The sequence below is a fragment of the Podarcis raffonei genome, chromosome 17 (genome assembly GCF_027172205.1).
Source record: "Podarcis raffonei isolate rPodRaf1 chromosome 17, rPodRaf1.pri, whole genome shotgun sequence".
NCBI lineage: Eukaryota > Metazoa > Chordata > Lepidosauria > Squamata > Lacertidae > Podarcis > Podarcis raffonei.
The window spans coordinates 41,170,456-41,271,509 of record NC_070618.1 but is presented as its reverse complement, the minus strand read 5'-3'; the positions used below and the strand labels follow the sequence as shown (position 1 = coordinate 41,271,509).

Genomic DNA, 101,054 nt, shown 5'->3' with positions numbered 1-101,054 from the left:
GTCCCACCCCAGAGGTGGCTGCATCCTTCCGTATGTGTGACAGACAGTCAAAAGGAGGTGAACTGAGGAAGGGATGTAGGCTGGGGAGGAGAGGGGTGAGTTCCCCAACTTTGGGGTGGGGCGTTCATCCCTGTATTCTCAGTTAAAATTTGGTGACCATGCTAGGAGGGTCCAGGAAAGGGATTAGAAAGCTCTAAGCTGTCACTGGCGAAGTAAAGCCAAGTGAGATGCTGACTGGAGGGAGGGGCAGAGGAGTGTGGAGCTCTGAGCCCCTCTGGAGATTAAACTGTTATTAATATTTTGAAGAAACACTGATTCCCTTCTAATGCCGCTGTCGTGGCTGGTTTTTAAGAAAAATATGCAGCATGCTATGGCTGTTGTCTTTATCCTTCTCTTACCCCCAAGGAGCTTACAAGGTCCTCCCACCACCATCTATGTGTATCCTCACAACGACCTTGCAAGGTAGGTTAGGCTGAGATAGGTTGACTGGCTCACAGTCACCCGGTGAGCTTTGTAGCTGACCAGGAATTGAACCTGAGTCTTCCTGGTGCTAGTCTGACATTTAAGAGCTGTGGGGTGTGAGGACACAATGCCAGGTCTGAGAATGCAGGAAGCAGGACTGGGGAATCTGCACCCTCCAAATATTGCCCTGTACAGCTGTGACCATTGGCCAGGCTGACCAGTTCAGCAAGTGCCGGAGGACCACAGGTCCCCTGTCCTCTGGCCAGCAGAGAGAATGGGGTCCAAACAGAGATTGTCATTGGCTGCCCAGCATCAGCAGAAGAGAAGGACTTGCACCGCAGTTGGGAACGCAGTTTGCTCCCTGTGCTGCTTCAGGAGGAAGGGCAGGATCAAAATTCAGTAAACAACAAAGCCGTGAAGCTTCCCTTGAGCTGCTGATACATTTCTCTTTGGCCTGGATTATACTAGTTTGGCTACATGAGGAGCCGCAAAAAGGATCAGATGTAGATAACGCCCCACTTAAAGCCGCAAAGGGAGAGGGACCTGGCCCTGTCTGCTCTCCAGCTGGAACAAGGCCACATTTTGCTCTCTCTTAATGTATCCCAATGCTTGGCTCCTGCTATTCCAGCCCTTGGCTTTCCGACTTGTGACCTCCCTTAACCTCAGCCTCTGCTCCTCTTTCTTGTTCCTCTTTCTTGTAAGACGAGACCTGCAGGATTTGGCCAAAGGCCCATGCAGTCCCTCATCTCACTGTCCAACCAGCTGCCCAGGGGAAGCTCCCAAGCAGGACCTGAGTGCAACAGCGCACTCCCCACAGGGTGATTCCCAGGGACGGCTACTCAATGGCAGAATGAGCTATTGGTTGCTTCTCCTCTTGCTTCCGCCTCCGTTCTTCCAGGAAGTGGGTTTGCTTAATAGCAGTTGGCGGGTTTGGGGTCAGAAGGCTGAGCTGCACTCAGTGTGTCACAGGGCTGGCTTACCACTTTTTGAAGCAATTGAAGCACATTGCCATGAGGAAAGTCCATTTTAAGTCCAGAGTTTTGACATTTCCTAATTGCCACTACCAAATAAGGCTGTGTGCCCAACCTGCATGGCCTAGGGCTTTGAGTAGAACCCAAGCGTCCTGCCACCCCCCTCCTTCCACAGCGGAAATTGTGTATCTCACACCCACAGAGGTTCCTGCTGCAGCAAATAGATTTGCAGATTACACATTCAGACAGATGTTGCTCTCGTTGCTCTCAAGTTGGTGCCACTGTGGCACTTATGATGCACTTGTGCATGGGGTGAGGCACCATCACAAAGGTCTGCACACCCCTTAGGAAATATTATGCACATGCACACATACTGCTCTTTCTGGAAGAAACTGCAAAAAAACCAAACCACAAGTGCACAGAGTTAAACGCCCCCTGCTGATTTATAAGCCCAGGCTCCATAACACACCAGAGGTTTATGCAACTGCTGCAATAGAATGAATGCAAACAGGCCATTGCATATACTGTATGCACACACCTAAAGGAAATGCATTTGGTTCTAGAATTTTCCAGCTCTACAGCTCCATGCAAATAATCAGCTACATAAAAATGCACAGTTGTTTACAGAGAAAATATGGGAAGGCACCGAATTTCTTAGGAACAGTTGCATTAGTGCAGTCCCTGGTCATTTTGTCCCTTTCTCCCAGTTCCCATCACTTGCCCCTGCTCCAAGCCCCTTCCATGCATCCCTGTATCTTGCTATCCAGTTGTACCCCTTGATTTACCCGTCACTGCATGTATACAGACACACATATTTGTTTATTTGTTTCAAAGCTGCCTTCATAAGCAGAGTTCTCTGGTATGATGTTCACAGCCCACCATCCTACCCCGGCTGTGTCCTGTTCCCTTTCCTTTGCTGCCACGGGGAGGAAGGGTTTGCGGATGCTGGCTTTCTGTTTCTTTTTACAGTGTGATGAGTCCAAGAGGGGGACCTTCAGGTGTCAGGCAGCCCCCAGCATGTCGCTTGACCTGTGTGATCAATATGCCAGATGGGAAGCAAAAACGGGGAGAAATGCCGGCAAACCAAGAAGCCTGTTACAAAAGAAGCAGAAATGGAGATGGTGGGGTGGGTGGGTGGGTGGAGAATATAAAGAGCAGCACAACAACACGATCACTCTTCTGATCTGGAGAAAAGCTGCTTGCTAATACCAAATATGAGAGGCAAACGCTGATCATAAAACAAAAGCCATCTATTGAGTCTTCAGAATTGACAATTCGCAAGAGCATACATTGATGTATCCCAAAACTTACTACACACAGAGAGAGTCTCTGTGACAGAAACGCACACAGAGGAGAAAGAGAGAGAGGTCTCTGATATACTAGTCTAAAGGAAGATCCCAACTGGGATAACAGGACTATAACCTCTCCCCCCCCCTCACACAGGCAGCCCCACCTCTCTTTTGTGGTGGAAAGGCACAAATGCATCAGCAACCGGCTCGCAAACACAAACTTGCACCCGTTGGTCCTCCTCTTCCACAGCTGCGGTGGTCGGAGAGGAGCAAAGTGGCGCTTCGCTGCACGCCCGGGCAGCTCTGCAAATACTTGCCAACATACCAAACTCCCCCTCCCCGCCCCCCGCCCGGCAGCCACAACCACCTGCTGTGCAAACGTCAGAGAGAAGCAGATGTAAAGGATGTGGCGCAGGTAAGTACAGGTCCCTTGAGGCAGGCAGAGCCACGAAGATGCGCAGCGACTGAGGGACCATTCTCACATGTGCTGATGTGCGTGCATTTGCACGCACGCGCTCACACACACATGAAATATTTCACAGAGCTGGCACACTGCCTCTGACACAAACATACACACACACGTCCACCCTCCCTCTTGCCCTCTCTTTGCCTAAATCACATGTCCCCAGCCTCGGGCTCTCCATGTGTTCCTGGGTCTCTCCTCCCTCGGCGCCCCCCGCCCCAGCAGCCGCTCCCGCCCCTGCTTTCTTCTCCTTGGGCTCTCTGCCAGGCAGGCTGTGCTCACACACTCTGCCAGGGAGCGCAGAGGCAGGCAGCTCCGTGCCATGGCTGAGCCATCCCAAGCTGCCGACCCTGTGCCCCGTGGCAAGCTGTAACGTGGGAACTCATCCCGCCAGCCCCAGCAGGGGGAGGGACGCGCAGCTCCCCCCAGGTAGGAATCGGGAGGGGGCAACAGGAGGGCTGGGGGATGGAGGAGTTTGCATTTCGCGCAAGTACGCGGGAGAAGGATGCAGGAATGGATGGACCGCAGGTGGCGCGCAGGGCGTGCATGGAGCTAAGATTGTGACTGGAGACTGGGGCGCAAGAACCAGAAGTTGGGATACAAAGGTGGGCTAGGATTCTGACCTGGAAATGGGAGGGGCAGCATGCTGGGTGCGCCACAGCTCAAGCGATTCCATTCTTTAGACACCCAGAAAGTTTAGGAGCATCTTTGGGACGGGGCAGAAGTTCCCTCTGGGTTGAGGACAGGGCTGTGAGAAGAGGGCTGCACAGTAAAGGAGAAAGAGCAGAGGCACTTTGGGTGCTGAGGGAAAGCGGTGAATAAAAGGCACTGGCAGCACCGTATAAGAGAGCACACGTGCACACAATCAGAAGAAAGGGGTTTTTAAAGCTCCTGCCAATGTATTTGATGCACTCAAACGCCTGCCAGGCAGTAGGAGCTTTGTAAAAGCTCATTCTACATCTCTCAAACACACACACACAGGCGAAAATGGACTACAATATAGCTGTATTGGTGTGTTTGTAATTATATATGATTTACACAGTAGAAGTGGGTTCAAACGTGTGTGTGTGTTTATGTATCCACATTATTTTGAATCTTTTGTGTCTGTGAAAGATAATGCATCCAGGGATCTCTGCAAATGCATTCATATGCTCTAATGCATACGTATCTCCTGTTTGTATGCTTTTCTATTGGTTGGTATATGACCACCTATGTGTCTTTGAGCAAGCACATGTGTGAATCAATAGACCATTGTTCTCACCTAGCTACATTTGTGTGCATGGACAGATAGATGTGTTTAGGTAGCATGTGCATGCAAGTCACAGGGTTCTTTCCAGTGCCTTGGCAGGAACTTTACAAGTGTGTGTGTGTGCTGCATTGCTCACAGGGTCTCTCTCTCTCTCTCTCTCTCTCTCTCTCTCTCTCTCTCTCTCTCTCTCCCCACCCCCCCACCCCCCACAAGCATAGTCTTTTACTGCAATCTATTGGATTTAAAATAACAGTCATCAGCTACTACAGTTTATTACAGAAGAAGGATCACAAAATTCAGTTCTGGTGGTGGAGTCAGCATGGTATATGGGAAGTCCACTGGACTTCTGAGAATCAGTAATCCTCATGGTTCTGGAAAGATGATTCCAGGAGACCTGGGACATGATCTCAGTGGCCGGCTTACTCCCTGACACACCTTGCCCTTTCCTTCAAGAGTTTGAGATCCTCTCCCTTCCACCTCTTAGGAGTCCCATTTCTACACTGACTTCTGTTGCACTATTTTGAAAATAGGACAGACTACCTAGTGGACCTTGTCTCCTAATAATCTGTTAGCGCTTCTGCTGATACCCTGTGGGTTCTGTGTAGCATTAACAACATCTGATTGATTCATTAGATCAAATAATATTTGCATTATCATGTGTGTGCCTACGTCTAAACTGTGTTGCACATTCTGTTCCAATAATTCTCAGTTGTCAATTATGACGCTTGGATGTGCAACAAACTGAGGTCTCCAATTCCCTAACCCCTCTGTTCTCACACAATTCTGCTTGTAGAGTTATATCAGGACTAAACATGCATGGAGAATAGGAAAAACCTGTTCTGTAACCCTTCTGGCACATAAGAGTGGTTGTAATGCCTTCTATTCCTTGTTAGGAGATCTTGAGCATGTGCCTTGTTGTGTGCGTGTGTGCTTAGACTTGTGAGTGTGCTGCACAACTGCATGTTGTAAGCGCATGGATTAAACTAACTCAGCTCTGAAAGAGGATAAGATCACAGGGGACTTTTGAATATATATTCTCCCTCTCCCATAATGCTGTGACTGCTTAGGATCACTCAATGAAATTGATTGGCAGTAGATTCAGGACAGACAAAAGAAAGCACTTGTCACATTATTAATTTACAGAATTCATTGCTGGAGGATAACGTGATGGTTCACTGTCACAGGTAGCTTTGAAGGGAGATCAGATGAATTCAGGGGGATAGATCTATCAAAGGCTAGTGGTCATGGCAGAAACGCTCCACAAAACCTCCATGTTCAGAGGCAGTGCACCACACAAGGTCAGTTGCTGGGAGGCAGAATCAGGAGGGGGCTCGTGCCTTTGCCCCTGGTTTATGCATCTGGCTGACCGCTATGGAAAATGGGATGCAGGACTCAGTGGATTTTTGGTCAGGGCTTCCATTATGCTCTCATGAAGCATCTCCTGCCTGCTCAGTCCTGTGCTCCAGGTATGGAAATGTTAAAATTAATCTCATCCAAGCAGAAACATTCTTATATCTCCCCCATCCCTTTCCCCAAAGGCAGAGTTATGCAATCTGGGGATCTTTCCTTGAAAACCCTTCTATCGAGTTGTGCGTATTTGCTGTGGAGGCACCAAATGGGACAATGATCAGCAGATCACTTACCTGGGATCACCTGGGTGGTAGAATAAGGATGGACCTTCTCACTGAACTTGGGAAATTAGGAAACAATTCTCTGGCATGGTCTCCAACTCTCTTGGACAATCCTATTTGCACCTTCTGTCCTTTGTGGGATAATGCATGTTCTCTCTTTCTTTTTCTCTCTTTCTTTCTGAGGGGTGCAAGGAAGTTAGACTCTCTGGTTTTTAGACAGTAGCCTGTGAGTGCATTCACACTCAGAGCCAGCACAACCTGTTAGGTGAAAATTAACTTTGCTTCCCCTTCCACCCTGGATCCTGGTTTCCTTCTCGACCTCATTAAAGCGTTTCCCAGTCGCATTGTGCACTGACTGGTGTGATTCTACAGGGTTTCTGTAAGGATCTCTCTTAGCCCTGTCTGGAGGTGCCAGCTGCACTGAGCCTGAGGATGCGCTGCCTCTTAGCTGCCTCTCTTCCCCTTGGAGGGGTTTCCGATGAGCCGGGATTCTCTTGTCCGCAGCAGCAGCAGCAGCCCTGATGCCCTCCAGGTTCAGCCATCCCTGTTCCTGCTAGACCTTCTTCTGGACAGAATAACCCACACAGATCATGTACCCTGACTGGCTTTGCCACTGTGGCAATCAGGTCCAGGCTCAAAGCAGAGAAAGGTCGGGCATGAATTGCCATGAGGAAGCTGCATTCACAAGTGGGGCAGCAGAGTGAGCAAGAAAGGAGCCGGACCCCGAGGCTCCTGATCTGGGACTAGGAACATGCCTCACACACATGGTGTGCGGAACATGTTTCCCATGAGGCATCTTGCTTAGGGGAAAAGGCTTCAGAGGTCAGAGATTTTTAGGTTGGAGGTGGGTGGGAAGACAACCAGCTGAGGGGTTTATAGCCATTTATAAAATTAGGAGTGAATGAGTTACTTTCTCTCAGAGCATCAGGCACTGCTTCCCATAGGCACCGCAAGCACAACATGCTCGCATGCCTTGGCCACCACAGATCTGACACCCACAGAGGAGAACTTTCCTGTCTCCTCCAAGGCTACCGTGCTTTTTGGTCTGAGTCAATTCTCACATTTACAGCTGCCAGTCAGCAAGTGTAGAGGAACCAAGTGTTGAGAAATGCAGACACATGTGTGAACCAGCCCATCTGCTGAAATTCAGGCCAAACCAAATGGAAAAACTTGTTCACATAACACAGAATAATCCCTTGAGCACACCTGGCCCCCAATTTTATGGGTGTGGGTGTGTTAGCAAGCCCCCTCCAGCACCAAGCAGTCCCCATCTGCCCCACCCTGTGCCCCCCACTGCTTTCCCTCCTAGGGCTGCCACTGCTGCAGTCGCCAACCTCAGCCTCCCCTTTGCAAGGGAAAGGCTTTGCCCAGCAGCTTTGCTGTAATGGAGCAGAGAACTGAGCATCCCCTTAGCCCATTTGAGCACTGTTAGCTGGTGAGGCCGGGAGCAAGCTGGAGCATGCCGGGAAGCTGGGGCCTGGAGCTGGACAACTCTTGGGGGCAGTGGCAGTGTCCGCTCTGCTGGACCAGGCCAAGGTGCTTGGCCCTGGCAAATGCGCACTGTGATGGGTCTTGCTGCCAGGCCTGGCTATGCTGTTGTTCTGTTATTGTTTTGTAGTATCTGTAAATTTTATTTTTAGTACTGTATCTGTAAAAGTTATCCCAGGAGTTGGGATAGCTCAGTCAGTTGGGCGTGGGACTCATACTCTCAGGGTCCTGGGTTCAAGCCCCATGTTGAACAAAAGATTTCTGCATTGCAGGGGGTTGGACTAGATGACCCTTGGGGTCCCTTCCAACACTACAATTCTATGATTCTTTTATAAGCTGTCTTGAGAATGCCTGAAGGGCAGAGTATGCATTTGAGATATCAATGTTCTCTTGTGGTGGGGAGTTGGAGAGGCTCTCCAGACCTTGTTGGACTCCAAGTCTCATTATCGCCAGCATGGCCAATGGCCAGGGATGATAGGCTCAAAATCTGGAGGGCCAGAGGTTCCCCAGCCCTGGCTTATGGAAGCAATTGCCATGTGATACTAGGTTAAACAGCAAAGCAAATTAAGAACAGGACATCCATGGTCACAGGCTGATGATGATGATACCATGAATGAAACTGCTGGGAACTGTATTCTGGAGTTTTGAGGTAAAGCGTGGATCACACCCAACTCAGTTTTTCCACTCTAATCCGGAGAGGCTGTTTAGTGTTTGGATCAACACCTGGAAGTCGGTGTCTGGATGAGGGAAAATGAACTGAAGATGAATCCTGAGGAGAGAACTGAGGAGATCTATTTGTCCAGGGCTAGGAGGACAGCATACCTGCCAGCACCCAAAGAAGCAAGTGTCTGGTTTGAGGTATCCCTCAATTCCAAATTTTCATTGGAAGCCCAAGTAGCAAGGAGTGCCTTAGCCCACTTCTGGTTGGTGCACCAACTAGGGCTGTTCCTGGACTGAGCTAGCCTGGCCTCAGTGACCTATCTGGGATAGATTACTGCAAAGCAGTCTATGCAGGGCTTTCCTTGAAGATGGTCTGGACACTTCAACTGTGCAAAATTCTGCTACCAGGCTGCCAGTGGAGCAACCTGTAGGGATTATGTAACACCAATTCCAAAATCTAGTGATGTCTCTGATTTTTAAGATGCTGTCTAGGTTTATCATTGCTTTTCTTCCAAGAAGCAGGCGTCTTTTAATTTCGTGGCTGCTGTCACCATCTGCAGTGATCATGGAACCCAAGAAAGTAAAATCTCTCACTGCCTCCATTTCTTCCCCTTCTATTTGCCAGGAGGTGATGGGACCAGTGGCCATGATCTTCATTTTTTTGATGTTGAGCTTCAAACCATATTTTGCGCTCTCCTCCTTCACCCTCATCAAAAGATTCTTTAATTCCTCCTCACTTTCTGCCATCAAGGTTGTGTCATCTGCATATCTGAGGTTGTTGATATTTCTTCCGGCAATCTTAATTCATCCAGTCCAGCCTTTCGCATGATGAATTCTGCATATAAGTTAAATAAGCAGGGAGACAATATACAGCCTTGTTGTACTCCTTTCCCAATTTTGAACCAATCAGTTGTTCCATATCCAGGTCTAACTGTAGCTTCTTGTCCCTCATAGAGATTTCTCAGGAGACAGATGAGGTGATCAGGCACTTCCATTTCTTTAAGAACTTGCCATAGTTTGCTGTGGTCGACACAGTCAAAGGCTTTTGCATAGTCAATGAAGCAGAAGTAGATGTCTTTCTGGAATTCTCTAGCTTTCTCCATAATCCAGCGCATATTTGCAATTTGGTCTCTGGTTCCTCTGCCTCTTCTAAATCCAGCTTCTGGGAGTTCTTGGTCCACATACTGCTTGAGCCTTCCTTGTAGAATTTTAAGCATAACCTTGCTAGCGTGTAAAATGAGTGCAATTGTGCAGTAGTTGGAGCATACTTTCGCACTACCCTTCTTTGGGATTGGGATGTAGACTGATCTTCTCCAATCCTCTGGTCACTGCTGAGGTTTCCAAACTTGCTGGCATATTGAGTGTAGCACCTTCACAGCATCATCTTTTAAAATTTTAAATAGTTCAGCTGGTATATAATCACTTCCACTGGCCTTGTTATTAGCAGTCCTTTCTAAGGCCCATTTGACTTCACTCTCCAGGATGTCTGGCTCAAGGTCAGCAAGCACACTACCTGGGGTGTACGAGACATCCATATCTTTCTGGTATAATTCCTCTGTGTATTCTTGCCACCTCTTCTTGATGTCTTCTGCTTCTGTTAGGTCCTTACCACTTTTGTCTTTTATTATGGTAATCTTTGTACGAAATGTTCCTTTCATATTTCCGATTTTCTTGAACAGATCTCTGGTTCTTCCCATTCTGTTGTTTTCCTCTATTTCTTTGCATTGCTCGTTTAAGAAGGCCTTCTTGTCTCTCCTTGCTATTTTTTGGAAATCTGCATTCAATTTCCTGTATCTTTCACTATCTCCCTCGCATTTTGCTTGCCTTCTCTCTCCCGCTATTTGTAAGGCCTCGTTGGACAGCCACTTTGCTTTCTTGCATTTCCTTTTCATTGGGATGGTTTTCGTTGCTGCCTCCTGTATAATTTTACGAGCCTCCATCCATAGTTCTTCAGGCACTCTGTCCACCAAATCTAAATCCTTAAACCTGTTCCTCACTTCTACTGTGTATTCATAAGGGATTTGATTTAGATTGTATCTTGCCGGCCCAGTGATTTTTCCTACTTTCTTCAGTTTAAGCTTGAATTTTGCTATAAGAAGCTGATGATCTGAGCCACAGTCAGCTCCAGGTCTTGTTTTTGCTGACTGTATAGAGCTTCTCCATCTTTAGCTGCAGAGAATATAATCAATCTGATTTTGATGCTGGCCATCTGGTGATGTCCATGTGTTGTATTGTTGGAAAAGAGTGTCTGTGATGACCAGCTTGTTCTCTTGACAGAACTCTATTAGCCTTTGCCCTGCTTCGTTTTGATCTCCAAGGCCAAACTTGCCAGTTGTTCCTTTTATCTCTTGATTCCCTACTTTAGCATTCCAATCCCCTATAATGAGAAGAACATCCTTCTTTGGTGTCATTTCTAGAAGGTGTTGTAAGTCTTCATAGAATTGGTCAATTTCATTGTCTTCAGCACCAGTAGTTGGTGCATAAACTTGGATTACTGTGATGTTAAAAGGTCTGCCTTGGATTCGTATCAAGATCATTCTATCATTTTTGAGATTGCATCCCAGTACAGCTTTTGCCACTCTTTTGTTGACTATGAGGGCCACTCCATTTCTTTTACGGGATTCTTGCCCACAGTAGTAGATATGATGGTCATCCGTACTGAATTCGCCTATTCCCATCCATTTTAGTTCACTGATGCCCAGGATGTCAATATTTATTCTTGCCATCTCATTTTTGACCACATCCAACTTACCCAGGTTCATGGTTCTTACATTCCGGGTTCCTATGCAATATTTTTCTTTACAGCATTGGACTTTCCTTTTGCTTCCAAGCATATCCGCAACTGAGCGTCCTTTCGGCTTTGGCCCAGCCGCTTCATCAGCTCTGAATCTACTTGTACTTGTCCTCCGCTCTTCCCCAGTAGCATGTTGGACGCCTTCCAACCTGAGGGGCTCATCTTCCAGCATCATAACTTTTATATGCCTGTTGTCTTTGTCCATGGAGTTTTCTTGGCAGGGATACTGGAGTGGCTTGCCGGTTCCTGCTCCAGGTGGATCACGTTTGGTCAAAACTCTCCACTATGACCTGTTCATCTTGGGTGCCCTGCTCGGCATAGTTCATAGCTTCTCTGAGTTCTTCAAGCCCCTTCGCCACAGCAAGGCAGTGATCCATGAAGGGGACGTGATCCATGAAGGGGCCTGTGAATTACCTTGCATTATTTAAGATATTGCTATTAGCCTCTAACTATGGAACGCAGGTGGCGCTGTGGGTAAAACCTCAGCGCCTAGGACTTGCCGATCGCATGGTTGGCGGTTCGAATCCCCGTGGTGGGGTGCGCTCCCGTTGCTCGGTCCCAGCACCTGCCAACCTAGCAGTTCGAAAGCACCCCCAGGTTCAAGTAGATAAATAGGGACCGCTTTATAGTGGGAAGGTAAACGGCGTTCCGTGTGCTGCTCTGGTGCCAGTTCGCTGGAGCAGCTTCGTCACGCTGGCCACGTGACCCGGAAGTGTCTGCGGACAGCGCTGGCTCCTGGCCTCTAGAGTGAGATGAGCGCACAACCCTAGAGTCTGTCAAGACTGGCCCGTACGGGCAGGGGTACCTTTACCTTTATTAGCCTCTAAAGCCCTGAACGACTTGGGACCCAGGTACCTAAATGGATGTCTGTCCCTATCCTGTTCACCACGTGCCATGGGGTCAGCTGGAGAGATCCTGTTTGCAGTCTCACCCCCACCCCTGAGACACTAGGAGGGTGACCTGTCCCATCAGGGCATTTTCTGTGGTGGCTCCCCAGTTCTGAAACTTATTCCTTGGGGATCGAAACTAAAGATTGTTTTATTTCACCAGGCATTTGGTTGAAGAGTATTTACTATTGTATTTAACTGATCTGCTACTCTCTTGTCTACTCTGTAGCTCATGGAATTTTATTGATTTTATAGTAGTTTTATGTATGTTTCTTTTTTTGTTTCCCATTTACACACATACATTTTCATGCCTGTTGTAAGTCATCTTGGGCTCCATATTTGAGGGAAAGTGTGGCCTTCAAGGTACACTCGCATCATATATGCCAAGCCCATGGCTTCCCTGCTCCCAATAATCCTGGGAACTGTAGTGGATTAAGGGTGCTGGGAATTATAGCTCTGTTAAAGTGGTATAAATGGGCTTTCAATGTATGGTGTGGATTTGACTTTGTCTAACAAACAAATTATTCAATTTTTCTTTTAGGCTCTAGGACTCAGATGGGAATTTGAACAGAATATAGTCATAGAAAGTAGTTCTGGTTGTAGCAATAGGCACTCATTGCACTTAGAAAATGAAAAATACTTCACAGACATTACCTGAGTAATCCTTACAACTATTCTGTAAGATAGGTCAATATTATAATCCCCACTGAACAAGGAAGGGAATGAGGTTAAGGCCAGAAATAAACAACAGCCTGTTATTGTTTTTCCAGAGAGCTGAAGGCAGTTTGAAAGAGAGACCACTATTCACTTTTTTAAAGAAGAGAATAAAAATATAAAATTGAAAGATTTGTTAAATTACTTTCTTATTGCTGCAAGTCCACCAATTGCCCAAATATGGAAAACATAGTCGGAAATAAACTGGAAAACATAGTCTGAAATAAATAATTGTGGTGGAGTAATATATGGAAAAATGCAGGACATTAAAAACTTATATGGTACACCCATTTTTTTAAAGGAAAAACATGTTGTCTCAGTTTGGTGGGATTTATGTAAATGAATACATTAAAAAAGAAAAAATACATTTGTCTCTTCTTGACGTAGGTGACCCTGTGGTCTAAACCACAGAGCCTAGGGCTTGAATATCGGAAGGTCGGCAGTTCAAATCTCTGTGATGGAGTGAGCTCCCGTTGCTTGGTCCCTGCTCCTGCCAACCTAGCAGTTCGAAAGCATGAAGTGCAAGTAGATAAATAGGTACTGCTCCGGCGGGAAGGTAAATGGCATTTTTGTGCGCTGCTCTGGTTCTCCAGAAGCGGCTTAGTCATGCTGGCCACATGGAAAAACTGTCTGCAGACAAATGTCGGCTCCCTCAGCCAGTAAAGCTACAACCCCAGAGTCGTCTGCAACTGGACTTAATGGTCAGGGGTCCCTTTAACTTTACGAGCTTCTCATGAAATTTGGGATAAGGACACCTAATTGCTTGAAAAAGTTTCTTGATGTAATATAGAGCCCTTTATTATTGGCACTCCTTATGTCTCTGATAGTTTCAGTTGTGGGTCTATGTTTCTGTATATTTTTAAAGTCATATGCGCCACACTTATTGCTCTCATTTCTTATGACTGTACTCTCCACTTACCTGTCTGCATCTTATTGCAAATATCCGAATAAGCAGCTTTATCATTTCTTCTTGTGAATATAACATCCTATGTCAGCCTTGGTTTGGTTTGGATTAGTTTTTATGTGTTTGTCTCATGAAGTTTTATTTTGTTATCAGAAAAAAAGAAAAGAAAAGAAAAGAAAGAGGGATCACTATTCATAGTGTGTGCATTTCCCCTACATCTGCTTCTGGTAAACAGGTTTGGGAGGTTTTTGGCATTATTTGGAAAGCTTGCAACACCTGTTCAAACCAAAAGGACAAAGGAAATATATGAGTGCACCACAAGGAGCAAAACCAACTAGAACCCCACTATTAAGTCTCTTCAAAACTTCTGTCTGTCCCATCTTAGAGAAGGTGGTTTCTTTAAGGCTATCTGGTGAACTTATGGCAAAAGGTGGGATTTGAAACTAAAAATTTGGCTAGCTTGGTTAAGGAGGTTAGAAAGGAAAATATGCACCACAATCTTGGAACAGTAAGAGATCTAAGGGGTCTCAGCATCCCCCTTGGGTTTGGCTCTCTTGGAACAAAGGTCACTGCAGGCATCTGGTGTTTCCTGCTGCATTAGGAGGGGTTTTCTACACATAGACATATAGGCTGAGCAGTTGGAAGAAACCATGGCATTAATATTCCTATTGATCCTGTCTAAGCAGGAGATAACTAGAGCATGCACCACTCTGGCCAGACAGTCTGCGGGCAGGGAGGGTCTCAGCCTGCGTACCAGATGGAGCTGGTAGACAGCTGCCCTGGACACAGAATAGACCTGCCCCTCCATGGACAGCTGTGAGTCCAAAATGACTCCCAGGCTGCGCACCTGGTCCTTCAGGGGCACAGTTACCCCATTCAGAACCAGGGAGTCCCCCACACCAGCCCGCCCCCTGTCCCCCAAGAACAGTACTTCTGTCTTGTCGGGATTCAACCTCAATCTGTTAGCTGCCATCCATCCTCCAACCGCCTCCAGACACTCACACAGGACCTTCACCGCCTTCACTGGTTCCGATTTAAAAGAGGTAGAGCTGGGTATCATCTGCATAGTGATGAACACCCAGCCCAAACCCCCTGATGATCTCTCCCAGAGGCTTCATATAGATGTTAAAAAGCATGGGGGAGAGAGAGAGAAAGAGAGAAAATCGGGGGATGCATTAGGAGAAAGCTGGCATACAAATAGAAAATCCTATTATCTGATTCTGCATATTAGTTGTTGTCTGCTATATTTGTGGTGAATACTGAAGCACATCCACTAAATACAGTTTTCTTGTTCTGGTACCAGATTCCACGCACCCCCTACAATATAGAGAACTTGAAATGTTTGTAATATTTAGCAATTAAATGTCCATTTTATTTAATATTTATTTAATAAAATTTATACGTTGCTTGATTGCAAGAAAAGAAAAGAAAGAAAATCAACCCACAAAGTGGTTTACAAAAAGATAAAACAATAAAGCCAAGAAAAATGTACAGCCCGACTTCAAATCATATAAAGTCAAAGGCCAAGGTCCCTGCTTGTTTACTTAGCACCATCGATGTTCATGGCACTCTATAGAGGCCGGGGGGGGGGGCGACTACCATGTGATATTTGTTTTGTTTTCCTCCAAGAGCAGTCAGCAGCGGCACCTGCAACCCCTGCTGTGTGATATGCCAAACCGCATTTGAAAGAGGGTGCAATTTCAAAAGCAGTAAGTGTTGCAGCACGTGAGAGGGTCAGGTGTTTCAAAGAAGAGAGAAAAGGCTTTAGAATTCCAGTTTGGTTAGATACAGCTTCCTTGTATGAACCTGAGAAGTTCCGGGAGATTTCCTTCCCATTGTCTCCAAGATTCATGAATGGGACATGCCACTGATCATCCTTCATAGAAGGGTTTTCACGCTGTCTCCTCTGTGGCCCCAGCAGAAGGTGGCGCTCTCCCGCCCAGTGCAAATGGGGTAGCCAAGGAGGTACCTCTGTCTGTGTGTGCATGCATAAAGATGTATAGGAGGGTAGCTAGTAAGGGAGCCCAGGTTTGGAAGGGATCTCCCGTGCCATGGGGTGCCTTGGCCACCCTTGTATCCCACGGTTTATGTTTTCCAGTGGAGTCATAACATGCCTAATGAAGAGGTCCCCCTGCATAGTCACAAAATACAGCCATCTGCTTACAATATACTTACTGGTTGTGCTGGTATGCAGATTTGCATTTCTGTCTCCAGTGGGGTGTGTGTGTGTGCAAAATATCTATATACAGATGCACCACATTATGTGTGTTCATTCTGAGATCCGGCAACTGTTCATGGCTTGGTGCCTCAGTGCACCCTCCCTTGGGTTTGTGGCATGGCATGTTTGTGCAGCTAAGCATGGTTGCTTATGCCTATCTGCATGTAAATTGCTTTTTTGTCCGTGAGACACTTGCGCTGCCTGAGCCGGGACGAAGCCTGGTATGTGCGCAGAGGCATGCCCTCAGCGGTGTGTGTGCACTTTGTGGGGCATGTGAATGTGGCACTGGCACAGATGCCAGTCTTGACACAGATGTTCAAGCTGTGTGGCCATTTGTGTGCCTGAGCACCCCCCTCCCCTGCACCTTGACACTTTGACGGAAAAACTCACAGGCATTCCTTGGTTCCCTACCTGAGTGTCAGGTGGGCCTCTACTGGTTTTGCATCTCCTGTTGCAAACAACACAAGGTAGGGTGTGAGCAAGCGCCTGCCTCTCTCGCTGACTGCGTGTGTCTCCTGCTGGATGTGCCTGGGCCTTCCTTCCATTCTTGCCTGTTAAGTTACCTGACACTAACGGTGCTTTGCTGGGTTGCCATGGCAATGCCTGCCTTCTTGGAGGTTACAGCCTGGATAATAGGGTTACGAGAACTCCCCACAGGCTCTCTCTCTGGCAGCAACAGGTTCTGAGCAGCTGAGGCTGAGAAACCCAGAGGAGGGAGGGGGTCTTCAGCAGGAAACGTTGAAGGAGGTTGTCTGATGGGACAGGGGCAGCAGAAGAAGAGAGGGGCAGGGGTGGCTGCACAATCTTTTGTCTCCATCTAAGCAGCAGTCCACCCTCAGAATCGTATGCAGACTCTGGCTGCCCTGTGGGGATCATCACATCAAAAGCTCCTCTGATCTCCTCTCTTCCTTCCTCTCTTCCTTCCCCTCCTTATTCTCTCTCCTGCGCTCCCTCTTCTGCAAATTCATCCCTGGCGGCTGTTTCTCCAGGTTCCTTCATGGTTTTTTAAGAGGGTACAAATAATTTTTTCACCTTCTCCTCTGCTTCTTCTGGTCATAAAGTGATGAAGCTATCAGTCCCCAGATGTGCGCATACACCGCAAGCAGCCATGCACACTCCCTCGTCCCAAGCCACACACTGTGATCACCCCCCCCCCCCATAAAACCCACAGCTGGGGATTAGCTAATTGTCTTCCAAGTGTGGCACTGCCCCCTCGCGGCATGTGAGCAACTCCACAGCCACCCCTAGGAACTTTGTAGAGAGGAGAGCGTTGTGTAATCGTTGTGACAGCGGAGCGATGGAAACAGAGAAATGCTTTCTGCTTCAGCGTCCCAAATATGGTGAAGTGCGCGAAAGAGATTCTGCACATGCAGCCGCAGACGATGTCTCGCTAGCAAGCATTGGAGGAGAAACTGTGCCTTAGTCTGGCGGAAAGAGAGGAAGAGCGGCATTTCTCCGAAGCCCCTCATTTGAGCTTCATTTTTAAAAACTATTCCTTTTCATTATATCTCTTTTGCTCCTGATTTCCGTCCTGGGCTTCTGTGGCTGCCCGGAACGGGTACAATGGAATCTGCACTCTATTGTACGCCCATCAAACTTAACAATGAAATGCATCCGAACAAGCTGTGTTGTCCTAGCTTTCCCCATGATTGCCTCAAAAAGCAAAACGCAGGAGGCAAGGAGAAGACACATCTTCCAGTACTAGATCTGCCAGGATTGTCCCTGGACATTTCAACATCAAAAGATGAAAATCCAAAAGGCTTCTTCTGACCCTGACACTCTGATGTTAAAAAATAAACAGCAATTTGTGGTAAGACACAGCCTAAGAGGGACATCTCTCTCTCTCTCTCTCTCTCTCTCTCTCTCTCTCTCTCTCTCTCTCTCACACACACACACACACACACATACACAGCCACTCCAGACATCCTTTTTATTGTGTATTCACAATGATATGTGCTTGTGGTGATATCCACACTTTCAGTGTTTCTTCCAACCAGGGCAAGTGCTGGAACATCCTGCTGAAATCCTGTGACTTGCCACAAAAGTTCTGGTTTATACTTTGTCTTTCTTTCCTTGTGCCCCTCCAGAGGGCAATAAGATGGTAGCATTTGGGAAAGATCATGGAACAATAAATCGGGCAGAATGATATGTAGGCGGTCCAATATGCCCACCCCTAAAGCACTCTTAGTGCATCCATGGCATGTTGCCATCTGGAGAAGCCCAATCATTGCACATGCAGAAGATGATGGACAGGCTGTTGTGAATTACTGCAATGCTGGGAGAGCAGCAGTGCAGAGAAGGACAAGCAAGGCAGGCCCCATGACAGAGTGAGCTCCACCCTTCAACACCACAACTGCCAGTCCTTGCTCCCAAGCATTTGCTGTCTGAGGTTGCTGCCTCACTCTGCCCAATGGTAGGGCCAGCCCTGACTGAAGCTTTGGAGTAACTGTGCTCCAGATTTGCTCCCTGAGGCTGGGCTTGAGAGCTGAACATATTTCCTTGCCAAATGTGGAAAGTTTGTAACCTAAAATGGGAGATGGAAAATTGCTTGCATGAGATGCAACAGTTGCATGCAACATTTCTCCGGTGAAAATAGGGACATCCAATTCCATAATGATAATTTTACTATTTATACCCCACACATCTTACTGGGTTGCCCCAGCCACTCACTCTGGGCAGCTTCCAATATATATAAACATTTAAAAACATTAAGAAATTCCCTATACAGGATTGCCTTCATACGACTCAGGAGTTGGATAACTCCAAACCCTCCAACATTTATCTGATGAAAATAGGGAAGTCCTAAGGAAAAGTGGGACATTCTGGGATCAAATCAGAAATCAGGGCAGCTTTGCCAAATCAGGGATGTCCCTGGAAAATAGGGACACTTGGAGGGTCTGCAGCTGTCATTCATCTTCAGAGTTCAATTCCCTTTCCAGGGCTTGTATGGAGGAGGGAATAATGTACCTGATCTCCAGTGAACATGCATGCCTATACATTAGGGCTGAGATTCTCAACCTTCTTGGGTCCACGGCTCCCTTAACCAACTACATTCTTTCTGCAGCTCCCCTGTGGGGCTCAGGAGCCCAGTTTTGTCACCCCTTGCTTGCAGAGATGTCAGCCCCTCACCCTTTCCCCCCTCCCTTGTGGAGTGTTCCCTCAGCCTCCTCTCCTCTCCTTGGGAGTCCTCTGGGCAGCCGCTGCTGCCGTCCCTGGTCTCTGAGCTGCTCCCCCCCACCCCAAAGAGAGGTGCCTCCTCCCACTGCCCCACAGAGGCCTGGGAAGCACCCCCTGGCCACCCCAAGAGGCACCCTTCGCCTGGGGAGCTTGTAGCCAGGGCTGCTGCAATAAACAGCTGTGCAAGCCTTTGGGAGGCAGAGACAAGAGAGGGCCTCAGAGGGGAGGAAAGAGGGACAGAGGCCAGTGTTGCCCGCAGCACCCCTGACCATCATTCAAGGCACCCCAGGGTGCCACAGCACACTGGTTGAAAACTATTGCAACAGGGTACCACGCGCAGTACAGTCTTCTGTTTCACACACTGCACCCACAACTCCCATCAGCTCTAGCAAGCATGCACTGATGAGAGTTGTGTTCCAAAACATCTGGAAGGGGCCATGTTGGTGAAGACTGGTTTATTTGCAGCCTGTGTCATGGCTCCCTTTAGCTGCACCAGGAGTGCTGGCTGCAGCCCTGGACATATTTAATATAAATTAATCCACCTGAACCCAGTGGCACTTACTGCTGAGTAACCATGCATGGGAGTGAGCTGTAAGCTACCACAGAGTTGGACTAATTTGATAAAAGTGCCCCCATGACCTCTTCCTGTCAGACTTTTAAAATGTATGATTACTGTATTTGTTTCCCTCTTGCTTTGTTTATTTTGCAACACTTCTTGTGAAAATAGTTCTATGTTGTTCTATATTATTATTTTTTGTAGATTATTGCCAGTTTGTGAATATGTCCTAGGGAAACCTAATCAGATGGGTGGGGAATAATAATAATAATAATAATAATAATAATAATAATAATAATAATGGAATAGGACATTCCTATTTTCAGCAGAGAAATGTTGGAGGGTATGATTCTACGCTAAGTGTGTCATTCTGAGCTCATTGGAAGAACGGTGGAATATAAATATAATAATAAATCAATAAATAAGGTGACAAGCTTTGACTGTAGGTTAAGCTGCCACTAAAGGTAGAGACACATCAGGGGATGAAAAAGCTGCAAATTCTACTCTGGTCCAATCCTGTCTGAGGGCTTATTTCCATTCTCTCTGCTCGCTTCTTGTTTGCCCTTCTTTCTTTCTCAGGCTTCCAGCTCCCCCACTCATTTCTCCTGCCAACCCCACAAGGTCTCTGTTTTTCAAGTACTCTGCCTCTTCTGCCCCCTCTCAGTCCTCCTGCCTATCATCCCTGGGCTGTTTCTGCTTCCTTTCAGCAATGCACACCTTCTCCCATCTCTTGGATCTCATTCCAATGCAAATAGCTGTTTCTGCAGAGAGTTTTTTGTCAGGCCTCAAGACACTGCAACCCTGCTAATTACTGGTTAGCGCGCACACACGCACACACACACACACACACACACACACACACACACATATATATACCCTGCCGCCCCAAAGCAGCTTCTGTTTGCAGCTTTTAAATGCACACCTTAAATGCAAATACACATTTAACATGCTGTCCACTTTGACCCTAAGTTGCACTGTTTCTCAACATTCTATTGCCGGGCAAGTAATTCAAATTAAGATGCGAAACTCACTTTTGCTGTTCTAAATGGCCTCTCTGCAAACTATTTCTTGTGCATGCCTTTCTTGTCAATGAGATGACTCTACTATTAGGTAAAGTGAGCTCAGGTTAACCCTTTCATGTACGCAAGTGTGAGTCAGTAATTGTATATTTCAACAGAAGAGATGTGGGTGTTGCACAGCTTACTGTCCACCCTGATCATTTCAAGCATCTTTTTCATTGGTGCCCTTATGTGAGAAAAGCACCTGTCTCCATAATTACCTCCTCCAACTAACATCAGCCCCAGTCAGCATGGCCAATGGTCAAGGATGATGACTTGGATGATGGACTCAAGGGCATCCTGATCAAATTTGCAGACGACACCAAACTGGGAGGGGTGGCTAACACCCCAGAGGACAGGATCACACTTCAAAACGACCTTGACAGATTAGAGAACTGGGCCAAAACAAACAAGATGAATTTTAACAGGGAGAAATGTAAAGTATTGCACTTGGGCAAAAAAAATGAGAGGCGCAAATACAAGATGGGTGACACCTGGCTTGAGAGCAGTACATGTGAAAAGGATCTAGGAGTCTTGGTTGACCACAAACTTGACATGAGCCAACAGTGTGACACAGCAGCTAAAAAAGCCAATGCAATTCTGGGCTGCATCAATAGGAGTATAGCATCTAGATCAAGGGAAGTAATAGTGCCACTGTATTCTGCTCTAGTCAGACCTCACCTGGAGTACTGTGTCCAGTTCTGGGCACCACAGTTCAAGAAGGACACTGACAAACTGGAACGTGTCCAGAGGAGGGCAACCAAAATGGTCAAAGGCCTGGAAACGATGCCTTATGAGGAACGGCTAAGGGAGCTGGGCATGTTTAGCCTGGAGAAGAGGAGGTTAAGGGGTGATATGATAGCCATGTTCAAATATATAAAAGGATGTCACATAGAGGAGGGAGAAAGGTTGTTTTCTGCTGCTCCAGAGAAGCAGACACGGAGCAATGGATCCAAACTACAAGAAAGAAGATTCCACCTAAACATTAGGAAGAACTTCCTGACAGTAAGAGCTGTTCGACAGTGGAATTTGCTGCCAAGGAGTGTGGTGGAGTCTCCTTCTTTGGAGGTCTTTAAGCAGAGGCTTGACAACCATATGTCAGGAGTGCTCTGATGGTGTTTCCTGCTTGGCAGGGGGTTGGACTCGATGGCCCTTGTGGTCTCTTCCAACTCTATGATTCTATCAAAAAATCTGGGAGAGAGAGGAGATCCCAGCAGACTTTAGGGATGCCAAAATTATCATGAACATGAAAAAGGTGACAGAACGGATTGCAGAATCTATCATGGCATCTCTTTACTAGCTGAGGTCGGCAAAATTCTTGCAAGGATCTTAGCAAACCGTCTCTTAACAATATCTGAGGTGACCCTTCCTGAATCCCAAAATGGTTTTTGACCTTCTAGGGGAACAATGGACATGATTTTCACCTCTTGACAGCTTCAAGAAAAATGCAGAGAGCAAAACCAACCCCTGTATACAGCATTTATTGAGCCTAGGGATTGCTGATCAGAAGGTTAGCAGTTCAAATTCCTGCAACGGGGTGAGCTCCCGTTGTTCGGTCCCTGCTCCTGCCAACCTAGCAGTTCGAAAGCACAATGTGCAAGTAGATAAATAGGTACTGCTCCACCAGGAAGGTAAACGGCGTTTCCATGCGCTGCTCTGGTTCGCCAGAAGCGGCTTAGTCATGCTGGTCACATGACCCGGAAGCTGTACGCCGGCTCCCTCGGCCAATAAAGCGAGATGAGCGCCACAATCCCAGAGTCATTTGCGACTGGACCTAATGGTCAGGGGTCCCTTTACCCTTTACCTTTAAGGCCTTCAACACTGTACATCTCAGTGCCCTGTGGACTGTCCTTCTGAAAACTGTCTGCCCAGATAAATTTGTGAACATGATAATATGACAGCAGCAATTGCAGATAGCAATGGCTCTCAAAGTGAACCATTCACAAGTGGGATCAGGTGTTAAACAGGGTTGTGTTATCGCCCTAACTCTATTTATTATTTTCATTGTCATGATCCTACAGTTTGTCAAAGGGAAACTCCCCACCGGGGTAGAAATCATATACTGACTCAAACAAATGAAAAGCTCTTTAATCTGAGTAGGTTGAAAGCAAAGAGTAAGGTTACCATAACTTAAGTCATAGAGCTTCAGTATGCTGATGACAACATAGTGTGTACAACTATCCTAAATATCTTCAAAGAAGCTTTCAAAGAAAACTTGGGCTATTGCTCAATATCTAAAAAACCAAAGTGCTGCACCAACAAGCACAAAACAACCTATTGGCAGCACCTCAAATCCAACTTAATGGTGTAACATTGGAAAATGTTGATCACTTTCCCTACCTGCACAGTTATCTTTCCACAAGGGCCAACACTGATGCCGAAATCCAGCATTGCCTGAGCTCTGTAGCTTTCTCCTGATTGAAACACAGAGTGTTTGAGGACCAGGACATTCACAGTGGAACCAAAATGCTTGTTTACAAAGCTAGTGTACTGCCAGCCTTACTGTATGCTTGGGAAACATGGACCACTTATAAACGCCATCATCAACTCCTCGAAAGATTCCATCAATGGTGTCACTGAAAACTTTTACACATGACTTGGGAAGATAGGTGAACAAATGCCAGTGTACTAGAAGAAGCAAAGATCACCAGTGTTGAAGCAATGATTCTTCAATATCAACTTGGTTGGTCTGGTCATATTGTTCAGATGCCTGATTATCGTCTTCCAAAGGAACTACTCTATTCAGAACTTAAAAATGGAAAGCGTAATGCTGGTGGTCAAAAAAGAGGTTCAAAGACTCTCTCAAGGCAAATCTAAAAAAAAATGTAGTATAAACACTGACAACTGGGAAACACTGGTCTGCAGCCTTTACCAAAGGTGTCTTGGGTTTTGAAGGCACTTAAACTCAGGATGAAAGAGAGAAACGTGCTAGGAGGAAGGCACGTTTTGCAAACCCTCACCAGGACCAACTCCCGTCCGGAAACCAATATCCCCACTGTGGAAGGATGTCTGGATCCAGAATTGGCCTCCACAGTCTCTTACAGACTCATTGTTAAAACCGTGTTCATGGAAGACAACCTTACTCAGCTACAAGGGATCACCAAAGAAAAAGATAGCCCATGGACCACAAAATAATTTCCCCCTTTTGAAATGCCCCAGAGCTATCTCTGGTCAAAAGTGTTGCTTTTGTACAATGTGCTTTAACACACAACCACATTTATGAAAAAGAACTTGAGATTTTAGGAATAACAAGCTCTGCATCCAACCAGTCCGTGGCAGCTATTAATAGCTACTAGGCAAGATGGCCATCTTCTGTTTCCACTGCTGGAGGTCGTTTGTCTTGGAATTCTGGTTGCTGGGAATCCCAGGCGGGGAGATGGTCCTGCTGGTGAGCTTCCCATCGGCATCTGGTTGGACATTGTGTGGGATGTGGGACTAGATGGGCCACTGGCTTGATCAAGCAGGTCTATTCTTATGTTACTTAAAGTCTCATTAATTTCCACAAGGCTTCTGCACAATTCATCTTCTCTGGATTGGGATCCTTGGGGAGGGGAGATGTCATATAGGGATGGGGAACTTTTGGCCCTCCAGAGGTTGCTGAACTAGAACTTCCATGAGTGCCAGCAAACATGGCCAATGGCCAGGAATGGTGGGAGTTACAGTAGAGCATCATTTGAAGGGCATCATTTGAACAGGTCCCCCACCTATCATCCCTGGAGGGGGTGCTGTTTGTGCTGTCTGATGTGTCACCATGCTTTCCATGGTGCTGAGGGAACCAGGACCCCTGGTTCTCTCTTTAGCCTTGGGAGAGGCATGGAATGGAGGCTATGTGCTTCCCATGTGCTTTGCATCCTATGCACTCCCACCTCTGGTTTGGGGAGTGGTGGACACACCATGTTAGGCACAATCCATATCTATCCTGTTGCTTCTTAGGAAATTCTGCCTTTTTATGCATTTCCCTATCAAACTGGCTTTGATCTGGATTGAGTAAAAGAACTACGTAGCTGCCTCTTGAGCCAGAAATGTGCACACAGCATGTAGACAGATGTATTTGGGCTGGTGTGTGTGAGAGAGAGAACTCAAGGGTTTTGTTCCCAGCCCTGAAAGGAGATGTGCGTGCTCTTCCGCTCTAGCTGCTCCTTGCCTCTGGAGTGTGAAGGCCGTGCTAACGAGGCATGAAGGGAACGTTGACAGGAGAAAGGGTCAAGGCAGCAGGAGGTGCCTCTGTGTGTCGCAGCCCCTATTCCTCCCTTCCAAGGGGGCAATGGTTCCAGTTAGGACCAGGTTCAGGGGTCCCAGGCAGCCCCCCATGCTGTGAAGAGGGTGGCAAGAGGGGTTCTGGTTGCATGGATCTGGCGTGGAGTGTGTGTATGCCAGTCATTGGGTGATAGGCACTTTGCAGTTCTTTGGAAGGGAACCAGGAAGTTAAAGAACGCATGTTAAAACATTTTGCTAAATTCTGCACACACAAAACTCAATTTGTTGACTTAAAACAAAACCTATTGACCTGTTTATGTTTGTACTCCAATATTTAGGGGCTGCACAGAATTCGAACAGCTGCAAGAACAAAAAGTTTCCTTAATTATTTAATGTTACGCTGATTCCCTTGGTATTTTTACTACCCTCAGAAGCTTAGGGAAGCTTGGCCTGGGAGGGGGCTAGTTCTCTGTGGCAGCCCCTAAATTGCAGAAGTGACTTCCCACAGAGGTGCAGCTAAAACAGGTGCAGTCCCGGTTTTATGAAAGCCATCACAGTTTCTGATTTGATTCCAGAATGTTCCTATTTTCCTTAGGATGTCCCTATTTTCATCAGAGAAATCTTAGTGGGTAGGGAGTGAGGTGACTCCTGAGCCAAGGAGATAAGTAACTACACAACCTTTAGAAGAGAGCCCAGGATAGGGAAGTTTTTTAAGGTTTAATATTTTCTTATGTTTTTATATATGTTGGAAGCCACCCAGAGTGGCTGTGGCAAATTATCATTATATTATTATGGAATATGGCACCCCTATTTTCATCAGAGAACGTTGGAGGGTATGTGAGACTTTTTGGTGAAGGGTGGATAAGAAATCTAAGGAAGGAAGATTTGGGGAAGATCCACAAACGCTTTGCATGATATTTTCAGATGGATCTGGGAATGCCTCATGCCTGATACCCTAGACGGCTGCAAGTCAGAGCAGGAAATACTGGCCTGGCCTGGTGGCCCCCTCCTCCCTTAGCCCCCAGATTATACTGGGAATCATTTCAGCCCACTTTGCTTTTCCTCAGGATGCCGTTTGGCTGCATCGGACTTCGGGATGACAAGAACTACAACAGCCTGTCTGACATCACGGACAAGTATGAGATTGGGCAGCTACTACGGGCGTAAGTAGGGTAGCAGAATGAAGAGCTCCCAGCTGAAGAGCCGCAGCTCCCTGTGGCCTCCGGGGAAGCACCCCAAGGGAGCAAAGGAGCCGGGCCACTGGCAGGCTGGGCTGTTGGGGGCGGGTCTTTGTGTCTTTGCCACCCATTATTTGGAATCATAGCTGTTAAGTTACAGATTTGAAAATAAGGGACCAGCAGCCTTGAAAATAAGGGACCAGCAGCCAAAATAAGGGACCTGCAGCCTCACTCGTTCCAGGCACTCCAGTCTTCCTGTCCTCCTGCAGTCTGGTCAAACTCATGCTGGGTAGCTTCGAGAACACTGTCCAACCAACTTTGTAACCAGAGGTTCAACTGAATAGAATCTGAATCACATGCACCACAAGGCCTATGCAGCCTCAACTTAAGATGGCTCCCCGGCCTGGCTTTGCACTGTTAAGTTTGCAGCAGCACGTGCAACAAAATGGCGTCCAGCTTTCAAAAAACCCCTCAACTTGCATTAACTAGCCACACACAAGGCATGCAAGCTCCACCCCTCAGTCGTTCTTAGACTTCTTATTGGGTGAGCAACACAGCCAAGCAACACAGTTGGATCCTCCCTCCTCCCTGGCCGGCAGGGAGGGAGGGAGGGAGGGAGGGAGAGGAGCTGCTTCCTTTGAAATTTAAGGGACATCATTTAAGGGACATCCATCAATAAGGGACAGCAGTGGGACATCGCGTTGGAATAAGGGACTGTCCCTTCAAATAAGGGACACTTGACAGCTATGTTTGGAATGTCCTGTCACAGCAGTTGGCCAGACGCCCTTTGGCATTTCTGGCACAGCTGCAGCATCCTTTCTTCTCTTTCGCACGGCCATCCTGCACGCAGCAGCCTCAGAACAGCCACAGCACCTTCTCACCCTTGCCTGGCGCACGTGGAAGTTGGCACTTGGCAGCAGGACAGAGCTCTTGGCCTCGTGTCTCTCACGCCACTGCTTTGCGGCTGCCCACCCCGTTAGCCCTTAACCCCTTCCTTCCCTTTGCTCTGCCTTCAGTGCCCCTGACGCACATAATAGCTATGTACTTTTAAAGCACATTTCCCCCCAAAGAATGCTGGGAACTGTAGCTTATTCTTCACAAAGCTATAATTCCCAGCACCCTTAACAAACGGCAATTCCCAAGATTCCCTGGGGTGTAGGGTGTGCTCTAAATGCATGGCACATATGCAGCCGGTGAGCAAGGGACAGTTAGCAGCTCCGGCGATTGTTGCTTTCGTTTTAGCCCATACCCTGCCTGCCATTTTGCCACAAGTGAGCAGGAAGAAGAGGAGCATGGCTTCTCCAAAATGGCCTCCTAGGCTGCGAAGGATCCATGAACTGGCTGCTGGGAGAGACAAGCTGAAGGCCAGAGGGTAGTCCCTTCAGGACAGCACAGGCAGCAAATGTCCAGCCAGCCTATTTGGCATCTTCAATGCACCACAACCATTCAAACTTGCCCGGGTGCCTCTGGACTTGGTTTGGTCATTGCATTTCCTTCATGCGAGATCACATTCACCCGGTGCTATACCAGCTGCACTGGCTCCCGGTGGGGTACAGGATCAGGTTTAAGGTGCTGGTTTTAACCTTTAAAGCCCTATACGGCCTAGCACCCTCGTACCTACGATACCGCCTCTCCTGGTATGTCCCACGGAGGACCTTCTGGTCTTCAAACAAAAACATCTTGGAGGTCCTGGGCCACAGAGAGGTTAGGCTGGCCTCAACTAGAGTTAGGGCTTTTTCAGCTGTGGCTCCAATCTGCTGGGACGCTCTGTCACAAGAGACTAGGGCCCTGCGGGACTTGACATCTTTCCGCAGGGCCTGCAAGACGGAGCTGTTCTGCCAGGCCTTTGGTCGGGGTTCAGTCTGACTCCCTCTCCCCTTTCATAAGAACTTGCATGAAAGTGGCCTCCCAATTTTTCTCACAGCTGAACTTATGTTCAGCACAAACAGCTGGGCCTGGTGAGCATTTAAGGTCCCCAACCCTAATCTGTGGGTTGCCATCCGATTGGATTTTATTCTGATCCTGATTTGAGGATGTATTTTAATTGATTGTCTGATTTTATGTTAATGTGTTATTCATTTGATGTTAGCTGCTCTGAGCCCGGCTTCGGCTGGGGAGGGCGGGATATAAATAAAATTTATTATTATTATTATTATTATTATTATTATTATTATTATTATGCCTTCCCTCTGAGGAGAGAGGGCAGCCCATGTCCTCACTTCCTCCTCACAACAACCTTGTGAGGTAGGATGGGTTGAGATAGTGCTAGCCCAAGGTCACCAAGTGAGTTTCATGGCTGATGAGGATTTGAACCCTGGTCTCCCAGGTCCCAGTCCACCACTTGAGAATAGGAATGGGGTATCCTCCAAAAGTTCCATCAACCCCACCCAGCATGGCCAAAGGTCAGGAATGATGGGACTTGTAGTCCAGCAATATCAGGTGGGTCACAGGTTCTCTATTCCTCCCCTAAAAGCTATGCTACACTCCAAAAAGTGGCCTCAAACCCAGAGCATGGAGAACTGATATATTATTGTTTATCAGCCATGGCAGCTGAAAGGGCCCTCTAAAGTCTGAGGCAACAGGGCACAGGCTATCACCTTTCTGCCCCGCTTGCTTGCTTCCCCAAGACATGATCTGGCCAGCTACTCGAGAAAGCAAGAGGCTGAACGAGGCAGCCTGGGCGGCTCATCTAGCAGCAGCAGAGCAGTTTTCACAGCGAAAGCGGGTTTCTTTTTTGCCCTCCCCTGTCCCACAGGAAGGAGTTCTGTGAGATTTGTGTGGCCCGCGAACGCCAGACAGACCGACTGTACATCTGCAAGAAGTTTCTCAAGAAAGACGGGCGCAAGGTGCGAAGGGCAGCCAAGAATGAAATCCTCATCCTGAAGATGTACGTGTCTGAGATGGGGGTTTAGGAGTGGGGGGGGGATGCTGGGAGTCATCCACACTTGCCCTCGCTCTGCCACTCTCTCCCGAGGAAACCTGATTGTGGGTTTTCCCAGGGAAAGTGGCAGGGTAAGCAGAATGGGTGGGGTAGAAATATTTTTCTTACCTCCCCAAAGTCCCTTTTCCAAAGGTCCCTCCATCCTGCAGGCAGCCCAGGTTGGTGTGTCTGTGCCAGTGGACTCCCGGGTGCTCCCTGGCCCTCATCTGTGTATAAAGCTTGTGTGTTTTCTCTGCTGTTCTGGGGAGAAAGAAGCTGTGCTTCTGTAAATCATAACACTCCCCGTAGCTTCTTTTCAGCAAACTGCCAAGTTGACAGGCTGTGGAGCGAGTTCATGGCCACCAAGCCAGAGTTAAGCTCGCAGCTAAATGTTCAGTTATAGCAATGGAAGTGAGGCGTTGGAGCTGGGGAGCTCCAGGATTGTGAGGAAATGAGACAGGGAGACTGGGGGACATGAAAGGAGAATAAAAATATTCACGAAAGCAAATGCATCAGGACAAAAAGGTTGCCATCTGTTGTGGGGGGGGGGTTTCCACGGGAAGGCTCCTCTGGTCTTTAACATTTCTCTTATGATATATGGTATGAAGGCTGGTCGGTTTAAGAAATATTTTGTAATTAGGAAATTATATACAGTATGTGGGTATATATACGCACTGCTGCATTATGAGGCAGAAATTCCACAGATAAAGCTTTCCCTTCAACGGCTCTGCATGCTGAGAAAATCACCACTTGTTGAAAACTGCACCAGGTGGGGTGATGGTGGAAATATATCTATCCTACCTAGTAAGGGCCAAGCAAGGAAACTAAAATCCAGAGCAGAGAAGGCAGGACATCTTGGTGGAATAACCACAAGGTGTGCCAAATGTGAAATGCCTGGTTCTTATACTGCACGAAAGGTGAGGACCCTCTGGCGTATGGGCCAGTTTTGGCTCACCAAATATCCTTCTCGCTCAGCTGTTCCTGGTAAACAAGGAGGAGAGGAACATATGTTGCTCCAGGATCTGGAAGGTGTTTGTATTAAAGCCCTTCTAAAATGGATTGGGGCGCTCCATTTTAAGAGCAAGTTCAGTGCAAACTCCTTTGTGATCCTGGAGCAAGTCTTCTGAAGAGCACAGCTTAGAAAAGGCCTGTGACTTTATGTCATTGTGATGCCAAGTGGTTGACAGGTGGGTGTCAAATCTGTCCCACAAGCGGCAGGGCAGGTAGGGCTACCGCCCACTGCGCAGGGGAGGAGGGGTCCGCCTCCTGTGTTACAGCCTAGAAGTGTCCCCACAGCCCCCCCCTTCCCTGTGGTAAGTGGGTGAATATGAACTTCCCCTGTGTGGTCTGGGGCATTTGTATTATTTGTGTTATTAAATTTATAACAAAGAATTTGTATACTGCCTAATCATAAAAACCTCTAAGCAGCTTATGGAAGATATAAAATGACATTAAAATCATCAGTAACAACCGGGAGTTAAAAATAAGACTTAACAAATTGTAAGTAAAGCCACCAATTACACACACACACAAACAAACAAACACACACACCCCAAAATAAAATTACATATTAAAATACATGCCAACTTTACACATCTTGGCAGCCTTGCTTAAACAAAAACGCTTTTAGCAGACACCAAGAACAATAAAGTGAAGGTGACTGTCTAATGTCAATTGGCAGGCAGTTCCAGAGGGTAGATGCTGCAGTGCTGAGAACTACAAAACAAACATTAAGTGGCATTTATAATCCCAGTGGTTTCTGGCACTGTGATTGTTTCATTAATATTTTTATACCCCCCCCAATGTATCACAAAATTCAAAGTTAATAATAATAATAATAATAATAATAATAATAATAATAGTTTTTTATTATTTATACCCCAGCCATGAGGCTGGGTTTTCCCAGACACTCTGGGCAGCCCCCAACAGATTAAAAACAGAATAAAACGGGGTTTGTGTGGGGTTACCAAGTTCTTCAGGCTGTGGATGAAATTACATGTGACACAGAGTTCTGTGAGGATGTGTGATTTCCCATACCAACACAGAGTGCAGTTGAAGTGTGAGGAGAGAGGGCCCTTGCCACTTTCTATTCATGCCACACCCAGCCTTGAAAATCATGCCTAATCTGCTTTTAACTGCACCAGGGGGCAGACTCCATGTTGGGGGGACAGAACCTCAGTTAGCTAAGTTTTTTATTGTTTTGCTTGATGGGGGGGCAGCTGCCTCCCTGCCCCCCCCGGCTACGCCCATGCTGTTAAACCTAGCTTTTACAGTTAATTTTGCTGCTAACGGCAACAGATTTCATGCCTGCTAAAGACAACCTTAACTAACTGCCAAATCATTTGGAAAATATCCCTGTTTCTGTTTTGTAGTTGCACAGCCCGACCCATGTGAGCACTCACATAACTCTCACCCTCATTTTGTGCTAGCATTTGCTAGGGGGAAAGGAGGAATATTAATATTTCTCTTTAAGCGAGTCTCCGTTTCTGCAAGGCAGGTAGATGTAAAAGAAAGAAAGAAAGAAAGAAAGAAAGAAAGAAAGAAAGAAAGAAAGAAAGAAAGAAAGAAAGCCTAAGGCAGAGAGAGCCAAAAGGGAAAGGTGGCAGCCCCTCACCTGTTTCCATCCCAAATTGCAAGCAGCCAACCCTCCCCGCATCTCTGTTTGCCACCATCAAAGCTGTGCGCTTGATTCCCTGCTCAACCTGACATCATCAGAGCTGGTTTTAGCCTCTTTAGACGTCTAAAGGCCAAGCATGCATTATTGACAAGGGCCTTGGGGGCTGGCTGGGATTTCTGCTGACTTGGTCTTTGCACAAATGGTCCCTCAGGTGCAAACAACAAAGCCAAACTGGCAGGGGACAGGCAGCAAGAATGGTGGAAGGAGTCAGATCAGGAGAGAGAGGAGATGGAGGACTGGGCTGGTACTGAAGCAGTTCAGAGGGGTGGGGAGTGGATACTCGTGGAGGGAGCAGGACAGGAGCTCATGCATCTCTGCATTTTTCTTCCAGGGTGAGTCACCCCAACATCTTGCAACTGATTGACACCTTTGAGACAAGGAAGGAATTCTACATCATCCAGGAACTGTAAGTTTCACTGGGAGGTGTAGGTGTACTATGACATGTCAGGCACAAATGTGCCCAAGAAGCAGCTGGTTGAGAGGGCAAGGAGCCCTTCCACCTGCCCTGAACGTCATCATCACCCTCATCCCACCTGAAGGGCTTGGGGCAGGTTAGAACAATTAAAGTACAATGTTAAAAGCAGTTAAAAACAACTTACTATCACAGAAATAATGCCAGTGCCATTTCAATTTGTGTAAAGCTGATTAAACCATGCTAGGTGTTTGTGTGCGCTTGACTGGGTATTGAGAATTGCTTGGTTGGGCTGTGTCTTTGAACTCTGATCATGCCTCTCACCTGCCAAGTGGAGGCTAGACAGGGGCATATTTAAAGCAATCTCACTTTGCAAAAGTAACATTTGCATTAGCTGCTCTGCCCACTTTTGCCTCTGAATGTTTGCACATCTCTGCTACTTTTATATCCCACCTTGACTCCAAGGAACTCAAGGTAGCAAACATGGTCCACCCCTTGTCCATTGTATCCTCACAACAGCCCTGTGAAGTAGGTCAGGCTGGCTGCTTTGCTTAAGGTCCCCCAGTGAGCGTTGTGGCTGAGTGGGGATTTGAACTCTGATCTCCCGGGGTCCTAGTCTTTGGAAGAGCAACGTAGGAATCACTTGGGCTGTCACTTTTCTGCAATCCATTCTGTTGTCTGGCTACTCCGAATCCAGCAGTGCCCAGCGGGGAATGGGGTGTGCTGCCCTCTTTCCGTTGATTCCACAACTCACACTGAATTCTGTGTGTCGCCTGCAGGGCCACTGGTGGGGATGTTTTTGACTGGATCCTGGACCAGGGCTACTACACGGAAAAGGATGCCAGCAATGTTGTCCGGCAGGTGCTGGAGGCATTGGCCTATTTACATAACCTGCACATTGTTCATCGCAATCTCAAGGTAAGGAAAGATTCCTGGATCCCAGGCCTGACATGCTCAGAGTGACCTCCCTCCCTCTGATGGGCCTTTCATTCTTTCAACAAGAGGAAAGAGCCCAGAGGGACCCGGAATACATTTGTACTGCACTGTACCATTTTTAGGGCTGGGGAGAGATGATGGCTAACTTTGTTCACCTGTGTCTCTGCTGCCTCCAGCTGGAGAATCTCATGTACTACAACCAGAACAATCGCTCCAAGGTGGTACTGCGGGATTTTTACCTCTCACGCTTCGAGAACGGGGCCATCACAGAACCATGCGGGACCCCTGAATATTTGGGTATGGATATGTCTTTCCCTTTCCCAGAGCTGGATTAAAAACTAAGAGGCATGATTTCTCCTCCCCTGTACAGCTCTAACTGGCCTTCATGGCACATTGACAGAAACTAGGAGCTTTGTAGGCTGTCCAACACTTCTTTCCTCACAGGCAAAAATTCAACAGATAGAGCCATCCTTCTGGCACAGAGACACAGTGACAAAGAAGACATTGCCTTTTGCATTTCTGCCTTCCATACGGCTGCTAACAGCACACCACCTTGGCGGGGGGGGGGGCCTGGGAAGGTGAAAAGCAGCACCTGGGCACCTGCCTCCTAACACCACTAGTTTTGTCTTAACCAGCTCTTAAATGTTTTCCCCCTCTGACCCATATGTGTCTCTCCCCACAGCTCCTGAAGTGGTTGCTCGGCAACGCTATGGACGTCCTGTTGACTGCTGGGCTGTTGGAGTTATCATGTTTATTCTGTGAGTTCCACCAGCATTTGTGTGTGTGTGTGGAAAAGGTGGGCAGAAAGGAACCTAGGAAAGGCCAAAGTGGCAGTCTCATAACAAGCTTGACAGACATGGTTCGCCAGACATCTGACCCACAGGTACGGCCTCTGAGATTGGCAGACACAAAGCACAGGGCCTTCAGGGCAGGTCTTCAGATGTTCCTTGAAGACTCATTTCTTCCCATCTGCCTTTCTTTGGCCACATTTTTTACTGCTGATTCCTGAGACTAGATGCTTCCATATTCTTATTTATTTTTTTAACCACTCAACTCTACCCCACTGGATCTCCTTTAGTTATATGCTGCCTTGCAAGGCTATTCCCTGAGAGGTGGAATATATGATTATTTCAATGATGTGTTTGATTCAGAATTGCTTGGGTCCAAGTCTTCTGTTGCCTTGTAATGATTTGATTCACTCCTATTACCTGCCCCCCCCAAAAAACAGGCTGTCTGGGAACCCCCCGTTCTACGATGATACAGATGATGAGAACAGCAACAGCCACAACCGCCGGATATTCCGCAAAATTCTGGCTGGGGACTACGACTTTGACTCCCCCTATTGGGATGACATCTCTCTTGCCGGTAAGAGAGGGAGGCCTGGCCAGGACTCTGGGAACTGACTCGATTCTGACCAGACTCCTCTAGCCTAGTCTAGACATGCAAATGAATGAGACAGTAGAATCCCAAGACGGAAAGTGGGCGATTTCAGGCTTCAAGTGGGAAGGACATTGGTTGTTAATATAAAACTCTGCCTGTTTGTTTAAATGAATGAATGAAGAAAGCACACATGGGGAGAGCATCTTTTAGCACAATCTTCTGTGTGGGTTGATTTGGTTAAAAGGAAAACAGATATGCTATAATAAAAGGATAATTCGCTGGATACCAAGATCCGGGTTTGGGGCAATTACAGTCATACCTCGGAAGTTGAACAGAATCCGTTCGACTTCTGAAATGTTCAACTTCCAAAGTGTGGCTTCTGATTAGCTGCAGGAAGCTCCTGCAGTCAATTGGAAGCTGCGGAAGCTCCATCGGACTTTTGGCTTCCGAAAGAACATTCAAAAACTGGAACCCTCCCAGTTTTCGATTGTTCGGAAGCCGAAACGTTCGACTCCCAAGGCGTTCGGGAGCCGAGGTACGACTGTACTCTTTGGCAAGAGAGCCTCAGCGGATTTTCAATCACAAAACGTGCAGGACTAATATAAGCCTGGCAGGACAGCTTACTCTATGGTTTTAACCCCTTCATGCATTAATTAGAGTTTAGCATGTTGGTTATATGAGGCTGGGTATCTCACACACTCCTCACTGTGGTGGTCTTCTTTCCACCCCCCAAAACTACATAAGGAATTCAAAATGTATGCTCCTCTTGTTACTTGAAATGGTAAAGTCCATTCTACCACGGAACATGTATTCCAACCTTGCTCTGGGTCACGGAGGGGACGGGGGACAAAGACGACGATTGTTCACTTTCTTTAATGTTTCCCACCAACCACTCTTTTCCTTTCTCCCATGCAGCCAAAAAGTTGGTGTCACAGCTTATGGAAGTTGACCAGGACCAACGAATCACTGCCCAGGAGGCACTGGGACATATCTGGTGAGAATTCACCATTCACGAGGCCCTCCCTGGGCCCTCAACATACATGTGCATGGGGGGAAATTGGTGGCTTATTACATATTGCAGCATTTATTAGATGACTATGAATGAAACTAAATTCTATCAATACTAGCAGGACGTGTGTGGAAAACATGCCTATAATCTGCCCCATTGCTTCCCCATCCATATTTTCCTCCTGCCTTTTATTAACAAACTGAAGTGACTGGCTTTGTACTATGTGTGAACCAGCACCCATAAGCTGTTTCTGCTGAACAAACTATGAACCACAGGGCCAGTTCTACCATTAGGAAGATTGAGGCAATGGCTTCAGGCAGCAGATTCTGAGGAGCAATGGGAACAGCCCTGCAGCTCTTCCCCCTGAGCACCCTGGACATACCCTTCTTTTGTGAACTGAGTGTGCCAGGAGGCCTACCCTGCACCCTCATAACTACCCTTCTTCCTGCAGGTATGGCGGGGCATATTATCCCAATACTAGCATTGAAGTAAGACTAGCTGACCTCTGAACATGGAATAGGAGAAGGGTGCTACTTTGTCCATTTGAGAAAGCAAAATGACTTGGGCTTGCCCTGGCAAGCAGGAAGCTAAGAAAAATCATAGAGAGCAGTGTGGTGTAGTGGTTAAGAACGGTAGACTCATAATCTGGTGAACCGGATTCGCTTCCCTGCTCCTCCACATGCAGCTGCTGGGTGACCTTGGGCCAGTCACACTTCTCTGAAGTCTCTCAGCCCCACTCACCTCACAGAGTGTTTGTTGTGGGGGAGGAAGGGAAAGGAAAATGTTAGCCGCTTTGAGACTCCTTCGGGTAGCGATAAAGCGGGATATCAAATCCAAACTCTTCTCTTCTTCTTCTTCTTCTACTCCTGGTGGTGTTTTTGAGAGAGAAACAAACTGCAAGTGCTGGTTTGCACACGGTGGTGAACTAGCCACTCTCTGTGTGTTCCTGTTCTAGGAAGAGAAGACCAAAGTGGGACTAACAAATGTTACTAATAACAAATAATAATAATAATAATAATAATAATAATAATAATAATAGGGCCATAGTCAGACAACACTGTCTTAGTACTGCAGTCCAAGACACACATACCTTGGAGTAAGCCCCACTGAAATGAACAGGACTTACTTCTGAGTAGGCATGCCTGGGATTATTCCGCACGTGAGGCATTCCTATGTTTGGGAATGCTTCTTCTATTTATTTATTTATTTATTTATAATAATTTTATTGAATGATTTATATCACAAAAAACACAACCATACCACCACAAAATACAACCGAGAAATAAAAATTACATACAACAATCTTTTGTTTGTTATTTGTTATTTATTTATTTTGGTTTTACTATTCTGTAGTTCTCTTTCAAATCTTGAAGGCTCCTTTTCAAAACCTATCTGCTTGTCTTGTCTGAACACTTCATTCACCTGGAAGTATTCTAACCAACTAGAAAAGTGATCTTTTATTTTCTCATAACTTATGAATAATAGTTGACCCTCTTCCTCCCTGAATATTGTGTTATATGTTATCCAGTTCTCTTTGATGTTATTTTTTTTAACAGTGATTGCTTCTAGTGGAGAGTTCCATCTTGGGGTTTTCTGTTCCAAATATCTTTTGTATTTTTCCCATACCATATATATAGCATTTCGTATTGTATGGTTTGAGAAACTCCTATGCGCCTTTATCTTCCTGTAATTAAGATAGCCATGCCGCCCAAAGCAGGTATCATGGCCTTCTAGATCTAAAATATCCCAATTTTTTTAATGTACACCAATCTTTCAACCAGAAAAGACATGAGGCTTCGTAATATAGCTTCAAGTCCATTAACCCGTAGCCACCTCTTTCTATAGTATCTATTAATATCTTATGCTTAATTCTTGGTCTTTTACCCTTCCACAAAAATTTAGAAATTTCTTTTTGCCACTTGTCGATACTGCTGGTCTTTCCTATAATTGGAATCATTTGGAATAGAAAGAGTAGCTTTGGTAAAACTATCATTTTAATTACCGAAATACGGCCCAAGAATGATAAATTTAACCTAGTCCATGTTTCCAACTGTCTTTTGATATCTTTCCAACAATTGGTATAATTATCTTCATATAAGTTAATATTCTTTGGTGTTATCCATAATCCTAAATACTTGATTTTGGGGTAGATTTTAATTTGTATTATTTTTTCTAATTCTGCTTTTTCATCTGGTGACAGATTTTTAACTAATAGTTTTGTCTTGTTTAGATTCAGTTTAAACCCCGCAACTTTACTGTAGCCATGTATTATTTCCAACGCCTTTGTTAAAACTCTGTTTTGGTTGCTCCGTAGTTATAATTAAATTGTCAGCAAATGCCCTCATTCTGTAACTTCTATTTCCCCGCATAATCCCTTTTATTTCTTTTTCCTCCCTAATTCGTTTACATAAAACTTCCAATGTTAATATGAAGATTAAAGGGGATAGTGGGCAGCCTTGTCTGACCCCTTTACTGATTTCACACTCCTGTGATATATTTCCATTTATTATTTTAGCTTTTTGTTTTGAATATATTGCTTCAATCCCTTTTATATACTGTATACCAAAATCCATATGATATAATAGACCTTTCATAAATTTCCAGGAGACCCTGTCAAAAGCTTTTTCAGCATCTACAGCCATTAAGACTGCCTTCTTTTCTATTCTTAAATCTAAATACTCTAATAAGTTTATGATGTTTCTAGTGTTGCTATGCGGTAGTTGGAGCATTCTTTGGCACTGCCCTTCTTTGGGATTGGGATGTAGACTGATCTTCTCCAATCCTCTGGCCACTGCTGAGTTTTCCAAACTTGCTGGCATATTGAGTGTAGCACCTTAACAGCATCATCTTTTAAAATTTTAAGTAGTTCAGCTGGAATACCATCACTTCCACTGGCCTTGTTATTTGCAGTGCTTTCTAAGGCCCATTTGACTTTACTCTCCAGGATGTCTGGCTCAAGGTCAGCAACCACACTACCTGGGGTGTACGAGACATCCATATCTTCCTGGTATAATTCCTCTGTGTATTCTTGCAACCTCTTCTTGATGTCTTCTGCTTCTGTTAGGTCCTTACCACTTTTGTCCTTTATTATGGTATTCTTTGTACGAAATGTTCCTTTCATATTTCCGATTTTCTTGAACAGATCTCTGGTTCTTCCCATTCTGTTGTTTTCCTCTATTTCTTTGCATTGCTTGTTTAAGAAGGCCTTCTTGTCTCTCCTTGCTATTCTTTGGAAATCTGCATTCAATTTCCTGTATCTTTCACTATCTCCCTCGCATTTTGCTTGTCTTCTCTCCCCCGCTATTTGTAAGGCCTCGTTGGACAGCCACTTTGCTTTCTTGCATTTATTTTTCATTGGGATGGTTTTAGTTGCTGCCTCCTGTATAATGTTGCGAGCCTCCACCCATAGTTCTTCAGGCACTCTGTCCAGCAAATCTAAATCCTTAAACCTGTTCCTCACTTCCACTGTGTATTCATAAGGGATTTGATTTAGATTGTATCTTACCGGCCCAGTAGTTTTTCCTACTTTCTTCAGTTTAAGCTTGAATTTTGCTATAAGAAGCTGATGATCTGAGCCACAGTCAGCTCCAGGTCTTGTTTTTGCTGACTGTATAGAGCTTCTCCATCTTTGGCTGCAGAGAATATAATCAATCTGATTTCGATGTTGCCCATCTGGTGATGTCCATGTGTAGAGTCGTCTCTTGTGTTGTTGGAAAAGCGTGTTTGTGATGACCAGCTTGTTCTCTTGACAGAACTCTATTAGCCTTTGCCCTGCTTCGTTTTGATCTCCAAGGCCAAACTTGCCAGTTGTTCCTTTTATCTCTTGACTCCCTACTTTAGCATTCCAATCCCCTATAATGAGAAGAACATCCTTCTTTGGTGTCATTTCTATAAGCTCTTGTAAGTCTTCATAGAATTGGTCAATTTCAGTTTCTTCAGCACCAGTAGTTGGTGCATAAACTTGGATTACTGTGATGTTAAAAGGTCTGCCTTGGATTCGTATCAAGATCATTCTATCATTTTTGAGATTGCATCCCAGTACAGCTTTTGCCACTCTTTTGTTGACTATGAGGGCCACTCCATTTCTTTTATGGGTTTCTTGCCCACAGTAGTAGATATGATAGTCATCCGAACTGAATTCGCCTATTCCCATCCATTTTAGTTCACTGATGCCCAGGATGTCAATATTTATTCTTGCCATCTCATTTTTGACCACATCCAACTTACCCAGGTTCATGGTTCTTACATTCCAGGTTCCTATGCAATATTTTTCTTTACAGCATTGGACTTTCCTTTCGCTTCCAGGCATATCCGCAACTGAGCGTCCTTTTGGCTTTGGCCCAGCCGCTTCATCAGCTCTGAATCTACTTGTACTTGTCCTCCGCTCTTCCCCAGTAGCATGTTGGACGCCTTCCAACCTGAGGGGCTCATCTTCCAGCGTCATGATTTTTATATGCCTGTTGTCTTTGTCCATGGAGTTTTCTTGGCAGGGATACTGGAGTAGCTTGCCGGTTCCTCCTCCAGGTGGATCACGTTTGGTCAAAACTCTCCACTATGACCTGTTCATCTTGGGTGCCCAGCATGGCATAGTTCATAGCTTCTCTGAGTTATTCAAGCCCCTTCACCACGGCAAGGCAGTGATCCATGAAGGATCACTCATTTCACACGCTAGCAAGGTTATGCTTAAAATTCTACAAGGAAGGCTCAAGCAGTATGTGGATCGAGAACTCCCAGAAGTGCAAGCTGGATTTAGAAGAGGCAGAGGAACCAGAGACCAAATTGCAAACATGCGCTGGATTATGGAGAAAGCTAGAGAGTTCCAGAAAGACATCTACTTCTGCTTCATTGACTATGCAAAAGCCTTTGACTGTGTCGACCACAGCAAACTATGGCAAGTTCTTAAAGAAATGGGAGTGCCTGATCACCTCATCTGTCTCCTGAGAAATCTCTATGTGGGACAAGAAGCTACAGTTAGAACTGGATATGGAACAACTGATTGGTTCAAAATTGGGAAAGGAGTACGACAAGGCTGTATATTGTCTCCCTGCTTATTTAACTTATATGCAGAATTCATCATGCGAAAGGCTGGGCTGGATGAATCTGAAGCCGGAATTAAGATTGCCGGAAGAAATATCAACAACCTCAGATATGCAGATGACACAACCTTGATGGCAGAAAGTGAGGAGGAATTAAAGAACCTTTTATTGAGGGTGAAGGAGGAGAGCGCAAAATATGGTCTGAAGCTCAACATCAAAAAAACGAAGATCATGGCCACTGGTCCCATCACCTCCTGGCAAATAGAAGGGGAAGAAATGGAGGCAGTAAGAGATTTTACCTTCTTGGGCTCCATGATCACTGCAGATGGTGACAGCAGTCACGAAATTAAAAGACGCCTACTTCTTGGGAGAAAAGCAATGTCAAACCTAGACAGCATCTTAAAAAGCAGAGACATCACCATGCCAACAAAGGTCCGTATAGTTAAAGCTATGGTTTGCCAAGTAGTGATGTATGGAAGTGAGAGCTGGACCATAAAGAAGGCTGATTGCCGAAGAATTGATGCTTTTGAATTATGGTGCTGGAGGAGACTCTTGAGAGTCCCATGGACTGCAAGAAGATCAAATGTATCCATTCTTAAGGAAATCAGCCCTGAGTGCTCACTGGAAGGACAGATCGTGAAGCTGAGGCTCCAATACTTTGGCCACCTCATGAGAAGAGAAGACTCCCTGGAAAAGACCCTGATGTTGGGAAAGATGGAGGGCACAAGGAGAAGGGGACGACAGAGGATGAGATGGTTGGATGGTGTTCTTGAAGCTACCAGCATGAGTTTGATCAAACTGCGAGAGGCAGTGGAGGACAGAAGTGCCTGGCGTGTTCTGGTCCATGGGGTCACGAAGAGTCGGACACGACTAAACGACTAAACAACAACAACAAAATGTTGCTATGAATGTGTCTCCCGGGCAAAAAGCCAGCTTGGTCATTGTGTATAATCATCTGGAAGACTTTTTTGGATCTTTCAGCTAGAATATTTGCATATAATTTATAATCGTTATTTAGAAGTGTGATAGGCCTATAGTTGTTAATAAGTAGATGGTCCGTTCCCTGTTTTGGAATTCATGCAATAAGGCTGTCTTTCCAAGAGTCCGGCATGGTTCCGTCTTTTAAGATGTTGTTCATGATATTTCTTAATGGGTCAGACAGGATGTCCTCAATTTTTTTGTAATATATTGCTTCTTCTAAGAGAGCAACCCACTGTTGTATCATTCAGGCTCAGCCTGACATGGCCATTGTACAGCCTATTTCGAGACCTATCAGGGTGTACTTATGCTCCTTGTCACTGCAGTTATATTCTTATCTCAAAGAACATACCCAAGTACAGACCACTCTCTGGAGGTGACAGACTTGTGCAGTGGGTATGAATCTGGTTTCCTGCCTAGGACTTTCAATCAGTCCATCTAGAGGGAATATTTCATCCCACATCCAGCCTCTCTCTGGGGCTCCATAAGGTATGTTCAGGTGCACAGATCCTAGGGAGAGGTTTTTTTCTGACCTGCTAACATTTGAATTTGGCAAGACCTTGGGAGGGAGGGAGAGGGCCTCCTCAATGGCTGCTCCTAGGTTCTACTAGCAAATACATTTTCATTTAGATAGGCCTTTGGCCCATAAGCTGTATGTAGTCATTGGTGTTCACTGACTGTTTTTTTACTACAGTATTCCATTTGGTAGAGAGGCAGGATACTAACTAAATATGCCTCCCACAACCGTGCCAACTTGCAGGTGTCCCCAGAGCCTTTTCCTTATTTCTGGTTCTTGTCTAAGAACACTAGGAAAACCAGGTGGTAAAAACACTGAATTGTCCCTGTATTATTGAAAGCCTACACTCTCTCACCTGCAATTCTACCTTCTTTACCTCTCAGGATATCTGGAAACATTGCCTCTGAAAAGAACCTCAAGGAAGGGGTCTGCGCCCAGATTGAAAAGAACTTTGCCAAGGCCAAATGGAGGGTAAGTGAGTCACATGTCACATGGTGGCGCTGTGGGGAAGGAAGGGGAGTAGAGAGCAGTGGTCAGCCACTTTATCTTAGCCAAAAGGCTGAGAGGCTATTGAAATCCAGCAATTTTGATCAGAGTCCCCTGGCTCCAAATGCAGCTCCCTCACCAGAGGCAGAGTTGGAGGAAGGGCATGGGATCGGTCAAAAATATGTATCTTATTAAAAAACAGCTCATGCCTTTCTCCTGAAATATTACAGCACTTGTGGAAATCAACAAGATTAGTGTCCCATGTGAAGAATGTGTCCTGACCACACTGCATGTGGTCCAGTCAGTCTTAGCTGGAATCCAACTGGGCAGCAACAATTTTGCTGTGACCCACTTGGTGCTGCCTCATGACCCACCGGTGGGTTCTGACCCACAGGCTGAAGACCTCTGATCTAGGCAGTAATAAGAATTATGATGTTGTAGGAAGCAGATACACTGCAGGGGAGTCTAGGGAACCAGGAAGTGTTCTGGGGCACAGACTAAGTTGACATGAAGTGCTGGCCAGGCCTATGGGACCAACCTTTCCATTGTGGCTCTGGCCTCAAGCTCAGGCTGAAAGGAGGAGGATGAGCTAGCTGAGTCTGAGGCTCTTCAGTCTTTCCCTTTGCATCAGCAACCCAATTCAATGTGACGTGATGTGTCTTTCAAAGCCAATGGTTCCAGGAAATCTGTGGACAGCTTCCCTGGAACCATTGCAAGCAGGTCAGAGATGGCGCTGTGCTCTGTCCTGCTTACCAGTTTTGGCAGCCTAGGCTATGAATGTCTCTGCCTGTCGTACCCCTTGTCACCAGGAGACTCAGGAAAAATTGGGGGGCTGGGGGCCATTATTTGACATTGCCCTTCTTTTTGCAGAAAGCCATTCGTGTTACTACATTCATGCAACGTCTCCGGGCTCCCGATGTCGGTGGCCGTCTGCCCGTGACTCCGCGTTCCTCCATGAGCGTTGCTCATGAGGTCACCATTGAGGCACCCAGACTGGCCGAACGTTTGGAGACTCCATGCACACCGCAGGAGCAGCAGAGCAAGATAGAGGAAGTCACGGAGGCGGAGGAATAATGGCCCCTGCTTCCCCGATCCCATATTCTGATGCCTTCTCTGCTCTTGGAAGGGGTGGGTGGGGTCTGTGGGACAGTAGTTAGGGTAGTTATGGGGCAAGGAACTAGGGAGACCCTTAGCAGTGTTATTCCCTCCCCCCACCCCTGCCATTGGTCAGGAGCAAGAGCTATTTGGTTTGGACAGACAGGCAACCAAAAGGAGAGATGGACCTGACCCCACAGAGATGTGTATGGGAAGGGAGGACTGAGCATAAGAAATATGGTAGGACAGGGTGGTGGTCAGCTACCCCACCCCCAGCTCCCTGGAAAATGCACCTGTCTGACCAGAAGGGGGGGAGAGACTTCTTCCTAGGCCTTCCCCAGTAGTGGGTGCCAGCTGTGCCCCTTGCCATATTGCATCCACCACCCCAACGCAAATGCGGAATGCCTTGCAGAGTGACTGTCTCTCCCAGGCCTCACGGATCCACATCCCACACATCTGCATCCTTGCCTTTGCGAGGTCACAATGGCTTCAGAGGAGTTCCCTTCCTCCACAAAGAAGCTGGAAGTATGAGCCAAGAAGGGGAAACCTTGTCCTCCTATTTGCGGGGGCCTTGGGATATGCCAAGCATTTGCAAACATCAGCCAATAATGGAATGGGAAGCAGTTTCAGGCTAGTGAAGCAAGTGTTGGAGAAGAATCCATTCCATGGAGAAAGGATCCGTTTCCCAGCCTTTCCCTGTTCTATTTGCCCAGTCCGGCATTTCACTTTGAGCAGGAGCAGCAACAGCAGCCAGGTGGGAAACTTGTTACAGATGACTGCCCTCCTGGTTTGGATCCCCAACCTCAACCGGACTGTGCAAGGAGGGGCAAGAGAGGTGCATGTCTAAGCCAGCTGCATGTTTTATGAAGATGCTATTTTAATACAGAAACCTCCCAGCTGCCCCTCCCCTGGTGCTGTCTTTCCCCTCTCCTGGGGCAGCTCTGGGAAATAAAAAATAAACAGAGTCTCTGGTTATTGATGATCTCTTTTTGTTGATGGTGAGTGTTATTATTGAGGTAATTGGTACTGGAATCCTTAAACAAGGTGGGGGAGAAGGGCCTATTTTGAATTCTAACCCCCCCCCATTTGTATATGCTTTCTGTTGGCTTGATTATGTAATCTGTAGTCCTGCGATAATGCTGCCATCTTATTTCTTTAAACAGCTGAAGCAAGCCAAATGTGAGAAAAGCAAGCACAGAGGGAGGCTTCCTTATACTAAAACAGCCTGTTCGTCTGTCTTAGCTCAGTATTTCTAGTGACTGGGAATGGCTTTCCCAAGGCTTCAGGCAGAGAGTCTTAAGTACCTCCCTAGACCAAACCAAAGGAATAATCTAGAATGACATTGGCCTTTCTGTTCATAGATTCTTAAAAAATTAAAAATGTGATGTTTTTGAGCTCAAGCCAGCCTAGGTACATGCTGTCCTGGAAGCAAGTGTGCAATTCCCCCATTTCAAATATATGGTAATGGGGTCTCAACTGGTGGTGACTGACAAGGAATGGAGTTGTAGTGGATGGGCTGGTGATGCTGCTGAGCAGCATGTGGCAGCTTGAAAAGCCAAATTCCATGTTAGGAGTCATTAAGAAAGGAACAGAAAATAAAACTGCTAATATCATAATGCAGTTATACATCTGTGCTGCAACCACACTTGGTATAACGTGTAAAGTTCTGGTCACCTGACCTCAAAAAGGATATTGTAGAGCTGGAAAAGGTCCAGATGAAATTCTCAAGAGCAACTCTCCCACGCAGACAGGGTTCAGAAAAAGAAGAAGCAAGGGTTGGGCCACAACAGAGGTTGAGAATATGTGTGAAGATGCTTGGTGTGGAGAAAGCAGATAGTGAGAAGTTTTTCTCATAATACTAGAGCCAACCAATGAAGCTGAATGTTGGAAGATTCAGAACAGAAGAAAGTCCTTCTTCACACAGGGCACTGGTAAACTATGACATTTGCTCTCATGAGGAGGCATAGTGAGAGTCGCCAATCTGGATGGCTTTAAAAGAGGATTAGACAAATTCATGGAGGACAACGGCTACTAGTCATGTCAACAATGTTCTGTCTCCGTTTTGGAGGCAGTATTGCCTCTAAAGATCAGCTGCTGGGAATCACCTACGGGGAGGCGGCTGAGACACTCGGGTCCTGCTTGGGGCTCCCCCCAGGCACCTGCTCAGCTCCTGTGAGAATGGGATGCCGGAGGCCTCTTCTCTTGCTCTTTCTTCTCTTCTCACTCTTGGGCACTTTCTCCTTATGTTATACAGTAAACTTCAGTCATTGAAAATGGACAACCAGAAACTCTTGACTCAAATTAAGCTGTCTCCCTGCCACTTCCTTTTCTTCCTATGTTCAGTCTCTTATCTGAAACACAAATTTCCCTAAAGAAAATGGTTGGGACCAACTGAAGCTGCCTCTTCTACCATGAGGGCTGGTTTTCCAAATCCCAGATACATTGTGGTTGGCTATGGTTGCAGGGGAAAGGAAGAGCATTCTGTGTGTCAAACTGCTGACAACACACTCCAAAACTCCGGAGGACTACACTCAGCAGCTTCATATAGATATTAAACAACATGGGGGATAGAATTGAGCTTTGAAGGACCTCATATTGAAGGTCCCATACTGCTGAAAAACAGTCCCCAAGCATCCCAACTCAGATAGCCTCTCCAGGGGAATACAGTGGTTGATGAAATGGAAAGCCACCAAGAAATCAAGGAGGATTAGTTTTCTCCTGACAGAGGTAATCATATAAAGTGACCAGGGCAGTTTGTGCCAAAACCAGGCCTAAACCCTGATTGAAATGGATCTAGAGCTCCTGGATCTGGTCAGTGACCACCAGCCCAAGAACACTGCCTAAGAAAGGGATATTGGCAACTGGCTGGTGATTACTTAAGTTCTTAGGATCTAGGGATGGTGTCTCAAGAAGCCACCTCCTTTCACTGCCACCTTCAACTTGGCAGGAACCACCCCTCTCATAAAGAGGCACTGACCACCCCCTGGGCCCACATAGATCTGCTCCCTGATGGATTTCATTAGCCAAGAGGGGCAAAGAGGCCCCAATCCAAGCTCTGGTAGATGTTGTGGAAGTGGTGAGGGAGCGGGTGGCACTGTGGTTTGAACCGGGGAGCTCCTGTTGCTTTGTCCCTGCTCCTGTCAACCTAGCAATTCAAAAGCACACCAGTACAAGTAGATAAATAGGTACCACTGCGGCAGGAAGGTAAGCGGCGTTTCCTTGAGCTCTGGTTTCCATCACGGTGTTCCGTTGCGTTCCCAGAAAAGCTGTTTGTGGACAAACACTGGCTCCCTCAGCGTGAGGCGAGATCCAGCGCTGCACCCCATCATTGAGGGGCAGTATTTCGATATAAGTAGGAAAATGAGAAAACCCCTAAACATTTTTTTAGAAAAAAAGCACTGCGTCTATCTCCATCCTAGATTGCGTCCTGTCCGGCACATTGCTCTCTGCGCGAGATCCTCCCGCCCCTCCCCCTCCGGCCACGTGCTTCTGCGCGACATCAGGAGCCACGTGCTCCCTCGCCCCTCCAGGCGACCGGCAACTACATTTCCCAGGAGGCACCGCAGCCCCGCCCCGCCGGCCGAGCCGAACCACCCGAGTGGGGCGTGCGGGGGGGGTTCCCCCTCTGAGCTTCCCCTCCGTGCCCGCCTGAGCGCCCTTTTCCCTCAAGGAACCCGAGAGGAGGCCAAGGCCCCGACCCCGCCGCGCCGCGGCCCGGGAAATGCGGCGGGACGCCCGGCAGCTCGGCTTGGGGGCGCGGAGGGACCCCGCCCCCCCTCGGCCCGCGTGGTCTCGGCCGGCGCGCTCCTCGGCGCGGGGGGCGGGGGCGCGCGGCGTCAGAGGCGGCGGCGGCGGGAGCAGCAGCCGGAGCCGGAGCGGAGCGGGGACGCAGGCGGCGCACGGAGGGGGGGTGAGAGCCGGGCGGGGAGAGGGGGGCGGGCCGGGGGGGAGGGAGGGAAGTCCGCGACCGCCCCCCCCCACAACCCCCTCCATTTGGGGCGCGTTCCCCCGCGCGGGATCGGGCTGGGCGAATGGCTGCTCCCAAGCCGGGCATCCTGCCGCCTTTCCCCTCCCGGAGCCCCCTCCCCTCGCGCCCCCTCGGCACCTGGGAAGGCACCGCGGGACTCAGCGCCGAGGCTCGGCCATCGTTGTGAGCGCGCCGCGCGCGACCTGCGGGGGGGGGGCAAGGGAGGGAGAGGCCCCGAGCCCTTTCGTGTCTCCGTGCCCGCCAGGCACTCGAAGCCAGCTTCCCCTGGCAGCCTAAGTGACACCTGTCATTGCAAGAAAAGGGTCAAGGAACATAGGATCCTGAAAGGTGGAGTTGGAAAGGGCCCTGAGGCTCATGCAAGGCAGGAATCTTTCCCCCAATGTGGGGCCCACAACCCTGAGATCAAGAGTCTCACGCTCTGCCAACTGAGCTTTTATGCACCTTTGGTCTTTTGCAGGCTCCTTCCTCTCCTCCCCTCCATTTTTTTAGTCTCCAGATTATTTCTCCTCAAGCAAGGACTGTTGTTAGTACAGCTATAAGCCTGTTCCAATTTCTAAACCTAGTTTCCTTCTTTTGGAAGGAAAACCCAAAGGTATGAGACAGAGTCTCTCTGAAGTGTGCTGAAGTTCCTCTCCAGCCATTGTCGATGCTTGGTCTGCCCCCACCCCCTAGTTTTACTGTGCTGGTGAATGGGCTGTATTGCCAGACAAAAATCAGGCTTCAAGTCTGTGTCCGCTGGTTTTCTGTTTTCCAATATGTTGCAGACTCCTGTCTGAGGGTTGGCTACCTGTGAATCACATTTCTAGGGTTAGGAATCAGGTCTCTGTGTCAAATAGCAGGACATCAAGGCAGCCTTGTGTGCTGACATTTTTTATTTCAATCATTAATGGATGTTTCATTCTCAGCTTGGGGAGGAAGGGGAGAATTGGGCCAAGTAATATGGATGATCCTGACCTGCTGGCTTATATGGTTTGACCCTTTTCTATGCTTTCTGTTTCCTTGACTTGTAAGAAGGGAGCTGGTTAAGAACCTAATCTCAAGAGACTGTAACAACTTCTCTAGGGATGGGCTAAAGTGGCATAGTATCTGTAAGCAGCCTCCTGTTTTTGAACAGCTACCTAGATGCATTCATATGCTAGTGCCTTTTGCTCCTGAAATAGTTTTTGTTTACTTTGTTTCCCTGAAAGTTTATAAATTGGACCTTGAATTTCCCCCTTCAAATATAGGGGACTGTTCATTGAATAAAGGTGTTAGTTTTTAAAAATTGTCTAGGTAATCAAAAGTCAAAGAATCAACTTAATTTTCATATTTATAAATATAATTATTTGTAAATATAGGTGCCATTTTGATAACATTAAGGGAAGGAATGCAAATGCAATGTATAATGCAATACCACTTTTAATGTTCTCTCTGTTATTATCATTTGTACAGTAGCATTAATTATAATTGAGAGTTATAGAATTTTTCAGCATCTAAAATGCTTCGTATACATTATCTTGGTCATTCTTACAACAGCCCTGGCAAGGCAATAATATTCCCATACTGCAGATAGTGGGAGGGAGGAATGCCAATGAGGTTGCATTTGAACTGAAGAATTCCCTTGTAGAGCCAAAATATAAAAAGGGTGCCCATCAGCCTCAATCCTGACAACTAATAATAATAATAATAAAATGTCCAGTAGCACCTTAGAGACCAACTTAGAGACTTAGTTGCTCTCTAAGGTGATACTGGACAATTTTTTAATTTATTTTGACTGTGTCAGACCAACATGGCTACCTACCTGAATCCTGACAACTAAAACTAGAATGAATTAAGACAGTTTACCAGATGTGGTCACAATAAGAGGGGAGTGGAATTGTTTTTTATATTGAGTCAAGAGATCCTAGAGAAGATCCTAGTTATAAAAAGTTTGTGCAGGAGTAAAACTGTGGATCAAGAAGGCAACAGACTCAGAGCAGGCTAGCTGAGATGGTTTATGGCAACTTTTGACTGAGCTGCTTCATGTACTGAAATACCCCAGGATGCCAGCTGTGCTGTGTGTACTTTGTGTTGTGTGTGTGGCCTTAAAATTTGTCAGCTTTAGGCCCCTGAGTTAAATCTGCTCCCTTGTGGTGTAGTGGTTCAGAGCGGTGGATTCGTAATCTGGGGAACCAGGTTCGTGTCTCCGCTCCTCCACATGCAGCTGCTGGGCCAGTCATACTTCTCTGAAGTCTCTCAGCCCCACTCACCTCACAGAGTGTTTGTTGTGGGGGAGGAAGGGAAAAGGAGAATGTTAGCCGCTTGGAGAGTCCTTCGGGTAGTGATAAAGCAGGATATCAAATCCAAACTCTTCTCAGCTGCCAGCCTTGAGGCAAAAAGGGGCACAAAAGAACCTGTTGAGAGGCCCAGGCCCATCTGCCTCCCTCATTCCTCAAAGTGGATCTGCAGCAACAAGTACTTTTTCCTTGACTTGCCCAACCTGCCCCCCATCCCATTCCTGGAGAATTCCATGTCAGGTTTGGGATTCAAACAACACCCTAAAATGCTCTCTTTGTCTAGCCATGTTGGGAAAATATTAACTGTTCCAGACACTAAATTCAAGGTGCAAAAGTCACCAATATTTGTTTCCTACAAATTTGTGATTCTGTGTAGCATTTGAATTTATTTATTTTTTTAAGAATTACTATGCTGCATACCTATCAGAGTATCCAGTATAGATCTTGAAAACAACTTCAGATATGTTCTTTTCTCCTCAACCCTGCAAAAACCCTTGTGGAAAATGCCCTAAAATAATTTTAGTTCACAGGGAAAGAGTCCTCATCAAATTCCATTAACTCAGACTCTGATGAGACACTAACAATGCTTGACAAAGATTTTCTCACACTGTTCCCTTTGTTAAGGAGCAAAAAGCCCAACTCGGCCTCCCTTTGGCCACTTTTCTTCCTTCCCCTGCACAAACATGCATTAACCCAGGTCATTCCCCACACAGAAATTTAGCTTTTTTCTTACTGGCAGCTGAGAATGGGTAAATACTTCTGGTCCAGCAACAGAGATTCTTTTTTTTAATAAGATATTTATTAAAGTTTTCAATATTAATACAATAAGAAGGAAAAAAAATCAAAAAGAAAAAATAACAAAAATACAAAAAATAAGAACAATTAAAAACACACAAAATTTCCATTACTTATTTTCCATTAACTTGTTTCCCAGACCTCCTCGTACCTCCCTTTTTTGTATTCCAATTCAAATTGTTAATTCAGCAAATCCTTATCGATAAATTTTAACCTGCTTCTAAACCTTTTTTTCCATATTCTCTTAAAACATTACAGCCAGAAACCACTTAATTTCTATCTGACATCATTCTAACATTCATTAATTTTACAATGTTTCTGTAGATAGTCCTTAAATTTCTTCCAATCTTCTTCCGCTGACTCTTCTCCCTAGTCTCGGATTCTGCCGGTCATTTCTGCCAGTCCCATATAGTCTATCATCTTCATCTGCCATTCTTCCAGAGTGGGTAGATCCTGTGTCTTCCAGTACTTTGCGATGAGTATTCTTGCTGCTGTTGTAGCATACATAAAGAAAGTTCTATCCTTCTTTGACACCAATTGGCCAACCATGCCCAGGAGAAAGGCCTCTGGTTTTTTCAGGAAGGTATATTTAAATACCTTTTTCATTTCATTATATATCATTTCCCAGAAAGCCTTAATCCTTGGGCACGTCCACCAAAGGTGAAAGAATGTACCTTCATTTTCTTTGCATTTCCAACATTTATTATCGGGCAAATGATAAATTTTTGCAAGCTTGACTGGGGTCATGTACCACCTGTAAATCATTTTCATAATATTCTCTCTTAAGGCATTACATGCCGTAAACTTCATACCTGTGGTCCATAACTGTTCCCAATCAGCAAACATAATGTTATGTCCAACATCTTGTGCCCATTTAATCATAGCAGATTTCACCGTTTCATCCTGAGTGTTCCATTTCAACAGCAAGTTATACATCTTTGACAAAATCTTAGTTTTAGGTTCTAACAGCTCTGTTTCTAATTTTGATTTTTCCACCTGGAAGCCAATTTTCTTGTCCAAATTATATGCCTCCATTATCTGGTAATAATGAAGCCAATCTCGCACTTTGTTTTTTAATTTCTCAAAACTCTGCAGTTTCAGTCTATCTCCCTCTTGTTCCAAAATTTCCCAATACTTCGGCCACTTGGCCTCCATATTGAGCTTTTTCTGAGCTTTTGCTTCCATTGGTGACAACCACCTTGGGGTTTTATTTTCCAGTAAATCCTTATATCTTATCCAAACATTAAACAATGCTTTCCTGACAATATGGTTTTTAAATGCTTTATGTGCTTTAACCTTGTCGTGCCACAAATATGCATGCCACCCAAAAACATTGTTAAAATCTTCTAAGTCCAAAATGTCTGTGTTCTCGAGAAGTAGCCAGTCTTTCAACCCGCAGAATGCTGCTGATTCATAGTAAAGTTTAAAGTCTGGCAGGGCAAATCCACCCCTTTCCTTTGCATCAGTTATTATCTTAAATTTTATTCTGGGCTTCTTGCCCTGCCAGACAAATTTAGAAATGTCTTTCTGCCACTTCTTGAAACAGTCCATCTTGTCCACAATTTGCAATGTTTGAAACAAAAACAACATTCTAGGCAATACATTCATCTTTATAGCTGCAATTCTACCCAACAAGGAAAGCTTCAAATTCGACCAAATTTCTAAATCTTTTTTCACTTCTATCCAACATTTTTCATAATTGTCTTTAAATAAATTCCCATTTTTAGCTGTCATGTTAATCCCCAGATATTTCACTTTCTTAACCACAGTCAGACCTGTTTCATTCTGATACCTCTCTCTTTCAATCGATGTTAATTTTTTCTCTAAAACCTTAGTTTTTAACTTATTCAATTTAAATCCTGCCACTTGACCAAAATCTTGAATTAATTCCAAAACCCTTTTAGTACTAGATTCTGGCTCCTGTAACGTCAATACTAAGTCATCTGCAAATGCTCTGAGTTTGTACTGTTTGGCTCCGACCTGTATACCTTTAACCAACCGTTCCCTTCTAATCATGTTCAGCAGGACTTCCAGGACCGATATAAAAAGCAATGGGGAAATTGGGCACCGCTGTCGTGTCCCTTTTTCTATCTTAAATTCTTCCGTAACCACATTATTTACAATTAATTTGGCCTTTTGTTCAGAGCATATTGCACCTATACCATTTTCAAAACCTTGACCTACCCCCATACCCTATAGATTCTTTTTCATAAAACTCCAAGAAATGTTGTCAAAGGCTTTCTCCGCATCCACAAATATCAGGACTGCTTTAGTGTTTATATTCACTTCTAACTTTTCCAAAATATCAATTATATTCCTCAGATTGTCAGACAAGTGTCTTCCCGGGAGAAAGCCCGCTTGGTCCTTATGAATCTCGTCCATCAATACTTTTTTCAATCTCTTGGCCAAAATGTCAGCAAAGATTTTGTAATCCACATTTAATAACAATATGGGACGGTAGTTCTTAAGTTGAGTCTTTTCAGTCTCAGTTTTTGGTATAAGTGTAATATACGCCTCTTTCCACGAATCTGGCGCCCTTTTCCCTTCCAAAATTTCATTGCAGACTTTCTTCAAGGGTTGTAATAACCACTCCTTCAAACAGCAACAGAGATTCTTGATCATCATAGACTGTCTCTAATGCTTACCCCAACTGCTGTTTGAGAGAGTTGGATAAATCCAGCTGAGAATGGAGTCTGATATTTTAGGGCAGCGGAGAGGAACCTGTGGCCCTCTAGACATTGCTGGACCTCAGTTCCCATGAGCCCCAGCCAGCCAACTAGGGCACTATCTGGTTTTCAACATTTTTAGCTGGTATATAGCCAGCTAAAATCACACTATCTCGATATATCATGATATATATCTGCGGTGGCGAAGGGCCTTGCAGGGTCTCCCTGTGGCGGAAGAGGTTCCTGCGTATCTCCCCACAGCATCAGAGGGCCTTGCTGGGCCTCCCCATGCTGGTGGAGGGCCTTAAAATGTAAGGAAGTAGTAGATTTAATTAAAATATTAAATAAACTTCCATATACAGTGGTGGGACGCGGGTGGCGCTGTGGGTAAAACCTCAGCGCCTAGGACTTGCCGATCGCATGGTTGGCGGTTCGAATCCCCGTGGCGGGGTGCGCTCCTGTCGTTCGGTCCCAGCGCCTGCCAACCTAGCAGTTCGAAAGCACTCCCAAGTGCAAGTAGATAAATAGGGACCGCTTACTAGCGGGAAGGTAAACGGCGTTTCCGTGTGCTGTGCTGGCTCGCCAGATGCAGCTTGTCACGCTGGCTACGTGACCCGGAAGTGTCTGCGGACAGCGCTGGCCCCCGGCTTCTTAAGTGAGATGGGCGCACAACCCTAGAGTCGGACACGACTGGCCCGTACGGGCAAGGGTACCTTTACCTTTATACAGTGGTACCTCAGGTTAAGTACTTAATTCGTTCGGGAGGTCCGTTCTTAACCTGAAACTGTTCTTAACCTGAAGCACCACTTTAGCTAATGGGGCCTCCCGCTGCCGCTGCTGCACGATTTCTGTTCTCATCCTGAAGCAAAGTTCTTAAGCCGCGGTACTATTTCTGGGTTTGCGGAGTCTGTAACCTGAAGCGTATGTAACCTGAGGCGTATGCAACCCGAGGTACCACTGTAATATATTTAATATATTTTCAACTAATTTAAGAGTAGTTTAAGTGATTTACTCTTCAAGTTGCATATGCTTCCCCAACTCAGAGGTCTAAGTGGAATCTGTGCATGCATAAGCCCCACCGAGTTAAACTAAACTTACTTCTACTTTCCTGGGAGTAAGCCCCATTGAATTCAGTAGGGCTTACTTGTGAGGAGGCATGCATTTGCTTTCACTGCTTACCAAAAAACACCCTCCCCATCATTTTCACACAGTACCCAACCTCCCATTTCAGCATAAGGCAGCCACCTAAATCTTCTCCCCTCCATCCCCCCCCAAGGCCCCCCAAAAGCTCTCATCCCACCAATATCTCCCTTTTTATCAAAGGGAGGGAGAGAGGGGAAGCAAGCAAAAAGAATAGTCTCTTTTAAATTTAAAAAACACCCTTTTTAATATGGAAGAAAGCTATTTAGGGGGAACCAACAACATAAACACTACCAGAAAATAAAAATAGAAGCTCTTCCCCCCTAGATTTTTCAAGGTGGGGTGAGTGTGAGGAAGAAAGAAGTGCTTTGTTTGTTTATCTGTGGGGGTCCCTCCTGGATTGTTAGCAGGCTCTGCATAATTACTTGAGCTCTAAGTGGAAAGCCACCAGTGAAGCTGAAAGAGTTTGCTGCTTTGTGTGAGGGCTTGTCCACTTTTCTTACAGGGGGAGGGAGGGAGCAAATTATCTGCAAAGCTGAGCTACCCCCTGGGAAGCTGTTAAGTCTCCACCTTTTGTTCACTGGTGTATTGCCTTGTTGAAACACTTATCAAGATGTCATTCGCTCAGCCCTCCAGCCAACAAGGCCAATGGTCAGGGGTGATGGGAGTTGTAGTCCACAACCTCTGGAGGGCCACAGGTTCCCTAGCCCTGCTTTAGAAAGTACAGTGCTGATAGCAACTGCAGAGATGAATGGGAGCAGCGCAAGAGCACCGCCGAGGCTTGACTAGCTGCTGGCAGAACAGTGTGGGATTTAACAGACCTCTGGTTTGATCCAGCAGAGCTGTTTTTCTGTTCTTAAGCCGCTTCCCATCTGGAAATATTTTCCTATGGCTGCATTTCAAGCAGCAGGTAATATGGATGAGGATAACGAGCATTGTTCACATGTACCCTACGGAGAGTGTGTCAAAGTCCATCCTTCTTGGTTTACCCTGCTCTTTCCCAACATGTCATGTCAGTTGGATTGCTTTGTCTTTGTAGCAAACAAGGCTCTAGTCCGTTGCCTTAAGCGTCTGAAGGTACCTGCCTGTGGAGAGGCAGTTGGCACAGCTTTGCTCCGGTGCGGCTCATGCTGTAGGGAAGGAAAGAGCCACATCGCTGTGGTGTTGAGCAATCTCAAGGAAACCCTCCGGCTAGCTGAAGAATCCTGGGGAAAGATGGCAGAAAGGAAGCCTGGGACTGTCTACTAAGACTGCCCCCCCAAGGCAGATAATGTACTCCCATAGGTTAAATGTGCATGAAGGCTAAAGACATAAGAGGTTTCCTCCTCTGAGCAACTCATTATTGTTATTCATTACATTGGTCTTTGGTCATTAGGACCTCACAGCAGAAAAACTGTGGCAGCAGAGTAGCCAGAAAGGTGCTGGGTTTTTATAAGGCTGGAACCAGACGGTTCAACCTCTCAGACCCAGTGGGCTGCAAGAGGACTTTGACACAGAAGCCGCAGACCATACACTGAATTAAATTTCCATATCATAAATTAAAGTGTTTGCAATATAATTAATATTATTTAATATACACAATAGATTGAGTCTCTTGTGAAGCCAGTAAATAAATGCAGCCCATGAGGAGGAGGGGGGGCACGGGATGGCGGGCAACGGGGGCAACAGCTGCCTCATCCTCCTCACTTGCCTGCTGGTTGCCCACAGCTGCCACCATTTATCCCACTTGCTCCCCCCCCCCATACACCACACACACAGCCTCTTCAGGCTGGTTATTAACTAAGGAGGGTCAGGGATCTGTAGAGTTGGAAGGGGACTCCCGAGAGTCATCTAGCCTGACCCCCTGCAATCCCTGGCAGGCAGCCAGCAGCAGAGCCTCCCTGCCCAGGCAAGCCCAACCACCCTCAGAGCCCCAGAGGCCCCTCCAAGGCCCGCTGCAAGTCGCCACACACCGTGTCTCTGCTGGGCCCAGGCTGCATCACAGCCTCCCTCTGGCCCTGCAGCTCCACTGCCATGGCCGCTTCCCTAAGCCCACCCCTTGGGAGAGGGCCCAAGAAGCAAGCAAGCAGGGAGAAGAGAAAGCTTCCTTCTCCACATTGTGGGCCACAGGGTGGACCACCAGCTCCCAAAGCAGTGGGCAGGCATCATCTGTGTGACTTCAGGGTAGCCCTCTGGGTTTCCTGTTGTTCCTGTTCCCCAGGTGAGTCATGGCCAGGTGAGGAGGTGCTTTGGGAGTCTTCTGCACCTGGGAGCTGTTTACATTCCGAATCCAGGAGCATCCTCATGGCATATGAAACGTTCATACAGTTTGAAACATGGGGGAAAACTGGTTTTTCCCCACTTGAGATGTCTGTCTTTCCTTCATCCATCCATCCATCCATCCATCCACCCACCCACCCTTTCAATTATTTTTGTAAATTAAAATTATGTAAAAAGAAATATATGCTATATTTATTTTCTTATCTGATTCAAATATTTCTACTTGTGGGATCTAAAAGGCATTATAATATAACAGTATTGGAGAGCTGCATTTCTTCACAGTCGCAATGTCACCTTTTCTCTCTCTCCTTCTTCTTCCCATTTTGCATTATCAACCCCTTCTGCCTCCCTCTTTCCCGGTGCCCAGGGGGCTGCAGATTGTTCTAGCCAGAGATCCAGACATTGAACCATAGTAGCTTGCAATGCTCCATCCATTTTGGCTCCCTTCCCTCCATCACCCCAACTCCTCTAAACTGCTTGCTTGCAGAGGGTTTTTCACCTTTCTTCCATTGTGCTGCCTTTCTCCTCTGCCCTCTTCGTCTCCCTTGAGGTTCCCCACTACTATGGAAGTAGGTTCCCTACCCCAGTTTATAACTCACCACATAAATATATATATTTGTGATATCTTCAAGTCTAGCTGCTTTGGTTTTCTTTAGACAATGATTGCAAGTAAACTTAGAGGTGAGGGGTACCTACACATAAGTTAGGTTTTGCCAGTAGGAAAATTAGATTTTTGTGGGGCGGGGCATTAAGGATAGCAGAAAACAGAGCCATTAATGTTGTTCTAAGCCAAAGGACATTTTTGTTACCTAAATTATGAAATGACCTCTCCACACAGTCAGTATTATCCAGAAACAGAAGAAACCATTTTTAAAAATCTGCCTCTCCCCTTAGCTCCAAGCAGTCTGGCCAGAGGTCAGGGATAAGGATGAGTTGTCACCCAATAACACATGGGGGGGCACCACATTTGGTACCCCAGCATAGCTTATTGGGAAAGAGTTGTGGGGAGCCCCGAGCTTGTCTGCTCCCCAACCTGCGCATTGGAACAAATGACAGTTTTCCATACGGACTCTGGGAGCTGTAGTTCTTGCCAAAGCAGGACAAGGTCTGAGTGGGAGCTTATGAGAGTTGCCCTTATGAGCGTCACTTAAAGTTTAAATCAAGGTGATAACAGTTTCTGAAAGACCAATAGCAGCTGATTATGAGCTGATTTTTATCTCCATGGTCTTCAGAGAGCTGCAGGTTTGCACAGATTGAAACTACCGCATTTTCCCCCTCCAAAAATGAAGGGGGAATCTGTGTGCGTCCTATGGGGCGAATACAGGCTTTCGCTGAAGCTTGGAGAGCGAGAGGGGTCGGAGTGCAGAGCGCCCCTCGCGCCGGGCAGACATCCGCAGCGTGGGGAACTCTGTGGGAGTTCCCGCAGGGCTCTCTAGGCTGCATATAGCAGCCTGCCGCCCGGCGTGTAAGGCGCCCTGAAGCAGAGCGCCCCTTGCGCCGGGCAGATATCCGCAGCCTGGGGAGCCCTGTGGGAGTTCCCGCAGGGCTCCCTAGGCTGCGGATAGCAGCCTGCTGCGCGGGGCGCGCTGGAGCAGAGCGCCCCGCGCTTCAGGCAGACATCGGCCAGCCCCACAAGCTCGGGGGACAGCGGGGAGGTGCAGCGCCGCCATCCCGCTGTTCCCCGACCTGGTTTTGGGGGGGGGGAATAAAGGAAAACATTTTTTCCTTTATTTCCCCCACAAAAAACTAGGTGCGTCCTATGGGACGGAGCGTCCTATGGGACAAAAAATACGGTACCTTTCAAATCAGCTTGCTTCTCAATTTGGTATTGTGCATTTCCAAACATAGATAAATTTCTTTCACGTGCTGCAATGTTTGAGGAACCTGAGAAGATATGAGAGTTGTACATGTCTTAACAGTATACCGGAATTGTAATTATCTAAAATGGTAGATAAACTTATGTAGTCATGGCAGAGTTATTAGAAAACATTTTGAAGGAGTAAAGGGCAACCAAAACTACATTTTAAAACCTTGCCTTAAAGGGCGTTTCACATATTTGTGAAGGAGAAAATATTTCATGAGAGGGTTTCCTTGCACATTTTTCTGGAATTCCCCATTTTTCCATTGGAAGAATTTTTGAGTCAGGATCTCTGACAATGCCCCAAGCCTCGCCTTAATCCCCAGTTTTCCTCTTCACCCCACAGATTGCAAAAGTGAAGGCAGCATTGGACCTGGAGGGAAGCCCAAAGGGGCTCTAGGGGCGCCCATTTGGGGCCAGAGGGCTCTGCTGCAGGTGTGAACAATCTTTGGCTTCCAGGTGTTGCTGAAGTACAATATACCCAGAAGATCTAGCCAGTGTGGCCAGTAATCAGGAAGTATGGGACTTGTAATCCAACTCCATCAGGAGGGCCAAAGGCTTCCCACACCAAGGGCTTCCATTGGAGGAGGAAGAAAATCCAGCCGCAAACACTGATCCAGCAAGTGACCAGGAAGAGGAGGAGCTGCCTCAGGGCCTAATCCAGAACTCCCTGCTTCAGCTCCCACATGCTCTGGTCATGGAGACTTTGTGGGAGGTGAAGCAGCTTCTCCCCATTTTGCATTCTGGAGGTTCCCATCTCTGCTCAACACAGCTTTTCAGGGCTGTCATGGCTTTTCATGGACATCTGACCTGGGAAGCTGGTGGGGTATATGTTGGGGGTCACCAATGTTTTCCAACCACTGGACACATTTTGAATTTAAGGAAAGTGTTGTGGGGGTGTGGCATAACACAGAATGGCTGGCGTGGGGGCAGAGTTTAACACAAAATGGTTGCCACAACCAAAATACAGTGGTACCTTGGGTTACATACGCTTCAGGTTACAGACTCCGCTAACCCAGAAATAGTACCTCGGGTTAAGAACTTTGCTTCAGGATGAGAACAGAAATCGCGTGGCGGTGGCGCGGCAGCAGCAGGAGGCCCCATTAGCTAAAGTGGTGCTTCAGGTTAAGAACAGTTTCAGGTTAAGAACAGACCTCCTGAACGAATTAAGTACTTAACCTGAGGTACCACTGTACAGTGGTACCTCTGGTTGCGAACGGGATCCGTTCCGGAGGCCCGTTCGCAACCTGAAAAGAACGCAACCTGCGTCTGCATGGGTCGTGATTCGCCGCTTCTGCGCATGCACGTCATGGCATTTTGCGCGTCTGCGCGAGCGGTGAAACCTGGAAGTAATTCGTTCCGGTACTTCTGGGTCGCTGCGGGACACAATCTGAAAACACTCAACCTGAAGCAAATGTAACGTGAGGTATGACTATGGGGGGGGGGGAGATTTTAAAAAGACATTGAAAGGGTGTGGACACCCCCAGTAGCTGTCCCATCCTTTGGTAGGCAGGGGGCACCTACATCAGATACCACTGTATTCCCTCACAGAGAGATGCTGTTTGCACCTCTCCTGTGTTCAAAAGGGCTGGGTGGGTGGGAGCCCAGTCCGGGCATCCAGTCAGTTGAGGCATCTTTAAGTGAATGTGTTCAGCAGGGCTCTTTTTCTAGAAAAAGAGGTGCCAGAACTCACCAGGAGCTCCTCCGTCATTCTCTTAGGATGGCAGTGGCGCCCCCTGAGAGCTGCAGCTGAACAAATGTGCTGTGTAGGCAAGGCCAAGCAAGGAAGAACAGAGAAAACAGCCTCTTGAGGCTTGTGGAGTTTTGAGGGGATATTTACAGAGACCTTTCATGGGCTCTGGCCTGCAGATCCCAGTGTATGTGACACATATTTAGTGGACAGTGGAGGGCTACTCAGATTGAGAACCAAATATATTTTTGTTGTTGTTTAGTTGTTTAGTCGTGTCCGACTCTTCGTGAACCTAGGGACCAGAGCACGCCAGGCACTCTTGTCTTCCACTGCCTCATATTGGTAGCTTCGAGAACACTGTCCCACCATCTCATCCTCTGCCGTCCCCTTCTCCTTGTGCCCTCCATGTTTCCAGGGAGTCTTCTCTTCTCATGAGGTGGCCAAAGTCTTGGAGCCTCAGCTTCAGGATCTGTCCTTCCAGTGAGCACTCAGGGCTGATTTCCTTAAGAATGGATAGGTTTGATCTTCTTGCAGTCCATGGGACTCTCAAGAGTCTCCTCCAGCACCATAATTCAAAAGCATCCATTCTTCGGCAATCAGCCTTCTTTATGGTCCAGCTCTCACTTCCATACATCACTACTTGGCAAACCATAGCTTTAACTATACGGACCTTTGTTGGCAAGGTGGTGTCTCTGCTTTTTAAGATGCTGTCTAGCAGCATGTTGACATTTGGAATAGGAAGGCAATGAGCTTTGTCTCCAAATAAGCATAGCCTGAATTATGTTGAAGACAATGCCCCTATATAGCACTTGAGGGTGCAGACCCACAGCAAGCGAATAGGAGCTATGCACTGTGGTAGGTTGCAATGTTGGAATGGTCACTGCGGCCTCACAGTGCTATAGTGCAAGACATTATTTTACACCCACCCACCCGCTGTATACCCGGAGGTCTCAGGGCGGTTCACATAACCCACTTCCCTGCATTAACCCAGAGGCAGCCATTTCTCATTCCTGGCAGTTCACATCTAACCCCAGCCTTGACTCTCTTGGTGATCTTAGGCAAACCTTTCCCCCTCTTTTTTAAATCTCACCCCCCTCCCAAAGGAGTCCAAGTGAGCAAACAACAAAATCACTGAAAAATACTTTTTCTTTTTTTAAACAAACCAAATATCTTCCATGTTAATATTAATCAGTCCATATTAATATTTCAAGAGTGCCAGCAACAATGTCTCTCAGCGCTGCCCAATGCCTGAGGGAACAGGAATGTTTTAAAATTCCTACTTAAATGTCAGTAATGAGGAAGAGAGTTTCACCTCAGCAGAGAGGGCATTCCATAAGTGGGGGACCACTACCAAGAAGGCTCTGTCTTGGGTTGGCATGTGACAGGCAGCCATCAGCCCCACCCACACGGCCTCCCCTGCCAGGCGGGGAATGCGAAGCAAGATGACATTGGAGGTGTTTGGGTTGCAGGCTATCGAGAGCTCTGTGCGCTAGTTTGTTTAACTGCAATCCACCGTGGTGTGTGCTTATATTTCTTGCATGTGTATTGTGCTTTCAGGCCTCTGTATCCAAACACACCACAAGTGTAAGAGGCCGCCTTTTGGGTCTCTGTTAATTTGAGGAATGGTAATCCTTGGGCAAATACCTCTGTGCTGTTCTTAAGACGTGTGCCCCAAAAGCTGAATTCTTTGACGACAAATGTGTTGTGCTAATTTGCCTACTTTGTTTTTTGTTAACTATTTTTATGTTAGGCATAAAAGGGGAATACTGCTTAAGCTCAGCTCTGAATAGGAGAGGCTGTAACTCAGTGGGAGACCTCATGCTATGCAGGCAGAAGATCTCTGGTTAAATCCTTGCTGTCTCCAGTTAAAGGATCTCAAGCAGGAGGGCAAATCAGCACCTTGGGCTGCCTGAGGCCCTGGGGAGCCACTGCCCACTGCAGTAATCCACTCTGCATCAGGTGGGCCAGTGGTAGGAGGTAGGGCTGGATATTTGACTGTTCAAGATAGATTTGGTCAAGTGAAGCTCAAGTATTTTTAAGGCATTAAAGTTGTGGGAAAACATGAGGTTTGGTACTAATGTTAATTAATAGAAAAGTACTAACTTAAATAATTCATTTTTTAAAAAAAGTTATTTTTAAAATTACATCCTTCCCTCAAAGAACCTCAAGCAACATTCATTGTTCTCCTAGCCCCTTTTATCTTCACAACAAGCCTGTGAGGCAGGTTAGGTTGAGAGATGGTGACTGGTCCAAGGTCAAAGCAGCCCTTTTCCAGTTGGCACTTTGAACAGGGCTTCTCCAACGCTTTGCAGGCACCGTCAGTCAGCTGCAAACTCCCTGGAGGGCAGCTGGCCTTGGCTTGGCTGAAGTGACCCGACAGGCCTAATGAAGTCTAGAGGCTGGAGGTCCACTGACTAAGCAATGACTCTTCAGGGTTTCAGGTGGGTTTTCCCCAGGCCTGCCTGGAGATGCCTGCAGTTGAACTACAGAGCAGATGCTCTACCGCTATGACTCTTCCCCAAAGGAAGATGCCACTCTATAAATGAAGCTAGATTGGCATGCAAGTGGATAAGGGCATTCTCAGTGGTGGCTCCACAACTGCGAAATGAAATGCCATGGCTCATCTGGCAAGCCCCCTCCGGGGTAGGTTTTAAGACCTGCCTTTAGCAGCTACTTTAACCTGACTTACAGAACTCCACCATTTTTGCCAGATTTTGTTTTTTTTTAAAATAAATGTTTATTGAGGTTTTATAAAACAAAAAGATCATCATTTCAAATAAATCAATCAATTAGATAAAGCCCAAACAGAAAACATAGAACAGAAAAACAAGAAAGAATACACACTTAACAAAAAAAGAAAAAGAAGAAAAAAGAAAAATCCACTTTTTAAATTTCAAAATTCCATGTCCCTCTGTCCTGACCTCCTCACATCTCTCTTTTTTGTGTTCCTCTTTGTTCCATCAAATTCAGCAAGTTCTGACCCTTTTTCAAACCTTACTTATAGTTATATATTTCTAGTTATTATGTCTCAAATTTCCCTTATCTTAGCCCATTACTCCACCTTATATACTATGACATAATATTATTCTGTTCATAACCCCCTTCTCCTTTTTTAAAAAATTCTTCTTTTCATTCACTTTTAACCAAATCCCACATGCCCTGTTACCTTCACTTCCCACATCATGTTAACACTCAAACATTTTACAATATTTTTGTAAATAGTCCTTAAACTTTTTCCAGTCCCGTTCCATCAATTCTTCTCCCTGGTCACGGATTCTGCATTTTTGCCAGATTTTGCTGCATTGGCATTGGTTTCGGTATTACAGTGGTACCTCGGGTTACATACACTTCAGGTTACACACGCTTCAGGTTACAGACTCCGCTATACCTCGGGTTAAGAATTTTTCTTCAGGGTGAGAACAGAAATCACGTGCGGCGGCAGCGGGAGGCCCCATTAGCTAAAGTGGTACTTCAGGTTAAGAACAGTTTCAGGTTAAGAACGGAGCTCTGGAATGAATTAAGTACGTAACCAGAGGTACCACTGTATTTTGAAATAGTGTTTTTATATTTTGTGGTGTTTTATGGTCTTAGATCGTGGCTTGTAAATAGCTTTGGGAAGAATTTTTCTTGAAAAGCCATATAGGTATATACCGTAATTAAAGAATGCATTTCTGCCCTGGATCATAGGGCTCTCATAGCACAATTCTATACATGTTTACTTAGAAGTAAGTCCAACTGAGTTCAGTTGGGCCTGTTTCCAAGAAAGGGAATACAAGCCTTCAGCTTCATTTAACTGATCTTCATGCTCCGAAGTCTGGTCTCAAATTTGTTAGATTTATATCCTGTCTTCTCAAAGGAGTGATGAAAGTTAGAGCACATATATGAGGTGATGTTGCTCACTAGAGAGTAGATCTTCCTAGTTCTGTTGATTATATGGACTTGTTTCTAGCACTGGGAGGGCACCTCTAGAACCACCTCTGCTTATGTTCTCTTGTCCTTGCCTTGAATGAGTTGGGTTTTGTGGCCTGGAATGTTTGTCTTTCTGGCACATGAGTATGACATGAGTGATGCCACTGGGTTCCTTCCTCCCCGAGGTCCTGTGATAGGCAGTAGGAGCAATCACAACTATAACGTGCATATTTGTGGCAGCCTGTTTTGACACTGATTTAAGTTGCTGGTTATGGTCATGGGCAACAATTAGTTTTCTGAAACATTCTGAATTATAAAATAGGGTGATTTGCATTGGGTAACCTGCATCAGAAACATTTCTGCTGTCTGAGAGCAGGGTTCACCAGCCTTTTTGAGCCAGCAGGCCCGTTTGGAAGTTTGAGAAAGGGCCATGGGTGCCAGTCACAAAATGGCTGTATTGGGTGTGTGACATAACACACAGTGGCTGGCATGTTTAAAATAGAGCAGGAAAGGAGACAGGAATGCAAAATGGTGTGGGTATTGCCCATCAATGGGGAGGGAAGGCGCCTTAGCTCTTTGCACCTCTCTTCTGTTCAGAACAGGTGGGATGATGGTTGTCTAGGTGCCAGGCTGGCGACTGCTCTCCTAGAGAATGATCTAATTTAGCATGTTAATTTTACTTGTATTTAGTAAACAAAACAAAAAAAATTGAAACTGAAAGCTTACCTCATATTATGCTTACAATAACGTCCACTCATTGTGTTCTCTTCTGCATTGGAGCCTTAATATAGCATGATGACTGCTAGATTATTCCAGGACAAAAAAATTAATGTGGATCTGATCCTCACTCCACAAATCTGATTGGGCCAGATTTGGAGGCTTCAGTGGATGTTCTTGGATAAAGCTTAGACAGATCGTGAGTGACAGGGCCCAGGAGGAGCACATGATGTAGGTGTGCATCAGGTCAGTCTTTTGGATGAAAGATTATGAGGAGCCCCACAAAAGAGTAAATAAAAGTATGAAAATGTGTTTAAAAGCAGCACCCCATTAATGAAGATGGACCAGAGGTTAATGGATACCATGAATAAGGGTCCTATCCTCATCAGTTATAGTCCTGTCCTCATCAGCTTTATAGTCCTGTCCTCTGGATTTTTGTCCCATGTTTTGCAACATTCTGGAGCAGTGAGTTCCAAGAAGCATTCATTTATTGTTGCTAGAAGTTTTGTTTTATTTTTGCCTGCTTGTGCTCCAAAATATTTTGGAATTGCAAGTAGTTGACCCATTGGCCCAAGAGAATAAAAGGCAGAAAATGGATGCAGTTGCTCTGCTTTTTCTGTTTTGAGCACCAGCCTTTTATTGATATTGAGCAGATATCATCATAATCATCTTATTATTTCTACCCCGCCTTTTTAAATTTGGGAGTTTATTTCTTGGGGACAGTTTGACTCTTAATTGCATTGTCGAGCTTTCAATTAGTCCTTGCAGACACTAATTCTGTGCCGTAGCATAGGCTTGAACTGATTGGTTCAAAATTGGGAAAGGAGTACGATAAGGCTGTATATTGTCTCCCTGCTTATTCAACTTATATGCAGAATTCATCATGCGAAAGGCTGGACTGGATGAATCCCAAGCCAGAATTAAAATTGCCGGAAGAAATATCAACAACCTCAGATATGCAGATGACACAACCTTGATGGCAGAAAGTGAGGAGGAATTAAAGAACCTTTAAATGAGGGTGAAAGAGGAGAGCGCAAAATATGGTCTGAAGCACAACATCAAAAAAACGAAGATCATGGCCACTGGTCCCATCTCCTCCTGGCAAATAGAAGGGGAAGAAATGGAGGCAGTGAGAGATTTTACTTCCTTGGGCTCCATGATCACTGCAGATGGTGACAGCAGTCACGAAATTAAAGGATGCCTGCTCCTTGGGAGAAAAGCAATGACAAACCTAGACAGCATCTTAAAAAGCAGAGACATCACCTTGCCAACAAAGGTCCGTATAGTTAAAAGCCATGGTTTTCCCAGTAGTGATGTATGGAAGTGAGAGCTGGACCATTAAGAAGGCTGATTGCCGAAGAATTGATGCTTTTGAATTATGGTGCTGGAGGAGACTCTTGAGGCTCCCATGGACTTCAGGAAGATCAAACCCATCCATTCTTAAGAAATCAGCCCTGAGTGCGCACTGGAAGGACAGATCCTGAAGCTGAGGCTCCAATACTTTGGCCACCTCATGAGAAGAGAAGACTCCCTGGAAAAGACCCTGATGTTGGGAAAGATGGAGGGCACAAGGAGAAGGGGATGACAGAGGACGAGATGGTTGGACAGTGTTCTCGAAGCTACCAGCATGAGTTTGACTAAACTGAGGGAGGCAGTGGAAGACAGGAGTGCCTGGCGTGCTCTGGTCCAGGGGGTCACGAAGAGTCGGACAAGACTAAATGACTAAACAACAAAGCATAGGTTGCTCCGCAAGAAAAGGAAGATTTGCACAAAGAGTTTTAAGTGCCCCATTCTTTCTGGCTGCACCTTGGTTTTATAGTAGGAGTAGCTGTCTTGTGGACGCGGGTGGCGCTGTGGGTAAAAGCCTCAGCGCCTAGGGCTTGCTGATCGAAAGGTCGGCGGTTCGAATCCCCGTGGTGGGGTGCGCTCCCGCTGCTCGGTCCCAGCGCCTGCTAACCTAGCAGTTCGAAAGCACCCCCGGGTGCAAGTAGATAAATAGGGACCGCTTACTGGCGGGAAGGTAAACGGCGTTTCCGTGTGCGGCTCTGGCTCGCCAGAGCAGCGATGTCACGCTGGCCACGTGACCCGGAAGTGTCTCCGGACAGCGCTGGCCCCTGGCCTCTTAAGTGAGGTGGGCGCACAACCCCATAGTCTGTCAAGACTGGCCCGTACGGGCAGTGGTACCTTTACCTTTACCTGTCTTGTGGCAAAAATGAAGTGAAATCCAGGGACTCACTGAAAACTAACCGATGCCTTTTTGTATGAGGACTTTGGAGTTGGTGACTGTGTCAACAATGAATCATGGCCTGGTAGAGTTAGAAGGGGCCCCCAGGCTCATCCAGTCCAACCCCTTGCAATGACAGATGGCCACCCAAGCTCTGCTTAAAAACTGCCTAGGAATGAGAGTCCACTGTTCTTCCTAAGCATTTTCCACACTGTTTAATGAATCACGATTTGCTGCGCTGCTCTTGACAGAAGGGAGAAGAGGACAGGTCTCTGCCCTGAGCGGCTTGCAGTCCGGGGCTCACCTGCTGATGAGGGGAGCAACAGGACTGAAGCCGCCAACACTCATGTGGGCTGAGACCTTGAGCTGCAGCCTGTGCATTGCCATGGGGCGGGGCCCCCGAAACGGAAAGTCCCGCCCCGCTTCCCGAGCCGGGAGGGCGGGGCTTCCCTTGCCTGGGGCTTTCATCATAAAAGGAGGCAGGTCTCCAGGTCAGGGGGCGGGGCCGGCGACCGACCGCCTCCCCGCGCCAGCCTATCCGGGCGCGCGGTACCTGTGAGGGGCAAAGGCCTAGCCCAATGGGGTTGCTCCGAGGGCCGGGCGGGGCTCTGTGCGGCTTGGAGGGGAGCGGAGCGGCGCTGAGGAGGTTTTTGTTCCGGGCCCGGCCGCCGCCATCTTGTGTCCGTGCGGGTCGGAAGAGGAGGAGGAAGCGGCAGCAGCGCGGAGCGGTGACTCGGCAGCAGCGGCGGCCGCGGCGGGGCCTGACACAGCCTCATTGGTAACGGCGGGGGGGGTCGCTCTCGGCTTCCTCGCTCCCTATTTCCATAGAAACAGAACCCGCCCAAGGATGCCTGTCGCCATAGAAACAAGGACTCTTCCCCCCGCCCCCCTCCCAGCCGCTCCGGCCTCGGCCTTCGGACTCCATAGCAGCCCCTCGGGCTCCTGGCCTCTCGCTGCTCCGTAGAAGGGGCGGCGGCCCGCCCTTGAGGAGCCAGGCTGGGAGGGGCGGGGGGCCCTTCCGCGTTTCTGTGTCACCGGCCTCTGCCTCGTGTTCGCTTCCTTCAGAAATGCCGCCCCCCGCCACTTGCCCCTTTTCTGCCAGAACTTGAAAGGAGCCCCCCCCCGAAGCGGGAGGGTGCGGCGCTTCCTTCTCGGTCCTCGCGTGACGCGCCTGGCCGGGACGCCCCTCGCGGAAGCCGGGAAGCGCCTGCGGCCTCGCTGCTTCTCTTTTCCCCCAGGATGGAGGGGGAGGGGATTACAGAGAAGAGCCAGGATAAAAAGTCCAGGGGGTCAGTCAGCTGGGAGCCATGGGAGCAGGCAAGTGCGGGGCTAGCGGGGGACGGGGAGCGTTTTAGCGCCTCTCCTGGCGGGGGCGAAAGGGATTCATTCCAAGGAGAAGGGAGCCCGGGATCTCTGGATACCCCATCCTTACCATTATTGCGGAGGTGCAAAACATGGGACGAGGCACATAATAGAGTAACAGCTCTTTCAAGCTTGCCTGGAGATGGCATGCCTTTGAAGGAAGCTCGATTTGGGGTGGGAGCTGCTATAGTCTCGGAAGAGAAATTTAAGCTGGTAAATAATTGCAAATGCTCATCGTTATTGGTTACAGGGTTGTGAGGCTGTACAATTTTCACAAAACGAACCAGCAACTTCTTTTGCTCAGGTGTCCTCCTGCATAGAAATCCACTTTCCTGTTAGGTCTCTTTAGGCTGGAGAGCATAGGAAGTCAGGATTGTTGCCTTTATCACTGATCCATATCCCTGTTATATATGTATTGCAGGGCAGTTTGAATGTAGGTCTGGCAGGCTGTTGCCCAGAAGGAATAGTGCCTGACTTACCCTGAGCAAGGGGTAGGCAACCTAAGGCCCATGGGCCGGATGCAGCCCAATCGCCTTCTAAATCCAGCCCGCGGACGGTCTGGAAATCAGCATGTTTTTACATGAGTAGAATGTGTGCTTTTATTTAAAATGCATCTCTGGGTTATTTGCGGGGAATAGGAATTCATTCATTTTTTCCCTTCAAAATATAGTCCAGCCCACCACATGGCCTGAGGGACAGTGGACCGGTCCACGGCTGAAAAAGGTTGCTGACCCCTGGGTTAAGTGGACAATTGCCACTTAATTAGGGGGTTGGACTCGATGGCCCTTGTGGTCTCTTCCAACTCTGATTCTATGAATTGCCTTCCTTACTATGACCCTTTATTGGCATCCTTTGTTAGAATGGGCTCCAGTGTGTAAGATAAATGGCAGCTGTTTGGGTGTGGCTCGAAACAACTGAGTGTCAAAGTTCTGCGAGAACTTGCAACATGTTATATGAGTGACCTGATTTTCTTGATCAGTAGTACTGTTAACTTATGGCTAACCTCAGCCAGATACTGTATAGTCTAAATCTATAGAGGGAGAGTAAGGATCTTAGCTTTATTCTCAGAAGCGTTTGTAGCAGGAAGGCTTGGAAAGGAGTAGAACTTGCTAAGGAATCATCTGTCAGTTCCATCTCATAATTCTTTCCTCTTACCAAACTACTTGGAATAGACTGTTTCTATCTCCCCTAATCTTGAGTGATCAGTGGTCTGCTTACAATAAGCAAATAAGGTTGGTGGAATTTTATTCCTCATCCTTGGTACAATTGAAAGGCTTGTGTGCTAAAGTTGTCAGACTGAAACCACATTGATTTAAATGTCTTTCTCTTCTAGTATCGCAGAACTAACATTTTGACAAGGGACAGTCATCTTAGCTAGCCTCTTTTGCTGTCTAGGTTCCAGATGGCTCAATTAGAATCTATTTTTTAAAAAAAATGTACTAGTCAAATGATGTTAGTCCCTATTTATTAATATATTAATCCTGATTAAAAGATTGTCTTTGACTAGTTGGAATTTTCAGATCAGCTGTTTTCTCCAACTCCCACCACAGTTTGCATTTTGATTACGAGGTCTGGTTATCACTTATTAGTTGACAACCGTGTTCGGTGTGAACGGTTTCTGTTTAGCAACCAGCTACATGTGCCAACTTTCAAAGATCTGATTCCCTGCATATGGTCGGCCTCTGCAAATGGGCACTTATGTAAAAGGAAATAGCCACAGTAATATCAGTCAAGTATGGAAAGGACTAAATCACATCCTTTATGCGGGCGTTTGGTTCACTCTCACTCTGTTTCCTCCCTTGTCTTTTTGTAGCATTTGCCTGGATGATCAGTTATGACCTGGAATATTTTTTGGCTTATTGTTTTTCTCAGATGCCAGGTTCTATCTGATGTGCCTTATCACATCACCCCAAATGGGTCTCGTGTCAACATGATTAGTTTGGTTTTGCCATACCTAAATTCAAGGTGTAAACATGTTTTTTCACATTGGCCTAAGTGCCTGCATGCTGGTACTACAGTCATTCAGATTAAACCGTTTGGCTGGCTTACTTGTGTTGAATACTCCATCTGGGGTTCAAATAAGAGTTAAACTTCTTCAAACATTTCTGAGGAAGAGTACCATACTATTGCAGCTCTTATGTTTCCATCAGGCTGGTTTTTATCAGATAATAATATCTCATACACTCTTGTTTCCCGTGATGAAATAGCATTCGGTGCTGGGAGTGTTCGACCAAGGAGTGCCCAGGTTGTCCTTCAGTTCTTGCAGTTAAACCAATTGGAACTTGAGTTTTCCTTTATTTTTCTTCAGTAGTTAATTGTTTCGACATTTTGCACATGAATTCATTTGCTGGACAGCATATCTGCCACAGAATTCCTGGATTTGTGAAGCATTTTGGGGTACTGCCTTAGTTCAGGGGGTGGTACTAATCAGGTTTTTTATCCTTTGTAAATTGAGGGCATCCTAGAGTGTGCCTGACACTCCCCTATTGCTTTCAGTTGCTGAGGTAGATCAGTAATGCTCAAAAAGTTGTCCTTCTGAGAAACCTGCTCTCTATGGCTGACCTTTTAATCAGGGGCTGATAAGCTTCCAAAGGATTCCAAGGTTCATAGGAAAACTACTGGGCGAGACTGTTGCTTGTTCCGAACTCAAGACTAATATACCCCTTTGCAGTTTTCCCTATACGGTGGTACCTCCGGTTGCGGACGGGATCCGTTCCGGAGCTCCGGTTGGATCCTGAGGTTTCCGCAACTAGAGGGACTGCTTCTGCGCATGCGCACACGGTGAAATCTGGAAAAATACTTCCGGGTTTGTCACATTTGCATCCTGAAGGATACGCAACCAGAGGTGTGTGTATCCAGAGGTGTCACTGTAATCTGTTTTATCTTTGGGGTCTATTGTTGCTGTGCTAGAAATATGCTGCAACATTGGATAAGGTGAATAAGAAGGTGGGAGCTCTTTTTGGGCTCTCCACCAAATGATTACATTGTTCAGTAGCCTTTTAATTCAATTGGATGTGGTGGACCATGCTAGAGTTGCTTTCCTCATTGGAGATGCACCTTCTTAAACAATAGTCACACTAAAAATTGCTGAGCTCACTGATTACCTGCTTTTATTAATCAAAGAGCTGACTGCTGTGGTTTTTGTCAGTCCTCCCTGCATAGAGGATGCACCATCTCTCTCAAAACCATAGTAAGACTGAAACTTATCAGGACCATGGACCCAAGTAAAGACAAGCTTTTGCATTAAACTAATTAAGTAAAATAAGTATTTCTCAGAAAGTCGGAAGGGAATTTTAATTCTGTTTAACTTCTAGACGACAATATAGCAAGATTCCTCATCAGTCCCTTTTTAATTGCTTGTTGTTGTATCTGGATTTGTGATGCCAGTTTCTTGGTTCCCGGTACTGCAGCAAATTACCTTCTCTGCATTAGCAGGACATGTGGTTTAGCTTATTCATATGAGATTGAACCTGTTTTCCATCTACAGATTCTCCTGAAGGCAACTGATAAAGTACAATGAACCTTTAATCTGTCTCTCTCTGTGTGTGTGCATATATTCCAGTATGTCCCAAATCTGTGAAAGCCAAAATTCCCCATCTTGTTTGATTTTATTCATTTGCAGAAAATTAACTACAGCCCAAATTTAGAAAAAAATACTGTGGTGGTGAACAAAACAAAATTACATACTTGGATAATAGTACAAAAATGCAACAAATCACTAGTTCACCTCCCAGAGAAAGCATGGGTGAACAAGTTAGTTTTCGGCAGTTGCCTCCATGCCAATACAGTGGTACCTCGGGATGCGAAGGCGATCTGTTCCGGAACCCCGTTCACATCCTGAACAGAACGTAAGACGTGTCTGCACATGTGCGGGTCACATTTCATCGTTTCCGCGCATGTTAAAAGTCCATAACTTGAACAGTTAAATGATTTCTGTAAATTTTGTCGCACTATCTGGACACCTTTTAAAATTATGTCAATAGACCAGGTCAGATTTTGGGCTGTTATGCAAGTTTTGAGTTTGCTGGCAGATGGTTTCTTCTTTGATCAGGGATTTTTTTTTCTATTCTAAAGCTTTCTCTTTCTTCCTTTTACTATATATATATATATATAGAAGAAACTCTTTGAGGTCTCAGAATCCTTAATGTGAATGCACATGGTGTGTCCATTAAAAAAATAAATAAAAGCATTGAATTTAAAATACACATCAAGGCATTAAAGTTTACATCTTTATGTACCATTTATGTCGTGGTGTGTATCCCAAATTTAACTGAACTGAATTGGGTTTCCTTTTGCATGGAATGGCTTCTATTTTGGTTATGCATTTAAGCTTACCGTTCATAGGTAAGATTCAAAAATTAATCCCATAAGCGGAAGCCTGTGCAAGAACTTCCACTTGTGCAACAGGGATTTCCCCCTTCTATCACCAACACCCTGAAGTTGGCTCAGGGTGTTAAGAAGAACCCCCACCCCAGAACAGCGTGCCAGGGAGGAGTGGGGGAAGTTCTGTCTAACAAGCCCAAATGATTGCACTGATGGAACAATCGCTTTAGCACAACATTGAATTCCACCCAGCATGTATTTTGCCTTATTGCAGAAATAGTTTAAATTATGTTCTTGTTTGTCCTGAGATGCTTATGTACTATATATCCTAGCCTAGAATTCCCTTTGCTAGCTGTTAAGGTACCTCAGTTCTCTTTTAAAAAAGAAACGAAGTTCGCTTCAGCCCCATTTCATTTTCTGTTTTAGTAAGCCCTTTCTATAGTACCCCAAGACACAACAGATAAGTCCTCATGTCCTGCCCAATCCTATTTCCTGTCTTCTCTTTCCTTGTCCTCTAACCTTTTAGATCTAGGTACTCTTTTCTTGTGTGTCACATTCTGTCAAAGATTGAGCAAATTGTAGATTGCTTTGCCTCTTGGAAGGCTGCATTTGTGCTTCTTTCTGACATGTCTTTCAGATCCTGGTTTTCTCCTGGTTGAAGAAATGTAGTCACTTGTCACCAACTTGCTGTGTCACTGTTGGCTTCCTGTATGGGGTGCAGAGAGGGTGTAGCTCTGCAGAAATGCAAGCAGTTGTTTATGCTGTGGGAGTATAAGGACAAAGCTGCAACTGGAGTGCTGGAACTGAGGCTACTGTCCCAGCTGTCTGTTTTGGGACCCAAGAATAAAAGCAGTACTTGTGGATGAATTTAAGCGGCCACTGTACAAAAGAACTGGCTCAGATTCAGGACACTGGGCACTGGGATTGGTGTTCAGGGAGGAAGTAGGGATGTAGTGGTCTTTCCCTTCATCACCACTGGTTTGTGATGCTGGATGGTATTTCTTCTTCACCTTTCTTCTGCCTGCCTATGATCTCTCTATTAACAGAAGGTAGCCGATGGTCTGTTGAAAGATCATCGGCCAGTTTCTAGTGGACTACTTGGTGCCTGCCAGGAATCATGCAAAAAAATCTGAGCTAGGTGTACCTTGGGGATGCTCTTTATGTCCTGAAGCAAGTATGAATACGCAGGATTGCTTTGTAAATTTTTGAAATGCATAAATGGGAATTTAGGTCAAAAGAAACAGTAGACAAAACAAGACCAAAGTTGACCTGCCTAGGGTTATATGAAGAAACTTGTTTGAACTCGGTCCACTTGGATAAATTCACACATTGTAAAAGCTAATGAATTATCTCAAATCAAATAAGTGTAACTGCATATAATTCTAAGAGGTTTTCAGTATAAGCTGAGATCCTGACCATAAACTCCTAGGGAATTAGTCCTGCTGAATTCAGTGGGGTGTATGGTAATTTCTCAGTAGGCACATATTAGGATCTACCTGCATACCTCCAGTGGCATAGAGATTATTACCATTATCTCTGTTATATGGTGTGACCAAGTCCCAATTTTCCACTTAGAGTTCTTTGTTGGTCAGCCACGTCTCTACAAAGTCTCCCTGTTGGGAGAGGTCTTTGGACCTGTAAAGAGAGAACCTGATTGCATTCTGCTTTTCCTTGATCTTCCAAGCCCATTGCTTGGAAATTCCGAATGATCTAACCTCTGCCAGCTAAGGCTGATTGTTTCCCAGCTGACTCATATCCAGCCCCTCCCTTGCCAGCCCTGTCTGTGTGACTTATGATTCTTCCTGTACTGAGCTGGAGAACTCTGCTGGGAGGGAGCAGCCTAGAATGAGGTCATGTGGTTCAGATGTCCACATTGAGATTTAGCAGCTTTACACAGTGGGTTAGTCTAGGCCAGATTTGATGAAGTGAACATGCGTGAGGGCTGGTCAAAGTTGTTGAGCTTTTTTAAGGATTGCTCCCCTGTAAAGTTGTTGGGTTAGGGTTATTGGGTTGAGCTTACATTTACACTTCAGTGTTTAGGAGACAGAATAGAACAGTGTCTGTGGTCAAAGTTCAAAGAAACAAGCTGTCCATTATTAGTGGCATCTCCTTTCCTGGGCTGCTTCAACTCCTGAGACTCTACAGCAGCCTTTGTCAACCTGGTACCCCAGATGATGGAGACTACAACATCCAGCAGCAGCAGCTAGCATTATCCATCCACCTATCTTCCCATTTTTGATCCACCTGTCTCCAGGGAGTTCAAGGCAATCTACGTGGTTCTTCTCCCCTGCCCTCACTTTAACTCTCACAGGGGAGCCATGAAAGGGAGGGGGGAGGTAGGAGAACGGGATGCTGCCCCGAGCGCCCCCCCCACGTGATCTTCCCGCCCGTCAGCTGTTTCCTCCACCATTCACACGGGCACACATTACCCACTCCCAGGAGCGTCCAGCGAGGGTCGATGCTGGAGAGCTGCAGTTCTCCATCAATGCTGAAGAGAAAGCGGCAAGATCCTCTGCGCTCTACTTAAATGGGGTTAGGCCATGCCCCCGGCTGACCAGATTGGTCGACCAAAGGAGTGACACAGGGGAGAGCTCCATGACAAGCCCGCAACACCATTTCCCTGGTGAAGAGAAATGGCTTTGGTGGAGCGTTGGCTGCTGGGCAGAACAAGATGAGCAGCAGGTGCTCAGGGACCGCAACAGATTCATTTCTCATAATTGCTTGGGGGTGGTGGAAGAAATTGACCAGCGGGCCGGATTTGGCCCCCGGGCTGGACTTTGGACATGCCTGGTCTAAGATTTCCTTCTCAGTAACAGCAGGCAATAGGGGGGTGTCTTTTTATGTTGATAATAAAACACATTTGGAGGGACGCGGGTGGCACTGTGGGTAAAACCTCAGTGCCTAGGACTTGCCGATTGTATGGTCGGCGGTTCGAATCCCCGCGGTGGGGTGAGCTCCCGTCGTTCAGTCCAAGCTCCTGCCCTCCTAGCAGTTCGAAAGCACCCCTAAGTGCAAGTAGATAAATAGGTACCGCTTTATAGCGGGAAGGTAAACGGCGTTTCCGTACGCTGCGCTGGTGCTGGCTCGCCAGAGCAGCTTCGTCACGCTGGCCACGTGACCCGGAAGTGTCTTCGGACAGCGCTGGCTCCCGGCCTCTTAAGCGAGATGAGCACGCAACCCCAGAGTCGGTCACGACTGGCCCGTACGGGCAGGGGTACCTTTACAGGACATTTGGTAGCACCGAACTTCCTAAGCCAACACTTTGGGAAATCTGTGAGTGCTGCAACATCGTATTAACTGTTAGGACATACTAGTGAGTACCTCCAATGGAATAGCCTCCTTTTCATAGCCTAAAAGGCCAGTGCTATCGGTCCTTCAGATGAAGGAGCTGCGTGTCCCATTTGGCAGCAAAGACCTGCTTAGGACTAACATCGAGGGGACCTTCACTTTTTATGACTCATTCATTGCAAGAGTCAAAAGGTTTTGCTTCCTCTCACCCCTGCTTCACATGAAATGACAGTCTTGTATATTTGGGCAGAGCCAGAATTCTGCTGCCAGAAGCCATCACAATCAAGGGACTTTGTGCCTTGCAGGCTATAGACCAAGCCTTGTATTCTTAACAAGTTGTATTTTCCCCTTTACTGCATTCAGATGTCCAGCTCGCCGTTGTCCAAGAAGCGTCGCTTGTCTGATTCGGAGACGAAGACGGGTTCAAACTGCTCCTCTGGCAAATCCGTACAGACTGATCTGCGCGAGGCGCCTGCCAACGTAAGACTTTGTGTTGAGCCCATTTCTTACATCCTGATTCTTAGTGGGGAAACTTTAGTATCTGTTCCAAGGAGAAACTAGGTCAGACCCCACAGTCTTGATATTAGTAAAGGGTTTGTTGCCATGATGGGTGGAACAGAAAAAGGGTCTGTTTGTCACCAGGAACTTGTGTAGTTCTGCACCATCTTTTGGGTGTAGGGTGGGCCACCCTGTCAGGGCTGAGGGTGAGAAAGATTTGACTACTGTAGTTTCTTGGTGCAGCAGTAATTTACCTTTTCCTCTGAGGTGACAATTACACAAGAGAAAACAAAAGGGCAGCCTCAGGGATATCATTTAGATGCAAACTAGACATGCCCCAGAATTTTGCTCACAGACCTCTTGCATCCTTGACAGTGCAGTCATCCCCACCTTCCTCCCTTGTAGATCTCAGTGGGAGTTGTTGGGAACCTTGTTATCTGCAAGCAAATGTTCAAGGCAGCTATCGTAAAATCAGCACAAGAACTCAACACTCCTGTAAAATGTAATAGCTGGTTGGGACTGTCTCTGAATATATTGGAAATCAGTATTAACTAGCCAAACATCCTGCTTCTACCAACTGTTTGGAGCCTTCAGTTATGCTCAATAGCCCAGCATTACAGCCTTAAACCTCAGGCTTTTGTGTAGATTAGGCTCTCCTGCCCTACCATAATGTGTGCAAGTAGCAGGCAACCAGCAAGAGAACCCTTCTCCTTATTCAGCAGGTCATTTGGAGAATAGAGGCACCAGCTGCATGACTTACAGCTGCCTTCGTTCCTAATTCTGGCTCAGGTCTTGATTTGAGCTGGAAAGGCCTCAAACTATACAGCTGGAAATTCCATTATTGGGATAAGATTATGTGAATTGAATGTATAGGCATATATATAGCTTGGTCCCATTTGCTGAATGTCAAATATTAGACGGCCAATATTGTCAAATGCTACAAAATAGTTGAAAGGGTGGATGGGTTTGCAACTCTGCTTCCTGACCATGAGCAGCCTTGGCTGTTCCCTTTAGAAACAGACTGTGCATGTTAAGTTTTTGTCAGCAACCAGGAGGCCTGGAAATGCATGTATTTTTAAAGAAAGAATGCTTTGATTTCCAAAAAGCTTCAATAGTCATTGCATTTTGTACTATTCAGTATTCCACTTATTCTGTGGTACAGTCAAATAGCTTAAGAGGAAAACACTGTGTTGGTGCAAGTTCTGCTAGCGATCACCCTCTTTCCTTTCTTTTTTCCAGGGTATGGCCAAGAATGGAAATGAAACGGACATTGATGAGGGTCTGTACTCAAGGCAGCTGTAAGTACCAGAAAGGCGGGGGGGGGGGTCACCATTACAAAAGGAGTTGTGGTGCTATTCTTCTGTGGCTCTTGATCTTCAGCTGTTTTTCTGCTGCTGAGAGGCAGCAGTTTCGGGGCGGTTTTGGTTGGGAAGCCAAGGCTCTGAAATTAACCCTTTGGGATTCTTCCCTCCACCCTTTGTTCTGAGCAGATATGTACTGGGCCATGAGGCCATGAAACGAATGCAGAATGCCAACATTCTGGTGTCTGGCCTGCGAGGACTGGGTGTGGAGATTGCCAAGAACATCATCTTGGGAGGAGTGAAATCTGTCACAATCCATGATCAGGGTGTGGCTGAGTGGTCTGACCTCTCTTCCCAGGTAGAGTCCTCCTGCATTTACCTAAATGGCCTAAAGTGTGTTCCTTCTGGTAGGCATACTGCTCCATACATTTCATACTCTTTCCCCTCACTCTCCAGTTCTACCTGCGTGAGGAGGACCTTGGAAAGAATCGAGCTGAAGTATCCCAGCCTCGACTAGCTGAGCTGAACTCCTATGTACCTGTTACTTCTTACACTGGGCCCCTCAGTGAGGACTTCCTTAGCAACTTCCAGGTACTGTAAAGCAGGATGGCAGCTTATCGATAGCTGGTTTTCTCTTCATAGGGGAAATGTCGGCTTGGTTTTCAGAAGAGAGGAGGGTTAGATTAGCAGGATATAATAATTACCTTTGAACAGATCAAGGGTCCATCTAGTCTAGAATTTTGTCTTCAGCAGTGGACAGCAAGGTGCTTCTGGAATTTCAGAGAACAATTCAGTATAACAATAGTGGTTGTGATACTTTGTCCCCACCATCTAACATTCCAAATGGTATTGCCCCATACATTAAGGTTCCATTTAATTATCAGGGCTAACAATGTGACATGCATCTCATTTGTACATATACTGAATATCATCTTCCTCTCCATTTGCTCACGTAGCTTGCGGAGAGCCGTTTTGAATCTCTTTAGTCTGCTTGGAACTTGGCCATCATGAACTGTTTGTCATTTGGAGGCCAGGTTCCTCCACTATTTCCTTGACTCCGGATCGTTTAGCAATCTTAGATAACACAAGTCCTAATACAAATCCTTGTGAAGAGGCAGGGGCTGCACTGCTTACTTTAGAGCTCTAGGCATAACTGCTGCTGCTTTTATGTGTACGTTTCCATGTTTTCTGCTGCAGTCAGTCTAATCCTGTGGGTGCATATAGCTTTAAGAGCCAGCTAGCCACAGGAATTCACTGGTGAGAGATTCTAAGAAAAGTAATATTATTGAAAGCAGAGCTTCTTAATTCTCTGTGCCATAGAACAGAGTGGAAAAAGCAGTGTTGTGGAGAAAAGCCCTCTTGTTGTTTAGCCTTCCTGTTCTGCTAAACTTCACTCTAAGAATGAGCCGGTACAGAGCTCAAGATCTGTGGTGTTACCAACAGCGGCAGAGTGTTTGTTGCCTAGAGTAGCACTTAGAAGGATCTTTTGCCCCTTCTGCAGGTGATTGTGCTCACTAACTGTCCCTTGGAGGAGCAGCTGCGCATAGGTGACTTCTGCCATGGCAAAGACATCAAGCTGGTCGTGGCCGATACAAAGGGCCTTTTCGGGTAAGATGTAATTCCAGCTCTGTTCTTTTATCTCTGCTATATCAACCCTTGACCGTTTCCTTTGGCTGGGCTCTCCATCCTGTCTAACATGGGCAGCTTTGAGAGTTCCAGTCTTTATAGCCAATAACATGTCCAGCCCAGCCTTACTGCTTAGGGTATTGTTGCATCAGTGACAGCATTGAGAGTTGGGTTGCAGTGGAAATGGCACTATTGGCCCCTCACCCTGTTTCCTTTTCCTTACAGCCAGTTGTTCTGTGACTTTGGTGATGACATGGTTGTGACAGACACTAATGGGGAGCAGCCACTCAGCGCCATGGTCTCCATGATTACCAAGGTAATTCCTTCCTGAGGCCGGAAGCCACAACTATTTCCTGTAATGGAGATGTGCAGTCTTCCTTATAGAGGGCACATGTATGCATTGCCTCCTGCAACGTCTTGCATTGATTTCGACACTGGACGTCCTTGGAGGTTTTTATGCAGAAGTTGGATGGCCAGCTTTAATGGATGCTTTACCTGACATTCCTGCATAGGACTAAATGCTCCCCAGGGTCCCTTCCAACTCTACAGTTCTGTGATTCCCTTATTTCTGTACAGGGGTGCCCTGGAGAGGTAACCTGTCTGGATGAAGCTCGGCACGGTTTTGAGACTGGCGACTTCGTTTCCTTCACTGAAGTTGAAGGCATGAAGGAGCTCAACAATTGTGAACCAATGGAAATCAAAGTGCTTGGTGAGACCCTGTTGGTGCCTTGACTAAGCAGAGCAAGTCTTGGATGTCACTTGAATGGGATGCTTGCTGGGGTTTTAGGCTCTCTAAGTGTCTGGCAAAACTACCTGGATAGATATTAATGCCTTTCAGTGGTGTTCTAGCATTTACTTTAATTATTTGGAATTTTAGCCTGCTCTGTCCCCATATACCCTAAGAGGGTTACAATAGATTAAACATGCCATGTACAATTAGACAAATGTTAATTCTGACCATCCTCTTTCTTGTCCGCTTTCATGATTGTCTTCCTAAGAGCCCTTTTCTAAACTAGACACAGCCTATCAATCCCTAAATCAACAAACATTCCCATTCTCTAGCATTCCATCCCTAAAACAATCATGCAATTTAAGTCTCCTCCTACTGTCTTACACCTGAGAGCACACCATTCCCTTCACTCAAAACCGTATCAACCCCTTTACACATAGGCATAGAATAAAATTCATTTCACAACCTGTTCATGTCTCCTTTTTTTCTGTTTCCTCTGGTATATGGAGACATAACACTTCTCTCCTTCCCCAAATTATAATTTAATCCTATTAAAAGGATTGAAAGATCTCTTCCATACTTTTATTATAGAGTGTCCCCAATTGCAATATTGGCAGAGCTGGCCCTCTCGGTAGTTCTTGTACACTCAGAGGCTCAAGAGGAGTGGCAGCTCAGGAGAGGGCCTTCTCTGTGGCAGCCCCTCAGCTGTGGAACTCCCTCCCCACAGAGGTGCATCTGGCACCTTCATTGTACAGCTTTTGGAGAATGCTGAAGGCGTGCCGCTTTGCTTTTGATACCAGTAGTGTATATTTTTGGGGCCCACTTTATTTTTGTGATGGTAAGCTGTTTTAAACTGTGTTTAATATTGTGTGTTAATGTTGTAATCTGCCCTGGGACCTTAGGGTGAAGGGCAGGTAATAAATAGTTGTACTAATAATAACATTTTGGCATGGTTGCTGGAGGCCCTGACCCAAATACCGTTTTATTCCTAGTTTGATTTCTCGCATGAGACTGACAAAAACATGTGTTCTCTCTCTCTCTTTCTCTTTCAGGCCCCTACACATTCAGCATTGGCGACACCTCCAACTTTTCAGACTATATACGTGGTGGTATTGTCACCCAGGTCAAGATGCCAAATAAGATTAGCTTTGTAAGTGTTGTTGCTGACAGACTCTGGCTTTTTTGCAGTGCTCTTGTGCTGGAACAGCCTGGTCCCCTTTGGGCCACATGTGCCATTCCTTGGGAGGCATCATGATCTGGAGCTATCGACTCTCCCCTTGGCCATAGAAAATTGAGCCATGAAGTGATCTTACGCGCTTCCCATTTCACTGGATTGATAGTGCTGCCCCAATTATAGTGAATGTTCCTATCTAGGGTTCTGGAATGTTTAACCTACAACTGCAGTGAATGTGGCAGTATTGAAGTTCCACTGTTTATATTGGATAAAGCAGGTGTCTCCATGTTCAAAGAGAATATTCATGTGCTTATCAGGGCACACTTTCTCACTCTTCTCTTCCAGAAATCTCTGCGCACTTCTCTGCTGGAGCCAGAGTTCATCATTACTGACTTTGGCAAGTTTGACCGACCAGGTCAGTTGCACTTGGGATTCCAGGCCTTGCACGAGTTTCGCAAGAAGCATGATCGTTTCCCCAAGCCCCGTAATCAGGTAGGTTGTTCCTTCTTGGTGGTAATGTGGTACCTTTATCTCCATGATTTGAAGTTCTCTATAGCTGCAGCTGCTCATACTAGCCACAGAAACCCCAAGTTTTGTAATAAGCAGAACTTCCCTCCTGAGAACATTAGTGCAGATAGCATTTTATGTAAAAAATCTGACATTATATCAGGCAACTCAGTTTTGCTTCATTTTGAAGCTGAGGGCCAAACTTGTTGTGTCATGTTAAATTCACCTTTTCACCATTAAAAATGAAAATAGCATCTGTTTGAGGCTGATAATTATCCTGACTGCAGCAGATGGAGAGGATTTTGTTGCTTTCCTCCTTCATTTGGGCTCCTGATTGTACACCCAAAGCTGTTACTTGCATTGGGAGAAAAGCTCCTGTGGGCACTACTTGCACTTCAGATGCAAGACTCAGTGTGTCTAGTTTGGCCCCAACCCTTTCAGTTTTTGCACAGTTGCTGTTTATTTTCCAAAGGTACTGTTCAGGCAGGGAGTGGAAATGGAAATGACTGGTATATGGGAAAGAAGATGTGATCATTGTTGTATGTAATGTTGTTGGGGTTTAAGTGTGTGCATGTTTAGTTGTGAACCCTGTCAATGTGAATTGTGCATCCAGAAAAAAACAGTTCTACACATGTGATTTTATCATTTTTAGTTGTTTGCATCATTCTGGCATTATTACTCAAGTGGAGGGGCAAGAAGTTATGGGGGGGTACTTTGTGCTCTATAACTTATTCACAACTGCCTGTGCCTCTGTGCCAGGACTGGTCGTTGTCCTCTTCAGATCACCACACAAACGCTTCTTGTCTTTTATAACTTTTTATTGCGTATTAACAAAACAATCTTATAAACGGTTCTTAACTATTATTCCTCAGAGTCAGTTCTTTCAGATACCTTCTGAGCTCTGCTTCTCGGTGACCAGCCACTCTCAAAATGGCGAAGGTGCCCTTCCCTTCGCTTTCCCGCTCTTTTTCCTACCCTCCTGGCTAGTGCTGGCTTGTATCTACCCGTCTCCCAATCTGAGCTAGAACTGAACCCTTGCCTTTCCTGTGAACAGCCGGTCCCTCCCTGTTGTTCCTGTTGCTCTCTTCTGTTAGATTCACTGCTCCCCTTCCCCCTTGGGGAATGCTTTCTCCCTCTGAGAAACTGGAAACTTCTAACTCTTCCCTGAAACTCTGTGGGGTTAAATACCTACAATCCTTGTTTAATAGGTATGTGTGAGAGCTGGGCAACAGCACAGGGCAAAGGCTGTACTTCAGTTCTTGAGTCTCCTGCAGATACTATTCTATCAGTTTCAAAAGTATTGCCAGAAACTTTGCAAGGGGATTAGATGTATTTATTGTAGTTCCATTCCATTATCTTTGTCAAATCTCTGCATGCCTGAATGATCCTGCAATCTAACTGAACATTAGGGGCTTTTCCTAGCCTATGTCTGACTTCTCTCCCTTCCTTTTCAGGCAGATGCCAGTGAGGTTCTAGCTTTGGTCAAGGATTTGAATGAGCAAGCGGCACCCTCACTAAGACAAGAGCAGCTGAATGAGGATGTCATCAAAGAACTGGCCTTCCAAGCTACTGGAAACTTGGCTCCTGTCAATGCCTTTGTTGGAGGACTGGCTGCACAGGAAGTCATGAAGGTAATGCCAGGCTCCAGGAATTCACCCCAGATATTGGGGAAGTTGGCTAGGAGCTCAGGTCCTGGGTTCTCTTCAGAAATAATTTGTAGTTTTGCGTTTCCTATCATCATCAATTTCTTCTTCAACCAGGAGCTTTGTATTTGACTATTTAGAACAGCAAAATCTTTGCCTCAGTAATAGAGAGACCAAGGTGGATGACTTTGGCATGCAGTGTCAACCCAGCCCATGTCCTTAAATGGGACACCGGCCTCTTTGTAAAAAAGCCAAATGACCATGGCATAAGATATGACTGTCTTCCTCTTTCCTCACTCTCTTTCAGGCTTGTTCAGGCAAATTCATGCCTGTTACACAGTGGTTGTACTTTGATGCACTGGAGTGCCTCCCTGAGGAAAACAAGGATGCCCTGACTGAGGAGAACTGTACCCCTGTAAGCACTGTGGGGTTTGAGATGCATGCCAGGATTAGGAGGGAAGTTCATTTGAGGTTGTAAGGTTTAAGCCCCGGATAAGGAACATGTTTAAATTTCTGCACTGTTCTGATGAAAAGTGAGAGCTCTAAGGGTAGCAGGACCTTATGGGTGGTATTTTACATACAAACAAACTGGCATCTGATATGTACAGGAGTAAATATGCTGTAACATTGGCTGGAGTTTGTTTTTGGGGACCACAACAAGGTTGAGGAAATAGAGAAATCAAGCATTGGCTAGAAGAAGAGATGAAAGCTGTCTTTGTTTCCTCTCTCTTTATAGAAACACTGTCGATATGATGGGCAGATTGCTGTCTTTGGCAGTGACCTGCAGGATAAGCTGAGTCAGCAGAAGTATTTTCTGGTGAGTGCTAGTACCGTTTTCCTATGCCTTGGTCAGTGTCCCAAGCACCTTGTTGACATTTCTGCTCTTTCCCACTCTTAGGTTGGTGCTGGTGCCATTGGCTGTGAGCTGTTGAAGAACTTTGCTATGATAGGTCTGGGGTGTGGGCCAGGTGGAGAGGTGGCTGTAACTGACATGGACACAATTGAGAAATCCAACCTCAACCGGCAGTTCCTCTTCCGGCCTTGGGATGTTACAGTAAGTTCTGTTTATCTGCAGCTGCTTTTGCTGGGAGTGGGGTGAGTGACGCTTTAGAGGTCTGTGGTCTTCCACAGTACCTGTTCCATAAGCCCCAATGAACCCAACAATTATAAAAGATTGTACAGATATGACTTAGTGCTTGCTTAAGCCTTTTTCCTGAAACTTTGCTTGTTCTGGTACTGCATTCTGTGTCAGTTTCAAGATTCCTTGTTTGACCAATAAACCTATAATGAAACCGAGTCATAGTTATGTCTGAACATACAGAGCAAAAACAGTCACTGGGATGAAGCTCGTAGCTGTAGTGCTGTATCCACATTGTGTGACTTTCTGTCTGCCCAGAAAATGAAATCTGATACAGCGGCGGCAGCCGTGAAGGAAATGAACCCGAACATCCACATCACAAGCCACCAAGATCGTGTGGGCCCAGACACAGAGCGTGTTTATGATGATGACTTCTTTGAGAGCCTCGATGGAGTGGCAAATGCACTGGACAACGTGGATGCTCGTGTGTATCTGTCAGGGGTTGACTTGCTTACCTGTGCATTGCACACAGCTTTTTGCAGCTGATACATTTTCCTTGGTGTCAGCTGCAAGGCATCCTCACAGAGGATGGCTTCTCTGGCATTGTTCTTGCATTACTAGGCGGTGGATAAGAATGCAGTGAGAGTATTGGGAGTATAACTAAATAGGGGGAAAGGACAATCACTGTCTGGCCTCTTCACAGTCTGAACCAAACCCATTCATTATCCGAGGTGGATCCCATTATACAATGGTACCTTGGGTTACATACGCTTCAGGTTACAGACTCCACTAACCCAGAAATATTACCTCGGGTTAATATTACCTCAGGTTGAGAAGAGAAATCATGCAGCGGTGGCGCAGTGGCAGCAGGAGGCCCCATTAGCTGAAGTGGTGCTTCAGGTTAAGAACAGTTTCAGGGTAAGAACGGAGCTCCAGAACGAATTAAGTTCTTAACCCGAGGTACCACTGTATATGGGACTTTCTAAATATGAGTGGTTTGTATAAATGATCTTATATGCATTGTCAGCTGGTATATATTCCTGCAATAATACGTCCCTTTTCAGGGAGAGAAATTCAGAATATTATTTCTTCAAACACCTGGAAAACAATTTTCTCCCAACTAGTAGCGTTGGAAAACATTCCATTTCCTGTCTGATTCCCGTGCTGTTCTGGTCGGCAGCATTTTTCTGCTTTCTCGTGTAACCGCTTTCTCTCTCCTTTGAACTAGGGATGTACATGGACCGTCGCTGCGTCTATTACCGCAAGCCCCTGCTGGAATCAGGGACGCTGGGGACCAAAGGGAACATCCAGGTGGTGATCCCCTTCCTTACGGAGTCCTACAGTTCCAGCCAGGACCCTCCAGAAAAATCCATCCCAATCTGCACGCTCAAAAACTTTCCCAATGCCATTGAACACACCTTACAGGTCAGTTTGTATTCGGTTGCATTTGCAGTTTTCAAGGCAATAGTTGGTGTATTGTAATAGTTAGGAACCAGAATGCTGCCTGGGTTCTCAGCAGAATGAATTTGCTGCAGGACCTTGCATTTCAGTATGTTAGCCATATGTGACAACTGCATCTTGTCTCATAAAGGGGAAGCTGGATCCTGTCCCCATCTGGTTTTGTCTGCTGAGGCAGCATTTACTGCCATGTCTAATCTTATGTCTAGTTACTATAATTTTATGCACCAGTGTTGGGAGCAAAGTGAGCTAGCTGCTGCTGTGTACTATAAAACCTCCAATCTTCTCTTCCACCTAGAAATCATATATTTATTATCATTTATTTTGATAGTGGGCCCGTGATGAATTTGAAGGCCTTTTTAAGCAGCCCGCAGAGAATGTCAACCAGTACATCACGTGAGTAAAATGCTGTATTTGAGGATCTGAAAGTGGTCAGAGTTGGAGCCAAAGCCTTGCTCTGCACAACAGAAGATGCAGTGGATTGAGCACTGACCAGTAAAGTATAATGATGTGCACTAAATGAAACACAGGCATATGAAACATGGAGAACAGGCAGTTGGGGTGTGGCTTTGCAGTTTCTGCTCATTTCAAAACCTTTCAGAAGTCTGGACACATGGAAATTGCAGAGCCAGTTCTCATTTTCATCGGTATTTGGTTTTAACTATTTTTAATACTGAATTTTAAACAACTTCAATAATAATAGTGTTGATTTTTCTCCAGAGACTCCAAATTCATGGAGCGGACCCAGAAGCTGCCGGGCACCCAACCTCTGGAGGTGCTGGAAGCTGTCTACAAGAGTTTGGTGACTGATCGGCCCAAGTCGTGGTCTGACTGTGTGACGTGGGCTTGCAACCATTGGCACACTCAGTACAGTAACAATATTCGTCAGCTGCTGCACAACTTCCCCCCAAACCAGGTGAGCAAGTGAGGGTCCTTCTAGCAGTTGGAGGGGTAGGTTTTCTTAACTGCTTTCCCCTTTATAACACCCCCTCTGTATTCTTTCAGAAAACTAATTCAGGAACCCTCTTCTGGTCAGGTCCGAAGCGATGCCCTCATCCACTCACTTTTGATGTCAACAATGTAAGCACTGAGATGGGGGTGGAGAACTGGCACCGCTAACTAGAAGACAGGTGGGAGTGGGGAGGAGGTGGCAAGAGCTGGTTCCTGTCATATCTACTGTGCTCAAAAAGTTTACTAACCGTATTGCAGCTGCATTTAGTCTTGGTATTCATAGTTCTTTTAAAAAGGTTGAAAACTGGAAGTATGGCCAAAAGGGAGAGACACTTAGGCTACAATTCTCCTTTAGACACTGGGTTGTTAGTTTTGGAACGGGAAAGGAGCACATGGGCATGGGGTGTAGGGGAAGGAAGTGCTGGGTGCTGAAACCTTTGCAGAGCAAGAAGCTTTGCTAAAGCTGGGCAAACTCCAGTCAGCAACGTTCACTCTTAAGTTGCTCCCTCTTCAACTACCGTGAGTTAGACATGTGGTGGAGGACAGGTCAGAGTGGGAGAGGATGAATGGCTTCTGCTTTGTGCTCATGATGGCCTTATTTGAAGGTCAGAGAGAGACATTCCTCCAGGTCAGAGACACCCTGAACAGAATAGAACCATGCATGTAGCTTGAGTCTTTGCTGGAATTGTTCAGTTTGTTTCATGAAACTGTTATTCAAATCATCTCAGTTCCTCTGGCATATAAGGCAGCTTGTTCAGGGGCCCATGGGGTTAAACCTGAACAGAGGTGGTAGTGGTGAGTGTAGTCAAGTTGGGTTAGATTGTCTTTAAGACCATTCTACACGATCCCTTCTCTGTCTGTATTTATTACTTATTTACATATTATTGATTCAGATGAAAGAAACATGGCTTCTGGTCAGAGTGTGAGCATCACTTAGAGAATCTGGACTCTCAAGTAAACTAGGCTCCTGGCTTAACTTTCTGTCTTTGCCTCCTCAGCCCTTGCACATGGATTATGTGGTGGCAGCAGCAAACTTGTTTGCACAAACATACGGCATCACAGGCACCCGGGACAGGGCAGCCATAGTGGAGCTTCTGCGCCAGGTGCAAGTTCCAGAATTCACTCCAAAGTCTGGTGTTCGCATCCACATCTCTGATCAGGAGCTGCAGAATGCCAACGCCTCTGTTGGTAAGGCTTCCTAGAGTTGAGAGTGAAGTGGGCTGCAGTGGGGAGGCCTCTACCTTGATAGAGAAGTAGGGAATGACAGAAAGATAATTTGAACATTCTTCCTCCTAACAACTTCATATTTGTAGACCGGAGGGGTATCACATAAAGTATTTTCTGCCTGCTTCAATATTGTGCCAGATTGGATTTTTGCTTCCTGCCGAGGAAGACGCCTGCACAACCTGCTGAAACAACCTGTTTCAGTTCTCTTGGGTTGTGAAGCTTCTCTGAATCCTTCAAGCATCAGTGGTGAAATTTGGCTGCATAACTATGTTAGGGGAACTTTGCTGAGTGGGTGGGTCAGTCGGTGGATACCAGAGTTTACTGAAAGAGGAGGGTGACTTGAGGTTGTTGTTAACCTTTTCCAAGGCTCCTGTTTTCTTTTTCCCAGATGACAGACGGCTGGAGGAGCTGAAATCCTCACTCCCAAGTTCCCAGCAACTGCAAGAATTCAAGATGTTTCCTGTTGATTTTGAAAAGGTAAGGACTAGTTGAATTTCTTGGTGGCTAATCCCTAGTTTTACCTCCTGATTCCTTGGCAGGGTGGGATTGGCTGGAAATGGTCCCTAGGTTGCCATGTGGAAGTGCTTCTGGTGCCTAGTCTGGAAGCCTCCAGTCAAGTGCCTAGTCAAGCCTCCAGTGTGCAGCTCCCTGGGACATATGCGCCCAGAAGAGGTTCTAGGGAGGGAAGTGGTACGCTGGGACTATCACAGGGCTCAGTTGTCATTTTATTTGCATTTCAGGATGATGACACAAATTTCCATATGGATTTCATTGTGGCTGCATCCAACCTACGAGCAGAGAACTACGATATTCCTCCTGCTGATCGGCACAAGGTAGGCTTCCCTATTGGGTGTGAAGAGTGCAACCCTGGTCAGTGGAAGGAGGTGGCAGTAGTGTGGACTTGGCACTTAAGTGGGCTCTCCTACATCCTTTATCTCTTCAGAGCAAGCTGATTGCAGGGAAAATCATACCAGCTATTGCCACGACGACGGCTGCTGTAGTAGGCTTGGTGTGTCTGGAGTTATTCAAAGTGGTACAGGGCCACAAACAACTGGAGTCCTACAAGAATGGCTTCCTCAACCTGGCATTGCCTTTCTTTGGGTTCTCTGAGCCCATTGCTTGCCCCAAGAACAAGGTAAGTGGGGTGGCTTTTCCCTGCACCTCTTCTTTTGTTCACACCTCCCAACTTGCATTCTTTACCCCTTCTTTACAGAAGACACCAGCCGTTTAGCAATACAAGCATTGCTAAATTCTCCTGCAAGCAGGGGGAATATGTCTCCTTAGGGCAGTGGTTCTCAAAGGGTTTGGCAGGAGAGGGTGGCGGGATGATTCAAGGACAAGCAAAAGAATTTTCAAGCATTTCACTGTACAGTGGATGCTTAGGTTGCGAACGTGATTCATGCGGGAAGCACGTTTGCAACCCACAACGTTCGCAACCTGCAGTGCCGCGTCTGCACATGTTGTGTTTTGGCACTTCTGTTGTTGTTTTTTAAATAATATTTATTACTTTTAAGGATTACAAAAAAGAAAAAAGGAAAAGAAAAAAAGATAAAAAAGAAAACACAATACAATACAATGTATAAACAATACACAACACGACTCTAACACAATAAACTAAACAACACAAGGCAAAAACAATTTAAAACACACATCATACCTGTAATGGCTTTAGGGGTTGCTTGTGCGTAAGTTACTGCCGCTCTGGGCTAGGTTGCCTGGTTAAACCGTTTCTTTCTGGACAGCCATCCACTCCGTGGCTGTTCAGTCGCTAGCAGAATCCGTCAGTGGGCGTTTCTTGAACCTCTTCCAGCAAAGAAGTTCTTTGACGCCAAATCGCCACCTACTTTCCCTGCGCGGAAGTCTTCTGCGCAGGGTGGGTGTAGGCAGCGGAGGACCTGTGCTCTCCTCGCTGGTCTCCTGCGAAGAGTCCTGGAGCCTCCTCTCTGCTTCCCCCATCGGCCCCCCTCTATCCCTGGTGTTGCGCTGATTTTCTTCCCCAGCCGGAGACCTGCCTCTCTCCCTGCTTGGCCCCTCTCCAGCATTGCTGTGGAGCCTCGCCTCCTCCTCTAGTTCCGATGGCAGTTCCCTGACAATACCATTTCAATATCATATCTTACATTCACTTGTTTCAACGACCTCCTCACACCTCCCTTTTTGTATTCCACTTCTATTAATTGTTTTAGCAATTCCTTTCCATCTTCCTCTATTTTCTGTCATATAGTTGTCTTAACATATTTTAACCTTATTTTCCCTTTAATACTCCAATAATCTACTTGTACTTAATTCCTTCTAACATTTCTACTAAAGCCGTATAACTTCATTCCAACATTTTTCTAACACTCATTAATTTTACAATATTTCCATAAATAGTCTTTAAACTTTTTCCAATCTTCTTCCACCGTCTCTTCTCCCTGGTCTCGGATTCTGCCAGTCATTTCCGCCAATTCCATACAGTCCATCAACCTGGTAATCTTCTGTCCGAGGATCTTAAGTCTTTTCCAAGTCCCTTCTGCAAGTCTTCTTCATATTTAAACATGCACTTTACTTTGTCTTCTACTGATCCTATTTTTATTTTCCTTCCTTTGAGACTGAAGAGTAGATCTCGGGGAAACTCCCACCTAGAGATGATTTTATTCCTTCTCAACAGGGCAGCCAAATCTCCGTAGTTAAAACTAAGATCCAAAAGATATTTCGAGACGTCTTTCAAAATTTCTCCAAGTCTGAAGGCCCTCACAGTTTTAATCTCTTCTTGACCCAAGTCCAGGTCCCAAAAATCAGCAAATTCCTGTGTGAGGGGATCTATCAAACTTTCCTTCTCCAGTTCAGGTAGAGCTCTGATCCTCAAAATCTGATTTTCTTTAAATTCAATCATAGAAGGCATCAACGACAACAACTTTCTCCCTAGCCTTCTCCGCAGTTTGCCATGTCAAAGTAGATTCCTGTATCAATTTCTGAATAGTTTCTGTATTGGTGTTTACTTTTTGTCCCCAATTAACGATTTTGGTGGTTACCTTCTTATGGAGCTGTTCCAGTGAGTCATTTATCTTACTTAATGCAGCCGCTAAGGCCTCTTCTGTCGACATTCTTAACCGATTCAAGGTCAGTCCCAGAATCTCACAGCTTTTTATCTTGCAGCTGGAAATTCCCCCAGCTCAGCTCTTGTAACAGTTTCAAAGGCTTCCTCTAGAGGGAAACAGTTTCTATTTGTATTGGTCCTGTTAGACACAGTTCAAACAATAAAATTAGTTTCAATTTTCAGTTACTTTTACTCCTTTTTAAACGCAGACGGAGACAATGGAAACAATGTATTTCTCTTATTTAACTAGCTGTCAATGAGCGTTCTAAAGCACGTCATTCCTGCCGTCAGCCCGTTTCCAGGATCAGAGCGGTGGTATTTTAACTCTGTTCGCTCTCTCCTGCAGGTATATTCTCCTGCCACCGAGGGGGATTTAGTATTTTTTACCGATGGAAATTTAGTCCTTTACGATAGACTTTCCGCGACTTCAGCTTGCATCCTCATTGCTTCAATCTATTTACAAAAGGGGAAGGTGGACTTCCTGTTTTGGACCTCCCCGTTTCAACACCAAATTAAGACGTTTAAAAATCCAATTCTCCGCTCTACTCACGGGTAGTTGCTTTAAAATCAAATTGTCCACAGGAAAAAGTCAGCGCTCTCCGGCAACAGCTATGCGGCTTCGCTCCGTGGAAGAAGCAATCAATTCGAAGCACCGCGCCGCTCACCCCACGTCGCTCCGGATCCCCGAAACCGGGTTTCCCCGCGAGTAGGGGAGGCGCAAAAGGTGCCAGCCGAATCCCACGTTCACAGGCTTCACCCGCCTGTGATTTTTAGTAGGTCTCCGCCTTCGCCGTGGCGGCCAGACCCAAATTTCCACGAGGCAAATTCCTCCTGATCAGAGGAATTCCGCCATTACCGGAGGCGCCAACCCGGAAGTCCGTGCGTTTTGGCACTTCTGTGCATGCGCAAAGCACGATTTAGCACTTCTGCGCATGCGCAAGCACCGAAACCAGGAAGAAACCATTCCGGTACTTCCAGGTTCGGTGCGGTGCACAACCTGAAATCGTGCAACCCAAAGCGCCTGTCACCCGAGGTATGACTATAGTTTAGCAAAATATTACACACACAACCAGAAACTGCATCCATGCCTCTCTTCAGGAGTATTGGCTATTACAGTTCTTCATGACATACTGTTGTGAACAGGGATCGTCACCACTGACAAATACGAAAGATCAGAAAAGAGAAAAGTTTCTTTGTGTTGATGAGATGAAAGTTAGTTTGTCTCAAATTAGTAAAGGGACCCCTGACCATTAGGTCCAGTCATGGTCAACTCTGGGGTTGCGGCGCTCATCTTGCTTTATTGACTGACAGCTTCCAGGTCATGTGGCCAGCATGACTAAGCCGCTTCTGGCGAACCAGAGCAGCGCACGGAAATGCCGTTTACCTTCCCGCCAGAGTGGTACCTATTTATCTATTTGCACTTGGACGTGCTTTCGAACTGCTAGGTTGGCAGAAGCAGAAACCGAGCAACAGGAGCTCACCCCGTCGCGGGGATTCAAACCGCCAACCTTCTGATCGGCAAGCCCTAGGCTCTGTGATTTAACCCACAGTGCCATCTCAAATTAGACCTAATATAAATGAGATTACCCAACAAAAACAAGCTCACACCTCTAATTGAGTTTGTATACATTCTTACGGTACATGTGTAAGAGGCTCGTTTATGTTTATATTTTGGGAAGAATTTGTGCTCTTCTGTAGCTGCATTGCTTTATACTTTCTGGGGGCCGCCTGATGGTTTTACAAAGTAGTCGTGTTCTGTGTTATAAATCAGGCACTGCTAGGAGGAGTTTCTCCCCCCCCCCCCAACATATTCTTTATCAATCAAATATTCAGTGTGTCGTGAGCATATTCTGAAAGTGTGGCCCAGTGAAAAAAGTTTGAGAACTACTGCTGTAGGAACTTGGGAGGTGGGGAAGGAAAACCAACATCAGCTGAAGCCTTTCAGCACTCAGGTGAAATTCCAAAGAGCTTCTGTGTGGCTGCACTTCCAAGTACAATAATATTTTAAAAACTTCTTGCAGCTCAACATTTCAGATTTTTTCTTTTTTATATACTAGTTTCTCTGCTTTCACGAGGCAAATCCATTGGAGGAGGGCATTCCTATTACTGTCACTTCACCATGTTTAGGGGGTGTTACATAGGCGGGGAGGCCCTGGGAATTTTTTTATTACTGTATCCAAGAAAATGCATTAAACAATTTAAAATATTAGAACAAAGAGATATACAGTCATACCTTGGAAGTTGAACGGAATCTGTTCTGGAAGTCCGTTCGACTTCCAAAGCATTCGAAAACCAAAGCACAGCTTCTGATTGGCTGCAGGAAGCTCCTGCAACCAATCAGAAGCCCTGCCGAATGTTCAACTTCCAAAAGAACGTTAGAAAACTGGAACAGACTGGAACAGGTGAGTGTCCATGCCCACTCTTCAGAAATAATACCTGACTGCAGGTGCAGAATCCCTTTTTTGTATGGGGTAAGAGAAGTGTGCACATACGTATGTCCCATCATGCAGACAAGTGATCTTCCTGTGGAGGGCCTGATTGCGGAGGCTCAGCTGTAGAGACAGGATCCTAGGAACATGAAGGAAACTTTTCAGGTTTAATGTCTGTAATTCCCAAAATCTATGTTTTTTGCCCCCTCTCTTCAGTACTACAACACTGAGTGGACTTTGTGGGACCGTTTTGAGGTGCAGGGCATCCAGGCTGATGGACAGGAGATGACCCTGCGTGAGTTCCTGGCCTATTTCCAGGTAAGCGCTGGGGAGTCCAGAGCCGTTCCCTGTCAAAGTAGCTTAGCAGTTGCAGAAGTTTTTTAGTAATGGAAGTGAAATGCTTCTTGTCTTATGCAGAAGGAGCACAAACTGGAGATCACAATGCTGTCCCAGGGAGTCTCTATGCTGTACTCCTTCTTTATGCAGCCAGCCAAGCTGAAAGAGCGGCATGACCAGGCGTATGTATCATTTGGCTATGCTTAGGCTAAACAAAGGTGGACAACTTCAGCCCACGCTTTCTCTGACCACTGTCCTCTCCCGTAGGATGACTGAGATTGTCACCAGAGTCTCAAAGAAGAAGATTGGTCGCCATGTGAAGGCCCTCGTCTTTGAGCTGTGCTGTAATGACGACAATGGGGATGACACAGAGGTGCCCTACGTGCGTTACACCATCCGCTAGGGGCTCCTTTGCTAGCACCAACCACCTGCCTGCCACGGACTGTTAGTGCAGGGAAGGGTCCGCCTCCCTTCCTCACCCTTCACTGTTAAAGTGACTCAAAACATGAAATAATGTTTATACCCTTTTAGGATTCCCTCCCCGCCCCCCGGTTGTTTTTGTCTCCACCAGGGCTTGGGAAATGCTCCACTCCTGTGGCCCCACCCTCCCATTCCTTGCAGTTATGTCATGTTTTTGAGGCGCCTTAAACCCCCCCCCCCCGGTCCTTCAATGTTAGTCGTGTTGTGTTTTGGCTCCTGCACCACCACCACCTCCCCCCTTCACCACTCTCTGGTAGTGGAGGCTGCTCCCTCCCTCATTCTATTCTGGAGAGGGGGCTTGTAACAGGAAATGCCCCCTCCTCGTCTTCTGAGCACTGGGAGGCCTTGCCCTGGCTGGCTTTGGGGGGAGAGGATGCGATGGGCCGAGAGCGTAGGTCAGAACTGGTAAGAGAAGTAAATGAGTCAATAAACGTTTGCAAAAGCCAGTGGTCCTTTATTGCTCAACCAAGGAACTCAAGAGGGATTGTTGGTTGCATGTAACTTGGAACTGTGACCATTGTTCAAATGCCTGGAGTTCTCAGGCTGCTGCTAAAAAGTGCATTGATAAAGCTGTAGACTAGGGTGGATAGGATAGGCCTGGACTGATAACTCCTGATTTTCAGTTCCATGCAAGCAGTTTGTGTTTCCTTATAGACAGCTTTTTAAATGTACTGCTGCTTTCTGAAGACACCCCCTCCCCAATCCACACGTGGAAATGTGTGTGTGTGTGTGTGTGTGTGTGTGCTTCTGCTTGCTTCTGAAGTAGCAGAGTGAAGACTACACTGATGTTTTCTTGAAGCTCTCCAGTGTTGGGAGAACGTGGCGATCTTTTCCAACAAAAGAGATTGAGTAGCAACCATGCATAGTTGTGGCAGAACATTACCCGTATTGCGTTTCCACCATATGTCACACCCAAGAGGCAGGTGGCCTAGTTTCAGAATCATAGTGAAACCATTAATAATGCTTCACTCAAATGCAATGAAGTTTAACAGGGAGAACAATTCTCTTCGCAGAGGATTTCTTCCCTCTTTGGCTTGATGTTTGTACTGGGCCTTCCACATTGAGGTTTAGGGAGGAACCTTCAAAACAGTGCTCCTTTTCGGGGGGGGGGTGATAGAGCATCCCTTCATGTTGAGGGTGGTAGAGGACCACTGGTGTGCATGGGGCAGTTTTGTCAGAGCTATTGGCACCAACTGATAGCTTTCTCCCCTTCAAATAGAACTACAGGAACCTTATATGAGCTTAAGGAGCCCATTAGTTTTGCATTCCCTCAAATCTTTTTGAGGTATCTATTTTATCCAGAATCAACTGATTTGTCTTCAGCAATGCTTTATCTCTCCTATCGGTCATACATGCTTATTACTAAATTTGGGAATGCTCAGCAGAGCTTAGCCTCTAGCAGATTCCCAGTTAGGTTTGTAGTGGAGAATTAAAATTATTATGAAGCTGCTGCACCAACACCCCACCCTGCATGCTTCAGGACAAGGGTAGAATGTGGCAAGTCAGGTGAATTTTGTCTCCATAGGTAAATAAGACAAGCAGGTTTCTGGGTTGGTCCATGGATATGGATTGCTCCAGAAGCATCTTGCATCTTTCATCTCCAAATTGGATAAGGGACAGTCTAGTCAGTCAGCCATCTATGACTGGTTCCTCGACTTTACAGATTATGTTCTGTGTGAAGAATCAGTTTTCATTTATATATGCTTCTGGGTTCACTTGTATCCAAAAGTCTACCATAAGGTAGAACTCCAGAGTGCTGTGGGAGGTGGAGAGTTTTTGACCACGGAAAAGAGAAGGGGCAGTTCTTATTCATGCCATTTTGACCTGGGAGCATTCTAGTGGGTCCCTTGTTCAAGGAAAACTATGGACAAGACACTGGCCTTTATAGCTTAAAGTTGCAGAATTTCAAGTTCGTACATTTGGGGTAAGGGTTAAAAGAAATGTATTAACATCTTTTGAATTTAGGTAGTGTTTTTATTTCACTTTGACTCATCCTTATGATTATGAAAATACAATCCTGAGAAACAACGCAACTTGATTGGCTGCCATGTTCTGTCTCTTAAAACTGCTAATCATCTGACCTGCTTGGAAATGGTTCACTAGAACGCAATGGACATCCAGTGAAGCTCAGTATTGGGGACAGATAAAAGAAAGTGAAACTATGGAATTCATTGCCAGTGCCGGCCCTGAAGACCACTAACTTGGGTGGCGTTGCAAGTGGAAGAGTCAGATTCATGGAGGTAGAGATCATGGCTACTAACCATAATGGCTGCTCTCTGCCTACATAGGAATCTGGTTGGCCACTGTGAGAACAGGGTTCTGGAGTAGATGGCCCCTGCCTTAATCCACCAGGTTCTTAGGACAATGCACTACCTTCAGGCTCTATTTATAGACATGAGAGATAAGCCTGCAACAAGCCAGCATGTTACTGTTTTTTCCTTGTCTGCTAGAACACAAAAGCTGAACTACTTCAGTACTAGATGTGTGTGTAAGGTTAATTGCAATGATTGGCCTGGATCTTGGAGGATGAAAGTGCCTCTTGGGTTGAAGTAGTTCATATTTTCATTGATAGTATTTTACGTTACTTTTCATAATGGAACGATAAATTGCACTGCTGTTGCAGACATACTGATTTTCAAAGTGTCAATTTGGTGTTCTAAGCAGGACTTCGTTTCTAAAAGGAGACATTCATTTCTCAAGCTTTCCTGGCTCCTACCTTTATGCCACAATCAAAAAGTAATGTAGAAAATAGGGCCCCTACATAACTTAATAGGGACGCGGGTGGTGCTGTGGGTAAAACCTCAGTGCCTAGGACTTGCCGATCGTATGGTCGGCGGTTCGAATCCCCGCGGCGGGGTGAGCTCCCGTCTTTTGGTCCCAGCTCCTGCCCACCTAGCAGTTCGAAAGCACTCTTAAGTGCAAGTAGATAAATAGGGACCGCTTTATAGTGGGAAGGTAAACGGCGTTTCCGTGCGCTGCGCTGGTGCTGGTTCGCCAGAGCAGCTTCGTCACGCTGGCCACGTGACCCGTAAGTGTCTTCAGACGGCGCCGGCTCCCGGCCTCTAGAGCGAGATGAGCACGCAACCCTAGAGTCGGACACGACTGGCCCGTACGGGTAGGGGTACCTTTACCTTTACATAACTTAATGAAAATGTATGAGTTTACAAGTGACACTTAAAGCTCTGGCTTCTGCTGTGCCTCTTCAGCTGAAACCTAAGGCACCCATGTAATACAATCTGAAGCATATTTTACTCAGAAGTGACTGTAGGGACTAGGCAGATTGGACCAGTGGTCTAACGTGACATAAGGTAGCTTCCTATGTTCCTATTTTACAGCCAAGCAGAGGTAACCAAAGCCACTAGGAGGGCACATATAAAAACGAGTCCTGTGGACAGCCTTTCTATGGAGTCTAGGCTTGTCTTTAATCAGGCAATTCCACCAGCTGTCTTGTCAAAAACCAATTAAAGATTTTTGTGTGTCCAGACTGTCCCTCTAACTGTTCTGTATTGCCTCTGTAGGGGATGAGACACTTCCATCACTCTTGGGCCAGAGACTACAGAATTGACTCTGTGCCTACTGCTGTGGATTTAATGCCTTATTGCTGGAGGCACAGGCAGAATTAAGAGTCGGGTGAACTGGTAATGTAGTATAGTTTTCTTCAGGAGCAATTATCTTCTAAAACTAAACAGGTTTCCTCTAATTGCCAGTACAAAGGGATTTCAGCAAAGAGGAGGAAGGTTAAGCTGTGTGTTGTTCTAGACCAAGCACGTCCAACAGGTACCTGAACCCAAAAAAAGGGGGTAGATCACTCTGAGGAGTTGGCCACCCCTGTTCTAGACTATCACTGTGGTCAATATATAGACTGTGGCTGTTGTTCAGTGGTAGAACATATACTTTCCACAGAAGTACAGGCTTGATGGGTCTCAAACCGGTGTTGAATTAGGGACTTCCCCTGCATGCAAAAGGCAGGCTCCAGCAAATTGAGAAGAAGAAACCAATAATGGGTCCAACAATCAAGAAGTGGGTTTCTGCGTGTGCTGTAGAGCAAAGTGAGGGCAGATGGGGCTTGTCAACCTGGGTAAGCTCTGGTCCTAAATATTTGCTATACTCATTTGTGAGAAAGGCTTCAGGAGTAAACCCCAAGGGAAAATCAGTACCCACACTGCCTTGTTGAAGAAGAAAAGGCTAAGGAGTAAACCCTACACAAATCCTGAGTCTTTAAGGCAGTTGGATGGTGCTTTGTATGCCTCCTTTCAGCAACTCCTGGAGCCAAGCGGCCAGACTTCTTGCTCTGCTTTCCTTTGAACTACATCAGTGAGGCCAAGAGGCTTGTCATACACACTGCCCAGCCTTGCACCCTTTGGTGCTTCTAACACAGCAGTTTGACTTCACCCCTGGAGGCACAATCCATTCTCTCTCAAAAAAGATGGATATCTAGGTATGATTGCGAACAACCCTGTCTGAACCTCTAGAGAGGCATGTCAAGAAATGGAAGAGATTGGTGTGTGTAGCAGGAGGAAAGGGCCTGTTGCACAAGCAGAAATCCTTGTACCGGTAGGAGCGATTAGTTGAATACCCCCAAAATCTTACCTTGCACCAGCTGCAGAAGAAATACAACATAACGAAAGAAATTTATTACTGCAGCCTTCCCTGATGTTGTAAGAGACCTGTGTGAATTGAAAGGTTGATACTATCTGGCAGCTGTGGACTATGTCACTGATCTTCATTTGGTGGGTCAGGATCCACTAGTGAGTTGTGTGGCCTGATCCTAGTTGGGTTGCAACAGGAGCACTGCCACCATGCAAATATAGCATAAAATATATCGTAAAAGATCCAGAAATGGGTCCCCAAATGCATGTTTAGGTTAAAAATGGGTCCTGGCTCTGAAGAGGTTGAAAATATCTGGGCTATGATTCCCCAATAACACCGCACCTTTTCCTCATGCTTATACTTCTGCCACCCCCAAAACACTCAGGAGAGGCTGTAGTGGAGAGGAGTGTGGAATTCCCCTTAAACAAGCGTGAATTCAGCATTTGGTACCATATGTTATTGTTTTTATTTTTTTGTTCTACGCATTACTATTTTGAGCATTGCAATAGAAATGTTAAGCTACCTTGGGAGAACTTGCCCTAAAAAGCATGGTGGAAATAATGTAAACATAATATTATTCAAAGTATATTGCGCTCTCCTTGGCTAATGTTACTTGTCACTTGTCCTTGTTAACTGGCATACCAGAGGAAAATGTGACCTACAGTCTGACGCAATGGACAGTAGCTAAACCCCAGTCATTCTGGACATCTTACAAGTTTCACTGTATCACCACTAGCCCTCACTACTCTCAAGCAACAGGAAGGTGGAGAAACCAGTACAAGCCGCTAACAACAAAATGTCCCACATACTGCGCTCTCAAGTTGTACCTCAACACTGCTGCTGGATCGTTTCAAAGTGGCATGACCTGTAAAAGTCTTCAGATTACCAAGCTAAGAGAAGTTACCAGTATTTCTACAACTAGTGAAATTCTGTAACACATTTACAGTCAGGAGAGAGAAAAGACAGCTACTATGCTGACAAAAAAGAATAACTTCCCCTTCCCCACTTGGGTGCCCCCTAAAACTCTTCCAGGAGTTTCCCCAATCCGTGGGGGGGGGAGGGGGAATGTCCCCCTGCACAAGTGGAGGTCATTTAGCTTGCACATTTATTTGGGTGAAAACTGCCCAGTGCCTAGACCACATTCTGCTGAGACTGCCTGGCACATGAACAGGCATTTTCCTATTGTTGAGAAGCTACAATTGGCAAATGCCACAAGTTCATCTTCTCAGTCTTCCAGTGCTGCCTGACAAGAGACGTTACTGCTCAGATACTTGGGAAACCTGGAAGATTTAGAGGTGAAGGAGTGGTTACTTCATCAATGTGTCTTAACAACACTTCAATATTATTTAATAATATTTAATAATTTATTATTTATACCCCACCCATCTGGCTGGGTTTCCCCAGCCACTCTGGGTGGCTTCCAACAAAATATTAAAAATACAATAAAGCATCAAACATTAAAAACTTCCCTAAACAGGGCTGCCTTCAGATGTCTTCTAAAAGTCAGCTGGCTGTTTATTTCTTTGACATCTGACGGGCGGGCGCCACCACCGAGGAGGCCCTCTGCCTGGTTCCCTGTAGCTTCCCCGGAAGGCCCTCGGAGCTGCCCCTCCGCGTCCGGGGTGAGCGATGGGGGTGGATGTTTGGTATAGATCAGGCATCTTAGTGCTGCCTCAATCCTGCTTTTTTCGGGCTGGGTGTGTTCCTTAAACAGAAGGCGGGAGATGAGATCACGGATAGTGAGGGCAGCTCCGTCCAGGAGGAGCCCGAGACATTTGGGCACCTGAGGCCGGTGAGGGAAGATCTGCGTCGCGAACAAGGGCCAAGTCCAGCTCGGCATCGGCTGCAGATCCTGCCGAGCAGCTGCTCCCGGACCGAGGGCGCCTCTTGCGGGGGGAAGCCGGCGGAAGGGGCGCCCTTCGGCTCCTCCTCGCGGGCGGGCGAGGCGGGGAAACCGAGCCAGGCGCAGCAGCTGCTCTCGGGACAGACCGACTTCCCCCTCAGGGCGAAACGCGCCGCCAAGACTTCTCCGCCTCTGCGCGGCGCCCGAGAGACGCGCCCAAGATGGCCGCCAGGCCGACTCAGCCGAGCAACAATTGGCCGGGAAGCGCCTCTCCTGCGGGCTCCTCGGGCT

At 46.3% G+C, this 101,054-nt stretch overlaps 2 protein-coding genes across 6 annotated transcripts; both read left to right on the top strand.

The window, feature by feature from the left end:
• Nucleotides 1–3,424: 3,424 nt before the first annotated feature.
• LOC128404812 (caM kinase-like vesicle-associated protein) lies at nt 3,425–44,324 on the top strand. Of its 4 annotated transcripts, XM_053370759.1 has the most exons (11): nt 3,425–3,614; nt 25,786–25,881; nt 28,652–28,783; nt 31,825–31,899; nt 32,685–32,823; nt 33,018–33,138; nt 33,524–33,599; nt 34,070–34,206; nt 35,137–35,215; nt 42,145–42,232; nt 43,118–44,324. In XM_053370759.1, exons 2-11 carry the CDS (start codon nt 25,787–25,789, stop codon nt 43,319–43,321), a joined length of 1,146 nt encoding a protein of 381 aa, XP_053226734.1. In that variant the 5' UTR covers nt 3,425–3,614; nt 25,786; the 3' UTR covers nt 43,322–44,324. The 4 variants fall into 4 exon arrangements, with proteins under 4 accessions (XP_053226734.1, XP_053226736.1, XP_053226733.1 ...); XM_053370758.1 differs by lacking the exons at nt 3,425–3,614; nt 25,786–25,881 and adding an exon at nt 26,594–27,465; XM_053370761.1 differs by lacking the exons at nt 3,425–3,614; nt 25,786–25,881; nt 33,018–33,138 and adding an exon at nt 26,582–27,465 and having other exon boundaries at nt 43,118–43,299.
• Nucleotides 44,325–47,143: 2,819 nt separating this feature from the next.
• On the top strand, nt 47,144–94,776 carry UBA1 (ubiquitin like modifier activating enzyme 1). 2 transcript variants are annotated; one of them, XM_053371800.1, is made up of 26 exons: nt 47,144–47,252; nt 76,180–76,296; nt 77,554–77,612; nt 77,805–77,973; nt 78,072–78,206; nt 79,117–79,223; nt 79,467–79,557; nt 79,818–79,950; nt 81,024–81,121; nt 81,491–81,637; nt 83,107–83,283; nt 83,603–83,710; nt 84,032–84,112; nt 84,194–84,349; nt 84,692–84,857; nt 85,602–85,798; nt 86,163–86,227; nt 86,552–86,747; nt 86,837–86,911; nt 87,781–87,970; nt 88,398–88,486; nt 88,750–88,842; nt 88,953–89,144; nt 93,731–93,832; nt 93,932–94,032; nt 94,118–94,776. In XM_053371800.1, exons 2-26 carry the CDS (start codon nt 76,180–76,182, stop codon nt 94,251–94,253), a joined length of 3,180 nt encoding a protein of 1,059 aa, XP_053227775.1. In that variant the 5' UTR covers nt 47,144–47,252; the 3' UTR covers nt 94,254–94,776. The 2 variants fall into 2 exon arrangements, with proteins under 2 accessions (XP_053227775.1, XP_053227776.1); XM_053371801.1 differs by lacking the exon at nt 47,144–47,252 and adding an exon at nt 67,494–67,621.
• The last annotated feature ends 6,278 nt before the right edge of the window (nt 94,777–101,054 follow it).

Coding starts and splice junctions, on each gene's coding strand:
- LOC128404812 (XM_053370758.1), top strand. CDS start 27,299: ATGTCCAGCCAGCCTATTTGGCATCTTCAATGCACCACAACCATTCAA. Junction 31,900..32,684: donor TTCTACATCATCCAGGAACT/GTAAGTTTCACT, acceptor TGTCGCCTGCAG/GGCCACTGGTGGGGATGTTT. Junction 33,139..33,523: donor CGGGACCCCTGAATATTTGG/GTATGGATATGT, acceptor CTCTCCCCACAG/CTCCTGAAGTGGTTGCTCGG.
- UBA1 (XM_053371800.1), top strand. CDS start 76,180: ATGTCCAGCTCGCCGTTGTCCAAGAAGCGTCGCTTGTCTGATTCGGAG. Junction 77,974..78,071: donor GGTCTGACCTCTCTTCCCAG/GTAGAGTCCTCC, acceptor CTCACTCTCCAG/TTCTACCTGCGTGAGGAGGA. Junction 87,971..88,397: donor GAATGCCAACGCCTCTGTTG/GTAAGGCTTCCT, acceptor TCTTTTTCCCAG/ATGACAGACGGCTGGAGGAG.